We start from the raw sequence: 144,179 nt of genomic DNA, 5'->3' as shown, positions 1-144,179 counted from the left end.
AAAAGGACCAGATCACCCTCGACCAAAGATTCTGCAAAGAGAGAATCAACACAATGAACTGTCAACATAATCCGGAAATAGTAGAAAGAATCCGCTCTCCGTGGAAGTTAATGACCCCCCCACCAGATTCTATGTTGAAACAGATTGAACAGATATGTGAAATAGACATAGAACAGATGATTTGCTGAGGAAAGATGACTACGAAATACCCTATTGTGAACAGTTACCAGACTTTGCTCAGAACACTAAATAACAACATCTATTCTGCAGAACAAAGACATGCATCCATTATAACTTTGCCTGTGGAAGAACGTGGAGTTTTTTTTTCTTTTCTGACGCTTTTCAACTACTAGTGTGGGGCAGAAGTAGGTTTGCTGAATCTATAGTGTATATGGCCAAAATAGTGCACAGCTTTGTCTGTACTTATGCGTTTTTAATGCCCAGGCGAATTGCGGTTAGCATATAATACATCAGTCATTAAAAACAAGTAAAATTAAAGCTTCAACACAAGTTGCCAAGCTAAGAAAATAAAATGTTGCAACTGTATTCATTTGGTCACTTATCTTTTCTGGTATTCTTTACTTATTGAAAACTCTGTGGCAAATTCATCTGCCTTACCATCAACGACGTTTGTTTTTATCTTGTAAAATTAAAACTTTGTGCAATAAAGAGAAAATGCTGGAAATAATCTGCAGCTCCCCGCGGTGATATTCCAATCTTTTCTGATTTTATTTTAAATTTCGGATTTCCCACGTTTGCATTTTTTTTGCTCAAATATCTGTTCATTCAGGCATTTCCTCCATAAGCACGAAAAGCATCATCTGCTCCATTAAATGTTCATTTGGAACTACTGTCATCATCCTTTCCATACTTGAAAGGCCCACAAGAAATTGAGCGATTTTGAAACCATCGGGGTTCTCGTGATATGCTGACTCCAAAGAGACAAAGCGCTCCATTGCGAACGCTCCACATGAAGGTTTTACACGCGTTAGCTATGCAGCAGACAAGGTTGATATTGGGAGGCATTGTACATACAGATTGGAATATACTTGTTTCAGTGTTACGTATTTACTTAATGTTCATTTTTTGAGTTAATGTGCCAAGGGCTTCATAGGGAGGAGAGTGGAAAAGGTTCTTACATATCAGCTGAGAACACGATGAGGGAATTTGTCAGTCTCTTCGCACTTTTCAGCTGGTCCGACTCTGGAAAATTATGCTTGGGTGGGTACTTCAGCATCAACCTTTTCTCAATTCCATTATTAACCGAAGCCCAAGAAATCCAAGCATCTCCTGGAAACGTTTACTATCCATCGTGCTTCTGCATAATACGTGCATGTTTTCGACAACGTTTCCGAAACGTTATCTAAATAGGCAAAGAAACGCATTGCTTCAAAGAGACTGAGATGGAAAATGTTGGAGATGCTCAGCAGATCAGGTGTTGACTGTTGAGTTAATATTTGAGGTGGGTCTCGGCCCGAAACGTCGACTGTTTATTCATTTCCAGGGACGCTGAGCTGCTGAGTTCGCCGGCATTTTGCGCGTGTTGATTTGAGGTGAAGACGCTTTATCGGATGAAAAACCATTGAGTGGCCCTTGGTTCTAAGACATTGATTCTCGTCCACAGATGTTGTCCGGTCTGTACCTAAAACACTTCTTTCAGATTTCCAGCACCTATACTCCCATTCCTTCCGTCTCCTGCCATTGACCCAAGGAAGTCGCTGACAACCCTGAGCTGAACATTATAGGGCCATTTGAAGTCCATGCATTCTCGAGAGCACAACAGAAATACCGCCAAGCGATGCAAGTGAGTTGACTATTGCTTTGAACACATATTACGCGAAAGAAAGAAAATAACCTTAATATGCACGGTAGTGTGCAGTTGTATTAAGATGTAAGGCGAAATAAGTTCTAGATTTGATCACAATTTTAATGATGACTTTACAATTTCATACGCAACAGCAACAGCACCGAGATATTAGCTATAATGTGTAGAAGAGATTTCACTTTACCTGCCGGTGCCAACGCACTTCTCAAAAAAATATTCAATGAGGGGACCACGAAAGTGCGGTTACAATTAACACGGTTTTGTGTTTAGGTATTACTATTGGATTTCATTGGCGACTTTGGTACATTTCTAGTTAAATGACAACTTATTCTGTGCTTTGGCAATTAAATGATATGTTAATATTGATATGATATGTTCGTGTAAATCTCCAAAATCCGCAAGAGCAACGCAGATTTTTGTGCTAGCATGACAGAGAATAGTACCGGGGCAGTTGTAAATAGTGAGTCAGATTGAATACCAGTCCAGAGTTTCCTCCCAGTAGATTCGTGTGCTTCTTAAACTTACTTCATAATTCCTGTTTTACTTTTTTGTGGGCTCACAAGGTTCACGTTACTATTTCCATTTCTCTTTACTACACTGCCAATTTCTAGTGTGTTATTTTAGTCGCTCAAAAATGTAAACGTGACGCGTCTTTTCCTCAGATAACAGCTGCGCTAACTATATCTGCGGCGCCAGAGGCCTCTGCGGTTAAAAACGTTCCTTTTCCCTCACACATAGCGCCATCTATTACGACGTATGAAAGTTTAAATGCGACAGCTACTTTTATTATTTTACTCGTCTCTCATACAGACTCCTCAAGTAAACCGGCACTTTAACCAAGGGCAGGCTCGTACATCGAAACGATTTTACTTTCTTTAGTAAGACCTAATTCCGGAACTAAAACATCGCCCAATATTGTGTGTGAATTGCTTCATTTCGGAGACGCAGGTCGAACCCTTTTGATAGTGCGTACTGTAAAGCGCAATGTTATATTTTAATACAGGCTCGGTTACAAATTAAAAACTTAAACTAGCAGCGGCCAAAAAAAACCCCGCAAATAGTCGATTTCGAATAAACAAGTTGTGTAGCAAATCCTATTGGATTCAAAATTATTTGCCATCTACAAATGAGTTACAACTAATATACACAATTATTATGTTTCCCCCTTCAGAAAACGTTGTGTTGCGATTGGCACGAGGATATATTAGATTTGAACGATTGTGGTTCACATTATTTCCACGTGTAACGATGTAGACGTTATCCAGAGGTTGAAATCAACAATTTAGAAAGGCATGCATAATTTTTTTTTAAAAAATGGGTACCCATTCTCTCTTACACACACCGAGTTTCCCTGTCTTTGTTTACTGTAGGATCTGTTGACACTACAAATTTCCGTGTAATTAATCAGTTATACCGGGCTACGTCATCTTTGAAAGCGCTTGAACTTGACGGCACAATGAGCAGGACCATTGGTATCAAAATATAGATAAATTTCATCGACCATTGGCTGCAAAAGATAGGTCATGTGGTGTTGTAGTACGAATACTATTGGGTGCTGACACTTTCGCAGCCTATTTTGACCAGTGTCTTGTGTGTGGATACGTAACTTGTGACCCACCCCCAAGCCTATGTCACTTATATGGACTAAAGGTGGAGGATATAAATTATGAAGAACTATTGTGATTGCGTGCCTTCACTGCTGCAAGACTGTACAGTGTTATAGAGGAATTTGTGGTTAAGGGAAGGGTTATATTGCAATAACGTTATGATAGTTACATGAATTAGAGAAGATATGTTTTAGTGGTGTCGAATGTCATGAAAATGGTCCAAGGATTGAACGATAACGTCAGTGGGAGGTAAAGCCCCGATACCTAAGGAACGTTGCACAACATTTCCATTTGCCAAACTGCAGAGTTCAATGGCAGCGACAAAATGGATACTGATGGCCAGTCACCTCACGGCGTCACTTCCTAGCCGCAGTCCCCGCCCCCTTGGAGCCCGGCACCGCCAGGCTCCGCCAATCAGCTGCCCCTGCAGCGTGCGCAACGTCAGCCACCTGTCACGAATGCTCCACCCCTCTCCTCCCGGCAACTGGTCGGTTGCTAGGAGAAGGGGAGGGTTGCTAGGAAGTAGCGGGGAAAATGGTCACGACGTCAGCGGGAGGGAGTATTATGGGCTGGCGGTGAGGCACCAGCTGAAGGGAGGTTCAAGCGTTCTCCTTTTCACTGTTGCGCCCGAGAGTCGGCGAGTGGATATTATGGAGCTGTCTGCCGTGGGGGAGAGGGTTTTCGCCGCCGAATCTCTTCTCAAGCGCCGCATCAGGAAAGTACGTGAGTCTGAGTTTGGCAGGCGGCCTCTCCGCTCGCTGCCATTTCTAAGCCCAAACGGCTTTTAAACGGTATTTTACAGGTTTGTGTCTTCTTTCCCTCGCAGGGTCGAGTCGAGTACCTGGTGAAATGGAAGGGCTGGTCTCCCAAGTAAGTATCAGCATTGCAGTGAATGCAGCTCGCCGACACCGCGCGTTGCAATGAGATGCACCGTCATTTATTTTCTAAAATCGCCTTTTAAGGTACAGTACGTGGGAGCCAGAAGAAAATATCCTGGACGCCCGTCTGATATCAGCCTTTGACGAGAGGTGAAGGCCTTTGAGTGACATTAAATATAAAGCTCTCTGTAATTTAACTCTGCAATAATTTCAATAGATTCGAAAGCAAATGAAAGCATAAACAGTTAAGTTTTCCTGTTACCTTACAGGGAACGAGAAAGGGAAATGTATGGGCCAAAAAAGCGTGGACCCAAACCTAAGACGTTCCTGCTAAAGGTGAATAGGCTGCTCCTTAATGCGATGGTTTCATTTTCGAGCTGAATTATGTTTTTGCTTTATTCAAGTGACTTTGTTTTCTGCAGGCAAAAGCGAAGACGTACGCCTTCCGCAGTGATGTGGCGAGGGGTCTGAGGATGACCTACCCAGGCAGATCGGGTCAAGAATCCAGCTTTTCCTCCACCAGATCCAGAGAAGGTCTTCGCAGAGATCCCGCCGCGACTTTGCAGCACAGCACACTGTCCAGGGGCGAGACGTCTAAAGACCGGACTGCCAGGGTCGAGGACATTTCCAGAACTCACCAGAAAACGGAGTCTCACAAACACAGAGGAGAAAGTGGTTCCAGGAAGAAGGCAGCGAGGCACACCAAAGTGGACTACAAAAACAACCGGACCTTGCGCGCTTGTTCCCCCAAAATAAGTGCACCGAGTGAACTTGAGGGAGGGCTGCCGACATATCCTCACTTTAAACGGAGGAAATCTGAGGATCTTGATTCCGGGAGCGACGAGCTGGAGGAGAAGGTGGAAAGCGGACTACTGCACTTCAGTGGTAGACAGGAAGCGAAGCTGGGCGGTGCGGCCAGAACGCACCTGAATCGCGCTTCGCTGGGCTACAGCGACAACAAATACGGTGCGGACTCTCACACTCTTCGGACTAAACAGGCCACGGAAAGTACAGTCTCTAAGAGTGAACCGGGGGTGGACGCCTCTGCACTTAAAAGTAAGCACTTAGCCGAGGGCACGGTGTCGAGGAATAATAGTGTGTGTGTATCCCGATTTCTGTCCGAACCGGAGGAGTCCTGGAGCCCCTCACTGAACAATTTGGAGAAAGTGGTGGTCACGGATGTCACGTCAAACTTTCTGACCGTTACCATCAAAGAAAGCAGCACGGATGAAGGGTTCTTCAAAGAAAAAGTTTAAAAACTTATTGACTGTTTTTTTTCAGCCAGTGTCACTGAATTGTTGGGAAAATAACAATGTTCTTTTTGGAATGGGTTGTGTATATAGTTTCCATTTACCAGATAAAGCAAATTTTGGATGTTTAAAAACGAAGTGCCGTTTTCTTAGGCCTGTGTTGTAGGCTGTATTTCGGTTGCAGTAATTAAAAAAAAACTTTTATTAAACGCTTAAAGAAAGAGGCTAAAGTCAAACAGTCAACGTTTGACGCTTGATTTTTGCCCGAAGTGGGGTGACATTTGGGGTTGGAGCGGGTTAATATTGCGATTTGATTGGTGAGGACCAATCACTCGCCCTGAACAATCTGCCAATCAACATACTCCACCAACACAGATGGAGTACTTGTCTTAATTTGGGCCATTTCATTTGATGGATCGCATTGGATTTGGAGGAAGCCTTGGACACCACATGAACTATTTTCTGGCTAAAGTTGTAAGATAGCAGCAAATGATTTCAGAATTGACTGCAGTGAATGAGTTGACTTGTTTTGGATTCTAGGGACACTGTTTTATTACTAAATTCAAATTACCAAGAGATGTTCTTAATCTAAATGCAGTTTTTATATATAATGCTGCTGATTGCACTTTTCATTTCTTTAAACTGTAATTAAATGCTACTGAGTGAGTTGCTGTGTTCAGTAGAGCAGAGGGCAGGACTGTATTCCAACTTTTGTTTTGACTGAAAACGTTTGAGCTTGATAATATTCCCTAGTGCACGCAGGAATTCTTGTGATACAGTACTGTCACGCATATCTGGAAAGTTAAAAATATTTTCCCATCTCTTTGAAGTGACAAAGTTTAAACTTCTGGGGGGAATTGCTTTCACTTTCTTTTGCCCTCGGGTGCCAGTCTCTTTGGGTGGAGCACTACTCAGACATGGGTTTAACACTCGTGGCATACACGCAGTGCCATCTTTATTTATGTATACCTATACACCTACTTGTTAATGCAAATTTCTAATCAGCCAATCATGCAGCAGCATCTCAATGCACGAAAGCATGCAGACATGGTCAAGAGGTTCAGTTGTTCAGACCAAACGTCAGAATGGGGATGAACTGTGGCTAGGTACTGTGGAATGACCATTGGTGCCATATGAGGTGGTTTGAGTATCTCTGAAGCTGATAACCTCCTGGGGTTTTCATGCACAACAGTATCTGTAGGTAAGAATGAATGATGCAAAAGAAAATCTAGTGAGTGGCAGTTCTGGGGTCAAAATGCCTTGTTAATTAATGAGAGAGGTCAGAGGAGAAGGTTTGAACAGGGTGGTGTCAGTAACTCGTATAGACACAAGCTACAGCAGTGGTGTGCGAACATCTCTGAATGCACAACGTATGGAACGTTAAAGTGGATGGGCTGCAGCAGCAAAGGACCCCATTGATTGGCGAGGACCAATCGCTCACTTGAGCAATAAAGTGACCACTGAGTGTATATTCAACTTTAGGCACTATACAGAGCAAATGCTTTGTATTATTATCCTTATCATTGACATCTTGTCAGGGGGAGATGTGGGTGTCTTTTAATGAATAATCAGAGAAATTCCTTATGTAGTCATATAATTGTCATTGGGCATCCCCACCAATAAACCAATCAGTAACAATTTCATTAGATTACTGCTCTTTGGGAGACTCTTTCAGATTATTACAGTAGATTTAACTTTACAGTCAAAAGCTGGTATGGGCAAATTGACACTAGCGTATATTGTGTTCCATTTGGTTTGTTTTAAGAAAGGAAATCAGAATGAAGTCAAATTAATTCTTTAGGGGCAATATGTTTGTCATCGTTCCGTAGTACTAACATACACAACTGATGGATTACAGGGATTAAACCATAATAACAGTAGCTTGTAAGGTTTTTTTAAAAAAAGAAAATCATATTTCCAACAATGCAAAGGAAGTGACCTTGTCTCCTTTTCTTAGAGATTTTATGCTTCAGCTGTGGCTGGAGCCATTCAGTTTGGAATTCAATTATTCTAAAGGTCTCCTGGTAAAGGTGTGTGTGTGTGTGTGCATACACACTCTGCAATGACAGCTGTATTGTGCTCATTTGAAATTTGACTGCAGCAAGCCAATCCAAATCTTCCACTGGTTCCCACTGCAACAATCATCTTATGTATTGGACCAGAAGTGCTGTCTGTGTGTTGTCTTTGGAAAATGTGACTGAACTCATCAGAAATAGAGGGCTTTGCATTGTTTCTTCCATATTTTCAGGATTTCAGTCAACATCTGAAAAATCCGGTCCTTTGTCAAAGTACATCTTTAAACTCCTGAAAACTTTTTGTTTGCGCCATATATGCTATTTTTGCCAACTAGTTTTGTGTAATAATTTCTTTAAAGCTAACTTTGTCACTTTGAAGTGGGAAGGAAAAAAATGGATGAAATGACACTTGAGTCTTTGATCACTTTAATCACATAACTGTGGCCAATCCTTAAGTATAGCGTCAATATTTAGATGATGGAAACTATTACGAGGTCATTCGGGGCTTGGGTCAGTCTTCACAAGATTTAGGAATTTCTCTAAAGAATATTAACTCATGTTGAATCCATTAACTTTATATGTCCATGCCTTCAGAATACCTCCTGAGGGCCAGGTGTAGCCAATAAAGATTTATACTTCCTAAAATATAAACACCTGCCAAAATTTACTAAAGGAAAAGACCTAATTAAAGGAATGGAGTTAGAGTTATAAAATCGGGAGGATAGTAATGGAAATCAATATTAGCTAGTTGTACAGCTTGGGTGAATTATCAATGGACACTGCTGCATGCGTTCGGAAATGCAGCTACCTAAAATTCCAGTGTGGACCTGCGTATGTCACGACGATACAGGATGTTTTGTATTTGACATTAGCTTAATGTGTTCTCAATTGGACATTGAATGTCTTGGACTATTAAAACTTGAAGACGCAGGGCCTGTTGCCGAATGTACTGTAAATTAGCTTGTGCAGGCTGTCCCAATGGGCTCTCGGTGCTGTAAGAACGTGTAGAAATTGTATAATATCCGGAAAGACTTTCCCCTAAATGAAACTAGCCATTAAGGTCTTGGTGAAACCGTGTAGTAGACTTGCCCGACAAAAGGGCGAAGAACATTAACGTCTAGGCAGTGGCTTCGAAGTATTCTTTGAACCAGCTGGCGTTTCTAAACGTAATCATGACTAAATTTCAACCTCGTTATGCATCTGCAAGCTTCATGTAATTTTCTGTAAATATTATTCAGATGTCAAACATTTTGTTTAGAATACACAAAAAAGAATGTATGCTATTATAATTAAATATTTTATGTATTCCGTATAATGGACAGCGTTTAATACTGTACATTGCACTTAAAATTATTGTTTCGATATTTGACTATAAATGTTCTTTGCGAAAGATTAAAGTAACCGTTTTAAAAGCGTTTAGAACGTTTGCACTCCGTCTCCACATGTCACGACAGTATGTTCGTGAAGATCTACACGAGGCAAACAATAAATGATCCTTCAGTATGTATTGTCATAATATAAAGTCCTGCTGATTAACATGATCAGTCGGTTCTCCACTGAAATAGCATTTCGTCTTGCAACTACCTTTAAAGGAAGTATGCACTGTCTTCTAGCGAGGTCCGGAGCTTCGGAGCGGTGATGTGGGTCGCTCCGTTTATCAGGGTCGACCTGACAGTCTATATGATAGGCAAACCAGGGTAGTGTGATATGGAGAGCAAGCAGTTACCCATGCAGCAGCTCTCCCCTCACCCCCACCCTCCGCGTAGCTGATGAACCCAAAGGAACGGCAGAGGTTGGCACCAGCGGCGTCGCAGGAGCTGTAGGACTCCAGCTCCGGATTTTTTCCTTGAGGTTTTACTCCCGAAGCCTTCCACATGAGTGGGAAGAGCCCCAAGGCAGCGGAGTTTTGATATGATAGTTTTCCTTCTCCTAAGTGAGCTGCCAACCGCGGCTGTCGAGCCCCGTCTGCCCGACGGCGACTGCTCTTACGGCGCCAGTAACCCGCCTTTGCCCCTTCTCCTGTCAGTAGAAGCGGTTGCGCCGGGCTTAGTAGCTAAACGACGCGCGAAGGCTGGGAGCTGGACTTGGTTGTCAAAGGCTATTTGAGAAGCACAGAATTAGGAGTATTTAATGTTTAGTGGGAGTTTATCTCCACTATCACTCCCTGGCTATGATAACCTTAAGGAACAGTAGTTCGTTAATAAGGAAAATGTTTGTGGATTATAATAACGTCGTCTCGTGTTAACACTTCACAAAACCTCAACGTTCACATGAAATTTCCGAACATGAACAGTGATTTAAATGAGCACATAGTCATGTTTAAACAGTGCTTTAAAAGGTTAATGGCACATTGGCTCTGAATGCTTTATCTTCGGTATTGCAAGGTATTGGCCCTGAGGCCAATAGCGAACTGTAAACGACGCTGACTCCAGTGGTGGTGATGGGTTGGAGTGTTGGCTCTGTATCCAATCCCTACAACTCGTCCGTACTTGAAGGCACGAAGAGTTTCAGAACAGGCTATTGGAATGGTTTAACAAGGTTGGAAAAACAGTAATGTTAGCTTCCAAAAAAAAACCTGGGAATTTCTGATCGCACAGGAGATTTCTGGTTGAAGAAAAACAAGCTCATGGATCCGACCCATCTTCATGGCTTGGAGCTCCTGTCTCATCGCCTATGCCCACCATTTCTTTCTCCTGAGCTTCTCCGGGTCTGTAGCGGCCACGCACCACTGTCAGAGTTTCTTTACTTGTAGCACCTTTCCATATTTTATGGTTGAGTTGTATGGTAGCCTCAAAGATGGGAGGGAGACGATCCAAAAATAATCTACGCAATACAATCTCGGCGACATTATGGTTTAGGGGCTGTGACGGGGGTAAAGTGACCACAACAAATAGTAAAATAGAAATCTATTAGTTTTATTTACATTGGACAGTTGTGATGAACAATTTCAACCAATTATGCAATGTAGATGATGTGCGTTCCAAGTATCCCATCCCTTAAGCAATGGCATTTAACTGTGGAGACTTTTTAATTATGTCATTAGCTTCGGCTGTTTTCTGATAAAGATGGCGTTTTCTCGAATGCTGCGCAAAAAAAAAAGCCGATTTACTGATATGTTTTCCCACTGTGGAACGAAACATGATGAATAACGTCAGCCATGGTAAAACGTGTGATTGCTTCCATTAATACATTTTCCTTCACGGAGCAAATACTTCTCGCTGCTAGTAGAGAGCGCCAATCTGGCCCGACCACCAGAATGGTTTTAGGAGCCATCCAACTCCGATCTAAATACCACGAAAGCTGATCGTCTAGGATTAGGGCCTTCCTTGTTAGATTCCATGATTCATGTATATCCAGTTGGTGAGATTAAGTTATTCATTCCATGTACGAGCAACGTGTGCGAAAGTAAACAAAGTGAATTCGAGCAGGAACGTCCACCTGGATCAGATTCCAAAGCAGATCTTCGAAGTGGAGGGGGGGGGGGTGGAATCAACGGTTAGATAATCAAATATTAAGTCCTCCCCTAGTCCAGCCGTCCTTTTTTCCCGAGGTATTCAATAGGATACCGTTGGGCCCTGCCACACGGGATCGACATACTTGATTGTAAGCGATATAAATTAACAATTGCCGCGGTCCCTCTTGCGGAGCTTGTGTGATAAAGGCCAATGGACGCATGGATATGTCATCCTGAAAGTTCCTTCTTCATTTCGAGAGATTGTGAGTCGGAATTCCTACCAGTCACGGGGGGGGGGGGGGGGGGGGGGTGTTACCCTTAATCAAGGAGGCCTTGCGAATATCTTTGAAGATCTGCTCAGTCCAGCTGGTAATCTCTCGCTACAAGGAGCTTGGAATGGAGTGTCGGCTTGCGGAGTCTGATATTCTTCAAGTTTCAGTTATAGCTATGAAATCAGTATAGTCAAGGGAGTAACACAAAGAGAAAGCTCATCAACTTAAATCCAGGTAAAGAGATACTGCAAAATTAAGTTTTGGGATCAACGGTCAGCAGTTACATCCAGAGTGGAATGAATTAAAATAAAAAGCCCTCCAGCCCCTTAGCTACATCAGAATACTCCACTCGTATGTGGGTAAATCATTCAACATCCTTTGACTCCAATTCATGTCTGCTATAAAGAAACATCAAGAGTAAAAACAGTGAGGACTTAAAAGTGGGGGATGGCGTTCAAAATGCGTGATACACTAAAGAAGATTTCAATGGTGGCATTTTATCCTATTTGCTAGTTTGATTTTTTCTTAACGAAGATAAATATATTCAATTAGTTCACAATAGACCACTTTTTAAAATGTTCTAGCGTTCTTTGGGTCTTTCCAGAGTTGTACATATGAACCTAAGTTTGACAGCTTTTGGGTAAGCACGTCACATTTGTTGGCCACCAAACTGCATTCCATTGCAGAATATCCACAACATTGGTCTCTTCAACAAATAAGTAAAAATGCTCACAAACTTTACATATTTAGCATTAAAACATAGTATATATATATATTCAACATTTCCGCTCCCTAGTCACCTTTCTTGCTTCGGCCTCATTACATGGGCTGGATTTGGCTTTGAAGGACCGGCCAAGGCAAATAGAACTTATCATCTTACATGTAGGAGCAGGTGGATTAAACACAGAAATCTGGATGCTTCTGTTGGGAAAGCATACTCTTCCAAGGATAAGTACATCTTGTTAATGGCCTTCCATTGAAATAAAAGGAATGAATGGGATGAGATTACTTAATAATGGATAAAATAATTCTAAAATATTGTTTCTACCCAATGTATTCCTCCTAATGGATATTAATCAGCTCGGTAGCAGTGAAAGCGAAGAAACTGGTGGCATTATTTGAAGAAAGATTTTTGCGTGACGTGCCGGGTCCCACACATTGCTATTTGTGGGAGCGCAGGAACTGCAGATCGGACGGCCGCGTTTCCTGCATTAGAACCACATTTTAAAAAGATACTTAGAGCCATCTTGAGGTTGCGAAAGACGACATAAATGTCAGTGTTTTTCGAACGAATCTGGACTGTATGCATCTAGAAATGCTTGCGTTCTTTGAAGTGCAACTCCAACCCGCACAACAAAAGGTTCCTGAAAACTTGCTGCATGATCAAAATATATTTTGAAGTAGGGACTTTATGCAGCCATTTAAATGACACCTTTGCTTCAGACAATAACAAGCAAAGGAAAGCTTTCGTTCTTTGTATAAGTGAAACCAAAGTTTCCGACTCTGGTCGGAAGATAAAGTGAAAAAAAGCAATTGCATTCCGATGTTACAAAAATATTCAAATGATTGCCGAAGCAAGTATTTTAGAACAATTATAGGGAATATCTGAAAATTTTGTCAGCGTGGGCGTTCATTGACTGTTGTTATCTAACGTGTCAATGCTCTAGCTATGAATAACCACAAGCGATTTAAAATGGAACAAAATAAACGACCTTTACTTTGAAGTTCTCATCATGTTACAAAGTCCAGTCATGTTAGAAGATTCAGTACAACATACAGTCATCCGTGAATGGAAAGTACAGAAGGTATATGTGTCTAGAAATTCCCCACGAATGGTCTTTGGACCTGTGGCGGCTCCTTTCGCGCCTCTTCAAAAGGAAATCCCGGGAAACAATCCACACAGAGCTTTCGCTAAGGCAATTTGTTCCACCCTGAAATGAGTTTGTTTAACAGCGTTTTATCTCATGGTTGAAAATTCAATTTTAAGTTTCAAAGAGAAAAGCCTGGGGCCTAAGTGCCCGATAAAGATAATGATAATTAATATAGATCGGCAAATCACTTGGCTGCCATGCATACCAGTTTGGCAGTCTGTATTAATAATTTATCTTCGCTTCCTGATAACAAGGCATTTTATCTATGTGCAGACGCATTTTCATGTCGACAAATGTAAACTTGGACCTGAAGCCGCAGATTTTCAAACGCAGTTTGTTTCTGTCTTCCTGAGTATGTATTCTCGCTATTTTTCTGCACTACCATTTTAATTCTACCACACTGAATCAAGACACGAAGGTGAAGAAAGTCCTGCAGTAAATGCTGGGGTTGGCGGGAGGCTGTAGGATAGAAAGTGGTGCCCGAGAATTGGAGACTTTGAGCAATATACCCTTTTGAGAACCCAAGTTTTCCCGAGATTCCTGCGACTGTTCATTTCCAACACAAGAGACCCGATCAGATTCATTTCTCGACGTAATTATCCCGCATTCCGTTATGCATGTATGCATATCACTGGAACAACATTCCGCTCAATATAATACTCAATTGTAAAGGTCAGGACATTCCTGGCATTACAATGAAATGCTTTCCAGTTCTCAGTTGCTGAACAATTTATTGTCAGGGATGGATTAATCAATTGTCAGGTATTTAACAAATGAGCGAAGCGATTAATTAGAAACACTCCTCTGCTGAATATAGTTTGTCCAGGCCGCTCTTTCGCTTTCAATTTGTATCATGCATCATGATGTTTAGAGACGCAAGATACTACAGATGCCGGAAATCCAGAGAAACGCCTATAAGATGCTGGAGGAACTCAGCAGGTCAGGCAGAGAAGTAGAGGAATAGAGTCGACGTTTCTGGCCGAGACCCTTCATCGAAACTCACTTTGTATGGTGTTTCGGAGACTAGATTGTACAGAATCCAGGAGCTCAAGAGCTTGTTTATATCAACATTCACTTCAACTGGTACTTCAGTGCAATTCTCGCCTCACTGTTATCTCGTCAGCATCATTCGCCACAGAACTTTCGTTTAAGGATAAAAGATTGATTGATATCGCTAAACAGATAGTGTCTATTTATGTATGCATATCACTGGAACAACATTCGATGTCTGGCGACTGGAGCTCAGAGAAGCAAACAAAATCCTTGGGCACAATTCTGTTCGAATTATAATCCTTAATGCATTCCTGCGGTACAAATTCTGCTTGAATGGACTTCCACAGGAAACAGATTATTGGGCGAATCTTGGCACTGGAGACTGAAGGGAAGTCTTTATTGGACTGTTTGCTCGACCAACTTTTTCAAGAAAAACTGGGAAGTAAATGAATTAAGACGCAATTAGAAGGAATTTTACCCCCATAAATGCTATTCAGGAGATATTGGTGCACTTACCCAAATTTAATCATACAAGGATATTTTAAAAAACATATATTACGGGGTTGGGCTCTGTTTTTATTGTCCAACCTCACTTGGCCTGATAAGGTAGTGATGGGGCTCCTTCATTAACAAGTGATAAATGCAGTCTTCTAATAATTCTTATTAATTAGAATAATATGGCATACCTGAAGTGACATCGGACTCAACACCATTACCAAGAACATGCACAAGAACCCTTTTAGAGATGTGTTGTAGAGATGAGTAGACAGTATGCTATGTGATGGATGAAGTACACGTTCAACCAAACATTACTATTCTGGAGGCAAATTGCTATGCTCCTATTTGCCCACCTTATGGAAGTCAAATTGGTTATAGTGCACTTGAAATGTTATTGAGGAACTCAATAACATAAACAGGAAGACACAGAACCACATGTAAGTGTTGGGGGAAGCACAAACAACACAAATAGTCCACTCACTCAATGTGGCGGAAACCACCTTAATGCCATCCAGGGTTGAATCCACCATTCTCACGTTGGCCTCTTTAGTCACCTCAGAACCCAAAGAAATTGGGAAGTAAGTTATCATTGATCTCGATGGACTGCCCAAGGCAAACATATCCAAGCTATTTTTGAATCTTTGCAACATTCCTAAAACTTTTCTTTTGCCATTCCTGACACTTTCACATGTTATAAAAGCAGCGAAACACTACTAAGTAAATATTGTTCAAATAATTAGCACTGGGCTGATGGTTTGGTTGCTTCTAATCCTGTTATGGATTTCACAACTTATATTGTAACAGGTGCATGTTTAAGAAGTATATCTGCACAGATTGATGGAGATACATTGGAATTTCAAGATACATCAATGAGTTTATTTCATAACCTTCACACAAGCCTAATTATTGGGTATTTAAAGTGGCATAAGAAAATCATTTGTAATTCCACGATGGGGTCAACAAGTTATGATTTATATAAAAATGTAGGTGTACTGATTAGTAAGTTTGCATAAAACACAATCATTGGCAGAGTTATGGATAGTGAGGAAGGTTGTTGAAGGATTCAACAGAATATAAACTAGTTAGAAATGTGGGCAGAGAAATAGCAGATAAAGTTATTCTGGACAAGTGTGAGGTGGTACACTTTGGGAGATCAAATGAAAGATAAAAGTATACAGAACCCTCTGCCACTGTCTGACAGGAGCAGTCATGAAAAGTACTTTGCAGAAAGTCAACTCATGCGAGGCTGCCAGGCCAGAAAACATCCCAGGCTGAGTCCTCAAGGAATATGCACACCAGCTCACATGACATCTTCAACACTTCACCCATCCACGCAGCTGTTGCCACCTGCTTCAATCCAGTTACCAAAGAACGCCACACCTTCAGAAGTAAATGATAACTTCCCGGTGGACCTGACACCAATCATCCTGAAGTGCTTTTTACAACTGGAAATTCCAAAGCTGCCACATTGGACACTCACCAATGTGCTTACCAACAGAAACACTCTATGAAAGGCGCCATCGAACCTGTCGTGCTCTTGGCCCTGACACACTTTGAAAACAAGGAGACTTATGTCAGAATGCTATTTCTGGATTTCAGTTTGGCGTTCAACACTATTGTCCCACAGACCTTGGTGAACAAACTCCTACTCCTCCGTCTAAATACAGCACTGTACAACTGGGTATTGGACTTCCTAATGAACAGACCTCAGATAGTCATGATGCACAACCGCTCCTCCATCTTGAACACGGTGCCTGCCAGGGCTGAGTGCTGAGCCCAATGTTGTAGATTCTGCTCTCACATGACTATTCAGCCAAACACCTGAGTAATCACATTGTCAAGTTCGCTGAACAAGCCACAGTGGTGGGGCTCATCACCAACAATGATGAGTCAGCCTACAGAAAGGGGGTGGAACAGCCCAAGGCCTTATGCCAGGCAAATATCATCTTTTTCAATGTCAACAATCAAATGAGATGGTCATCGACTTCAGCAGAACTCGTACCACTTACTTCCCTCTTTTTACCAGCAGCACAGCAGTGGAAATTGCGAGCGGTTTCAAACTCCTGGGAGTACACATCTCACAAAACCTCTCACAGTCCCAGAACACATCCTACACGGTCAGGAAAGCTCGCCAAAGTCTCTGCATCCTGAGAAGGCTGAAGACAGCTGGACTATGAACATCAATACTCACATCGTTCTGCAGATACACAAAAGAGCATCCTAACAAGCTGCATTGCTCCATGGTATGGAAAATGCACTGCGGCAACAGGAAGGTTCGACAACAGGGAGCCAAAACTACCCAATGCATCGCTGACGCCAGCTTACCAGCCATCAAGGACGATATACAGAGAGGGGCCAGAAGAAGGCAGGTAACATTGTGAAGGACCCCACCCCGCTGGTCATGGACTGCTTGTCCCACACCCATCAGGGAGGAGGCTCATAGCATCTGTGCCAGAAACACCAGACTCAAAAACAGTTACTTTCCCAAAGCAGTAAGACTGATCAACACCTGCAACCACTAACCTGCTCTCCATACTGCAAACCACCACTACTTTATCATTTCCCATCAGTCACCATATGTGCAGAAACTCCTGTGTCTAGTGTCACTTTATATACATATTGAAGTTGAATTGAATTGAATTGACTTTATTACTTACATCCTTCATGTACATGAGGAGTAAAAATCTTTATGTTACGTCTCCGTCTAAATGTGCAATGTGCGATTTCTAGTAATTTATACTGAATAGTATGTACAACAGGATAGTCGATATAACATAAAAATACAGTTGCATCAGCATGAATTACGCAGTCTGGTGACTTGGTGGAAGAAGCTGTCCTGGAGCCGCTGGTCCTGGCTTTTATGCTGTGGTACGGCTTTCCGGATAGTAGCAGCTGGAACTGTTTGTGGTTGGGCTGACTCAGGTCCCCAATGATCCTTCCGGCCCTTTTTACACACCTGTCTTTGTAAATGTCCTAAATAGTTGGAAGTTCACATCTACAGATGCACTGGGCTGTCCGCACCACTCTCTGCAGAGTCCTGCGATTGAGGGAAGTGCAGTTCCCATACCCGGCAGTGATGCAGCCAGTCAGGTTGCTCTCAGTTGTGCCCCTGTAGAAAGTTCTTAGGATTTGGGGGGCCACACCAAACTTCTTCAACCGTCTGAGGTGAAAGAGGCGTTGTTGTGCCTTTTCGCCACACCGCCGTTACGTACAGACTGCATGATATCCTCAGTGATATGTATGCTGAGGAACTTAAAGCTGTTTACCCTTTCAACCCACATCCATTGATGTCAGTAGGGGTTAGCCTGTCTCCATTCCTCCTGTAGTCCACAACCTGCTTCTTTGCTTTTGCGACATTGAGGGAGAAGTTGTTTTCTCGACACTACTGTGTCAGGGTGATGACTTCTCTGTAGGTTGCCTCATTATTATTTGAGATTAGGCCAACCAGTGTAGTGTTGTCAGCAAGTTTAATTAGCAGGTTGGAGCTGTGGGTGACGACACAGTCATGGGTATATAGAGAGTAAAGGAGGGGGCTTAGGACACAGCTCTGAGGGGCACCTGTGTTGAGGGTCAGAGGGGCAGAGGTGAAGGAGCCCACTCTTACCACCTGCCAGCAATCTGACAGGAAGTCAAGGATCCAGCTACTCAAGGCAGGCCAAGGTCTCTGAGCGTCTTGTTGAGCCTGGAGGGAATTATGGTGTTGAATGCTGAACTGTAGTCCAAGAACAGCATTTTCACAAAAGCATCCCTCTTCTCTGGGTGTGTAAGGACGGTGTGTAGAGCTATGGCTACTGTGCCATCTGTCGATCGGTTGCATTGGTGGGTGATTTGTAGGGGGTCCTGTGTGGGTGGTAGCAAGCTGCAGATGTAGTCCTTGACCAGCCTCCCAATGCATTTGCTTATTATTATCAATCTATGTATATAAGTTATCTTATGTATTTTTGTTTATTGGGCTTTTCAATTATTGTGTTCTTTATTTTATTATGATTTTTTTTGTGCTTCATTGGATCCACAGTAACAATGAATTTGTTCTCCTTTACATTGAACAATCTTGAATCTTGAATGTTGAACCTTAAGAGCATTGATGTTTGGAGTTCAAGACTATACCTCCCTGAAAGCGGTAAGACAGGTAGGTGGCGTCCTCAAGTTAAGATCCTAAATTGGAGGAAGGCTAATTTAACCGTACAAGAGAAGATCTGATGAAAGTAGAATGGGAACAGATGTTTGCAGGTAAAACAACATCTGACAAGTGGGAGTCTGAAAAGAGTGTTTGTTAGCAAGAGTCCATGGTGAACATTGTCTATTAAGGCCAGTGATTAGTGAATCTTGGATGAAAAAGGTTATTGAAGGTTTGATCACGAGAAAGGAAGCATATGATAGGTATGGTGAGGTGAGGGTCTCCATTGGTCAGAGTTGACTGTGAATGTTACATCCTAGCTGTCTAGTTACGCAAGACTGGCAAGTACGATATGGAGAGCAAGCTTTTGGCCATGTATCAAGCTCCCCCTCTCCGTGCATCTGATGAACCCAAAGGAACGGGAGAGGCCAATACAGCTTGGTACGAGCAGCGTCGCAGGAGTTGCCAGTCAGCATTGAACTCAATGTAAGACTGCCTGAGGGACTTCAGCACCGAATTTTTCCCTCGGGGTTTTATTCCCAAAGCCTTGCCCATGAAGGCTTGTGTTTTGCTGCAAGGCAGCGGAGTTTTGAGATCAGAGTTTTCCTTCTAGAGAAGCTGCCAACCGCGGCTGATGAGCCCCATCTGCCCAAAGTGACTGGTTTTAAGGTGCCAGTTATCCACCTTTGTCCCTTCTCCTGTCAGTAGAAATGGCTCCGCTGGGCTTAGTAGCTAAGCCACACATGAAGGCGGGGAGCTGGATTTTGTTGTCAGAAGCTATTTGAGGTGCACACCATTGGGAACATTTAATAGGTAGTGAGAGCTTGTCGCCACTAACACCCCCAGCTCTAACTACATCAAGGAACCATGATAAGTATAGGCAACTACATTCAAGCACGTCCGCAGAGGAATATAGAAGGTGCATGAGGGTAAAGGAGGAAATTAGGAGGCTTATAAGAGGTGTGGCAGGTAAGATTAAGGAGTATCTTTAGTCATTCTACCAAGAGCAAGAGGGTAGCAAGGGAAAGAGTGGTCCCCTCAGGAATCAAAAAGGAAATTAAGATATGTGTAGAGCCAGAGCATGTACATGAGGTCCCTGTGAACACTCCTCATCTGCATTCACCAAGGAGAGGGATGTGGAAGATAGTGAGTTCAGGGAAGGGTACACTGATAGTATGGAGCATGCCAGCAGTATGAAGGTGGTGCTGTCAAATGTCTTGCAATACACAACAGCGGATAAATGCCCATGGTGATGTGAGTTCTATCCAAGATTGCTATGGAAAGCAGGGGAGTAGATTTTTGGGTCTTCATCAGCCAGAGGACTGGAGGACGTTTGTTTACTTTATTTGAGAAGGGCAGCAGAAGTTGGCAAGGTAACTACAGGGTGGTGAGATTCATGTCAGTGGTAGAAAATAACTGGAGAAAATTCTAAGGGAAACAATTTATGTACACTTGTAAAGACAGGGACTGAGTAGGGATAGTTGGCATGGTTTTGTGCTGGGAGATACCCATTCTCATTAATTTGATTGAATTTTTGAGGAATTAAAGAAGATTTATGAAGGAAGCAGATGCCATCTATATTAAATTTAATTAGGTATTTGACGAAGTCCTGCATAGTAGGCTGGTTCACAAAGTTAAGGCAAAAGAGTTGGTGATAGAGGCAGAAGCTAGGAGGATATTGTTCTGACTGGAAGCCTGTGACTAGTGGTGTACCAAGGCTCTGTGCTCAGACCTTGGCTGTTTAGTTTAATGTGTTTGCAAGAGGTATGAGTCTTAAGTCTTTGGATGAGATAGAATTTGATAGGGTTATAGATAGCAAGGAAGGATATCTGAGGTTACAGGATGTCTAAGGATATAGATCAGATGAAATGTCTGGCAGCGGATGGGCAGATGGAATTTAAACCTGACAGGTGTGTGGTGGTGATATATTTTAGGAAGCCAATCATGAGTGGGATATCGACAGTATATGATGGGTGTTCAGGAACATTGATGAACAGAAGGACCTTGGGATTCCAATCCATTGTTTCCCAAAGTTCAGAATAACTAGGGATTGAAAACGGGGAAGGGAGCCAACTCTGATAGAAATTGAACTGATCGCAAAAGATCTAATGCTTGTTTCAGATACAACAGCCATAAGCTCTGCTTCACCATTTACCATAATATTGTTTAGTGAAGGACTGAAAGCTTGGGAGGATATCTAATTGTCAAGTAAAGGGAACTGCATGGAAAAGTTTTGGACCAGTGAGTTTCATTTTCAACTTATTAATCTGAATGGCAGGTTTTTTTCATTGTACAATCATAATGTTCACTTTCATTTACCAGGATTGTCAAAACTGATGCTGGGACTCAAGCCAGGCACTAAAACTCTATCACAGAGATTCCCAAGGGGCCAGTTACGTGTCCTAAGGGGACATTAGGGGAAATAAAAGTTGTTTGGGGAGGGGGGGACGTTCAAGATTCCTGAGGAGTGGCAGAAAGCGGCACCCTAACTTAAGGCATGAGACCTGTTTGACTGTGCCAACTCGCTGCCGTCGTCAACATCCGATAGGTATTCCCAGTTTGTGCTAATTTTTAAATTTTAATTTAACCCTGATAATGATGGATACATATGTATGATGCGATCTCTGAGTCTGAAGGCGGTGAAGCCCTGAATTCTAATCCTGCCAAGAAACTGAAGCTACAGAAAGTGTGTCAATACGATGTTACATACCTGAGGTATAGTTTAATTCTGTTCCCATCAGATCAGTGATGCCCCATGTGTCTTATTTGCAAGAACACTTCCGTAAAAGGCTTCTGAAAAGGCTACTTATGGGATTACTCAGTTCCAGAAAATGAAAGAAGCATTTGAAAAGTGTTGCACACTTGAGACATTTGCCAAGAAAGCTAAAAATGACCTTGACGGTGGTCTCATTGTTTCTTGAAACATTTCCAAAATGATAGCAAAATGTGGAGAATCTCATACAATTGGTGAAAGATTAATAATGCCTGCTGTTTCAGAAGTGCTCACCACTGTTCTCAAAGTAGATACCAGTATTTTAAAACAAATTTCTCTGAGTAATAACTCTGTAGCTCATTGTATTGACAAAATGAGAGAAGACACTGAATTTCAAATAAGCACAGAGCTACAAAAAACAGAATTTGGGATATAACTGGATGAGTCTACTGTGTGAGACAACGAGGCATTGCTAATGGCATATGTACAGTTTATCAAAAATGGAAAAGTTTATGAAGAGATTCTTTTTTATAACAATTTAAAACAAATATCAACTGAAAAATCAATCTATAATAAGCTCAAAATATATATTGAGGATAAAAGTATTCCGATGAGGAACATGATTTCTTGTGCAACAGATGGAGCACCATATATTACACGTCGCCATGCTGGTTTAGTGGCATTTATGAAAATAGAAATTCCAAATCTGTTTGCAATCCGTTGTGTAATTCAACATCTTGCAGCCAAAAACCTCAGCAGGTGACATTTTTCAAGCATAACTCTTGTAATATCTGCTATCAGCAAAATTAAAGCTCATTCATTAAATAGCAGAATATTTCACCTGTTGTGCCAAGATAATGATGAAGAGTTAAACACTTGCTTGTTCACACTGAAGTATATTTGCTGTCAGGAGGCTGCTGCTTATCATGTTTCTTTGATCTTTTAGACACTGGTTGAACTTTTGCTCAAAGTCAACAACATCTTGGGAAACAAGATTGAACTTTTACATGAAGATTGACATACCTAGCTGATCTGTATGACAAAATGAACATTCTAAATATGAAACTACAGGGTGAGAATTTCAATTTAGTCCAGGCAAATAGTGCAGTGTCCACTTGTATCAGAAAATTGAAAATATATAAGCAAAACACTGGGAGAAGAATGTTCTCACAGTTTCCCTACATGGTAAGTATGGCACTCTCTTTCACAGATGGTGATTTGCAAGAGTACTGCTTACTCCAGCAGTCACTGAAGTAGGATTTTCAGAATTGATTCAAGGATTTGACTGATCTGGAAATTCCTGACTGTGTAATTAACCCATTTCTTTGCAAGGTGGAAGAACAAGAACAGGAAGAGAGCTTGCAAGAATAAATTATTGAAGTTAAGAATGATGAAGAAGCAAGAAAAATGACTTTCATAAATATGAGTTTTTAGTATGTGGCTACACTGTCATACAAAGTTTCCTGGTTTTTGGAGAAGAGCCAAACTGCTCTTCATTTCATTTCCATCCTCCTACCTTGTTGAAAGAGGCTTCAGTGCAGTGAACCACACACTCACAAAAAAAACTGCTTGGACAATGTTGTGCGTGGGGATTTAAGGTTTTTGCTGTCACAACTTGAACCAGATATTTCAACTCTTGCTAAAAACCTCAAGCTCAAGGATCACATTGATATCAAAGCTGCTGTACAGTGCACAGGTACTGTGTAAGCTAAGTTTAAAGACAAATAAGAATTTAAAACAGAATTATTTTTCTCAAGTTGGCATATGGTAGACATGTTTTTACACTATTGAGGCTGTGGAAAGTATATTTACAAGTATGAAGGTGCTTTGGAGGGGTGTTGGGCTAAAAAGTTGGGGAACATTGGTGTAGTGCTACCTCAGCATCAGCTGCTGTCTGTAAGGAGCTTGTATGATCTCCCCATGACGCATGTGGGATTCCTTTGGGTGTTCCGGTCTCTTCCAACACCCCAGAGACGTACGATTTAGTAGGTTAACTGGACACATGGACATAATTGGGCGGCGGGGGCTCATTGGGCTGGAAGGGCTATGTCTCTAAATAAAATAAATAAAACATAAGTAGTAATCCATGCAAATTTGTGCAGATGGAGTACTGGTTTGCTCAGTTGGGAAATGCACACTTGTATATGCATGAGTGTCATTTTCTAACGGGAGGACTGTACTGCAAGGTAAGTGATTTTAACTTAGATATTTTGTCTGCTCCTTTTTAGCACTGTAGCTGAGGTGTTCTTTCTGGTAGTACTGTACAGCACATGGAACAACAGCAATAACAAAATGATACATAGGAAATAACAGGGAGCATACAAATAAAGGGAGCATACATAGTCACATATGTAAATCTGTTTATATTACTGTCAGGTTCGACATGGGTTGTGAATATTGAGTCATTGGGTTTGCTGCCTCTGGTTCTGATAGCAAATAAGACAGGTAAATGTTCTAATCACCAGCCATCTAAAAATTAAAAGTGGCAAATTTTAAAATGTATACCTTTCTACCTTTTTGAGAAAAAAAACAAAGAAAAGGAATCACATTGTATTTAACTCTTTGTGTTCAAACGTTACTCGAAACTGTGTTCACATTTTCTACCAATTAAGGAAATAGGTGATGATCAGCTGGGACCATTAGAAATTGTTTGCATCAAAATTCACTGAAACAAGTGAAGGCTTAATGAACTCCAGATCTTACAGAACACAACAAAAGCTCCAAGCGTGTGATTAGTACAGACTTCATACTTCCCACAACATAAAAATGCATGCTAGATGTCTCTGCAAAACAAGAACATAACCAGAATTAAGATTGTGTAGTTTATCTGCTAGCTTTTTTTTTCAAATAACTTAGATTTCCTTTAATCAGAAACTGATTGAAGCAACAGAGAAAACTTTTCATTAGTTTAGCTGATGATATTGCTGTATCTTAGTTAATGGAGTGCTTTTGGCTTTTACAATTTAAATTCATTGAGTCATCCTTATGAACTGTAATGTCAAACCTAAATCTGAGGCTTAGGAAAACATAGAGATTATCAAGAGGAAATGTTAATCTAAAAAGGAAGGCGGTATGGCTTTGCCTAACTTCCGTTTACATTATTGGGCAGCCAATATTCGTTGTCTTACTTTTTGGTCCTTCTTTCATAATTAGTCTGACTGCCCAAAATGGGTGGCAATGGAGTTGAACCCGACTAAGGATCTCTCCATTTCTGCACTTCCTTGTCACTTGCCTAGACTAATTGTTAATCCTCTTATTAGACATACTCTGAGAATAAGGGCTTAGTTTAGAAAATATAATGGCCTTCATGGTTTCTCTCTCTCTAGTCCTATTTTACACAATCATCTTTTCCTACCTTCTACGCAAGTCTCAACATTTCATGATTGGTACAGAAAGGGCATTAGGCGCTTTGAAGATCTTTTCATAGATAATCATTTTGCAACTTTTTCAACAACTATCTGTAAAGTTTAACCCACCTAATACTCATTTCTTTAGCTACCTACAAATTAGACATTTCATTAACCCTTTAATATCCGATTCCCCTGAGATGCCCGAGAAAATGTTGTGGACCTGTTTTTTTGTATTAATCCACGCCCTTTGATAAAATTAGAACTGCTTGGGAGCATGATTTAAATATTTCTTTATCTGATGCAGTTTGGGATTCAATTCTTAAGTCAGTTAATTCAACCTTTTTATGTGCTCACCACTGTCTTTTACAGTTTAAGGTTGTACATAGGGCTCATATATCTAAAACTAAATTGTCGTGGTTTTATCCTGACATTAGTCCTGTTTGTGACAAGTGTAAAAGGGGCGAGGCTTCTCTTATTCATATGTACTGGGCTTGTCATAGTCTAGAGAAATTCTGGAGAGAAGTCTTTTTATCGTTATCCCATATTCTTAATTGCCACTTAGAACCTAATCCTCTGATTGTCCTTTTTGGTACCCTGGGTGAGGCAGACATACATTTTAGTCTGACTAAATGTTGAACATTATCTTTTGCCTCTCTTTTGGCTAGATGCTTGGTTCTTCTCAGGTGGAGAGATGTTGCCCCACCCACTCATGCTCAATGGCTTAGTGATATTATGTCCTGTTTAGACCTTGAAAAGATTCATTATTCACTTCTCAATTCTGACATAAAGTTTCATAAGGTGTGGGGACCTTTTCTTGAATACTTTTATAACTCCTCTTTAGAGAAAGTTTATTATTTTTTTCTGTACCATAATCGCTTACTTTCAGCTTTTTTTCTGTAAGTTTTACTGTTTCTTTTTGATGGGAATTACATTATAGTTTTGGTAGTAGGCATTACTTTTTAAAATATACATTTACAGCTCTGTGGGATCGAATGCTTCAATTTTTTTTTTCTTCTACATATTGCAATGGTTGGCCTGGAGTTTTGTATTGTGAGGGTGGAGAGGATACTAACTTTATATGATTTTATTTTGGGTGCTTTTTCCTTATTGTTATGAATTATATATTAGATACGTTTGTTTTGCATTGTATTAATCTTCATTTTGTTGATTTTTTTGTAGTTGTACTGTAGAAATGCATTAAAAATTAATAAAAAAAGAAATGTTAAGGCATCAAATAGAACTTATCAATTTAATATGCTGTTATAAAATATGCATTTTGTTAAAGTCTTTATTTTTGGATGCTAGAAGTTTAGTAAATGATAGAAATGAATAAATAAATATGATTGAACAGTATTATGGGAATATATTAGTTGAATTCTGCAATCACAATGGCTACTTTCCAATGTCTTTCATTGATTCTGTTATGTTTCTTGGATTTACTGTGTATGCCCACAAGAAAATGAATCTCAGGGTTGTATATGGTGACATATATGTACTTTGATAATAAATTTACTTTGAACTTTGAACATTCTCGAAAGTATATTTTACACCTGTCTCACTTATAATTGTAGACATCCCATAATACTGGGAATTTGAAGTTTTTTCCTGTTATATAAGGATTTCCTGCATTCAGGTATTCAACTCTGAAACCTGAGCTAAACCTGTTATCTCACGTGGTGTGCGAAATAATTCACAACAGTATGTAACACCTCTCTTGTCAAATGCTAAAGCAGCTCATCTGCTTTACTTAACAATAAAACATTGATTAATTGCCGTGTTTGATGTGTTCCATCGTGTATTTTTTTACACAATTAACTGAACAAGTGGTGAGTATGCTTATTGTGTGTGTTTCATATCAGGATATCACTAGCCACAGTATTTAATAGGGAAATGCAGATGAGAAACTTGTGGCTTTTGGGAAAAAAAACAACAAATGATTAAAAGTTAGCTTGAGTAGTAGTGGTAAAGTTCTGTAATAGCCTGCATACATACCTAAGCCTGGTCTGGCTTAAGTATTATTCAAGTATATCGTGATTTTGTAAAACTTGAGTACATCTTAAAATTGTAGAGTAGCTGGAAGATGGTGACTCTTATCTGAATTGATGCCTTGAATGGTGTTGGATATGCAAGGTGTCTAAACAAGATGCACCAACCACAATTCCTGGCCGCCTTTGACTTCAAGAAAGCCATCAACTGGAGGGACTGTGGAACACCATCTACATACCTGTCTCCCCAAGGAAATACTCCATCAATGCAATTGTTCCAGTTAAGAAACAAAATGTATAACACTGGGCTAATCTTATTCTGGCTGTGTTCGTACACTTGCTGCGGTTATCCAACTATTTACAGGGAATAATGGATAATATTTGAGTTTTTAAGCTCTTTAGCAAAGCAGGAACTCTCCATTTACATCCACAACCTTCCCAAGGTTTACAGCCACACCTACGTGGAGTTCCCTCAGCTATTCCTGGGCCGTTCTTCTTCCAAGATACTTCCTTGGGATTAAGGATAATTTGTTTCCATTCCAGTTTTGTGGAACCTGAAGTGGCTAATGAGGAATTTATATAGGAACTGCAGACTCTTCCACATGGAGGCACCACTTACGTGAGCTGTCTTGCAAAGTAGAAGAGATACTACACAGCGCATTGCTTTACAGCCCCGATCACTGGCCAAGGTTCAAATTCCACCGGCTTCTGTAGGGGGTCTGTCTGTACGTTCTCCCTGTGCTGATGTGGGCTTCCTCCCACGTCCCAAGGTCATGCGTGTCGAGGTTAGTGCTGGAAGCGTGGTGACACCTGCGGGCTGCTCCCAGCACAATCCTTGCTGACTGGAGTTGACAGAAACAAAGAACTTCTCTGTACGTTTCAACGTGCGTGTGACAAATGAAGCTCATCTAATCTAATCTTAAAGGTCATCAAGGCTAATCGGAATAACGTAAAACAACCTTGAGCAAAAGGTTTTTTAAGACATGCATAAAGTTTTCAAATAGACATGCAAGTTCTGTAGGTTTATATTCTAATATACAATTTATTATTATGTAACAGAAACAGGTTCATTGACTATCTAGTGAGGATTTTCTTCAACAAGTCACATCATCCTGCTCTTCAATATTCCTCTTTGGAAGGAGATATTCAAAATCATTTTAAAATAATTTGTGTGCAAAAAGAGTTTCACTTCGTACTTTTTCCAATTTGCCTATTGTTTCTCAGCTTGTTGCCCAGGCTATGAAGTTGTGCATTTTGTTGGCAGATTAGGAAAATGGCTATTGGAAAACTGCCATTCCCTTTGATGACAAAGACTGTGCCTTTTTTAATGAGCCCTTCCATTCATCTTCATCACTTTGCTCCCAGCATAAATCAGCTGTAACTATCTCCAAAAAAAAAAGAGGCTGGGTGCTGGAGACTCAGGAGAACCTGTAGCCATTAGAAACATAATGTGATAATGTTATCAGCTTGTTTTCTTCAGCTTTAAACACAGAAGCTAATTTAGCAGGACTGTTTTTTATTGTAGTTATTGACCTGTATCATAACTGTTTAGATGTATTTGTGTTGAAGGATGGGTTCAGGTGCTTTATATATTTGTTAAAATAATTTCATTACAATATTAATACACTAAATAATATTACAATTTTGTCATGCTATTCAAAACTTCCTACATAGTCTATTTTCTATTTTCTAGTTTCATGTTTAACTTTACTAAGTATTCAACAAGATCATATTTCATGGCGTATTTTGATAGTTCTGATAAGAGATTAGAGCACAGGTTAAGTTTAATGGTGTCCCATCTACGCCAGACTCCAACACGGGTGGTCCCAGGTTCGAATCCGGCTGGCTCCTTTCATACTTTCCATCCGTGCTGGGTTGAGCTTTGAACTAGCAACTCGGCCTCGTTAAAACAAACACTGAAGAAGTGGCAAGGTTGCCACCCAATATGCCAACAGACGTGGAGAGGAACAACAACGGTAAGTTTAATGGCATAGGGTTCCCTTTCATTATGGTTAGATAAAATTGTGCAAATTATTTTCTTATGTTCCTACAATTTTAAATCTATAGAATTGTATAAACTTTATATGAGCAGGAAAAGGCCATTCACTCCCTCATACCTGCTCTGCATTTCAATAAGATCATGGTGGTTTTACCTCATTCCACTTCCCTGTACTAAATGCATATCTCTTGATTCCTTTAATATTCAAAAATCTATCAATCTCAGACTTGATTAGACTCAGTGAATGTCTCTTTGGTTGAGAATTCCAAAGATTCACCACCCTTCCAGGTGAAGAAATTTCTTCTCGTCTCTGTTCTGAAAGGATGATCCCTTACTTAAAGTCGATGACTGTTTTAGATGATCCAACCAGGGGAGGAAACATCACCACTATATCTTCTTTGCCAAATCTTATCTGAGCTCATCTCTCATTCCTCTAAACTCAATTAACAATAGGCTTAACTTCTTAATCTCTCTTGAGATTACATAGTACCATCCATGAAATCAACCCAGTGAACCACCTCAGCACTGCCTCCATGATTAGTATATCTTAGCTTTAGTAAGGAGACTAAATCTATTAACAATATTCCATTTACTATTTCAACTGGACCCTTGGACTAAGATGCATCTATTCCTGTTCACAAATCCTTCTACCATAAAGGCCAACATACTTCATGCCTGCCTAATCATTTGCTGTGCCTGCAGTTAACTTTCAGAGACACGTGTACAAGTAACTCTCGGAATAATAATTTATTTCTATCTGTTTTTACTAATGATCTGTATTTGAATTTCTTCAATGAAGGTGGATGGCTTCTGCATTTCACTGTATGTCTTCATGGACATGTGCATCAAATAAAGCTATTCTTTATTTTTTTTCAATCTTTAATCTCACGCTTTTCCAGATTCTGTCCTGTCTGCAACAGCCTTGTCCATTCACTTTTCCTACTTAAACCTCTGTATTTCCCTCAAGGTCCACACTGCCCCCAACTCTCTATTACCATTAAACTTGAACAGATTGTACATGATCCTTTGTCCAAATCACTAATGTAGATTGTGAATTACTGTGGCTCCAGCACTGATCACCAAGCAATTCACTCGTCAGCTTCTCAAACTAGAAATTAACCATTTATTCCTGCTCGCTGTAAACTAACTCTCAGCCCGTCCCAATGGATTACTTTATACCACACACTCTCAATCTATCTCCTACACCATACACTTCAATTTTGTTCAATAATTCCTTGTGTGACTCTGTTTGTGTTGTTGAGTTTAATACAAATCAGTCCAATAGAAATATAGAAACATAGAAACATAGAAAAACTACAGCACAATACATGCCCTTCAGCCCACAAAGTTGTGCTGAACAGGTCCTTCCCTTAGAAATTACCTAGGGTAATAGCCCTCGATTTTTCTAAGCTCTGTATAATTATCCAGGAATCTCTTAAAAGACCCTATTGTATTCGCTTCCACCACCGTTGCTGGCTGCCCATTCCACGCATTCATCACTCTCTGCGCAAAAAACTTACCCCTGACATCTCTTCTGTACCTACTTCCAACACCTTAAAACTGTGCCTTCTCATGCTAGCCATTTCAGCCCTGGGAGAAAGCCTCTGACTATCTACACGATCAATGCCTCTCATCATCTTACACACCTGTATCAGGTCACCTCTCATCCAAGGAAAAAAGGCCGAGTTCACTCAAACTATTCTCATAAGGCATGCTCCCCAATCCAGGCAACATCCTTGTAAATCCCCTCTGCACCCTTTCTATGGTTTCCACATCCTTCCTGTAGTGAGGTGACCAGAAATGAACACAGTACTCCAAATGGGGTCTGACCAGGGTCTTATATAGCCGCAACTTTACCTCTCAGCTCCTAAGCTCAATCGCACGATTGATGAAGGCCAATACACCGTACGCCTTCTTAACCACAGAGTCAACCTGCGCAGCTGCTTTGAGTGTCCTATGGACTCAGACCCCAAGATCCCTCTGATCCTCCACCCCGCCAAGTCTTAACATTAATACTATATTCTGCCATCATATTTGACCTATCAAAATGAACCACTTCACACTTATCTGGGTTGAACTCCATCTGCCACTTCTCAGCCCAGATTTGCACCCTGTCAATGTCCCATTGTAACCTCTGACAACCCTCCACACTATCCACAACACCCCAACCTTTGTGTCATCAGCAAATTTAATCACTCATCCCTCCACTTCCTCATCCAGGTCATTTATAAAAGTCACGAAGAGTAGGGTTTCCAGAACAGACCCCCAAGGCACGCCACTGGTCACTAACATCCATGCAGAATATGACCTGTCTACAACCACTCTTTGCCTTCTGTGGGGAAGCCAGTTCTGGATCCACAAAGCAACGTCCCCTTGGATACCATGCCTCCTCACTTTCTCAATAAGCCTTGCATGGGGTACCTTATCAAATGCCTTGCTGAAATCCATATACACTACATCTATTGCTCTACCTTCATCAATGTGTTTAGTCACATCCTCAGAAAATTCAATCAGGCTCGTAAGGCACGACCTGCCTTTCACAAAGCCATACTGACTATTCCTAATCATATTATGTCTCTCCAAATGTTCGTGAACCCTGCCTCTCAGGATCTTCTCCATCAACTTACCAACCACTGAAGTAAGACTCACTGGTCTATAATTTCCTGGGCTATCTCTACTCCCTTTCTTGAATAAGGGAACAACATCAGCAACCCTCCAATCCTCTGGAACCTCTCCCGTCTCCATTGATGATGCAAAGATCATTGCCAGAAGCTCAGCAATCTCCTCCTTCGCTTCCCAAAGCAGCCTGGGGTACATCTCATCCAGTCCTGGTGACTTATCCAACTTGATGCTTTCCTAAAGCTCCAGTACATCCTTGTTCTTAATATCTACATTCTCAAGCTTTTCAGTCCATTGTAAGTCAACCCTACAATCACCAAGGTCCTTGTCTGTAGTGAGTACTGAAGCAAAGTACTCATTAAGTACCTCTGCTATCTCCTCCAGTTCCATACACACTTTTCCTCTGTCACACTTGATTGGTGCTATTCTCTCACATCTTATCCTCTTGCTCATCACATGCTTGTAGAATGCCTTGGGGTTTTCCTTAATCCTGTCCACCAAGGCCTTCTCATGGCCTCTTCTACCTCTCCTAATTTCTTTCTTAAGCTCCTTCCTGCCAGCCTTATAATCTTCTAGATCTCTATCATTACCTAGTTTTTTGATCCTTTCATAAGCTCTTCTTTTCTTCTTGACTAGATTTACAACAGCCTTTGTACACCACTGTTCCTGTACCCTACCATAACTTCACTGTCTCATTGGAACATACTTATGCAGAACTCCACGCAAATATCCCCTGAACATTTGCCACATTTATTCTGTATGTTTCACTGAGAACATCTGTTTCCAATTTATGCTTCCAAGTTCCTGCCTGATAGCTTCATATTTCCTCTTACTCCAATTAAATGTTTCCCTAACTTGTCTGTTCCTATCCTTCTCCAATGCTAATGGTAAAGGAGATAGAATTGTGATCACTATCTCCAAAATGCTCTCCCACTGAGAGACCTGACAACTTACCAGGTTCATTTCCCAATACCAAATCAAGTACAAACTCTCCTCTTGTAGGCTTATCTACATATTGTGTCAAAAAACCTTCCTGAACACACCTAACAAACCCCACCCCTTCTAAAACCGTCACTCTAGAGAAATGCCAACCGATATTCGGGAAATTAAAATCTCCCACCACGACAACCCTGTTATTATTACACCTTTCCAGAATCTGTCTCCCTATCTGATCCTCGATGTCCCTGTTACTATTGGGTGCTCTATAAAAACATCACCCAGTAGAGTTATTGACCCCTTCCTGTTTTCAACTTCCACCCACAGAAACTCAGTAGACAACCCCTCCATGACTTCCTCCTTTTCTGCAGCTGTGACACTATCTCTGATCAACAGGGCCACACCCCCACCTCTTTTGCCTCCCTCCCTGTCCTTTCTAAGACATCTAAAGCCTTTTATTTAAATATGTAAAAGAAACAAATGAAAACTTTCATCCATGGGAATGCAATTTCAATTCTTTCAGTGTAATTTCTTGGTGATTTATCATTTTAAATGTATGTTAGTTGAAATGACCCTTCCCTGAATGTTACAATTTGACAGATAAAATAAATTACTAAATGGACAAGGGTCTAGCATTAGTCCCAATGCAAGTTCTCAACCTGAAACATTGACATTTCATTTTCCTCCACAGATACTGCTTGGCCTGCTGAGTTCTTCTAAGGGTTTGTTTCGCACTCCAGATTCTAGCATCTGCAGTTTTATACTGTATGTCTCTAGAATTCAGACTGTGACAGAATCATGTGGGGGTCAGCCCTCTAATTTGGACCTCTTTTATCTCTGACTAGCTTCAATTTTAATTCAAGACCTTCAACAAAATTTTTAAAAAAACATACTAATGGAATTAATGATATTCTTGCAAAACCTTTTATTCAAATATGCTACATTAACAATTTACCAAAAGTTTTCATCAAGTAAATTAACATGGCTAAATGTTTTCCAGACAGAATTATGTGTTCCTTCTTGGTGAATTGATACAAGGCCACATATTCTGACAAAGCAGGGAATTATAGTCCAATGCACTTTCTTCTTAATGCTGAAAGGATCTCTGGAATTCAATAACATACCAATTAATAATGCTATTATTGGAGAGCATATGAAATATGTATAAGTTGCTTTGAGGATATAGCATTTCTTGGGATTCAGATGTTGTTGATGTTGCAGTTCCTTTGGAGACTTGAACTGTTCAGTGCCTTGATACCTTATCCAGAAAGGTTATATGTAAAATGTACAGCTCACTACATTATTTTAGCGAATAGTACCAGGATTGGAAAGTAATAATTTTCAGAGTATGCACCTGTCCAGGTAATCATTTATGTTGGCTTATAGCATCAATAGACCTGGATGCTATATTTAGATGGCTTCTGTGGAGCTCCTTTTCACAATGGCTGGGAGTGAAATGGAATTGCCACCAATTTCAGAACTAGTATACTTGCTGACTTCACTAGCACCAAACTGAGAAAAAGATCAAAGCACTTTTTTCTGGAGGAACTCAGCAGGCCGGGCAGCATCTATGGGGAAAAAAATACAGTTAATGTTTCGGGCCGGAACCCTTCAAAGGAACATCAGAATTTTAAATTTAATAAAATTATGGCAGATCATTAAAATGTAGGGTGTCCACAGATTCTCCTTTGACGTTCCTTTGAAGAGCTCTCTCCACTTTTAGTAATTTTTCTTTCTTGCCAAGCCTACATGCATTTGATTTAATTCATTACAATTTTGAAGGCAGGCCGAAGGGTTTCGGCTCGAAATGTCGACTGTACTTTTTTCCCTACATGATGCCTGGCCTGTTGAGTTCCCCCAGCATTTTGTGTGTGTTGCTTGAATTTCCACCATCTGCAGATTCCTCTTGTTTAAAATCACCTTTTGTTGTGAATGTACGCCACCCACCCCCCAAAAAATTTTCTTAAGATTTCTTCGTCTTGATGGATAGGTATTTTTTCTTCAGAAATGAAGGACCATAGAAGAAGAATTACCAATGTCTGAACGAGAGCATGGTAGAGGCTGAGCTTATATTCAAAAATGAAATGTGAGATTACTTGTGAGAAATACCAGAGGAATTTATAAAATATGCTGGAGGAACTCAACAGATCAGGCAGCATCTATGAAACGGAATAAGCTGTCAATGTTTCGGGCCAAGATCTTTCAGACGAACCTAATGTGTGTTACTCTGGATTTTCAGTATCTGCATAACCTTTTGTAATTATAAAATATGTGAGTTTTTAGCTTTGTAATTTGTTATCTAATTTACTATTTTATCCTGTACAGCATTTAAATCTGACATTTCAATTAAACAGCAGTGAAGCAGATGCACTCTGCTGGCATCTGGCAGGGATATGAATTACCACAGAGCATCTCTATAGTCGGACACCAGTTTCCATGCTGTTGGCGAATGACCTACATCCTGAGTAGTGCGAGTCGCTTGACAGCTTCGCTGGGACAGTTACCTTCTGAACTCTCCGGGTAAGCTCTTCAGTGAAGAATCAGTCTAAAAGAAAGGCTGATGTCGAAGGCAATTGCCAGAAAAAGTTGTTTGAAGAAACATTCCTCTGGTAACTAACTCTTCTTTGGAAAGGAGGCTGATCATTTTCGGCTGCCTGAGTACTCAATGTCCAACTTATTTGAGGAAATTTTATCTCTGCATCAGAGGTCCAAAAGGATATGAGGGAGAAAGCAGGTGATCTGGAAGTTGAAAGTTACATCATGGAATACAGGTCACCCCCTGGTTCTGTTTGTACTGATGCTCATAAGCTGATTTTGTCCAAGTCAGAGAAAACAGAACATCAATCAAAATGGCAACAATGCCTCCAAAATCATAATGAATGAAATGAAATGCATGTAGGACTGGCAAGAAAGAACAATTGCTAAAGGTGGAGAGAGGTCTTCAAAGGAACATCAGAATTTTAAATTTAATAATATTATGGCAGCTCGTTAAAATGTAGGGTGTCCATAGTTGGCTGTTCATAACCCAAGGATGACCCGGATGTCCTAGTAAGAAGAAAATCAGAAGCTGTTTTGTTAATTATGTTCTGCTTAACACACTGAAGATGTTCTGTTATTATTTATGACGCTAACAGCTTTTAGAAATTTGTGCTTCAATTTATGCATAGTTTTTTTATGGATTTGAAAAAAGACTCAATTTTGACATGCATGGTTAGAACTGCTATCTTCTCTTTGGGAACCAACAAAGCAAAACAATTGGAAGAATTTGAGTTTTTTTTTCATTAGGAAAAACAACGTGCATTATCTCTTATTTTACACAAATAGCCAAATGTCTGGAAATTAAGATCAAATCTTCAGCCTGAGTTCTTTACATTGATTTCTTTCTTGTGATGTGTGTGGATACTGAAGTAGCAAAACAGCATGAAAGACCAAAGCCCTTTAATATTTAAATTTCTAACACTAAGGCAATGAAGATATTAAAATTGTCTCCGGCTCAGGCTGTATTTTGAAAGATGTGATTCTGAAGTAATTAAAGAGCAGAAATCTAATAATGCCAGTTCAGGGCTATCAGACGCAACATTGTGAGTAAGCAGTTAATGTCATTCATCTAAATCCACAATGTAATTATGGAACTGAGATCACTCTATGAAATCTATGTTTAGGACAGAGTGCAGCTTTTAATCGATCATCTTTTTCTGGTTCTGTTTCATTTGTGCTCTGTGCCTGACCATGTTGATACCAGGGGATTAATAATTGATCATTAGGTAGGGAATTTAGATTAAAAAATACAGCAGTGTCAAGGCTAACAAAATGATGGCTATTTCAATAACCAAATGCCTTATTTATATTCCTGGTACAGCACCAAAGACTCAGGAACAACTTCTCCTTCTTGTATTTAAATATATATAAATTTGGGTATTCAATGCTGGCATTTAATTCCAGTGAAATATTGTGAAAAAAGTACAAATCAGGACAAGACTATCACCTTTCTTGACTTATTTTTCCCTCGGGTGCAATTATCAAATCTGCAGAAAGCAATCTCGTACTAGTTTAGAAGATCAAAGGTTTTCTCAATGGGTAGGATAATGTCAACATGCTCTGAGACTAAAGCATTAGGCTTTCTATTTATTTTAGCCTTAGAATTACCATATGAATTATGAACATTTGAGCACTCTTCATACATGTATGAAATTACTTTGCCCACTATTGTTTATAAGGCACTAACCCACTTAAAATAGCATAACGTGACTAAACAGGCAGATAAAATAATTTAAATACATTGAGTGTTTGTTCTCTTGAATTACACAGCATAACTTCTGCGCTACTTGTTAAGTACTGGCTATGTGAGGTTGCAGTGTGCCACATTTCGTCGCAAAGAAAAGCAGGCAAATTAATTTACACACAGTGGGGGCTCCTGGAACGCACTGCCTGGGGCGGTGGTAGAGGCAGGTACATTGGGGACTTTTAGGAGACGTTTGGACAGGCACATAAATGTGAGGAAAATGGAGGCATATGCACATTGTGCGGGCAGAAGAGATTTGTTTAGTTAGCCATTTGATTACTAATTTAATTGGTTTGGCACAACATTGTGTGGGACCAAGGGCCTATTCTGTTCTATGTCCTACGTTAATATTCCACAGGTCTGCTGAGGAATCTGACTGGGGAAGATTAATTAGCATTTGAAATTTTACTTCATTAAGCCCAACAATGGACTACAGTATTTGCTCACTGAAACAGCAGAATGCTCTTTTGAAATATTCTCAGATGTCTGTGGTTAACATGGCCGTGAGAGAGCCAAGTGGGAACCATATCTTTGCGACTTATTTTTAGTTCTTTTCAGTGTCCTGATGAGGGGTCTTGGCCCGAGACATCGCCTGTTTATTCTTTTCCATAGATGCTGCCTGACCTGCTGAGTTTTGTGCTTGTTGCAGCAGTTTTGGTATTTAATCTGCATGTTAATTTGTCGATCTGGTTTTGTTGCCAGGTGGGTCTGATTCTTTGAATGATGACATCTATATTTTCACTTGCATGTCTGAGAATGATTTCACACACTTTCAAAATGTGCAAGATCAGCATTTCTTTAAAGCTTACAAAGGAGGAGGAAGGAAATCTCTTGGGAGGGAAAGGAAGGCAAGTGTTTAATAATTTCTCTTGCACCTCATCAGGTACTGGAGCCACAACCTGCAATAAGTGGCAACGCCAGTATTTTATTTGCATGTCAAAAAAAAAGTCTTTGATGTTTGAATAGTCTGTCATATGTTTGTAGACTGGTGTTTGACTTTCATTTTATTATTCTTTTACAAGATTGCCAGTGGGTATTCCCTTAATCTGCCTCATGTGCAGCTCTTCCTTCAAATCTGAAGGCTATTACCAATATAAATGCCGACAAAATGCTTCTGCTTCAACAGTTTTGCCATTTAGCAGCTATTCTAAGTTGCTTTTTGAAGATGCATTTAGTTATTCTTAAAGAGTAACATGCAGTCACTTGGCCCCTCCAACCTGCTCCATTGTTAATCCATTAACCCTTGGCCTTTTTTTATACAATGAACTCATATTTCTTGATTTCCTTAATGCCTTAGCCTCTGTAGGCCCTTTGTTTAGAGAATGATCAAATTCACTACTCTGTGGGTGAAGCAATTTCCATTCATCTGCAAACCCCTTATTTTAAAATTCCTCCAAGATGACCACAACCTTACTTTGGTTTGAAAGCTTGGTTGCCTCAGTGATGCAGAGAGCTGTGTGGGGTGGAGTCAGGGCTTTATGTCTCTACCCATGACCGACAGTAGAGGAAGCTACTGACATGATGGAGGAAGCCCTGAACACCACCAGAGATGGGGGTGGCTTTATTGCTGCTCTAAATGCCTGTGGCATAACGAGCACTAAGTATTTTAAAATTTACCATGTAAGAGGAAGTGTTATTGACACATCAACAACGTCAAAGGCTTTGAGTGTCAACGAGCACACTTACCATTCTTCTAAACTAAGACAAAATCGGCCCAATCTGCTTGTGGGACAACTCCTGCAAATCAGGAAACAACCCGGTGAACCTTTACTCCGCTCCCTTTATTGCACATGTATCCTGTAGACAATATTCCAGCCGAGTCTCACCAGGCCCCATGTAATTGGAGCAAGTCCTAACTACTCCTGTAGCCCAAGGGCACAGAATTCCCTTGTTCAGAGATAGCAGAGGTAAGTAACGTATTAGTCTCTGTATTGTTCTATGACTGTATGACATGAGCTTTCCCTCTGTCAATGTGCAGTTTGTATCCAGCTTCAGTGCAGCAGCAAAACAGCTTGGTGTTCATCACCATCTACCCCTCAGTACTGATTGACAAGCTTCGAAATCTGGGCCTCTGTACCTCCCTCTGCAGGTGGATCCTTGACTTCTTTATTGGGGAAAATCACAGCCAGTACAGATTTGTAATAGCATCTCTTCCTTGCTGGCAATCAACATCAGGCGTACCTCAAGGATGTGTGCTTAGCCCACTGTTCTACCCTCTCTACACGCATGACTGTGTGGCTAGGCACAGTTCAATTGCTGTCTATGGTGTTGGAGAGGTATACAGGAGTGAGACAGATTGGCTGGTTGAGTGGCGTTGCATCAACAAACATACACTCAAAGACAGCAAGCCCAAGGAATTGATTGTGGACATCAGGAAAGGGAAGTCAGAAGAACCCACACCAGTTGGTGGAAAAGCTTAGCAGCTTCAAGCTGCTAGGTGTCAACATCTTAGAGGATCTATCCTGGGCTCAACGTATTGATGCAATCACGATGAAGGCATATCAACAGCTATATTTCATTAGGAGCTTGAGATTTGGTATGTCACCAAAGTTAAAGTTCCTCCCCACACCAATTTGGTGCATGGGGCAGCAACCTTGCCATTTCTTCAATGCTCTGCCTGTTATATGAGGCTGAATTGCAAGCTTGATGCTCAACCCAGCACGAGTAGAATTCGTGCAAGGAGGCAGCTGTATTCCTCTCGCTCTGAAGTCTGGTGTAGATACACAGAAGGCCCTAGCAAACTTCTACAGATGAATGGTGGAGTGCATTCTGATTGTCTGCATCTCAGCCTGAAACAGAGGCTCAAATGCACAGTATCACAAGAGGCTGTGGAGTGTTGCAGAGTTAACCTGCTCTGTCCTTTTGAATGATTTATTTGTTTTTCAACTTCTGCCACACAACACCGAATTTCACAACATACGTCAGTATATATAAACCTAATTCTGACATTCGCAGCCAATTGCCTTGATATTTACACCCAGCAGAGTTACCTGCAGGCTGCTCAGAAAGGCCAGAGGGAGAAGTTTAAACCCACATACAGAGTTGTAAGCGCCTGGAATGTGGTGCCACAGAAGGCAGCAAAGACAGATACCACAGCAATGGTTGAGAGACATTTAGACAGACACATAATCAGGCAAGGAATAGAGATATGTGGACCACATGCAAGCAGATGATATTAGCATAGACTGGCATCATGGTTGGTGCCGCCATCATAAGCCTTATGGTTTGTTCCTGTGCTGTAATCTTTTGTGTTCTAAATAAGTAAACCCATTAAGATGAACCTGGTGATACTTCTCATGCTGAAAATGTGCTTTTGGTGCCTCAGCAGATGTAAGGGTGCATTTTAAAACAAAATGCTCGAAATGAACGCACTATACCATCATATCATTGCACAGCTGATACAAACTCCGTACCCCAACCCGTTATAACTTGCGTCTGCAAGGCTGTAAACATTTATCACCTAAGACACTGATGTTAAGACATGCCACCACATATAAATTCAACAGATGTACGGTTTATAGAATGACTACACATGCCATTCTATTGATGTCTGGTGGAAAGTGTGCTGACTGGCTACATTACAGCCTCGTATGGGAACACCAATGCCTTTGAGCAGAAAATCGCACAAAAGGTGTTGGATTTGGTCCAGGTTATCATGGGTAAACCCCTCCCAACCATTGAACACATCTACAGTACATGAAACATTACTACAGAAAAACAGCATCCATCATCAAAGATCCTCACCACCCAGGCCATGCTCTTTTCTCGCTGCTGCCATCAGGCAGAAGGTACAAGAGCCTCAGGACTCACACCACCAGGTTCAAGAACAGTTACTACCCCTCAACCATCAGGTTCTTGAACAAAAGGGGGATAACTACATTAATTCTACTTCTGGTGTTCCCACAACCGATTTATTTCATACTCGTTATTTATTGCTATCTATTTATATTTGCTCATGCACAGCTTGTTGTTCATTGATCCTGTTCACTGTTACTGTTTGGAAGATTTGCTGAGTATGCCCGCCAGAAGAAGAATCTCAGGGTTGTGCGTGGTGACGTGTATGTACTCTGATAATAAATTTTACTTTGAACTTTTAAACACATACATGAAAAGCCCACTTGGCAGCTGAACAAGGAGGTGATTAAGGGGTGCAGATGATTTATGTGTGATTCAAATAGACAATTAATACACAGCAGTGTAAAACAATTATGTACATAGCCTTGCACAAATGTAAATCTTTACACAAACTAGAGAAAATCTGCACATGCTGGAAAACTGAGCAACACACACAAAATACTGGAGGCCAAAACATCGACTGTACATGGATGCTGCCTGGCCTGCTGAGATCCTCCAGCAGTTTGTGTGTGCTGCTTATAAACCTTAACTCTTTGTTTCTGATTTTCTACTTTGAGACATCAGAGGTACGGCAGGTGCAATACTACTTTGTATAAGGTTCGAGACAAGAGCTACGAAAAGCTGCGGAATAAACTACACACACTTGGTTTGTGCTCCTCTGGTCTCATGTGTGCAAATCTGTACAACTCCTTGGAGATGAAGAACAGATTGAACACGTGCTTTTCCCCGTAGATGGCAAAGAAATCTTAGTCTTTGTAAGTAACAAGATCATTATCTGTAGAGTGTGAAGCTCCTAGTTAATCATAGCAAGGATTAAGTATACAATAGAAAGAAAAAAAACAATGCAAAATTAGCATGCCAGTCATAGAAGTAAAAACATAACCAGCCAATGCAGTAATGCACCCTTTAATTTGCTTGTGAAAGAGTGAAAATGACATTCCATGTAAATAAATTATTGAAAATGGAATAGTATGATGATGCTCAGAGTGAGACTGTGAGCAGACACAAGCCAGTATCTCTTTAACAGAAAAAAAGCCAGATATTTATGCAACATTTGCTACCTATGTCCTAGGACAATCAATGTTCAATTTATTAAGAAAAAAAATTGAAATGATTTCATTTTAATACCATCAAGAATTGTGCACAGAAGTAAGTTTGCAGCCCATATGCAGAAGTTTGGGAAGGCAGCTGGGAACACTGTAAATTCCGCAAAGATCTGTTTGGGCACTGGACCTTCAACCTACTTTTGGGTTACACACACAGATAGTTTGTGCATCAATGAAAGGATGAGTGTATCCTGTTTGCTACTTAACAGTCAAAAATTAATATTTAAGTACGCTGCAATGTACTTACGGACATAACCTTTACAATACATGCGAACTTCAGATAAATGTTAACATAAATGCAACTATGTGGTCCTAGGACAGGACCAAAAGAAGGGCTACAACATCATAAATGTTGTGAGAAGTGGGTCTGGTAGGAAGCCTTATTTTCATTGTAAAGAAAATCGCTCAGCACAGATGCAGGAGCAAACAGTTTTCAATTGTACAAAGTGAGTGCACAAATTGCACAAAAGCTAAACAGAGTAAGCAAGCCTGTACAACGTCAATCAAGCAATGTCCCAGTGGAACAAAAATTATAGTCGAAGACCACAGAGAGAGATTTGCACCACAATGAGGTGAATGCAAGAACAATTTACACAGGCACACACATCATCAATTGGATTAAAATGAAAAACAGGAGGAGGAATATTAGAATAAAAATAACGCTCAGAGTATCAGAATTAATATTGACACAGCTGCAGACTGCTTGTTTCATTGTGAGAATACTTATAACTCAAGATTTAAAGTGCCGTTCGCCAGAAGCACATTAAAATGAGAGCATACACTGGCGTCTTGCTCCAAAGCACAGGTGACTCTTAAGTATTGTTAACAAACCCCTCTGCTCAGTCTGGTGAAAAAATAGCCATGACTAACAAAGATTAATGGCATATTTTCCTTCAGAACCCCCCCCCCCATTACTGGTTTTATTTTAACTTTTGATAACCTGGGGAACTTGGGCAATCCAAAGTAAAGGCAGAAGTTTCATGTGACCACAGCTATAATTGATTTACAAAATTGGCAACATTTTTTCCCTCAAAGGAAGCTCCTATTCAGTCTAAAGCACAGGAAATGACACTGGCCATTGAAGTTGTCTTTGTGGTTTGTTTCTACTTCTCTAAAATTTCACCACCCTTATCTCCAATGGTTGCAATATCTTTTAAAGTTTCAGTGGTCAAAGGTCAAAGGTGTCCTTGAAGAGGAGTCCATAAGTTGTGGCAACAGTTAAGTGATGAAACAACTGAAGATTAGTGAAGTTATTTGCTCCGGTTCAAGAGCCTGATGATGGAGGAGAAATAACTGTTCCTGAACCTGGTGGTGTGGGTCCTGAGGCTCCTGTACCTTCTTCCTGAATACAGCAGCAAGTAAAAAGCATTGCCTGGGTGGTGGGGATCCTTGATAATGGATGCTGCTTGCCTGCGACAGCAATCTGACTAGATTGCATAATGGTGAGGAGGGCTTTCCCCTTAACAGACTGCACCATATTCGCTACTTTTTGTGGGCTTTTCCATACAAATGCATTGCTGTTTCCAGACCAGGCCGTGATGCAACCAGTTATTATATTCTTTACCACGCATCTCTAGAAGTTTGTCAAAGTTTTTGATGACATGCTGAATCTTTGCAAACTTCTAAAGTAGAGTGTTGCATGTTTTCTTCGTAATGGCACTTACATGCTAGGTCCTGGACAAATCCTCTTCTGAAATGATAACACTGGGGAATTTAAAGTTGCTGGCCCTCCCCAACTCTGATTCTCCAATGAAAGACTGGCTGATGGACCTCCTGTTTCCTCCTCCTGAAGTCAATAATCAGCTCCTTGGTCTTGATGACATTGAGAGAGAGTTTGTTGCTGTGGCACCACTGAGCCAAATTTTCAGTCTCCCTCCTATATGCTGATTCTTCACCACCCTTGATTGGGTCAACTACAGTGGCATCATCAGCAAACTTAAGTATGGTGTTGGATCTCTGCTTAGCCTCACTGACATAAGTATAAAGCGAGTAGTGCAGGGGGCTAAGCACACAGCCTTGTGGTGTACCTGTGCTGATGGAGATTGTGGAGATGTTGTTGCTGATCCAAACTGACTGGGGTCTGTAAGTGAGGAAATTAGGGATACAGTTGCACCAGGAGGTAATGAGACCAAGGTCTTGAAGCTTATTGATGAGATTTGATAGGATAATATTATTGAATGTAGTCAATGAAGAGTATCCTGATGTATGCACCTTTGCTGTCCGGATGTTCCAAGGCTGAATAAAAAGCCATTGAAATAGCATCTGCTGTGGACCTGTTGGACTGGATTCAAGTCGCCTCTCAGGAAGGAGTTGATATGTTACGTCACCAACCTCTCAAAGCACTTCATCACAGTGGATGTAAATGCTACTGAACGATAGTCATTGAGGCAGGTTATCACGTTCTTCTTAGGCACCAGTATAATTGAAGCTTACTTGAAGCAGGTGGGTACATAAGACAGCCAAAAAAAAAGTTTAAAGATATTGATGAACACTCCTGTCAGTTGATCAGCACAGGTCTTTAATACTTGGTCAGCTAATCTGGGCCAGATGATTTATGTGGGTTCACCCTCCTGAAGGATGCTCTCACATTGGCTTCAGAGACTGAAATCATAGGGTCATTGGGGGCTGTGAGAGTTCGTGAAGGCTCCTCCATTTTTTTGATGGTCAAAGCGAGCATAAAAAAGCATTTAGCCCAGCTGAAGCCTTCTTGTCACCTATGTTGCTTGGTTTCACTTTGTACATGTTGATGCCACTGATTTGGCCCTTGGTAGATTGCAGATCTCAAGGTTTAGCTCGGACTTCTGGTTAGCAAAGACTCTGAATGATTTTGTGAGGACACACTCATCTACGACTTTTATAAAGTCTGTGGCAACTGTGGAGTATTTGTTCAGATCCTCTGATGAGATCTTGAACGTAGCCTAGTTTACTGACTCAAAACAATCCCATAGCCTCTTCTCAGGATCCCATGATAACTTAGTTGTCTTTACCTCTGGAGCCCTAATCTTTAGCCTCTGCCTGTATACAGGTAGGAAGAGGACAGCTAAGTGATCGGATTTCCCAAAATGCAGTCTAGTCATGGAAAAGTAGAAATTCTTAATTGTAGTGTAAGTGGTTGAGTGTGTTGGGATCTCTAGTGCTGCATGTGATATATTGGTGATGGTTGGAAAGAGATTTCTTCAAACAAACCTAATTGAAGTCCTAGACTATGATTTGAAAGATGTCAGGGCAGGCAGTTCCTTGTTTGCTAATCATGGCATTCAATACATGGAGTGCTTGTTAACATCTGCTTTTGGTAGTATGTAAATTGTGGTCAGAATCATGAAGGCAATCTCTCTTGGTAAATAGAACAGCTGGCACTTAATTATCAGATGTTCCAGGATGGGGGAGCAAAAGCTGACAAGACTGCTGCATCTGAGTAACATGGTGTTTATCATGAAACACGGGCCCCCACCTTTTGCCTCCTCCAATTCAGCAGTCAGGTCCATCTGGTGTATCAAGAAGCCCATGGATCTCTCCAACATATTTGGTATGATCAGAGTGAGCAACATCTTTGTGAAACACAGAACACCACAATTCCTCATTTCCTGCCAATATAGCAATCGCGTCCTCAAGCAACTGTACATTTACTAATAGGATGTTGTGCAGAGGGAGTGTCATTCCCCAGTGTTTTGGCCTGGCTTGGAATCCTCTGCTTTTCTCTCTCTCCTCTTTTTGGCTGTAGTGGTGTACCTTAGTCCACTTAAAGGTGCTGTACCTACATGTGTGAGAGTTAAATCCGTCGAGATGGAAGATCGTGAAATCACTAGTTCATGTAGACAGATCAAAAGTACATTGCTTAAAGTCAAGTTACTGTTATGTAGTAGGTGGAATAAAGGACAGCAATAGGCCGGTAAAGATTTAAAACAAACCCATCTCACCTCGTAAACAAATTATTTAAACAGATCAGAAACGTGCACTTAATTGCCCAGATGTGTTTACCCAAGTTTTGCTTGGGTGAGGGGTTCAGGTTTGTTTCAGCTTTCCGGATGAAAATGGAGTTTCATTGCATCAGAAATTATGCTGGAAATACTTATTTAGTTATTAAAGCAACCAAGAGTGAGATGTTTTGATCATTTTATAACAAATTAATCTTGCTGAAATCATCCCCCACCATTCGAAATTCAGAACTTATGACAAAGCAAGACGCAAGAGGAAATTAGCAACCATGCAACCTTAACATTGCAATGGGTCAGTGCTCTACCCTATGCAATGTTCAGGGTGAGGACCTTCTATAATTGCTCATCCTTTTCTGAACCACTGTTCAGACAGGCTTCCTAGCCTACAATAGTACAAAACTGCTCTTAAAGTCTCAAACTGAATGCCATTTAATTCCAACAATTAACTCTTCCCTCTCCTGTCTGTGGTGCTTACTGACTATGCCAAATCCCTACTAGTGTGACTCCTGTCATTCATCTAGATGAGACTATGCTTATCTGGTTCTAGTCATACATAGAGAATTACCTGCAATTACTTCTCTTCCCTCTCCCCTCTACTACCTCTGGTGTCTCCCCATACTTTACTCTTGGCCTCCTCCTACTGCCTATTTACTTACCAGCTATTGATTAGATGAACCATCATTCATCTGGAACATTAACTCTTGCACTCTCTAGAGATTATGTCTGACCTGTTGAGCATCTCCACATCTGCAGATACTTGCTTTACATCTAGTAAGGAAAACAGAATATTTCACTCTTATGCTCAAGTCACCCAGCTGTGGCTCAACATCACCTCACAATTCTTCCACTATCTCCAACTTGTCAAGGCTGCTTGTCTGACATCCAGTAACAGTTGAACACAAATTTCTTCCAGATAAATATTACAATGTCCAAAGTCACTGGTTTTAACTTCCACCTTGCCAATGACTGTATCCCTCTTGTAAAGCACCTTTCGGAGATTAAACCAAACATTTTCATCTTGGGTACCATACTGACCTTGAACTCTCAATCACATGGCCACATCACCAAGATCTCTACTTCCACTGTCCACACATTGTCCTATTCAAATTCAACCGTTTCAGCTCATCCGCTGCCAAAACAAGCCCCTACTTGATTATACCAATTCATTTCTGAATGGCCTCCAATTTTCATTCCTTCATAATTTAAGCTCATCCAAGATTCTGTTTCCTTCATTTTATCTCACTCCAAGTCAGTTTTGTCTGTCATTCTGCACTCACTTATCTACATAGAACACACACACAAATGCTGTAAGAATTCAGCAGGTCAGGCAACATCTATAGAGTCTTGATGAAGGGTCTTGGCCTGAACCATTGACTCAGTTTCTCTCCATTGATGCTGCCTGCCCTGCAGAGTTCCTCCAACATTTTGTGTGTGCAACTCTGCATTTCCGGGATCTGCAGAATCTTTTGTCAGTAAAGAAAAACATGATTTTAAAATGTTCACCTTTGCTTTCAAATCACTCCATAGTTGGACATTTCTTCTCAAAAAAGTAAACACAAAGTTGGAAGCAGAGAGTCAATTGACAACTGCATTTTTGTAACCCAAATCCTGTGGAGGAAGACAGCTTAACATGTGCCATTCTTTTTGGATGTGCGAAATAATGACTTCATTGCCGCTTGAAATGACTTTTTTTTTATTTTACCTACATTTTGCTTCTTTGAGAAATCTTGAGTACAAAAACAATTTCACAGTAGTTCCTTGATACACATTTGAATTGTATAAAAATTAAGTTAATGCTGAACCTAACGCTGAGAGTTAGCCTAACTATCAAGTCTACAGCTATCCAAGACCTTAATAGAAAGAAACATTAGTCTTCCTTCTTATTTTTGTTCTCTCCCTTTGGTCAGCTGAGGTTTTATAATCATGCACAATCTAGTAGTACCTTACTCACTTAATTATTAGCTGGACAGTGAGCTATTTAATTCCAAAAATTGTACTAACAGTAATAAAAAAGTGGAATGGACTATCGGACTTAGATGTGCAGGTGATTAGTCAGGTCCTATCTGGGAATATTGCATTCAGCTTTGGGCATACCATCTCAGTGGGTGGGCACAATAAGAGAGATTCATCAAAATGATGTTGGGGCATATGAAAATTTTGATCTAATACTGAAAGGTAATCTAATTTGAGGTAGTTAAAACAACAAAATATTAACAGGTTTTAATAAAGTAGAAAGGTTTGGTGGGAGGCATGTAACGGATGATCTAACCCAGACCAACACCTCCTCCTTTGTCAAGAAGGCACAGCAGAGTCTACACTTTGAGGAGATTGAGACATGCGGGGCTCCGTCCCACTTCTAACAACTTTCTACAGGAGCACTGAGAGTGTCCTGTCTGGCTGCATCATTGTGTGGTATGAAAGCAAGGCATCGAACCGCAAGACCATAAAAAGGATAGTAAAAACTGCCGAGTGTTTAACCAGACTCTTTCTCCCCTCCATTTGTGACATTTACTGGGAGTGTTGTATATGAAAAGCCCAAAGGATTGTTAAAGATCCCTACCACCCATCCCACAATCTCTTTGACCCACTACTGTCTGGAAGGAGGTACAGGAGCATCAAGACTAAGACTGCCAGACAAACAGTTTCTTCCCTCAGGTTGTAAGACTAATGAATACCTTGCTGCCACCAAGGTCTTGTTACTAGGACTGTGACCTATTTACTGAAATGTTTATTGTTTACCTGATCTGTGCACTACATGCAATTTGAATTATATTTCATTAATTCATTAGTGGTAATATTTTGTTTTGTGTGCTCTGTGTGATATGTTTTGTGGGTGCACCATGGTCCAGAGGAACATTGATTTGTTTGTACAGTCTATACACAATAAGTGAACTTGAAAACAAGAATGTACAAGAATTAGAGTTAAACCACTCAGGAATAAAGTCAAGGAGAACTCTTTTTCCATACTGTGTATTCAAAAATGTGTAGTTCTCTTCTCTGTTGCTGTAGCCACTCCAAAAAAAGCTGCAGAGAAAGTCATCTGAAATTTTCATTACTGAGATTGCCAAGTAAAGGTAGGACTGTAAACTGACAAGAGTTGAGATATGGATAAACCATAACCTAAATGAATAATCAACATGTTATAATAATTGAAAGATCACTTCATGTCCCGATGATTTATTTCAAAGCATGAGAGTCATGGGTACAAACTTTGGTGGTTGACTCCATCTTTGTAGTGGCTACTTAACTAACTTTCCATTGTGCAAATCCACAACAACTGTGTGGGATAGTGTTAGGGTTGAAAAGAAGGAGGTGTATGCAGAGTGCAATACAAATTGTTACAATCTAGTCATTTAGCATTGTGAGAAAACTGAAAAGATTCACAATGGTTAAATATCTGCCCAAAGATGTAAAGGCTGATATTTTATCCCACTATTTAAATTATTTGCTATACCATTCTGCCAAATAAAACCAACTTAAATGTCACCATTTCATACACTGGAGGTGGATTTAAAAAAAATAGTATCTTCAAGAGTGTCTTAAACAGAGCCTTAAAATGGTAGTGAATTAAAACAAAATGAAGCATATGCAACCTGCTCATGAGCACTAGTATGTATGGAATTTTAACTAAACCCTTTGTGTATGCTCTGCTTAGTTGCCTACATCAATTACTGAACAATATATTACTTCAGTTTGGACAGAAATTCAACAGGAGCTTCAGCTGTGCACAACCTTTCTAAAAAACTGACCTCCCATTCTGTGATTCTGCAGACAATTTTAATAATGCAAACTGAAACAACTATGGGTTATTCTCTGCTCTACTGATGGCAGGGTAAATAACAACCAGGGGTTTTGACTTTCTACAACCCAGGCAACAACAATCCTTTTACTGCCAGTAAGGCATATACATTTTCTTGAGGATTTATAACTTCCTCTCATTTTCTGATAACAAACAAAACCTTGAATTGTTTCAGCAACAAGAGACACTGTTTTTCCAATTAATCTTTCCTTCTGTATTTATAAACTTTCTCACGCTGACTTCCTCCTCAGAATGTGTCACTACGTCATGGACATTCTTCATAACTTATCTCCCCAGGTTTCATGTCCTCTGGCATCAATACAAACCATTCATTTGTTCTTTATCATTTGACCTTCATTTTACAAAAAGACACTGAAATAAAGATGTTCTATTGCAGAAATTCAAGTTGGATTATACAGGAAAAATGTCTGGTGGAGATAGAAAACTGAGTAAGCTACTGACTGTATTTAAAAGAAACAGGTGTATTATCAAAGGGGTCAGTTTCTATTTAATGCACTAATTTTGTCTGATGAAGTTTTTGGGCGTCATTGTAAACTGTGCTTACAGCCATCAAAAACAAATCAAGAGCTGACAAAACCCCGAGATGAAAAGAATTGATTTCTAGTGGAAGACTACCATTTGATAGCTAGAGTTCATTCCTCCCCCTCCTCCTCCCCCCCCAATAACTCTAATAATGGCGGATATTGAAAAAGCCCACACTAGTTGGACTCTCCTTCACCGTCACCGTGACCAGATTGGCAGTCACATCAGTGACAAACACGTGCTCGATCAAGCTGCGAGTGGGTTTCCAGTCTTGGTTTGTTTGGACTGAAATGGATGGGTTTGCAGCCATGCTGGAAAATGAAGAGTCATGCTCAGAGTCTGAGCTCATTGTCTCTTCACCTGTGCTCAGTTCTGTTGGCACGTTGCCACCCTGTTTGGACGTCTCCAAGGAAACATCCTTTCTGTCACTGTCTCTGATTCGGTTATCAGAATGATGGACCGCAGTGTCCGCCACCTCCTTATCTTCTTTTGTCTGATTTTCCTTCTCGACCCCATTCCCACTGCTCTCACACACTGCCTGGCTACTGGCACTCTGTGAGTTTAGTAGTTTATTAGAAACAGCATGAGTGTTCAATTCAGCTGAGTTCCTGGAAATCACAAATGACAAATTGTTTATGTTGTTCTTTGAAGTCAAACCTGATGAATTCACTCCTGGACTAGGCACATTCTTGGAATTCAATCCCATCTTATTGCTGCTTTGCAGGTTTAAGGCATGAAGGTTTAATCCTGAATTGTTAGTGTTCTGAGAAGTTGAAGTCGGCAAATTCCGACCTAGGGTGCTCGAGCTTTGACTGTTTAGATTCAGCGAATTTGTTCCTGGATTAGCTGAACTACAAACAGTAGAATTGGTCTTCATTGTTCCAGGAATATTCAAGCTCTTTGAGTCAGATTCAGATTTGCATAATTCATTTGAGCTTTTAGTATTTCCGGGATTTTTAACTAACCCAACCTTATTTTTCTCATTCGTTCCTTGTTGATTTAACACTGGTGTATTTACAGACTGCTGTTCACAGGCAGATTTAGTTAGTGCCACTGAACTGGCAGAAAGTATGCTGGAAGAATGCTGGCCTAATCCTGCATGATTTGCAGTTTGTGAGGCTGCCCTTTGATTGCTGGCTTTTGATGAATTGAAGATGCTTGAATTTAATATTCCACTTGTGGTGCTCAGAGATTCCCCCATGTTATTCTTCTCTGATCTGGAATTATTTTCACTTACGGATCCATCTGGTTTACTTAGTTTCTCTTTTGATGATTCATCAGTTCCAGAATCACCACTTGTATCATTCCCAGGTGTTTTTAATGCTTTCCCTGATTTAATTTTTATGTTCTTCCGAAGGTCACTGCGAATTACTTTGCTGGTACGTTTCTTTTTGCACGAGTCTTTCAGGTCTGCTTTACTATGGATGACTTCTGTCTGTGCCCGTTTTGGAGGGATGCAGTCCAAATCCTTCCTGCGATCGTTGCTCTGGGATGCAGACTGGGTCGGATCATCACTTTCCTCCTCGTCCTCATCATCATCTGTATCTTCCTCATCATCTTCCGAAGAACTACTTGATTTTGATGAAAGAGGAGTTTCTTGTTCCTGTGTAAAGTGAATGGGAAAAAAAACACCTGTCACTGGAAAATTTTGTACATGACGAAACAAACATCACAGAATTATTAAATCCTACAAATCTGAAGCAAATGAGGAATTATTGCAAGCACATGAGAAATTAGATAGTGGCCATTAAGGGAATAGGTGCATTGAGTTCACTGTGAAAACACTCTGATAAAGAATTTGCACATGAAATAGCCTTTCTGCAGATGGTGACCAACCCGTTAAGTACTTCTATCATTTGCCATTTGCCATTTTTGTTTCTTTGAAGATACTTGGATTATTGCTACATGAACATCTACTGAATGCAATGACAAGTTACAGCAACCGCCAAGTTTATTTCCCTAGTATTATTCCAGTTCTGCAGGGAGCCATGCATAACTATACCATAAGTTATGCAGGTAAGTGTGGAATATTATACAGAAGTTGTGGACATCATGAAGTTCAGTTCTGGAAACCAAGTGTGCTTTCGTTCAGTCAAAACCACAGACAAACTTACCAGTTGCAGGGTATAGAAATTAATTCTGGAATGAAGTTTTCACTCATACATTGGGGGTAATGCAACCTTACTCACTGACAATACACATGTGGCAATCATCTACTTCAAGGGACTGAAAATAATTCTTCCAAAATATCAAGAGAACAAGTCAGGATTCCCTGCTGTGGCATATTCCATTCAGTGTATAATTTCCCTCCCAATTTCTGACCTCTTGAAATGTAACACCACACACTTGGCTGGATTAAATTCTGTCTACATTTCTCAGCTCTTATCCAAAAATGATTTATATTCTACTATATCCTTAGAAGAGTTCGATATTCACAACTCCACCAAGTTTTGCAAACCACTAATTAGTCTGTTACATTTTTATGCAAATCTAACCCATGAACATTAAAAAATCATTAACAATTACCTTTATCAAAATTTGAAAACCTAACCAAACAATTAAATACAATTACACCCATTAACAAACATATTTACATTTGCTTGTTTGGTTAACGAAATGATATTTGAGTTGAACCATTCATATCTCAGAACTTTCCCGCTCCATTAAAATGAACGGAGTTGCCGAGCCTGCATCAGATTGAACCTGTTAAAGGTTCTGTGGTTAGAATTCCCACCTTAGGACCAAAGAACCAAGCTGTACAAGAAAAAAGATGCCATTGTATTAGCTATGGTCAATTTAGAAAGGTCTGTGGGAAAAGAAAGCAATGCATGTTTTTTTAAAGGATGAAATGTACAATAGTCATTAAAATAAGGTAAAATGAAGTTAATATAAAAGTCAACTTGAGAGAAGGTGGGAGAGAGTAAAAGAAAAGTGATTTAGATTAATTTATTCCCCTCAATTCTCTAATCCTACTTCACTAGCAGCCAAATTAACCTCCTCACAACACTGGTGCTTATCTGCGAAACTGCAGCCAAGCACTCATAGACTGCGAGTATAAAGCTGCACGTGAACAAGATCTGGTCTGCTACTGATAGTGTCTGGTTGGGACTCTGCTGCCCCTCTGTTGCTAACTGACCAGTTAACAAAATGTGCAATCATTTATAATGTGCAAGAAAAAAATTTGTGAATGCTTTGCAATTACCCAGTTTTCTGCATAAATTACTCATAAAATGGTGGTCTGATCTTCATCTAAGTCACAATAATAGACAAACACACTCTGCCTAAACTAATAACACACAAATAAATGTCTTTATTGAACACATTGTTTAATCATTCATGGTCCAGGTTGGAAAAGTATGTGAACCCTTGTATTTAGTAACTGGTAGAACATGCTTTAGCAGCAATTACTTCCACCAAATATTTCCTGTAGCTGCTAATCAGACTTGCACAACAGCGAGGAGGAATTATAGACCATCCCTTCATACAAAACTGTTCCAGTTCATCAATATTTCTGGGATACCTTGCATGAACAGCCTTCTTCAGGTCATGCCACAGCATCTCAATTGGGTTAAGGTCTGAACTCTAACTTGGCCATTCCAAAAACACGAAGTTTCTTTCCTTTTAAACCATCCTGATGTTGATTTACTCTTGTGTTTCACATCATAACTTCTATTAAGCTTCAGGTGATGGACTGCGACCCTGACATTCTCCTGTAAAATGTCTTGATACAATTTTGAATTACTTGTTCCCTCAACGCTTGCAAGGTGTCTAGGCCCTGAGGCAGCATAGCAGTCCCAAACCATGCTTCTCCTTCCACCATGCTTCACAGCTGGGTTAATGTTTTGGTGTTAGTGTGCAGTGCCCTTTTTCCTCCAAATGTAGCAGTGTGCATTTCTGCCAAAAAGTTCAATGTCTGTCTCATCTGTCCACAGAACATTGTCCCAGAAGCATTGTGGAACATCCAGGTGGTCTTTTGCAAATTCGAGACGTGCAGCAATGTTTTTTTGGGAGAGCAGTGGTTTCTTTCGTGTGTGGTGTCCTTCTATGAACACCATCCTTGTTCAGTATCTTTCTTACAGAGGACACATGAACAGAGACTTTAGAAAGTTCTAGAGATTTCTGCAGGTCTTTTGCTGTTACCCTTGGGTTCTTTTGCACCTCATTTAGCATTCATTGATTCGAACACCCGATACCAAACAGCTTTTGTAGAAGGCATTATTACTGCAGAGGTACACATACTTTTTTGAACCCAAACTGTGATTGTTTAAATGGTATACTCAGTATTGACCTGAAGCAGTAGAATTGTTTGTGTTATTATTAGTTTAGGAAGATTGTGTTTGTCCATCATTATGCCCAGTACATGGGTAAAACCCTCCCAACCATTGAGCATATCTACATGAAATATTGCTGTAGAAAAGCAGCATCCATCATGAAAGATCCACACCACCCAGGCTATGCTCTTTTCTCACTGCTGCCATCAAGTAGAAGATACGATGCCTCAGGATGCACCAGCAGGTTCAAGAGCAGCTGCTATCCCTGAACCACCAGGCTCTTGAGCAAAAGGCAATAGCTACACTCATTTAAGGACTCTTATCCTGTTATTTCATGCTCGGTATTTATTTATATTTACATTTGCACAGTTTGTTGTTCATTATTTACAGTTACTGTTCCATACATTTGCTAAGTATGCCTGCAGAATAAGAACCTTGGAGTTACATGTGATGACATGTATGCACTCTAATAATAAAGTTTACTTTGAACTTTTTAGATGAAGATCAGACATTTTATGAGTAATTAATGCAGACAACCAGGTAATTGCAAATGGTTCACAAACATTTTCTTGCAACTGTATCTCTGATCTGCATCATCTTGTCCAAATTATCTGGGCTAATGAAGAAATGCTAAGTCATCAAAATTGCTGACTTGGAGTATTTCTACTAGAAATTTGTTAAGGAGCAGATATGATGGAATAGATTTCCTGTCTCAGTGCTCCACAATGAAATAATGTACAAACGTACAACACTGAAGTATTGGAGAGTAAAGCTTGAAGCAGTTGTTTATTGGTGAGGCAACATGAGGTTTAAAAAGACTTTGGGGCCTTTCACAACTCACCGGTGGGCTGCAATCATAATGATCTCTTCAGCATCTGGAAGGTGCCAATAAAAAGAAGCAAGGTGTAAGCGGAGTGGCCACTGTTGGAGTAGACAGTGTTAGAGTGGCCAGGCTTTGGCTCAACAGGCTTGGGCAAGAACAGGTACTTGAGCTGGAGTAGTTAAAGCAGTGTAATGCCCCTTCTGCAAGATGTGGGACTGCAGGTACCTGATGGTCTCCCTGTTGACTACGTCTACTGGAAGTGCATCCAATTTCAGCTCCTGACAGTCAAGGTCAAGTAACTGGAGCTGGATTACTCAGGACCATACGGGAGGCTGAAAACCTCATAGATGAGATGTTCACTGAGATGGTCGCACCCAGAGTGCAGACTTCATTTAGTAGATGGAAGAGCACCAGAAATAAGGGGAGTAAGCAGTCAGTGCAGAGTTCCCCTGTGGCCATTCCTTTCAGCAACAAGTATACCCATTTGGATACAGCTGTGTTGGTGGGGGGTGGGGGGTAGGTGGAGGATCACCTATTAGGACACAGCAGCAGCAGCAGCCAGGTTAGTGGGCGGTTCTGAGGCTTAGCAGGAAAGTGTCAAGTAAGGCAGAGTGGTAGTGATAAGAGACTCAATAGTTAGGCGGAAATGGAGAGGAGATTCTGTGGCCATGAAAGAGACGCTAGGATGGTGTTTCACCCCCAGGCGCTAAGGTCCAGTATGTCTCAGAACAACTGCAGAAGATTTTCAAGAGGGAGGGTGAGCAGCCAGAGGCTATGGTGCACATCGGCACCAATGACATAAGAAAGGAAGGGGGAAGAGGTCCTGTGGAGCGAGTATTGGGAGTTAGGGAAGAGACTGAAGAACAGGACTTCCAAGGCAGTAACCTCTGGATTACTCTCAGTATCATGTGCTACTCAGGGCAGGATTAGGATGATACTACAGATGAATGAGTGACTGAGGAAATGGTGAAGGGGGCAGGGTTTCAAATTTCTGGATCTTCAAGTCAAGTCAACAAGTCGTCACTTTTTATTGTCATTTCGACCATAACTGATGGTACAGTACACACTAAAAATGAGACAACGTTTTTCAGGACCATGGTGCTATATGGGATCTCTTCTGGGGAATACATGATCTGTACAAAAAGGACCTGTTACAGCTAAACCCAAGGGGGAACAATATCCTTGTGCGCAGGTTTGATAGAGCTGGGGATGGGAATTGAAGTGACAGGGCTGAGGATGGGGCAGTTGGTATACAAGTTGATGCAGTGTGCAGTGAGACCATCAGGTAGGACAGGCAGATGATAGAGCAAAGTTGCAGTCAGTGGGGATGAGTGTAACATGGGGGCAAAAGTCAAAAGGGATGATAATACAGGACTGAAGGTGTCATATTTGAATGTACACAATATACAGAATAAGGTAGATGATCTTGTAGCACAGTTAGAGATTGGCAGGTATGACATTGTGGGCATCACTGAGTCGTGGCTGAAAGAAGATCATAGCTGGAAGCTTAATATCCAAGAATAAACATTGCATCAAAATGACAGCCAGGTAGGGTTGGCTCTGTTGGTAAAGAATAAAATCTAATCCTTAGAAAGAGGTGACATGTGATCAGAAGATGTAGAATCTATGGCTAGAGTTAGGAAATTGCAAGGATAAAAAGATTCTGATGGGAGTTATATACAGGCTTCTGAACAGCAGCCAGGATGTGGGATCTAAATTACAAATAAAATTAAAAATAAAAAGGACAATGTTACAATAGTCATGGGGGATTTCAATATGCAGGTAGATGGGGAATATCAGATTGGAACTGGATCCCAAGAGAGGGTATTCGTAGAATGCCTGTGAAATGGCTTTTTAGAGCAGCTTATGGTTGAGCCCACAAAGGGGACAACAACTCTGAATTAGGTGTTGTGTGGAGAACAAGATTTGATTAGGGAGCTTAACATAAAGGAACCCTTTGGAGACAGCAATCACAACATGATAGAATTCACCCTGCAGTTTAAGAGGGAGAAGGTAGTTAAATGTATTAGTATTATAGTGGAGTAAAGGGAATTACAGAGGCATTAGAGAGGAGCTGACTAAAGTTGATTGGAAGAGGACACTATTAAGGATAACAGAAGAACTGCAATGGCCGGAATTTTTGGAGGCAATTAGAAGGTGCAGGGTAGATATATCCCAAAGATGAAGTAGTATTCTAAAAGGAGGATGAAGCAACTACGCTGACAATTGAAGTCAAAGACAGCATAAAAGCAAACAAGAGGGCCATGTAATAGAGTAAAAATTAGTGGGCTGCTAGATTAGAAAGTTTTTTTTAAAAAAATCAACACAAGGCAACTAAAAAACTTAAAAGGAGAAAAAATGAAATACGAAGGTAAGCTGGCCAATAATATAAAAGTGGATACCAAAAGTTTTTTCAGATACATAAAGAGTAAAAGAGAGGTGAGAGTGGATATTGGACCATTGAAATATGATGCTGGAGAGGTAGTAATGCTAGTCAAGAAAAAATGGCAGACGAATTTAATAAGCATTTTGCATCAGTATTCACTGTGGACACCATTAGGAGTATACCAGAAATTCAAGGGTGTTAGGGTACCAGGAGTGAGTGTAGTTGTCATTACAAAGGAGAGCAGCCCTGGAAAGCTGACAACTCACCTGGACCAGATGGCCTACACCCCAGAGACCTGAAAGAGGTGGCTGAGAGATTGTGAAGGCATTCGTAATGATCTTTCATGAATCACTAGATTTGGGAATGGTTCCAGAGGACTGGAAAATTGCAAATGTCACTCCACTCTTTCAGAAGAGAGGGAAGCAGAAGGAAGGAAACTATAGGTGATTTAGCCTGACGGCAGTGTTTGAAACAATGTTGAAGTCCATTATTAAGGATGACGTTTCAGTGTAATTGGAGGCACATAGTAAAATAGGCCAAAGTCAGCATGGTTTCCTTAAGGGGAAATCTTGCCTAACAAATTTGTTGGAATTTTTTGAGGAACTAACAGGCAGGATAGACAAAGGACAGTCAGTGGATGTTGTTTACTTGGATTTTCAGAAGGTCTTTGACAAAGTATCACACAAGAAGCTGCTTAACAAGAGCTCATGGTATTACAGGAAAGATACTAACGTGAATAGAAGATTGGCTGACTGGCAGGAAACAAAAAGTGGGAATAAGGGGGGCAGTATTTTTGTTGGCTGCCAGTGACTAGTGGTGTTCCACAGGGATTGAGACCACTTCTTTTCACATTATATGTCAATGATTTGAATTTCAGAATCAAATTTGTGGCCAGTTTCGCAGATGATACAAAGGTAGGTGGAGGGATAGGTAGTGTTAAGGAAGCTAAGAGTCTATAGAAAGACTTGGACAGATTGGGAGAACGGGCAAAGAAGTGGCAGATCAAATATAGTGTAGGAAAGTATGTGGTCATACAATTTGGTAGAAGGATAAAGGCATAGAATATTTTCTAAACAGGAAGAAAACTTAAAAGTCAGGGTTGCAAAGTGACTTGGGAGTCCTTGTGCAAGATGCTCGAAAGGTTAACTTGCAGCTCAAGTCGATGGGAAGGCAGGCAAAAAAGAAGACTGAAATATAAGAGCAAGGATGTAAAGCTAAGGTATTGGTCAGAAGGCATTTGGAGTATTGTGAGCAGTTTTGGGTCCCTTATCTAAGAAGTGCTGGCATCGGAGAGGGACCAGAGGAAGTCCACGAGAATGATTCCAGGAATTTACAACGGGGAGGGGGCATCTAATTGAAACTTAGTGAATATTGAAAGGCCTAGACAGGGGCACAGCCTCAGAATAGAGGGATGTCCATTTAGAACAAAGATGAGAAGGAATTTCTTTGGCCAGAGGGAAGTGAATCTGTGGAATTCATTGCCACAAACGGCCAAGTTACTTAGTATATTTAAAACGTTTGATACGTTCTTAATTAGTCAAGGCATCAAAGGTTACGGAGAGAATGCAGGAGAATGGGGTTAAGAGGGATAATAAATCAGCCATGATGGAATGGTGGAGCAGACTTAATGGGCCGAATTGCCTAATTATTATTTTTTGACTGTTAGTATAATAGTGCAGAAGCACCCAAATCAAGTAAATACATATCATTTTATTTGCATTAATTAAGTCATTCTTCAATCAGTGAAGAGGTGAGTTTTAACATGTAGGTGCATTCACAGATGATTTAATTTTCTTGTAAAGTTAAACAGCTATTGAGATTGATTGTCTGGATTGTGCACTAGCTGTAACCGACTCCTGTGAGGTACCAACTGTGTTAAATCAAGTTCTGTAATAATAGTGGAAAGGGCTAGGTTTAAAATTCCTGCTGTCACATTCCTGAAGCCAAATAATTAACATTTTCTTTGTAGTCTCCGCTTTTCAAAGTTTAAAATTTTGTGGGGTGGTCTACACTACTTAGGTATTTGCCAAACATCAACAGGGTAGTTTGTAATTTTCACACCAGGAAAAGAAAGTTCAGTTAAGTTGAGAATGGCATTTATAATCCATCTGCCAAAGCTACAATAATTAACATTAATCACTTGCCTTTTTCTCATACTTGCTTTGTGATTTTCTTTGTTACCTTATTGCAGATGGGATTTACCTGTTAATAATTTTACCTATAATTTTACCATATTAATAGCTTTAACTATTAATAATACCATTTTAATAATTTAACTCAAACGTAGAAAATGAAGATATCTTTCCCTTGAAAAATTTTAACAAATGGAGGCAACTGCGAGAAGGTCCTTGAAAGCACATACATCTTGTACTATGAAGCAGATTTGAAGGCAGATATACCATATAACTGGAGATCTCCTATCAGATATGTCAGCAAGGTGACATTTTAACAGAATGATTTAGAGTCACATCCAGCAATTCAAGCTCCTGAGAAACATGAACTTAGCCTTTGAACCATGTCTACCAGTCTATCACAAATGCTGCAGTAACATCTGACTTCCACACTAATTTGCATCAACTGATGTAATAACAACTTACAATGTCCAATTTTAAATCAACTATTTCAATAAACATTCTGAACATAAAAGTTGAAGCAATTTCATTTGAGGAGGAAGAACAATGTCTTACTATAAAGGGCGGAAGGTGAAATGCTGCACCTGACTTGTGTAACTAAGGAGGATTTTATGCCCCAAATTTTTATGTATTAAAATGCATTTAAGAGTATTTGTTTTTACTGGGAAAATCACTGTGATTTCTTTCCTTTTGACATTTAAATAAACTGTTTACTGAATTGACTTTGCCTGTAAAAGAGATTATTTTTAGAGTGTAATGGACAGCAATGACCCCAGCTCCAATTTACTGGCAGACAGTGCTGATAATGACCCCATCTTTTAATATTATGGAACAATATCATTAGTGGTTTTTACTTCTTTGAATTACTGCTTGTGATTACCAAAAGAAAAGGTTGGGTTGGTATGCAAACAGAGTCTTTTGTAGCACATCAACTTGGTCTGCGATGTTTCAAGTGAGCTTGATAGAGTTTATACCTTCACAACTGTTGCACCTCTTCGATGATACTTGATATATACTGAATAAGCTTGGTAGTAAGTTTTCTTGATGAAATGAAAAAAAGGTTGCCCCCATTGTTTAATTTAGCACAGTGGAAGAAAACTGATGGACTCCATTGTGGACTTGTAACTCTCCCGTTCAACAGTATTCTGAGTGCTTAGTTCAGGTAATACTTTATATACCATTAGTAAAAACAATATGCTAAAATGTCTATTTGTTAGAATTGCATGACTAAGTTTGTTTTTTCCACCCCAGGTCAATTGGGTGTAGAAATGGGACAGTGCCCTCTACAGGATAGCTTGACTTACTTTAATGATGAAGCAATCCTCAAGTTAAACCCCCTAAACTGAAGAATTATTCAAGAATTGAGCAGAGTCTAAGTGAGGCACTGGAAGCTAGAATATTGAATTAGGGTCCATGACATTGCTAAAAGGAAAGAAGGAACAGGTTTAAGAGGGAACAAGAGATAGAGAAAAAGTACCATCAAAAAATTAAAGTTGGGATAAAGATTAAAGATTAGCTTTATTTGTCACATGGACATTGAAACATACAATGAGATGTGTGATTTTGAGTCAATGACCAACACAAAGATTCTGCTGCAGCAGCCTGCAAATGTCGCCTTGCTTCTATTGAAGTATAAACATTGCATTGTTTGCTGTGTAACCAAAACTATGTAGTCAGCTTTAAGCTTGCTATTTGCTATGCATGTATCCAATTTAGTAGGAGAATGAAATCTTAAGAATGTAGAAGATAATGGTGTGTTAATTAGAGGCTAGCTAAGAGATGTAGATTAGAACATGATTAAGTCAATGGTGGCGGATGTACTTGTGATACGCAACTGTAGACCAATTGGATATGCTAATGCAACTAAACCAGGAGATTGCTATAAAAAATGCTATGTACAAGGATCGGTGGGCAATCACCGACTAGCTCAATGACTGTCTCAGCTTTGATTTGCAAATTAAAGTTTAATACTTCTTGAAGAATCTTCTGCGTCTCCTGGTTGTTTGTGGGGCACGAGAAACCACGACACTTCCAGCACCAGCATAGCAAGCCCCTGACTCACTAATCCTACAAAATGACTTTGGACAATGGGGGGAAACAGGAGCACCCGGAGGAAACGCATGCAGTCACAGGGAGAATGTACAAACTTCTTAAAGACAGCCACAGGAATTGAACTGTGATCAGCTCCAAAAAAAAGAAAGCTGAAAATCTATTGGAATGTTTCAACAAAAGTTAGTTTTCAACTCTACTTGGCCAAAAGCTGCAATTAAGTGGATGTGGCAGTAGTCAAGTTGTTATAAGGGGCCCATGAATTTATACTGACAATTCTATTTATTTTATTTAGAGATATGGTGTGGAACGGGCCCTTCCAGCCCAATGACCCACGCCGCCCAGCGCCCCACCTATGTAACACCAGCGGAATCACAGGACAATTTACAATTTTCTGGAGTACCTGGAGGAAACCCATACAGTCACCAGGAGAACATACAAACTCCTTACAGACAGCACCAGAAATGAACTCTGAACTCTGACATCCTGAGCTGTAAGTGTCGTGCTGCTACTCTACCATGATGCCTTCAACGTAATTCAATGCAATGTCTTTCAACAATGTCTCAGGCAGGAATTTCTGGGCTTAATTAAATCAGAAATTGCTACACATACATACACAAATGAAAGTGCTGTTAAAAACAATCAATTGATTTAGGCAGTGTTACCGACAAAATAATGTTTTTTATTCCGATATATACTAACATGTTGAATAATGCAATTACTCATTAAAAATATCAGTATAATCCAAAGTTTGTTGGGAAACTCCTGCAGCTCAGTATTCCCAATAACAATAGAAAATTCAGAGTTCCTGCATTAACACCACATTTACAAACCTACAAACTGAACTACATCCACAAATGCTCAATGATTGGCCAAAATGTGGCTTCTTGTTTCTACTCTGACCTTCAAGACAGTAATAAAAATTAAAACAAAAATTTAAAAAAATTTCTAACCCAATGCAGTTGATGATAGAACACAGAAGTCCATATGTTTGTGTCGTCTCTTAAAGATCTGATTTCTTTCACTGCTTTCATGCATTACTGAGTATTTTACTCACTTTGATTCCACCACCCTTTCAGGGTAGCATATGCAACACCATAAACCAACTACGGCATAAAGTAAAAACTGTTTCTGAAAGACATTTTTTAACCTGAGTCTGCTATACATCTTCATTTCATTAAAAAAATGTATGCTTGTTTTAGAATGGATATTAAAATTGTCCTGCTGGCTTCAAAGACTTTTCAAAACAGAATCCCCATCTCTCTACACCAGAATGATTTAACTGTTTTTGCCACTGTTCATTGTTCTTCCCAGTGCAGAACTTCACATTTTTCTGTGTCAAAATCCATTTGCCATGTATATATATCCTTTCAATTTGGAGGAAATGACAAAAAAATGTATGTGTACAGCACTCGCAAGAGGCATTGTTATGACTGTTCTCCGACCTTACTTTGCTCAGCTGTGAAGGAATATCTGGTCAAAAATGTTTTATGTAACTGTTAAGGAGAAAATTTGGAAGTAGATAGCCTCCTTCTTCTAGATTCCTCCTTCTTTAGCCCTGTATCTCTTTCACCAATCAACTTCCCAGCTCTTTACTTCATCCTTTCCTCCCGGTTTCACCTTGTGCTTCTTCTTTTCCTCCCCCTACCTTCTTACTCTGACTCCTCATTTTTTTTCCTAGTCCTGACAAACAGCCTTGGCCCTAACATGGTGACTGTAGACTTTTCCATAGCCGCTGCCTGGCCTGCTGAGTTCCTCCAACATGTTGCAGCTGATCTCTTGCCTCAAACCACTTTCCTTCCTATTGTTAAGGCAGAGTAATTAGGTTTTTGGAAATTAAGGCCATCAATGATTTTGATATCCAAAAATACATTGATCTGAGCCTGGACTATATCCAATGGCCGAGTACTCATGGCTCTCAGTGGCAGATTTACAGCCCATTACATAAAGAACTTCTCTCGATCACAGTCCTAAATGCCTTCCCCCAATCCAAAGACTTCACCTTCTCATTCTGCATTTCCAAGCTTGAGGGAACAACATCTCAACATCTCCCAGTTAGTCCCTTCTCAGAATCTTGGATGGCTTACCAAGAACACCTCTCAATTTTCTAAAAGACTTTGAATATGGACCTCAATTTCTCTTCTGAACGCAAGCCCCTCATCTCAGGAAACAATTGAGAGATCAATTTTGCATTTGAAATAAGTGAGCATCATTATTCCTTTAAAATGATTCCATGAGCTGGGTGTGGCTCATTTCTAAATTAATTAAAATGTAACCAACAGGAGGGAGATTCAGTTATCATTTAAAAGTTTGACCGTGGGAAAATCGTCATTAAATATTTATTAGAAAGCTCTTTACAAACCAAGACAGATCTAAAATTGCTATTGGTTGCTATTAAATATTTATCATTTACATGCCTAACAGAAAACACCCTAATCCATCAAATTAAATTTAGATTAAAGGAAGTTTTTTTAAATTGCTCAACAGCTTCTTTGTACTAATTCCACAGAATTGAAATAAAAACTGCCCCAGATGGCAATGATGTTTCCATTCTATATAGTGACCACCAGTCATAGACTTAAAGGACACAACATGCACCCTTTCCTGGTGCACAGCCCGAAAAGAAAGCCAATCTATGGATCACTGCCTGTGATGGTATTGGGTTCATGTCTGCAAAGCCCCAACTCTAAGAGAGAATTTCAGCTCTATCCAATATAGGTACCTATGAGTACCCTTACTATAAGGTTATACTATATCCACCTACTCTTCAAAGACTAGCTTATTTCCTTGTCTAGTCTCTCTGCTGAGGTCTAGTTGTCAATACCCACTATTTGAGTTGCGTGGTTCCCCCCTCCTTCTCTACCAAGGAAGAGTTACTTCCCACTAACAAGGTAGTTTAAAAACTGTTTATTTTAATCATACTGTGGCGACCCACTTTCTGCGCAGGCGAACCGGCTCACAAATAGCCAGCGCGCGGGGGGAGACTTTGGTAACGCACCTCTGACATCATTTCCGCCCGGAGAGGGCAGGCGCTAGGGATTAAATGCTAGTGCCGCAAAGTTTGAATAAACTAGTCTCGAAATGACTTACCGACTGCGTATCGTCTCTAGCTCTGTATGTAGTACATCGCTACATTGGTGACCCCGACGGTCCAAACAGGATTTGGACCAAAGATGACCGACTCTTCATCTGTTCACGCAGTTTCACTAAAACTGCCAACTTTCTGGACGCTGCGACCACTTGTGTGGTTTAGCCAAGCAGAAGCCCAGTTCCAGATTCGGCAGATATCTTCTGATTCCACGCGTTACTACCACATGGTGAGCGCCCTTGACCAGGAGACGGCTGCCCAGGTTGCGGATTTCATACAGTCGCCCCCGGAAGAACGCAAATATGAAGCATTCAAAGCGCTGCTCATTGGGACCTTTGGCCTCTCACGGCGTGAACGGGGTGCCCGCCTGCTTCACCTGGACGGTTTGGGAAACAGACTGCCGTCAGCATTGAAGAACGAGATGCTGGCCCTGGCTGACAGACACATGCCCTGCCTCATGTTTGAGCAAGCGTTCCTAGAGCAACTGCCCGAGGACATACATCTGCTGCTGGCCGACGCAGACTTCAGCGACCCCCGGAAGGTGGCGGCCCGGGCAGACGTGCTGTGGAAAGCCAAGAGGGAGAGCGTGGAGTCTGTCAGTCAGATTACCAGGCCACACGCCCAACAGCAGACCAGACCAGGCCCGGCAGTGGGGTGCACACAACACAGAGGCAGGAGAGAGGAGGACAGTGAACAGTGGTGTTTCTACCACCAGCAGTGGGGCACAGAAGCCCGCCGTTGTCGCCCGCCCTGTAAGGGCCAGGCCCAGCTGCCACTAATGACTATGGCGGCTGGCCACCAGGACAGCCTCCTGTACGTCTGGGACAAACAGTCGGGACGCCGCTTCTTGGTCGACACCGGAGCGGAAATCAGCGTCTTGCCCCTGACGGGGTACGACACCCACAACAGGAAGCCAGGACCCACCCTGAGGGCCGCAAATGGCAGCACGATACAGACCTACGGCACCCGCACAGTGCAGCTGCAGTTCGGTGCCAGCCAGTTCGCATAGGACTTCACACTGGCCGCCGTGGCCCAACCACTCCTGGGGGCGGACTTCTTGCGAGCTCACAGCCTGCTGGTCGACTTGCAAGGGAAAAGACTGGTACATGCCGAGACTTTCCAGACGTTCTCCCTGGGTGAAGCCAAGTTGCTGGTCCCACAATTGGACTCCATCACGCTGTCGGACAACGAATTCACCAGAATCCTGGCGGACTTTCCATCGATTCTGGCACTGCAGTTCACGGCAGCCATGCCCAGACACGGGGTTCAGCACCACATCCGGACCAAGGGACCACCCCTCCACGCCCGCGCACGAAGGCTCCCCCTGGCGAAGGAGGAGTTCAAGAGGATGGAGGAATTGGGGATTGTACGGAGGTCCGACAGCCCATGGGCCTCCCCCCTGCACATGGTGCCTAAAGCAGCTGGGGGTTGGAGACCATGCGGCGACTACCGCAGACTGAACGAGGCTACCACTCCAGACCGCTACCCTGTGCCGCACATACAGGACTTTGCGGCAAACCTGCACGGGGCAAGAATATTTTCCAAAGTAGACCTCGTCCACAGATACCATCAAATCCCGGTGCACCCTGAAGACATCCCCAAAGCAGCACTTATCACCCCTTGCGGCCTGTTCGAGTTCCTCCGAATGCTGTTCGGCCTGAAGAATGCCGCACAGACGTTCCGGCGGCTAATGGATGCAGTGGGACGCAACCTGGACTTCGCGTTCATCTATTTGGATGACATCCTTATAGCCAGCAGTAGTCGTCAGGAGCATCTGTCCCACCTCCACCAGTTCTACTCCCACCTGAGCGATTTCGGCCTCTCGATCAACCCGGCCAAATGCCAGTTCAGTCTCAATACCATCGACTTCCTGGGCCACAGGATTACCAAAGATGGGGCAACACCTCTGCCCGCCAAGGTAGACGCAATCCGCCACTTTGCCCGGCCCAACACAGTCAAAGGCCTGCAGGAGTTCGTTGGTATGGTGAACTTCTACCACCGTTTCTTCCCCTCAGCAGCCCATATCATGCGCCCTTTGTACACCCTGATGTCAGGTAAAGGCAAGGACATTACTTAGGATGAGGAGGCTGCGGCCACTTTCGTTAAAGCCAAGGAAGCCTTGGCAGATGCCGCGATGCTGATGCACCCCAGAACGGACGTTCTGACCACCCTCACGGTGGACGCGTCCGACACAGCAGTCGGTGGGGTGCTGGAACAACTCATCGAGGGGCGCTGGCAACCCCTGGCGTTCTTCAGCAAGCACCTATGACCACCCAAACTCAAGTACAGCGCTTTCGACCGGGAGCTGTTGGCACTATATCTGGCAATCTGGCATTTCAGGTACTTCTTCGAAGGCGCGTTCACGGACCACAAACCGTTGACTGCGTTCACGAAGGTGTCCGATCCCTGGTCGGCTCGCCAGCAGCGACATCTGTCCTACATCTCCGAGTACATGACGGACATCCAGCATGTCTCGGGAAAGGACAACGTCGTGGCGGACGCACTCTCCAGACCACCTGTCCAGGCCCTGTCCCTGGGGGTGCACTATACAGCACTGGTGGAGGCGCAGCAGGCAGATGACGAGATGCCCAGCTACAAGACCGCAGTCTCAGGTTTGCAGCTGCAGGACTTTCTCGTAGGCTCAGGTGAGAGGACCCTCCTGTACGATGTGGCTACCGGCCAACCTTGCCCCATCGTCCCGGCAGCCTGGAGGCAGCGAGTTTTCGACTCCATACACGGTTTGGCGCACCCATCTATCAGGACAACCGTCCGGCTGGTCTCCAGCAAGTTCGCATGGCACGGACTTCACAAGCAGGTCAGTGAATGGGCCAGAACATGCGCGCAGTGCCAAACAGCCAAGGTACAGCGGCACACTAAAGCCCCGCCGTAGCAGTTCGAACCCACCCACCGGAGGTTCGATCACATTCATGTGGATATCGTGGGCCCCCTACCAGTGTCCCGAGGAGCGCGGTACCTCCTAACTATGGTAGACCGGTTCACGAGGTGGCCAGAGGCGGTCCCACTCACCGACACATCTGCCGATTCCTGCGCCCGAGCACTGATTGCAACCTAGGTAACACGCTTCGGGGTACCGGCCCACATTACCTCTGACAGAGGTGCCCAGTTCACCTCCAGCCTGTGGTCAGCTGTGGCCAGCCTGTTGGGAACGCAGCTACACCACACTACTGCCTACCACCCACAGTCAAACGGACTAGTGGAACGCTTCCATCGTCACTTGAAGTCGGCTCTCATGGCCCGCCTGAGAGGACCTAACTGGGTGGACGAGCTTCCCTGGGTCCTGCTTGGAATTCGCACAGGGCCCAAAAAGAATCTGCACGCCTCGTCGGCTAAGTTGGTGTATGGCGCACCCCTGGCCGTCCCGGGAGAGTTCATACCAGCCCCAAGGGGGCAGAGGAAGAACCCGCAGCAGTCCTGGACAGACTACGCGAAAGGCTCGGCAACCTGGCCCCCGTACCGACTTCACAGCATGGACAGACCGTGACCCATGTACCCAAAGACCTGCAGAACTGTAAGTTTGTGTTTGTATGAAGGAGCGGACACCGGGTACCGCTACAGCGGCCGTATGAGGGGCTGTTCAAGGTGATCAACAACAACGGGTCCACGTGCGTTCTGGACATTGGGGGGAAAGAGGAGGTTTTCACGGTGGACCCACTCAAACCAGCCCATGTGGACTTGGCGCAGCCGGTCAAGGTTCAGGCACCGCGGCGCAGAGGCTGATCCAGACTGTGGACATTGGGGGGTGTATCGCCGATTCTGGGGGGGGGGGGGGGGGGTTATGTGCCGACCCAGTTTCTGCGCAGGTGAACCGGCTCACAAATAGCCAGTGCACGGGGGGAGACTTTGGTAATGCACCTCTGATGTCATTTCTGCCCAGAGAGGGCGGGTGCTAGGGATTAAATGCCAGCGCCGCGAAGTTTGAATAAACTAGTCTCAAAACGACTTACCGACTGCGTGTCGTCTCTAGCTCTGTATGTAGTACATCGCTACAATACTCATTTTAATTTATACAAATAATTCTACTGATTTTAACTACTGATTGATCAAGTATACGATCATATTTGATCTGCTAAGTGACAAAATTAGGGTGGTCTGCAAGCTTCATTGATCTCAGTCACAAAGTTGTCTGCTTTAACGCAGCCTAGTTAACATAACCCCAATTTCTTATGTTGATTAATCACACAGACCTACAAGACCTCACTGTTTAGGAACATCAACCTGTTAACTTTGTCACAAACAACTCCAACTCTTTGGAAAGGTCATGCTGCTGAACTACAAAGCTGAGGTTAGCAATAAGCCTCTTGGGCCCTGAAAAGTGAATATCCATCACATGCCTTGGATTATTAAGACTACTGTGTCCAAGATAAAGTTCCCAAATGTGTCTGGGTACACTCACTTATGGTAGCCCAACATAGAGTCCAAAGTTCAGGAGCATAGGGTTTCAGTGTAGTCAGAAATACCTTCAGGCAGTGGGGGGGGGTTTACAACCATTCCTTACAACAATAACATCTTAAGCTAATTTAATCACCAGTCCTACTGAAATCAACACAAAACTAGAACCGACCCTACCACATGTTTGCGGGGCCTGCCTCTAGGCCTCTTGCCTCGTTTACGATTTTGCAGTTCTTTTTCTTGTTGGCTGTAATAAACAAAAATTGTTCCATTGTTAGTCCCAGTGGAACCAAATATTCATGCTATTATTCCATAACTGAAGTGTGCTGCTCATGCATGAAAAAATGTGCAAACAAGTTCCTAAACTCAGCTGTGGCATTGATCAATAAGCTAAACTGAACTATAGGTGTTTGGGGGGACAACTGAGTTCCTCTACTTCATAGCGTGTGTGAGTGGACATTGGGATTGGCAGAAGGTATCATCATCCTTAAAGTGATTAAGTAGGTTACGGAGAAAGAGACAATAGTGTATTCAAACATCTTTACCTCCTTTGAAAAGCTAGCAGGAGTCGTGGATCAAGAATATTTTCTTCTGGCTCCCAGCTATTGTGTCTATCAGAAAAGCAAAAACACAGCATCTCATTAATAAGAAAAAGCAAAATAAAGCTTTTATATTGTTCCGTTAAGATACTGAACTTAATACTTACATGTACATTCACTGCCTTAATGACAATTTCTGCCATGATAATGACTGAATAAACCGTTCTTCTTTATCTGAGGTTACCCACTATACATCACGCGAGGCCAGTCCACTGTCCAAATTCCCCATAACAGACACAGGACCAGTCACATGGGTACTTACCATTCTTGGATTGCATGAAGTGGTTCTGATGGGTGCAGCAGAGAGAACCTACTTGCCTGCCATCTTCCGCCATGCCCCAAAACTTGTCCCCACAACCTCCGAGTGCACTTAATAGAAGCCAAAAGATTTTATGTTTCCAATATTAAGAAACACGAAAAAAAGTTGAGCAACATGAGCCTTCATGTTTCATTAATTTAAAAACCAAACAGTAAACAAAGGTAAAACAATATTTTTTTTTAAATAAGCTTATCGCCCCTCTTTGCCTCCTCGTCTGCAACCCTATAATCCCCAATGAGATTACCAAGATGTCAGATTCTATGCCAGGGCTGACTCCAGGGAAGGCACATAGTGACAGGTGCAGAGCCATATGTCACTGAGCAAGTCTTGGGCTTCAATATTCAGCAGTACATATGTGAAAGTTAAGTCTCGAAGTTTCAATAGCTGCAAGCTGGCAGCTCTAAAAGGAACTGCCAACCCCAGCTAATGGGATTTGCCATTGACAAAATTATCAAATGCACTTTTGACCTCGGAGACTAAAGTGGACCAAAACCATAAATCAATAAATGTGTTAGGGGCTCATACCAGCACTGTGCTACTACTTCAGATAGCTGCTAGATCCCTGTTTTTATACTGGATTATCAGTTTAAAAACTGTCATCTATTTTGCTACTGAACTGGCACTTTTTGTAGTCCAGACCCATTACTAGAGTTATATCCAGAGTTACATGGTCCTCTGATTGTAGAACTCAGTCAACTGAAACTTAAACCAGTGCATTAACCTCAAACCCAACAGCTGTGAATGTGAAAGACATTATAGAAAATCAGTAAAAGTTTACTTTTTATGCAATGTAATATAGGCTGTTTAGTCTCTATGCCTATTCAACCACTCAATACGATTATGACTGATCATTGAAGTCAGGTACAATTTCTTGCACAAGCCCCAAATTTCTTCATTAAAAATCAATCATTATTTTGAATACCCTCCACAGGCCTCTTCAGCAGAGCATTACAAGATTCCCAATCTCACTGTGCAAGAGAATTTCATCTGTCAATAACAGTTCACCCATTATCTTGATAATGCGACCTTGACTCCGGACACCCATTCAGGGGAAACATTGTGTATGACGAAGAACCATATTTACTGCATTTATCACAGGTAATTTCACTTGTTGGATACTGCCACCAAAATATGAATGCAATGAAATCCAAGTAAAGCACCATCTCTCTTACATTTGAATTTCCGGGGGGGGGGGGGGGGCGGGATTCTGGCATTAAGCGAAGAACAAACAGCTTGACTCGAAGCTTTCAAGAAGTTGGATTTTGGATTGTAAAAGAATTTTGCTGGTATACCCAAAAGATTTAGGGAGAAATGTCCAGGGACTGGGCATAAAGTTTCCAGGGATATTATAGAAAAAGTTTCAGAACAGGTGAAGGAAGCATTCTAACAGATTATAGAGAGGAGAAAGGTAAGGGCACAGAGGATAACACTGTTAAATTTGATGAATTGGTTTACTGGGAGTCATAGTTCCACAAAGACAGGCAATAGGCTAGTTAGGTAATATGGGGTGCAATATGTGCACCAGAGTTTTGGTATCAAAATTAAGATCAGCAAGGTATTGAAACAGTTGAATCTGGAGGTAGCAAAAATACCAACATGCAACATTCCCTCTAATTAAAAAAAAAACAACTGAAGGACCCGCCATTGCTCTGAGCAGGAAATTTTTCCATGGCCTGAAAACTGCAGGGCACTTTATATTAACATTATATAAATGAAAAATCCAGCTGCGCGGGAGCATTTCAATTACTGCGTGGCCAGGCAGAAGAAACAGCACCAATAAGGGTTTCAGCATTAGATGCGTGTAGGTAGTGCTATTATAAAGGGTTCAGATGAAAGGTCTTGGCCTGAAATGTTGACTGTACTCTTTTCCATAGATGCTGACTGACCTGCTGGATTCCTCCTGCAATTTGTGTGTGTGCGTTGCTTATTTAATCTTTCCAATGGATCGTATTGAGAGTTGAAAGAATTAATATGATGTTGCAGAAATAATGAAAATTTAATACTACAATTTTCATTCTAAGTCAAAAATATTCCAAAGGGCACTTAAAAATAAAGTAGATTTAAACATTTTTTCCAAAGTTGTTATATATTATCACAAATTATTTTCTATTTCAGATATTGAACTGTATTTTTTTAGAAACAGATTTTAACAGAAACAGAAAAGTCACAGAAAACTGAAGCTAAGAAAAATTACAGAAAGGGGGTCACGGAAAAATAAACATACCACAATAACAACCGAGACATCCTTACTTCCTGCTGTAATAAAAACTCTTAATTTAACAATGTTCATCAGAAATACAAGTTTACCTAGAAAACAGAGGCTGGACAATGTTTTCAGAGAAAAATAATGAACGTAACATCTCTCTGATGCCAGTCATTCAAATACTCTGCAGGCACTAGGACCCTGTGTCATTGTACTGCATCCATTAAATTGCCCAACTGAAGCCTCAGGCTCTTCCTGCAGAGCTGTACCAGCAACTATTTGAGATGCGGTAAGCCTGACCAGCCTGATGAGGTGACTGTTTAGTGTGCAGAAAGTATTTATTTTCTTTCCTTTTTGTCTGGAATGGAATGAAGGGTGAAGGAGAAGGCTTCAGGAGAATGCAACAAAGTAACCTTCAGCATTGCACCAGTCTGGGTAAGAGAAAAAACAAACTGCTGATTCAAGTTGAAATGAAGGTTGGCTATTAGGAAATTATAGCGTTCAGATGCAGAAACAGGAACGCCAGACAATAGGATGGAAAATAAGGAAGCTAGAAAAGAACTAAAAGGGGAAGTAGTGAAAAGACATAAGAAAGCAAAATAAAATGCAGAATCATTATGAATGGAAACCAGAATAACTTTAAAATATAGATGCATTCAAACTGTCACTATTTTGATTCCTGTATTTGCAATATTTATAAAAATATTTTGCACAGTGTATGGTTTACTTTCCCAGATCTCTGCACTCCCATTGTTTGAAGAGGATAAATCAATTTTCCTCCAATGACACAGGCAATATCAGAACTTGAGGAAAATTTTCCAACATAAAAATGCATTTGTTGTGCTGCTAGGAAGGTTATCATTATCAATGCCGTGCTCAACTTGTACATACTCAGGATGTCCTAAAGCACTTCATAGCTAATGAGTTACTTCAACTGTGAATTAGTTCACAGCTGATAAGTGCAACTCTAGTTTGTTTACAGAAGTTATCGTCAATGCGAAATGAGAAATGAAAATTCATACAGTTTTGAAGATTGTTTGAGGAATAAATGTGACAGAACTGGCTAAATCCAAGGCAGAACAGTGGGAGAATTCTACTGCTCTTTATCAAGCAACATCACAAGATCCTTTATGTTCGTTTCTACAGGCAGAAACTAGCTTGGTTTAATGCATTATCTAGAAACTGAGTCCTCTGTAAAATCAGTACCGCACTTGAATCAAAAAAAAGGTAGATACAAATTGTTGCTTTGTTATTTTTCCATTCACATAGATTGTGGCAATTTTGAGTGATGTATTTAAGTTGAACTTCCATATACACTGATACTGGGAACATGGGCCTCAATACCAGTCACAGTATTTACACTTGGAGGCCACTCTATTAGATCTCTCCTGGGCCTAATAAAGTGGCTACTGACTTTATGTTTGTGGTCTTCTTCTGCTGCTGTAGCCCACCCACTTCAAGGTTCGACATGTTATGCATTCAGAGATGCTCTTCCGCACACCACAGTTGTAATGTGTGGTTATTTGAGTTATTGCCACCTTCCTGTCAGCTTGAACCAGTCTGACCACTTCCTCTGTCCTTTTTCATTAACAGGCCATTTGCTGTTCACTGGATTTAGTTTTTTTTTTGCACAATTCACTGTAAATTCTAGAGATTGTTGTGTGAAAAATCACAGGAGCTGAGCAGTTTCTAAGATACTCAAACCATCCCATCTGGCACCAACAATCATTCCATGATCACTTAGATCATATTTCTTCCCCTTTCTAAGGTTTGGTCTGAACAACAACTAAACCTCATGACCATGTCTGCATGATTTTATGCATGGATTTGCTGCCACATGATTGGTTGATTAGATATTTGTATTAACGAGCAGGTGTATCTAATAAAATGGCCACTGAGTATATTCCTGCCATTGACTGGTTTAAAAATAAAGGCATGTATCACAAGTTTGTAAAGAATCTGTGGAAGTAGTATTCCCAGTAATTATTATCCACTGAAGTTCATAGAATACTATGTGTATTTGATGGCAGTGGAAGAGAACGAACAAAATTTAACTGTGGAGGCACAACCACGGAAAAGACAGCAATGTAAGGGTACAGAAAATGGTTGAAGCACTGGGGCTGAGAGATGTCTTCTGCTGGATTTTACTTGCAGTTTACATTCTGTGCTGAAAACAACATGAGCTGAGACTATGAATCAATATGACATCCTGCTTAGTGCGGAAAGGAGGTGCAGATTCCCAGACATCATAGTACGTAATGGAAAAAAAGACCAGAATATTAAAAAGCCTTTACAGAGTCAACTCAAGATCAGCGAGCCAAATGATGGTTCGAGCTACTCAAACCTAGTCAGTCCCTGGAATCTCGTGGACAGATTGTAGGCAAGGAAATCTCCAATAGGTACAAAGGGGGTCAAATGTATCACTGCTTTGGTCACTAGATTTCACATAGAGTCTAGTGATGGGGTTCAGTTTTGCAGAGATTCCCCAGATTTACACTGGAAAAACTGCCACTCTGGCTCTGCTGAAAGCCAGCACTGTCATGTTCTGAACCAACTGTGGTTCCGGAAGATCAGGGCCTTCACATTTGGAACACAAAGTCAAGTCCCCCCCCCCCCCCCACCCCATCCCCCAATAATTGTTTGTCCTTTAAATATTTTTAAATAACCGTGCCTTTAAGTTTTTTAAACTATTAAAACTTTTTATAAGTTAATTTATTTCAATGATTTTTCTAAATGCATTTTTCAGACATACCAGTTGTTAAAATCATTGGTAGTATATAAAGCTGCATCTAATGTCGAGGTACTTGGGGAATAGAGCCTTTATACTACAACATCTGTGGCTTAGTAACTATTTAGATACTGTAATGCTGCTAGACACAAAGACAAGGATATCCGGCAGATAAGTCCTCCACATCAGGCCAGGTAAGTATGGGTGTGCTGGGCTGCAGATTGACCCAAAGCAGAAGGCCCAGCACTATTCAGCCAACATAAGAAAGTGCCGTAGAATATGTAAATTCCACATCTTCACAACAGTCACAATAATTGTAATTCCATGCAAGACACACTCACATTGCACAGCAAAGGCAAAACAAATGATGGGCAACAACCCAGTTGTCTTTTATTGCCAGTAACAAAACTGTCTTTGCAAGTGTTGTCTTCCCACAATATACGTGTCAGTAATGCATTGAATTGGTACTTCTTACCCAGACCAATAGGCCGATTATTTCTATCCAATAGATTAATACCCTGTAATTTTGCTTTAAGATTTAACACTAATTTTTCTGTGAATACCTTAATGCTTCCCTAGGACAGTGTAAAGAAAAATGTTTAGGAGACAGTAAATGTGACAAGGGTGATGCTGATTTTCTTGTGAGTACAATGCCTCTTTTGATTTACTAGGAACTGATCGGGGGAGGGGGGGGAATGGGGTGGGGGTGGAATTTTGACATTTAAGTCCCAAGGTCTTTATCTTCCCCACAACTGTCAAACAGGATTAAACACAATAGTGACTTCATGCATAAGCATAATGTGTGAAGCTCTTGCAACAATTTAACAAATCATAGGAGTTTTGAAGTAAAAACTAAATATAATGTCCTTAAAATGCAAATTGCACCTTCAACTTATTAATGTCCATTTATGCATCAAGATTTTAAGGAGTTAATTCATTCTCTTGATGTATATTTAAAGTGACACGTGGATGGTGATTCTTTGTCATAGTCACAAAAAGACTGTAGATAAATATTGGGCTGATTGTTTGTCCCAAGTCCTTCAATGTAATCAGAAATATGCTCTTACAAGTTTTTTTTAAAAAAAGAATGCTGTTTTTTGTTTAACACCAAAGACATTAAAATCCTAAAGAGATCATTAGTCAACAAGCTTAAAATGCCTATTTTAGCTCTGCAGCTTTTAAATACTAAAAGTCATTTTTGATATAAAGAACTACCCCATAGTGAGTAGTTTGGAGAGATTATGATTTTGTCACTTTTCACCCATAAATGATCTCTTATTCTTTAAACAAACAAAAATCTATCTTAACAGAAACTGTGTTAATGATTTAGATTTGAAGCTGTTCATTTGAGCATGCAGTAGACCACAAAGGATTATGTAGAGGAAGAGAGGAAAGAAACTCTTAAGGAATTGGAGATGGAATATAATGTTACTTGCAGGTTGTTAAATGGCTGGTAGGAAGTAGCTCCAGGTTAGATTGCAAGTGGAGTGTTTCTGCCAGAATTCCATGTCTGTTGCATCTTAGAACGGGATATGAAAGGAATGGTTTACATTAGTGCACAAACTAAGCCATTATTGTTCTGCTTCAGTTAGATGACATGCAGCTCAGAGTGTGGCAAATTATGAGATTCTGCATCAATTCTAACCCTTCCACCTCCACTTGTATTTATTTTGACTTTACTTCAGATCACTGCTTCACACCCCACATTAAGCCAAAGATTTTAGTGAACTAACTTTATTAGTTTTCAAGACCTTCAGTCAAATGCACTGTATTTTTTTTTACAAATCCAGTAACTCCACAGAAGCCGAGTAAAGGCAATGTTGTAACCTGTTGTTTACGAGGAACTGATCTGTTTACTAGGCACTGTGTGGTCCAGTTTGTCTTATTTTTGTCGGAGTCAGATGTAAAGGAAGTCAAATATGAAACAGGGAACAAACAGTTCATTATTTTAAAACCACCAGGTAGCGTTAAGAGGCTCGTTAGTATCAAACTACATCAATGTTTGTTTTTTTTTGAAGTCAATTCAATTACATCACCCAATGAGTCTATTATTAGAATGTAATATGAAAGTTTAAGTAAAAGTTTGAAGTAATTCCTATAAATAATGCATTGAACAATTTGAAGGTGGATATGATACAAAACAAACAACGGCGTGAATAATTTGATATACTACGCCGGCAAAGAAAATAAAAACAACCATACCCTATTCAGAGCAGAATGTTTGTATAGGATACCCATCATGCCCAGATTTTGTACTTCAGTTTCACTACTTTCTTAATTTTACAGACATCAAATTATCTTTGGAAAGATGCGAAATACTGCATGAACCAAGTAAAGCAAACAGTGTTGAAGTGGTCAACAAAGCAACGAATAATATAAAAAGAATCTCTACAGTTATATCACCCGATTAAAAGTGAAAGTCATAATTGGGAAGTCACAGAATCATAAAGTTACAAAATAAAGTTACAAACGTCCAAGAAAAATATAGAATGCGTGTGAAACTATTAGAGGAAGTAGTCATTTGAAAGATTCTAGTTACATTAAAAGGTAATCCAAATTAACAATTAAAGATCAAAGGCTAGAAAAGCAACCGTTACGGAGATAATGCGTAGGAGCTTGCGAAACAAAGTGCAGGCACACTAGAATGCTACATGTTTTTTTAGTCAGCAGAAGTGATGAGAAGAAATAAGATGTAGGGAAACAGAGAGAAAAAGAGGAAACAAAGGAGGAAGCCCCGAGCCCAGCCCGATGCTGGAGTTGGGAGCACGCTGCTTCTGTTGTATTGTTAAACCTGATGCCACTCACTTGGAAGACCATCCTCTCCACTTCACCAAGTACTCCAGCTTCCCCTGTGAAATAAACAACAACAAATCAATTTTCACCCGAAGCCCCGAATGAAACCCCGTACAAAATCAAGAGCTTGTTTTCCGAACTCCTTTTCTCCCCAACCTTTCTCAGTCTTTTTCTTAGAATGCATTCCGCTGCGAAAACTTGCTCTCCCACAGCGCTCAGCTCCTCCATTCTCGCGCTGCTTCTCTCCGCTTCCCCCCCCCCCCCCCCGTCACTCCGGCCCCAGGGCGGTGACGTCACCCACAGCGCTGACTGACCAATCGGGGTTTGCCTAGACCGACCGTTGCTAGGCACAGGTCAGCGGTCGCCAAGCGAATGAAGAACGTTCGGAAAGAAAGCACCAGATTAACCCTCTCAGTACTGCATGCTCTGCAATCAATCAAAAGCGAGCAGACAAAGGATAAACACTTTAAACACCATAACTTCCAGAAGAGTTATAATTGCTTTAGGGGACAGAAAAAGATGTTCTTTGGTGCCTTTCGATATAAAGTGAACCCGAAACGTTTCCCGATTGTCACTTATCCAGACTTCCGCAACTTAATTAACAACGCAAATCGAACAAAAACAGTCCAGCATCGCTGCCCCGTTAAATCCCTCTGACTAATAACTTATTTGTTTCAGTTAAAATCAAATGTTTCAAAGTTTTCTTTTAATTTTTACACAAGTATGCCACTTATCCCAATCGTTTATAAATTTAGAGTTTTGACAATCTGGGGTTCCCCTAATCGTAAGCATTTTTTAAAATAATTCGCTTAACCATCGCAAGAATTTGCTTCAGCCGACAATATTAAATAAAACTCACGTTGCACATGATTACTTTTAATTTAGATACGCATCAAAATAATTGCGGAAGACATTATATTGTTAAGCAGCATGGGAACAAAGCCATTCTGTTATCGGGTTGCCACTTTACAGCAGGTGTTGACTCTTTTACTGACATCATTTACACATTAAGTGTTTTGATTTTGGTCATACGCCCTAAAAATCCAAATATTTTAACATTTTCAAAACTCCCCTTCAATTTCTCTACAAAGAAGGTTTGCCCTACTGTGCTACCGAGTCCACGCCGATTAGCGGTGACTATTAACCGATATTCACGATAAGGAAAAGCCAATGAATGTTATAACCGCCTTCAAAGTGAAAGCCACAGGTACCTTCTAGGACTCTGCGGCGGCTGTATAAAGAGACAAATATATTATAAATTTGTTTGGCATTTGACAACGACTCTTTACTTTCGGCACAATTCTACAATGACAGAAAGCAAACCAAATTTAGAAAGTAAACAAATATAATCCAGTCATGCATTTCTAGTTGTGTGCAGCTGTTTATTCGACTTTTCTGCAATGAGGCACACTTATTCGAACTGGATTACAGTTTAAGCGGAAACTTCAATGCAATATCGGGGGGGGGGGGTTCCTGGTTTATGACAAGCTATCCATTGGTTGATTAAACCGGTATTTATCGCGTTTACGCCCTCAGACTTTGTGACACAGAACTTTTGACAAGTCTAAGACTCGGATCACTTCAATGCTCCCCCCATGTCCCGTTCTTCGCTTGCGCAAATTTCAATTCGTCCGGCATCTGCTACGGATATTTGTTCACGGCCATTTGTCCTTGGTACATCAGCTGTTTTTCTCTGGCTTCCTGATCACCCAATTTCCACCCTGCTCCATAAATAAAGTACTTTTCCTCCAACATGTTTAATTACTAATTAACATAAAGTTATATAAACAAATAGAATGGATGTGTCTCGTGCATAGCTCAGTAACGAAACAAGCTAGAAATCGGGAAATTAGCCCGCAGGTCAAGAATGCGCACCGGACATTTTTTGTACTTCTAAAAACCCCAGGTCTTCCAAAGGTGATCTAACGTTAATCTTCCCCACTGAGTTATTTTTCGTTTTGAGGGGTTACATATTTTGGTGCATATGACCTAAGTACTTTTGGTACCTTAAACACAAAGAGAAACTGAAAACTGTGCACCAAGCGATGATTTAAACCAGACGGATGAACGTATTCAAGAGAAAGAAACAAGTTCAGTGAGATAACAAAAAAAGCCTTCCATATTATTACAGAGGCTGGTTGTATTGAGAAAGGAATCGGTTGCTTTAGGATGCTTCTGTTAAAGTGGGGAAAAGCCTCTTTATTAATCTATTTTTTGCTGGTGCTTGGAAACAAAACATGATTGCTTTGGCCTCGGCATCACGAGGCACGAGGAAACCTGCAATTAAATTCTCTTTAAATCTGACAAATATGGAGATTCCAGAATCAAACATTGGTCAGTGAATTGCATTAGGTCCATTGCAAGATCCTAGGCACAAATAATCAAAGAAGGGAGGTGTTTTGTCAGTACTAGCTGGATTTTTTTAAATTCAGCAATTCAATGAAGTACTAAACATACTGTATACAGTACAAGTATGCGGATGACACCACTGTTGAGTGCTGTATCAAAGGGGCTGGAGCAGGAAGGAGACTGAAAATTTGGCTCAATGGTTTGATAACAACCACCCCTTACTCAATGTCGGCAAGACCAAGGAACTGGTTGTGAACTTCAAGAGAGTGGAACCAGAGGTCCATGAGCCAGTCCTCATCAGAGTATCAGAGGTGGAGAGGGTTAGCATCTTTAAGTTCCTGGGTGTCACTATCTCAGAGTACCTGTCCTGGACCCATCATATAAATGTTATCGCGAAGAAAGCATGACAGCACCTCTGCTTCCTCAGGAATCTGCGGAGGTTCAGCATGTCATCGAGAAGCTTGTCAGACTTCTGTAGATGTGTGGCAGAAAGTGTGGTGACTGGCTGTATCAAGGCAGCACCGATGCCTTTGAGCAGCAAATCCTACAAAAGGTAGTGGATTTGGCCCAGTATATTATGGGTAAAGCCCTCCCAACCATTAACCACATCTGCATGAAACACGGTCATAGGAAAGCTGCATCCATCATCAAAGGTCCTCACTACCCAGGCCATGCTCTTTTCTCGCTGCTGCCATCAGGTAGAAGGTACCCACACCGCCAGGTTAAAGAACGGTTACTACTACTCAACCATCAGGCTCTTGAACAGAAGGGGATAACTACACTCATCTATTGAGAGGTTCCCACAACCAATGCTCTCATTTTACCTACTCTTTATCTTGTTATTTCATACTCTTGTTATTTAGTTATATTTGCATTTCCACATTTTGTTGTTTTCTATGCTCCTGTTCTTTCAGTGATCCTGTTTACCAGTTGCTATTCTATAGATTTGTTGATTATGCCCACAGGAAAAGAATCCTGTGACATATACTTACTCTGATAATAAATTTTACTTTGACTTTAAAAGCAGATGGATTGAAAGCCCATACTGAAGAATTACATGCTCAGGAAAATGTTACACAAATTTGTGTACACTTGTACACAAATGTGCAAGCTCACTTGACAGATGATTCATGTGGCAGAGAGCTTGCTTCCAATTTACTCAAATTAGGAAATGTGAAAATTAGAGACAAATTTTCAACAGGACTTACTTCAATTAAAAAACTGGGCTAAATTGTGATATGACTTCATGATCTGATTAAGTTGTTTTCCCAAATGTCACTCGACAATATTTAAATTACCAATGATTGTGTGAAAGAGCAAATTTTGGACCAAAAAAAACTACACAGTGCAGAGCAGGAAGAAAAGCATTCTTTCGAAGCTTCCAAGCATTCTGTACATTATAAAAGTATTGGTAGTAGGACAGTCAATGACATAGCTGTACATTTTCCTGCTGAGAAGTTGTAAGCTGTCACTGCCTGGGGTGCCATTTGGATCCCCCAACACTATGCAACAGTGCAAGATTATCAGTTCAAAAATTGCTGCCACATAGAAAATATAACATTACAGCACAGCACAGTACAGGCCCTTTGGTCCACGATGTTATTCCAATCCTTTAACGTTCTCTAAGATCAATCTAAGCCTTCCCTTCCACATTGCCCTTCATTTTCTTCTTCAATTTTTCTTTCATACATGTGCTTATCTCAGAGTCTCCTTAACATCCCTACTGTATCTGCCTCTACCACCACCCATGTCAGTGTGTTCCACGTCCCTATTACTCCATGAAAAATAACTTACTTCTAACATCTGCCCTGTACTTTCCTCCAAACGCCTTAAATTCTATTGGCCATTCTGCCCTGTGAAAAAGTCTCAGGCTGTCCACTCTACCTATGACCCTTTTCACCTTGTACACCTCTGTCAAGGTCACTTCTCATCCTCATTTACTCCAAAGAGAAAACCCCGAGCTTGCTCAATCTATTCACATTATACATGCTCTCTTATTCAGGCAGGATCCTGCTATATCTCCTCTGCATGCCCTCTAAAGCTTCTACATCCTTCTTATAATGAAGCAATCAGAACTGAACATACTATTCCAAGAGTGGTCTACCTAGAGTTTTATAGAGCTGCAACATTACCTTGCGGCTTTTGGACTCAGTCCCCCAACTAAATAAAGTATCTATCTGTCTAATGTAATTGATGCTACAACAGTGACTGATGATACTGCTGAGGAAAATGTCTTCCTCTCTTGGATACAATTATCCCATCTGATCGACCTTTTCAATTCAAACAACCTCACTTTCCTGTTTGCTTGAATCATTACCCTTAATCTCAGCACATAATGGTTTTCCCATAATCGGCTATATGTCGGCTATATGACAAAATTAATCTGTATATACTGGTTCAAAAAATAAATAAATATGAGGCTTTCAGAAGCGCTTCAATATTGAAATCAAGTAAGCTCCCACATTGTGCATGTGTACATATCTATCTGAAGAGAATTATATTAAAAGTAATTTTTGTGTAATTATTTATTTTCAGTGTTTATGTTTTTATTAGTAACTTTAATTAAACTACATTCTCCATGACTTGGACCAACATGTTGATGTCGTGTGGAGGCTTGCGTGCTACAAGGACTCCATCAGGCGATGCCAACTCAGGGCCGTCCATGTTGGAATGGCTGTGGATGAGATGCCGGATGAAGATTGATCCAACCCTGGCTCCTGAATGGACAGACTTGTATGTGCCCCTCCCTGGCCACACTTCATCATGAATCAAGCTAACCTTTCAATATATGCTTGCTCCTATGGTGCCCCAACCCACGATGTCCTCCACCTGGTCTAAACATGCCCTCTCACCAAGATATGAGATGGCTTTGCCACGGTCCTTTGGTGCGGCTACAAGCTGGAGGAGTGGCTTGACAAAAACCAATTAGAAGTGTGAAAAGTAAAAACACCTGCCATACGAAACAACAACAGCAATTAAACTACACAATTTTAATTTCCCAATGGAATAATTATACAATTAAGTTAGAATTTACTTCATTTAGAAGGAGAGTTGTAAAACCCAAATGCATGGAAATAAATGTAAACATCACGATTGAAGCAAATAACCCAAGCAATATCAGGCATAGCGGTTGATTAATAATATAATTAATCTTAAGTGTTGCTTGCCTCTTTATACTTGACGATAGTCTTTTAGTCATCTCAACTATGCACTCCTGAAACCCTTCCCTCAACATTTCCATTTCTTTACTTTGCTATTATCTTTCCAAAACTTCCTCAAGCCTATTTCACCAAAGAAACTAATGGTTATCTCTCGTAATTGCCCATTTAATTTATCATCTCATCTTTGTTGCATCCTTTCATGAAGCATTTTGGGATCCTTTATATAGAAGTGCTTCATAAATTCAGACTGCTGTTGGTGTAACATTGCTGCTGTGTCACTGGTGCTTAAGTTTGGTTGTACTCTCATAGCTGCAGAAGTAATAGCTTTTGACATTTACTCAGACTCAGAATCACTCCTGCTGTAAATGTCATTTGAGTTCAATTGCTTTGTTCACATAGCTTTTCTTGGTGTGGATCTCCTCATGATGCGCCTTTGTCTCTGGGTATTTGCAGCTTGAAATCCCTCTATTTTGGTTACTGTCACTTTTCTGCAAGTAAGCTGAAGACAGACATGACTGCATCTTGAAGCTTAGAGGCCAGATAATCTATAACAGCAATGAGAACAGCTACACAGATGGAAAAACTTTCATCACAGTATCTAGCCTACATAAGTGATTTTCATTTCAACAGATATCAATTATTATTCCATATGAACAATAACAAATTATAGAAGAGATGACTAGTAATGCAAGTCATGACTCACTTGGGGAATTGCAGGGCGTTCCTATTTGCTGAGCTCCTCTCACAATTGCATTTTAAAGAGTGAAAAGGTAAGTGTTGCCACCATAATAGTGTTTTTGAACAGAAACTGCCTGGCTCTACTTCTCATAAAACTTAACGTGCTACGTTGCTATATCTTCGTGGCCCCTACGCAACCAGTATCTTTTTTTGTTGATGAAAGGTAAATGTCACTTGCCTCATTTCCTCGTTGTTAATGCAATGGAATGTTCCTACAGCGTATGTATTGTTGGTGCTTGCTTTAAGTGAGTGTGGCAATAGCTGTTGCAAAAGTATGTGGTGTTATTTGGGTGTACCTGAAGGCCTGCTGAATTCTTACTCTGAAGAAGGTGGAAAGTGCAGTAGAAGTGTATTCGTTTGAGAACTTTATTGTCATTTTACGAATTTTCTTGTGTTTGCCACTAGGCATAAACATGTTTATTTATCTCATGCTGATGGAAGTTGAGTGGTTCTAAGCTCTCCATAATTTCCAAATTTCAATTCCTTCTAAAGCCATCTTCTTGGATACATTATTAACAGGAATCAAATTATTTAATATCATGGAATCTAAACCCACCCATTGAAATTGAAGGAATTGAAACGTGGAAAGTCCAAACCTTTTATCACATAATTTCTCATGGTTTCGTAAGGTTAGGGAAGGTGGTGAGGATCAGCTCCCACTACTACATGCTCCCCAATGATGTGCATCTCAAATAGCCTCTGACAGCCAAGTCCAGCTCATAGCCTTCATAGCTGCAGCATGGCTTAGCTACTAAGCCCGGTGGAACTGTTTCTACTGACAAGAGAAGGGGCAAAGGTGAGTTACTGGTGCTTGAAAACCAGGCGCTTCAGGCAGATAGGGCTCATCAGCCGTGGTCAGCAGCTCATCTAAGAAAAGGAAAACTCTGATCTCAAACCTCCACTGACTTGCAGCTATATCCATTCATGTGGAAGGTTTCTGGAATAAACCCTGAGGAAAAATCTGGAGCTGAAGTCCCTAAGGCAGTCCTACATTGAGTTCAATGTTGAAAGGCAATTCCTGCAACGTTGCTGGTGCCAAGCTGTATCGGTCTCTGCTGTTCCTTTAGATTCATCAGCTGCATGGAGAGGAGGAGCCTGCTGCATGGGCATATCATACTGCCCTGGCCTGCATATCATGTAGAGAGCTAGGACGCAATAACCATGGTGGATCCCGACTAGTGGAATTCTCATGAATGTACTCTTCTCACTTTATATAGTATTTCATTTTGTTACCTCCTTGTTAACGCTTACCTGCATTAGTACAATCTATTAATAATTACCAGTTTTATTGATATACAAAACATCTCAGGTCCAATTTCTATACGGTTCCTCTGATTTTTTTTGGTAGAAAATTGGTCGAAATCCCATTGTAGACAGACAGTGAGATGAGGAGGATGAGTGTAAAAATTATCCGTGCTTCTATTTCCTTTCCTTAACTGTGTGAAGTTTCTAACCTGATCCTAGGGCAGATCTTCTGAGCAGTTGTGACTAGATCCCTTGTCAGTCATAGTTGGTGTCTCATTAACACATCTGCAAAGCCTTCCTCCACCATCTAAATGTGCTGATATTTTTCCAGTATCGAAATTTCAAACCCTGTTGTTAAATCAGCAGTTTTTAACTTGTCACTTCTATTCTAAATTATTTAGTTGAAGGCTGAATTAACATAGTTATGATATTTATATTTGTTAGGTGGCTATTACTGCTTGAAAACTTGTATTGTGAAGCTTTCTCATTTTTATAGCTATTAACAAAATGTTTTTCTCAGAAGTTGCAGGAAATGTTCCCTCAAGATCCCTCTTGTAATGCTGAATATGCTGAAATACTATATAGTCATCTTTACTTTTTTTAATTGGTAAAGTGAATATCAAGCTTATTGTTTTTAACCACGACATTTATCTTAAAATATCGTCTTTTAAAAATTTCTACTGCCGTCATTTGATTTAAAATCAATACGTTATTGGGTATTTTGCAGATCATCAGGAATGCTTTCATGCCATATTGTGGCAATAAGTGTTTGCCTAGTGATAATGAATGTTGCAGCCTCTTTGATATGGAGGCTTGTTGGCTAATTAAAACCACAGGCAGCCAAATATTTGCTTAAATCCCATGCAGACTGCAATTCACTAATTATTATTGCCATGGGTGGATTATGGATGCATCAGAAATGTACTGCTTGTGACAGATTAATACCTCATTGTTACATCCAACTACATTTACTAATTGATAATAATATTAATAATTTATATAATTAAACAAAATCTTAATTAAATATATACATGGTCTGATTTACTAGGTTAGCTATTTTTTATTGAATGTTGTAGTGAGTGAGAGAAATTCTTTACACAGAATACTATATTGCATGATGTGACTCAAATTATTGTAGTACAATATATCAGATTGCATTTTATGTTGAGGCGCACTGAGACCCTGATTTTAACTCAAGCCATGATATGAAGAAAGACTGGATCGACTAGGCTTATACTCGCTGGAATTTAGAAGATTGAGGGGGGATCTTATTGAAACGTATAAAATTCTAAAGGGATTGGACAGGCTAGATGCAGGAAGATTGTTTCCGATGTTGGGGAAGTCCAGAACGAGGGGTCACAGTTTAAGGATAAAGGGGAAGCCTTTTAGGACTGAGGTGAGGAAAAACTTCTTCACACAGAGAGTGGTGAATCGGTGGAATTCTCTGCCACAGGAAACAGTTGAGGCCAGTTCATTGACTATATTTAAGAGGGAGTTAGATATGGCCCTTGTGTCTAAGGGGATCAGGGGGTATGGAGAGAAAGCAGGTACACTGTTTTCTATGTTTCTATATGCATTAAGTTATGCTGCTCTAGGTGCTTTTGAGATAATGTTGGAAAGATTGTTTTAACTTTAAAGCCGCATTTTCAAATAAACAGTCAGAGTGAACAAGTTTCAAAGTCTACTTAAATCAGGCATACTTCCCTTAAAGCAAGGCTGCATTTCATGCGTGGTTTGAGTTGCAAAAATATTACTTTTTTTTCTAATGTCTCCTTTGAAATCCTGATGGACGAAGCAAAGGCAACAAGGGAAAAAAATGTTCTCCATAAGCCTACCACAGAAAGTATCCTGGATAAAAGAATTAGAGTTATTACCATCACATCCTTGGCCATGACCTCAGAAGAGTACCAAAAGTAAACATAGTGCTTATAGAGGACTAGAGAGGATTTGCAGCATAGAAAACCAGTCTTTCCGTCTAACCCACCTATCTTGTCAATTACACTCCTTTCTTTCCTTCTGTCTATGTAACCCTTTATTCCTGTTGATATAATTTGCTTGTGTAGCCATCCCTTAAATCCAAAAGCACTATTCACTTCAACTACTCCCATTATGGAGGTGCTTCTGAATTCTCCATTGGATTTCTTGATAACTATTTTACATTAATGGCCTCCAGATGTACTGCACACTTCTCATAAGTAGAAACCTTGTACCTAGGCATGCTATCAAAATCCTTCCTAATTTTAAAGAAAAACATACAGAACGCAGGAGGAACTCAGCAGGTCAGGCAGCATCTATGGAAATGAGTGGACAGCTAACATTTCAGATCTAGCCCCACAGGTCTGAAAGGCGATAAGGTGAAGCCAGGTCAAGGGCTGGAGAAATAAGAATCTTATAGAAAAGAATTTTAAAGACCTCTGTTAGCTTACCCAGTCACTCCCATCCCCACCACATACTGGAATTATTTTCTTAACAGAGAAAATTGACCAGCTGCCTAACCAAATTTGGGAAAAAAAGTATTTATTTTATATATATAAAAAAAACAAAATGCATCCATAAAAATATATGGAAGGAATACAGAACAGTACATGGTTTTCTCTACACATACAGATATATCTTGATATTTATATCTTTTCTCTATAGACTTCCTATTTTACATATATCCCAGTTAGTACAAAGACTGGAGTGATATCTGCACAGTCCTCTCTGCATATGACACGCAGAAGTAGTAAGAATCTGTAATACACTTCTGCTATGTAATAATATTGGCCAGCTATGGCAATGTGTTGTTAGAGGGTTAGAATGTTCCTTTATGAGATTAAAATTAAAGCCATTTCTGTGATTATTTCCAGTAAAAAGGTTTAGAGATTATCCAAAAGTCTTCTGCATAAGACCTTTACAACACCAGATGAAATTGTTTCTGTCTTGGATATTGATTACCATAAAAAAAAGGAGAAAGAGCAGACTATTTAGCCTAAAAATCTGCTCTTCCAATCAATAAGAACAAGGCTCATCTCTTATTTTAACTCTACCACCACATACTTAATGAATGAACAATTGCAGCATCTTTGGCAGAACGTTCCATAGCTTTACAATCTTCTGAATGAAAATATTTCTCTTCCTGTTGGTTGTAAGATAATCCTTTATTCTGAGATAGTGACCCCGAGTTGTAGTCTTTTTTCCTGGAGAAATTTTCTGCCACCTTTCATTCAGTCAAACCTCTTAAAAAGTTAAATATTTTGGATGAAAAAGGTGAAATCTATTCTGGTCCACATTTATAAAGGACTTGCCAATAATGTTTGAATGATCATATATTACTGATACTGAAATTCCCGTATATTGATGGGTTCTTGATTTGTCATCTTAACAGTTGTCTCAACTTTCAAAATCTCGCTCCAGGGATGTCCTGCAAGAGCTGACATCTTCGCTGCTCCACTTCTTCCTCTGCTGCTCTTTGAAATAATTCACCCAACGTGGAGATACTAAAGGCATGTTTGTGAATACATATGAAATGTTTACAGTCCAGAAGTCTAATAATCTTCTTATTGCTAAAGAAATGCTTTTTCTTTCCAAAATGCTCTTTTCAAATATGCATTTTCTGAGAATGCATTTTTAAACTCACATTAAGAGAGGGGGAAAAAAAATCAAATGTACCCTCCAGTAATGATTCTTCAATGTTTCTCATGCTAATAACTAGCTACTTAACTGACACAAAGGTAATATATTTTAGTAACCTGACAATGGAGATTACACCAATTTCATTGAGAGATAAGTCCCCACAAATGCTGGTGGATCTGGAGACAGAGGTTACACTACATTAGCTACACTTGCCTATAATACTTACGTTTGAAAAAATACCCACATTGTTTTAAGGCAATATTAAGGCAATAAGGTAAATTGCCTTATTATTGTCACATGTACTGAGGTACAGGGACACACTTTATTTTTCATGCTATCCATAGTCCAATAGGGAAACTCAAACAGAATGAAGAATAAACTGTCAAAATTACAGAGAAGGTGTAGTGCAGGCAGACAATAAGCTGTCAATATGGTTGCTGAAAATAAGAGTTGATAACAGATCGGTGAGGTCAACAAGATAGACAATGCATCCTCATGAGATTTTAAGTGCTCTTTTAAAGTAAAGGAAGGCATGGTGAGAGCGAATTCAATTTAAATCAGTGCAGAAATATAAATAAAGGGAGTTAAAAAAGGATAGCAAAAGAAAGCAAGGAATGAAAACTGAGATTTTTTTGAGCAACCTTGAACAACATTAGGTAATGAAATGCATAACTCTTTAATTCTTGGGCAATGTTAATAGTGTATTTATAGTTCCTATTGCTTAAATTGTTATGTGAGTTTCAGAGTCCATAAAACATTACAGATTCATTCAGCAGCCATCTTGCATGTGTCAGTTCAGTCCAACAATAAAAAAAAATCCCCTACCTTGTTTTCTTCTTCTGTTCTTCTTGTGCAGGCATGGGGATAACTTGCTTCCACTTCATTTTTGAGGAGTGGAGGGCACCTGTCCATGAATTCTTATTATGTGGGATGCATTTTACATACTAGTTATTAGACAGTCTTGGTAGAGCAAAGTCTTGACTTGATAAGAAGGAAGTACATGATATTCATACATGTACTTTTAATGTGAATGCTACTGTTGAGGATGATTTAAGTTTAAATTAATTTAAATTTAAACATTCAACAATCTGTAGCTCAGTTGCTCAATTGACCTTATTCTGTTCCTCTTTACAAGTGGATTGACATTGCAGCCTCTCCAAGCAATGTTCCCTCTAAGGTGTTCTCGTGTGCATGTACACACATCTTTTACTACTAGTGCACAAAGGAAATTAAACTGCTCACAAAGGGTTGTCACCCTCTGCCTCACTGACATGTTAAGTATATTTCACGATTGTGCACGATCACATTTCCTTTTCCGGTTTCTGACGTGGACGGTGTTGACAATGTGGAGTTTGCGGTGATTTGTCTGCTGATCTTAGAACTGGCTTAAATTATACTGTTTTTATTGAAGAAATTATTCAGTGCGTGCATGTTGTTGTCACTGGGCAAAAATTGCACAGCACAAAATTTTTATGCACACTGGTCATTACAAGTTAGAGGGAACATTGTCTCCAAGTTATCTTTGTGTGTGTGTGTGTTTATTTAAGTGGCATAATGCAGAATTATCAGAGCAGCTTTCCATGTTGTATGTTCGTATATAAAATTGTGTAGTGTGCTTCTCTCTAGGTGTGTGCATCTGCATTCATTTGCATACATAATACTGATAAAATGTACTTGGTATGCTTTTAATAAAGAAGTACTCAACCATACTCTGAATACCTTACAATCTCAATTATTGTCTTTGCACTTACACTCAGAGGCTACATTATTAGGTACAGGAGGTACCAAATAAAGTGGTTGCATAGTGTATTTCTGTATGTTCATTGCCTTCTGCAGCTGTAGCCCATCCATTTCAGGGTTGGACATGTTGTGTGTTCTGCACATCACTGTTGTAACGCATAATCATTTGAGTTACTGTGGCCTTCCTGTCAGCCTTAACTGGTCTGTCCATTCTCCTCTGACCTTTTTCATTAACAAGGAGTTTATACCCACAGAACTGTCACTCACTGGAGGCTTTTTTTTTAAATTATAGCACCATTCTCTGTAAACTCCAGAGCAGGGGTGTCAAACTCATTTTAGGTCACGGGCCGGATTGAGCAAAATGCAGCTTTATGCGGGCCGGATCAGTCGGACGCGTGCGAACGCAGCTTTCATTGCCTCCGTTTTTTCAGCCTGCTCTCATGTGTCTCAGTCTCTGCTATAACTACAAAGTGTTTCACTTTACAAATTCCGTTTCTTATGAAGAAGACTGCCGAGCAAGACTGCCGAATAAACACTAAAAACCCTGAAAACCTGGTACCTGAATAAACTCAGCATTAGCCATATCATACGCCATAGGCACTTCGATTACTGGGGCCAGTTTTAATAGTAATTAGATATTATCTCGCGGGCCAAAGATAAATTCCACCGCGGGCCGGATTTGGCCCGCGGGCCTTGAGTTTGACATATATGCTCTAGAGATGTACATGAAAATCCCAGATGAACAGTTTCTGAAATTTACTGCATCTAGCACCAATAATCATTCCATGGTCAAAGTCACTTTGATCACATTTCTTCCCCATTCTGAAGTTTGGTCTGAACACCATCTGAACCACTTGACCATGTCTGCATGCCTTCATGCATTGAGTTGCTGCGACATGATTGGCTGATTAGATATCTACATTAATGAGCAGGTGTTCTGGTGTAGCTAATAAAGTGGTCACTGAGTGTAAGTCAATGCTTAACTTTGGAATTACCCATGTAAACATCTAGAGTTAAAGCCTAGTTGTAAACACTTGCCTGTAACAAAATAATTGTCAGCTGTTACCAACAGGTTTCTCTGTGAAACAAGTTCCTGAATTTGGTTGGGATCTGTAGGTGTAACAAAAATTATCAGTTCATTAAACTTCATTGGAAGTCCATTATAATTGCCAGCATTTATATTGCACATTTAACATAAATATGCTTCACAATGATGTGATCTAAATGTAGATGTGGAGCTTCCTCAGTAATGTTTAATAAGGGACATTAAATGGTCAGAGAAGGGGGTCTGAAAGCTGCATTGAAGGGCTCAGGCAGCTGAAAGCCTCTAATATCAGTCATTTCTGATTGTTAATAAAGTGAAGACATCACTAGCAAACTCTACAGTACATGCTGACTTTAAACTGGTTCTGTGGCCATAGTGTTTTTGTGGATAGTACAGATGTTTCTGGTCAGTGGGGATATGCTACAGTACCTCCCCTTTCCCATTCAACCCCCATCCCAATCTTCCCATGGGAATTGACAATAGGGAACTCAGCAATGCTAATAACAGATTCTTTTTAATTCGAGATGACATCGCTCCTTACTAGTTTGTTCTGAATGTTTCCTGCCAGTTATCAGCCCATCTAGGATGTGCTACATTTGGGCTTATACAGCTTTATTTTTATGAGGTGTTGTAAATGGAATTAAACAAGTCAAGTCAATTCACTTTTATTGTCATTTCGACCGTAACTGCTGGTACAGTACATAGTAAAAATGAGACAACGTTTTTCAGGACCATGGTGTTACATGACACAGTACAAAAACTAGACTGAACTACGTAAAAAAAAACACAGAGAAAGCTACACTAGATTACAGACCTACACAGGACTACATAAAGTGCACAAAAACAGTGCAGGCATTACAATAAATAATAAACAGGACAATAGGGCAAAGTGTCAGTCCAGGCTTCGGGTATTGAGGAGTCTGATGGCTTGGGGGAAGAAACTGTTACATAGTCTGGCCGTGAGAACCCGAATGCTTCGGAGCCTTTTCCCAGACGACAGGAGGGAGAAGAGATTGTATGAGGGGTGCATGGGGTCCTTAATAATGCTGTTTCCTTTGAGGATGCAGCGTGTAGTGTAAATGTCTGTGATGGCGGGAAGAGAGACCCCGATGATCTTCTCAGCTGACCTCACTATCCGCTGCAGGGTCTTGTGATCCGAGATGGTGCAATTTCCAAACCAGACAGTGATGCAGCTGCTCAGGATGCTCTCAATACAACCCCTGTAGAATGTGATGAGGATGGGGGGTGGGAGATGGACTTTCCTCAGCCTTCACAGAAAGTAGAGACGCTGCTGGGCTTTCTTTGCTATGGAGCTGGTGTTGAGGGACCAGGTGAGATTCTCCGCCAGGTGAACACCAAGAAATTTGGTGCTCTTTACGATCTCTACCGAGGAGCCGTCGATGTTCAGCGGGGAGTGGTCGTTCTGTGCCCTCCTGAAGTCAACAACCATCTCTTTTGTTTTGTTCACATTAAGAGACAGGTTGTTGGCTCTGCACCAGTCCGTTAGCCGCTGCACCTCCTCTCTGTAAGCTGACTTGTTCTTGCTGATGAGACCCACCACGGTCGTGTCATCGGCGAACTTGATGATATGGTTCGAGCTGTGTGTTGCAGCACAGTTGTGGGTCAGCAGAGTGAACAGCAGTGGACTGAACACACAGCCCTGGGGGGCCCTGTGCTCAGTGTGATGGTGTTGGAGATGCTGCTTCCGATCTGGAATGACTGAGATCTCCCAGTCAGGAAGTCTAGGATCCAGTTGCAGAGGGAGGTGTTCAGGCCCAATAGGCTCAGCTTTCCAATCAGTTTCTGAGGGATGATTGTGTTGAATGCTGAACTGAAGTCTATGAACAGCGTCCGAATGTATGTGTTTTTTTTTGTCCAGGAGGGTTAGGACCAGGTGGAGGGTGGTGGCAATAGCATAATCTGTTGAGTGGTTGGGACGGTACGCAAACTGCAGGGGGTCCAGTGAGGGGGCAGCAGGGTCTTGATATGCCTCATGACGAGCCCCTCGAAACACTTCATGATGATGGATGTAAGTGCAACAGGATGGTAGTCATTTAGGCAGGACACTGAAGACTTCTTCGGCACGGGGACGATGGTGGCGGCCTTGAAACACGTTGGAACGGTGGCGCTGCTCAGGGAGATGTTGAAGATGTCAGTGAGAACATCTGCTAGCTGGTCTGCACATCCTCTGAGCACTCTACCAGGGATGTTGTCTGGTCCAGCAGCCTTCTGTGGGTTGACCCTGCACAGGGTTCTTCTCACGTCGGTCACGGTGAGACACAGCACCTGGTCATTTGTAGGAGGGGTGGATTTCCTCGCCGCCATGTCATTTTCTGCCTCAAACCGGGCGTAGAAGTTATTCAGCGCATTTGGGAGGGAGGCATCACCTGCACAGTCAGGTGATGTTGTCCTGTAATTGGTGATGTCCTGGATGCCCTTCCACATGCGCCTCGTGTCGCCGCTGTCCTGGAAGTGACTGGATTAGCTGGGCGTGTGCACGCTTTGGCCCTCTGATGGCTCGGGGCAGTTTGGCCCTTGCTGTTGTTAGAGCTGCCTTGTCACCTGCTCTGAAGGCGGTCGCAGGACCTCAGCAGCGCAGGCACCTCTGCGGTCATCCATGGCTTCTGGTTGGCACATATAGTGATGGTATTGGACAGAGTAGCATCATCAATGCACTTGCTGATGTAGCTGGTCACTGATGCTGTGTACTCCTCTAAGTTGGTAGAGTCGCCATCGGTTGCAGCCTCCCTGAACATGTGCCAGTCAGTGTGCTCAAAGCAGTCTTGAACAGCAGAGATGGCTACTGCTGTCCAGGTTTTCACCTACTTCTGAACTGGTCTGGAGCACCTGACGAGCGGCCTGTATGCTGGGATTAGCATAACAGAGATGTGGTCTGAGTATCCGAGGTGGGGGTGGGGCTCTGCCCGGTATGCGTCCGGGATGTTTGTGTAAACCAGGTCCAACACGTTCTCCTTCCTCGTTGCAAAGTCCACATACTGATGGAATTTGGGGAGCACTGACTTAAGGTTCATGTATTTAAAATCACCGGCAACAATAAACAGACCATCAGGGTGTGCGTTCTGCAGTTCGCTAATAGCCCCATACAGTTTACAGAGCGCCTCCTTAGCATTAGCGCTGGGGGGAATGTAGACACCGAGTATAAGGACAGAGGTGAATTCCCATGGCAAATAAAATGGTCTGCATCTAACAGCCACAAACTCCACAAGCAATGAGCAGTGTCAGGAAACCAGCACAGAGTTCTTACACCATTCCGTGTTGATGTAGACACACAAGCCACCACCGCGAGTCTTACCGGAGAGAGCTGCATCTCTGTCCACACGAAAAAAGGCTAGCCCATCTACCTGAATGGCAGCGTCCGAAATTCCATCAGTGAGCCATGACTCTGTGAAGACATACGCGGAGCAAACTCTATACTCCCGCCGAATATTACGTTGGAGTCGGTCGTAGTCCATTTTATTGTCCAGGGAGCGGACATTGGAGAGCAGAATGGATGGGAGAGTCAGCCGGCTAGGGTTTGCTTTTAGCCTGGCACGGACCCCTGCCGTTTGCCTCGCTTCTGCTTCCTTGCACATCGCTTTCGACGTCTCTGTCTCCATGTGCGATCTTGAGTGAACAACCTGTCCTTACACTGATGAAGTAGCAGAGAATGGTTGAGATGAAGTCTGAGAAACTCCTGCAATCCTGGATGGATGAGTGACATCCAACAATCATAAGCATCTTCTTTTATGTGAGAAATAACTTCACCTCTGATTTTCATTGACTTCGGTTTTATGAGCATCCTTGATCCCATATTTGTTCCTTTAAAGTCAGTGGCTCTTGCTCTCTCTTTGCAGTTACAATTCAGCTCTTTGATCCATATTAAGTCATAATGTTAGCAAGGTCTGGAACTAGGTAATCATGGCAAAAGTCAAACTAAGCACCGCAAGAAGTTAATAGATCCAGATAAGTGCCAATTGATAGCACAGTCAAGCAGTCATTTTACAGTATTGGTAATTGTTGCCGATTCTTGGGTCACAGAACTCGGGAAAAAAGCGGCATGACAGACTTTTAACACCATATATCAGTGAGGTGTTTTGTTATGTCTCCCCTTTCGCTGTGAAATGGGACACTACTTTTTCCCTTTATTAGGGGGAGAGGGAGCCTGTGGTCAGTCGAATTGTCAGGAGAATGATTAGTTTTTGCTGCACTACAGATGATGGTCTTCATTGGAGGCCTTGCTATTGCATACTTGGTGAGTGGAGGGTGCTGATGCTTTTTTGCAGAAGTGGGAGGGGGTGGGGGAGGGTCATTCCCTTCTGCAAGGGTGGGGGAGTAGGGAGGCTTTGGGGTTCTAATGTTTTAACTAATACTCATTATTTGGGGCACTCCTCTGATTTTGTGGATGTCTGTGAAGAAAAAGAATTTCAGGCTGGATATTTCTCTGATATTAAATGGAACTATTGAATTGCAGTGTACAGGATGTACACCATATTTTTCACATTACTGAGGTGATATCAATGTTGCTATTGTGCTGGAACAGCTTTGCTCGGGGAATGAAGAGTCAAATTTTGATCCTTAAACCTGTGATGTTTTCTAGTCTCATTTTTTTTTTGCAGTACCCAGTGTTTCAGCTGTGTTTTGGTATCACGTTGAGAGATTTGGCTTCATGGGGATCTCAGGAGTAAACTGATGGATTAATGGATTAATTAATTAATTAAGCTAAGGATTAATGGTTCAGCACTTCTGAATGAAATAGAAGTGGAGAAATTGATGGCTTGGAAACAGGTTAATGGTAGCAGTTCCAGAAATCGGGGTGTGGAATTTTCAAAACAAGGATGAAAATTTAAAATCAGAAGCCTGTCAGTAAGGACAATACTGGAAAATGTGCAAGGTTTAATAAAAAAAAACATTTTGGATGAGCTGAAACTTACATAGGGTGAGTGATGGGTATGAGGTGTTGGTGTATTTGAATCTCGTGGTCAAAAGGATGGGTGAGGGTTTGCTGAAGCCGGCTTGAGACGCAGTAGAAAGCAAATGATGTAGAGGGACCACTGGTTACAATTTATAATTCTGTCAACATCATACAGATTATAACGTAACAAAAAATTGCCAGTACTTCAATCTGTCGGATGCCACGACTGTGGTGGGTCTCATCAGCAAGAACGACAAGTCAGCTTACAGAGAGGAGGTGCAGCGGCTAACGGACTGGTGCAGAGCCAACAACCTGTCTCTGAATATGAACAAAACAAAAGAGATGGTTGTTGACTTCAGGAGGGCACAGAGCAACCACTCCCTGCTGAACATCGACGGCTCCTCGGTAGAGATCGTAAAGAGCACCAAATTTCTTGGTGTTCACCTGGCGGAGAATCTCACCTGGTCCCTCAACACCAGCTCCATAGCAAAGAAAGCCCAGCAGCGTCTCTACTTTCTGTGAAGGCTGAGGAAAGTCCATCTCCCACCCCCCATCCTCATCACATTCTACAGGGGTTGTATTGAGAGCATCCTGAGCAGCTGCATCACTGCCTGGTTCAGAAATTGCACCATCTCGGATCGCAAGACCCTGCAGCGGATAGTGAGGTCAGCTGAGAAGATCATTGGGGTCTCTCTTCCTGCCATTATGGACATTTACACTACACGCTGCATCTGCGAAGCAAACAGCATTATGAAGGGCCTCACGCACCCCTCATACAAACTCTTCTCCCTCCTGCCGTCTGGGAAAAGGCACCAAAGCATTCGGGCTCTCACAACCAGACTATGTAACGGTTTCTTCCCCCAAGCCATCAGACTCAATACCCAGAGCCTGGACTGACACCTTACCCTATTGTCCTGTTTATTATTTATTGTAATGCCTGCACTGTTTTGTGCACTTTATACAGTCCTGGGTAGGTCTGTAGTCTAGTGTAGTTTTTTTTCTGTGTTGTTTTCACGTAGTTCAGTCTAGTTTTTGTACTCTTTCATGTAGCACCATGGTCCTGAAAAACGTTGTCTCATTTTTACTATGCACTGTACCAGCAGTTGTGGTTGAAATGACAATAAAAAGTGACTTGACTTGACTTGGCAATGAGATCTCATGTTGGTGATGTGATGGAACACCATATTTGTAATGATGAGATCATGGTCAAAGCACCTTGTCAGTAAAAGAATCCTGTTTGGAGTTAGGCTTCCCTACTCCTTCCTTGTTCATTATACCTTCTCTCTTATTCTCTTGCTGTTGAAGTTGACCAGAAGGCTCAACCTCTGGTCGGCTTAAAAATAGTGTCACAGAGGGTCATAAAGACAGCTTCTAGCACATTGGCTTTCATAAATCAGAGTATTGAGTATAGGGGTTGGGATTTTATGTTGAAATTATACAAAATGTTGGTGAGGTCAAATTTGGAATATTGCGTGCAGTTTTGGTCACCTACCATCAGGAAAGATATCAATATGATTGAAATAGTACAGAGAAACTTTATAAGAATGTTGCTGGGACTTAAGGACCTGAGCTATAGGGGAAGACTGAATAGGCTATTACTTTTCTGCCTGGAGTGTAGGCGAATGAGGAGAGATTTGATACAGGTATACAAAATATGTGAATGTAGGTACGCTTTTTCCACTGAGGTTGGATGAGACTAGAACTAGAGGTCATGGGTTACAGGTGAAAGGTGAAATATTAAAAGGGAACCCGAGGAGGAATTTCATTTGCAGAGTGGTGCAAGTGTTGAACGAACTGCCAATAGAAATGTTGGAAGTATTAGATACAGATTTGCTTGTGCCACTTAGGAAAAGTTTGGATAAGTACATGGATGGAAGAAGTATGGAGGGCTATAGCCCAGGTACAGGTTGATGTGACTAGGCAGTCTAACAGCTCTGTGTGGACTAGGTGGGCTAAAGGGCCTGGTTCTGTGCTATAATGTTCTACGTTCTAAGGATTAACCAGATTGTCTTTCTTTAGGATGCAAATGACTTATTCAGGATCAGTATAGAAACTCTCCTTGAAACTTAAAAGTTTTGGATTTATGATGTTAATGTGTTCTTGCCATGTTAGAGTTAGAATGAACCAAATCATTAAAGGGTGTTCACTAATTCCACAAGGGAAGTTGTTGAGACACCAGACCAGCTCTGATGCTCATTCATTTACCATTTCTGTTTGAAGGTAAAATTGATTAATAAAATGCTAGTTTTGGATAACTATTCACTAACCCCTACTTTCTTTGCTGTCAAGTCTACTTAAAATCCACACCTTTACCTTCACATCCTCGTGTCCCACCAGAGCACCAACTATAAATATACAAACAGAGAAATAATGTTGGAACTGTGTACAAGGCATTCTTCTTCTGGTTTGCTACTCCAGAAGAAGGCATGCCCACTGTCTTTTCTTTAAACTACTTACTTCCTGCCCATTGTTTGCAGTAATGTCAATATCAAGGTGACTAAGTTCATGGGTTATGATTTCAGAGCAGCGTTCAGATCTATTGTTATTGGATTGGAATTGTCCGCAGAGATTCCATACTGTATACTGTGAAGAGGAAGTTGCCTGTGCATGGTTTCCTCTTACATGGGGTAGCTATTCATCATCAGCTGCTACAGTGACTTGACAGAGCAACGTCCCCATGCAGTGGCAAAGTGGACCAAAAAAACTGGACACTATGCTCTGCTACCTGAGTATTGATGCTCAAATATACACTTTCTATAGTTCACATATACGTTTTGTATGGTTTTCTGAACCATATAAAGGGTACACACACCAAATGCTAGAGGAACTCAGCAGGTAAAGCAGCATCTATGGAAATGAATAAGCAGTCTTAAGTTCTGGGCCGAGACCCTTCTTCAGAACTGGAAAGAAAGGGGGAAGACTCCAGAATAAAAAAAATTGGGGGGGCGAGGGGAAGGATGCTAGCTTGAAACAGATAGGTAAAGCCAGTGGGGTGGGAAAGTTGAAGGGCTGAAGAAGAAGGAATCTGATAGGAGAGAAGAGTGGACTATAGGAGAAAGTGAAGGAAGAGAGGACCAAGGGGAAGTGATAGGCAGGTGAAAAGAAGTAAAAGGCCAAAAGGGGGAATAGAAGAGGTGGAGAGGGAATTTCTTACTGGAGGGAGAAATTGATATTCACACCACCAGGTTGGACTTTACCCAGACGGAATATAAGGTGTTGCTCCTCCACAAGCTCCTCTTGGCATAAGAGGAGGCCATGGACTGACATGTTGGAATGGGAATGGGAATGGGAATTGGAATTGAAATGTTTGGCCACCGTTAAGTTCCGCTTGTGGCAGATGGAGCATAGGGGCTCAATGAAATGGTTCCCCAATTTACGACGGGTCTCACCAATGTAGAGGAAGCCACATCAGCCGAGCACTGGGCACGGTAGGCAACAACAGCAGATTTGCAGGTGAAATGTTGCCTCACCCAGACGGACTATTTAGGGCCCTGAATGGAGGTAAGGGAGAAGGGTATATGCTTTGTATAGTTCACCAAACCCTAAAGGCAGAAGGAAGGGTCAATTAAACGATGAAAAGCAAAAATAAGGTGTTTTCCTTTATTAGCCAAGGCAAATTATGTAAGATCAGGGAGGTCATGCTGAAGATTAAAGATCAGCTTTGTCGCATGTGTATTGAAATACTGTATACAGTTCCAACTGTACAGAGTACTGGTGAGACCGCACCTGGAGTACTGCATACAGTTCTGGTCTCCTTACTTGAGGAAGGATATACTGGCTTTGGAGGCAGTGCAGAGGAGGTTCACCAGGTTGATTCCAGAGATGATGAGGGGTTTAGACTATGAGGAGAGATCGAGTCCCCTGGGACTGTGCTCGATGGAATTAAAAGAAATGAGAAGAGATCCTATAGAAACATATAAAATTATGAAAGGGATAGATAAGATAGAGGCAGGAAAGTTGTTTCCACTGGTAGGTGAGACTAGAGTTAGGTGACATAGCCTCAAGATTTGGGGGGGGGGGGGTAGATCTAGGGCAGAGATGAGGAGGAACTGCTTTTCCCAGAGAGTAGTGAATCTGTGGAATTCTCTGCCCAATGAAGCAGTGGAAGCTACCTCAGTAAATATACTTAAGACAAGGTTGGATAGATTTGTGCATAGTAGGGGAATTAAAGGTTATGGGGAAAAGGCAGGTAGGTGGAGATGAGTCCATGGTCAGATGAGCCATGACCTTAGTGAATGGCGAAGCAGGCTTGATGGGCCAGATGGCTTATTCCTGCTCCTGTTTCTTATGTACAATCTGTAGTTTGTGTCAACAACCGACACAGCATGCTTCCTGTGCCAATATAATATGCTCACAGCTTGCTAACCCATACATCTTTGGGAGGAAACACATACATTTTTGGAGGAAGCACACACAGTCATACAGAGAATGTACAAACTACTTACAGACAGCCGCCGGAATTTAACCCTGATTGCTGGTGCTTAAAGCATTACGCTAACGACTCTACTACCAGGACGTGTATTGTGGACTGTGTACAGTTCTGTTCACTGTATAACAGGAAAGATGCGATTGCATTGATAAGGATGTAGTGCAGATTCATGAAAATGTTGCCAGGCCTAGAAACTAGCAGCCAAGAAAAAAAATTGGACAGAGTAGGGTTTCTTACTTTGAAACAGGGGAAGCTGAGGGAAGTCCGAATCAGAATCAAAATAAGTTTTATCACTGACTTGAGTGTTGTGAAATCTGTTGTTTTGTGGCAGCAACACAGCACAAAGATATATAATGACTGTAAATTACAAAAGTAAATTAATGGTGCAAATTAAAGAAATAACAAGGCGGTGTTCTTGGGTTTTATAAGACCATAAGATATAGGAGCAGAAGCAGGCCATTTAGTCCATTGAGTCTGCTCCACCATTCACTTATGGGCTGATCCAATTCTTCCAGTCATCCCCACTCCCCTGCCTTCTCCCCATACCCTTTGATGCCCTGGCTAATCAAGAACCTATGTATCTCTGCCTTAAATGCACCCAATGTCTTGGCCTCCACAGCTGCTCGTGGTAACAAATCCCACAGATTTACCACCCTCTGACTAAAGTAATTTCTCCACATCTCTGTTCTAAATGTATGTCCTTCAATCCTGAAGTCGTGCCCTCTTGTCCTAGACTCCCCTACCATGGGAAATAACTTTGCCATATTTTATCTCTTCAGGCTTTTTAACATTCTGAATGTTTCTATGAGATCCCCCCCTCATTCTTCTGAACTCCAGGGAACACAGCCCAAGAGCTGCCAGACGTTCCCCATATGGTAACCCCTTCATTCCTGGAATCATTCTTGTGAACCTTCTCTGAAACCTCTCCAATCCTTTCTAAAATGAGGAGCCCAAAAGTGCACACAATATTCCAAGTGTGGTCTCACGAGTGCCTTATAGAGCCTCAACATCACATCCCTGCTCTTATATTCTATACCTCTAGAAATGAATGCCAACATTGTATTCGCCTTCTTTACCATTGACTCAACCTGGAGGTTAACCTTTAGGGTATCCTGCACAAGGACTCCCAAGTCCCTTTGCATCTTTGCATTTTGAATTCTTTCCCTATCTAAATAAGAGTCTGCCCGTTTATTTCTTCCACCAAAGTGCATGACCATACACTTTCCAACATTGTATTTAATTTGCCACTTCTTTGCCCATTCCCCTAAACTATCTAAGTCTATCTCTGGATCTCTGTTTCCTCAACACTACACACTTGTCCACCTATCTTTGTATCTTCAGCAAATTGTCTCATTTTTTAACTGCATTGTATTTGTGGTTTATAAATGACAATAATCTGAATCTGAAAATTTAGCCACAAATCCATTAACCCCATAGTCCAAATCATTGACATACATCGTAAAAAGCAGCGGTCCCAACACCTGCACCTGTGGAACTCCACTGGTAACCGGCAGCCGGCCAGAATAGGATCCCTTTATTCCCATTCTTTGTTTTCTGCCGATCAGCCAATGCTCCACTCATGTTAGTAACTCCCCTGTAATTCCATGGACTCTTATCTTGCTAAGCAGCCTCATGTGCAGCACCTTGTCAAAGGCCTTCTGAAACTCCAAGTCCACCATATCTACTGCATCTCCTTTGTCTACCCTGCTTGTAATTTCCTCAAAAAATTGTAGTAGGCTAGTCGGGCAGGATTTTCCTTTCAGGAAATCATGCTGGTTTTGGCCTATCTTGTCATGTGCCTCCAGTTACGCCGTAATCTCATCCCTAATAATCGATTCCAACAACTTCCCAGCCACTGATGTCAGGCTAACTGGTCTATAGTTTCCTTTCTGCTGCCTCCCACCCTTCTTAAGTCGTGGAGTAACATTTACAATTTTCCATTCAACCTCGGTGGTTGGGAAGATGTTGGAATCAAATGAGATGAGGTTATGGAGTAGTTGGTGACGCAGGTCAAGATAAGCCAAAGTCAGCATGGTTTTCTTAAGGGAAAATCTTGCCTGATAAACCTGTTGGAATTCTTTGGGGAGATTATAAGTAGGATAGATAAAGGGGATGCAGTGGATAATGTATATTTGTATTTTCAGAAGGCCTTTGACAAGGTGCCAGACATGGGGCTGCTTACCAAGTTAAGAGACAATGGTATTACAGGAAAGTTACTAGCATGGTTAAAGCATTGGCTGATTGAAAGGACAGTGAGTGGGAACAAAAGGGTGCTTTTCTGGTTGGCTGCCAATGACTAGTGGTGTTCTGTGGGGATTGCTGTTGGGACCACTTCCTTTTATGCTGTACATCAATGATTTAGATGATGGCTTTGTTGCCAAGTTTGCAGATGATACGAAGATTGGCGGAGGGGCAGGTAGTGTTGAGGAAACAAGAAGACTGCAGAAGGACTTGGACAGATTAGGAGAATGGGTAAGAAAGTGGCAAATGAAATACAATGTTGGAAAATGTATGGTCATGCACTTTGGTAGAACAAGTAAATTTGCAGTGTTTTTTTTCCAAAATAGAGAGAACATCCAAAAATCTGAGATGCAAAGGGACTTGTGCAGGGCACCCTAAAGGTTAACTTGCAGGTTGAGTGGGTGATGAGGAAGGCAAATGCAATGTTGGCATTTATTTCATGAGGTTTAGAATATTAAAGCAGAGATGTGATGCTGAGGCTTTATAAGGCACTGGTGAGGCCTCACCTTGATTATTGTGAACAATTTTGGGCTCCTTATCTAAGTGGTGCTGGCGTTCAGTGATGGTTCAGAGGAGGTTCACAAGGATGATTTCAGGAATGAAAGGGTTATCATCTGAGGAACGCTTGTTGGTTCTGGGCCTGTACTTGCTAGAATTTATAAGGATAGTGGGGGGGGGGGGGGTCTCATTGAAATCTTCTGAATGTTGAAAGGCCTAGACAGAGTAGATGTGGAGTCCCTTGGTGAGGAGTCTAGGTCTAAGGCCCAGCCTCAGGATAGAGGGGCGTCCATTTAAAAGAGACGTGGAGAAATTTCTTTAGCCAGAGGGTGGTGAATATGTGGCATTTGTTACCACAGGCAGCTGTGGAGGCCAGGTCATTAGGTGTATTTAGGATGGAGATTGATAGGTTCTTGATTGGCATGGTATCAAAGGTAATGGGGAGAAAGCTGGCGAGTGGGGGGTGAAGGGAAGTATCAGCCATGATTGAATGGTGGAACAGACTCGATGGACCAAATAGCCTAATTCTACTCCTGTGTCTTGTAGTCTATCCCTTTGCCCTCCACAGCTGCTGCTTGATCCGCTGAGTTTCTCCAGCAGTTTTATTTCGCAGTAGACGCAATTTTACCTTGCACTGTCTCGGACCTTTTGGGTGTTGCACACACACACCCAAGGCACATTGCTGACTTTATTTCTAGACAGTGGAAAGGTTTTGAGGGAGTCGCTAAGCCTCAGCCTCTTCCTTGTCCTTGCACGGGCGACTGTGGTCAACCGATGACGTCCAGGATGATGCTGAGGGGAAATATGTCTTCAATCCGGACACCTCTCGGTTGTGCGTGTGAGGCGGTGGGAGCGGGCAGCAGCAACCCGCGGGTTCCACCGCCCCGCGGCGGGCGGCTGCCAGCGCCAAGGCCGGGAGGCGAGGCGAGGCCGAGAGCGAGGCGGATTGACGTCAGTCTGCGCGCGCGCGGCTGATTTCCGGTGCGAAGTGACAGTGACGGTGACTGGGAACGCTCCGCCGCTCGCATCAACGGGGCCCTTCAACCGGCGGCTCGAACGCTCGGCCGGCCTCTTCAGCCGCCGCCGGACGGAAGGCAGGATCGCTCTGCTGTCGGCCCGAGGCTTTGCCTGTTTTCTCCCGGGGAGGCGGCGGGGCGGCGACTGGTCTCTCGGAGTCTGGCTGTAACCGGCTGGTTAAAAGGGGAACGTCGGCTGGCTGGTTAAGATGGCGGCCGCGGGGAGCGGGGATGAAGAGCGCAGCCTGCGAGAGTGCGAGCAATATGTCCACAAACACAACATCCAGCAGGTCCTCAAGGACTGCATCGTGCAACTCTGTATCGCCAGGCCCGAAAAACCCATCACCTACCTCAGGGAATACTTCGAGAAACTCGAGAAAGTGAGTTTCGAGTGCATTGTTTCTCCTTTCCGCACAGGGAGCAAAACTAATCGTATTTGTACTCGTAACAGGCGTTGTTAGCATAACTTTGCGTAACTATTATATGGTGGTTGGTTGGAGAACGTGTTATGCAATGCAAATGTTGCAAATATTAAAAGGGAATGGGGTGGGAGGGGGAGGTTGTGGTGGAAAGGGACTTGTTTACGTTTTTATACAGTTCGTTGAGCCAGATGGAACAAAGACGTTGTAAAACAGGATACGAGTACGAGGCACATACAAGGAAGGTTAAAACTGAAAAGGCGCTTCGACAATAATAAAAAATACTTAATTGGTTAGTTGAAAAAAGTATGATCTGTACTCCAGAAATTCTAATGCTATATCTGGATTAGACCCTTAAAAGATCAGGGGATTATTGCACTTAGAACTGAAGTGAAGAACTGTGCATTTATTTATATATAGTTGTCAAGGTATGGTGAAAAAATAAAATCATGATATTTCATTGAATTTTGAAGGTGATAGTATGCTTTTATATACACATTACCAGACCTATCCAGTCACATCTTAGAAACCTGTGCTGTCACTTCTTGCTAGCTTTCCTTTTAATGGTTCCTTCCATTTTGTGTATGCTAACCCTTAGTGACCTCATCCAAATGTCATGTTTTACTAGTTTATTCCAATTTGCCATGACATATCAGAAATTTACATTGCCTTCATATTTCAAAATACATTGTTTATCATCTGGTCCCTGTTAAGTCAACATTTTCTTCAGTTAAATATTGTGGTGCGGGAGGGGGTGGAAACCAAATCTTACTTTTTTACGGCTGCAATCCCGAATATATGTTTGTTCCTCTTCTCATCTGCTATGGTTTAACCGTGATATACAGTTTGGTGTCAAACTAAGACTTTTGTTAGTTTATATCGATTAATTCCAGGTCTACTTCTGTTTTTTTTCCCCTGCTGCAGAATAGAGAGTCATAGATAGACACAGTCCTTTCGGCCCAGCGATTCTGCACCCCCCCCCCCCCCCATGCTAATCCAACCCTAATCCATTGTATTGTGCCCATATCTGCACTCCAGGAGCAATGTTCAGTAGCCAGTTAATGTACAAACTTGTACATTTTTGGGATGTGGGAGGGAACTGGAGGAAATTTACACAATCACAGTGAGAACGTGCGAACGCTACCCAGGCGGAGTTTGAGGTCCGGATTTAACCCGAGTTGCTGGAGCTGGAAGACAGCTGCTTTATTAGTTGCTTTGGGGTGCTGCCTCATTACCTCCTGGCTATTTCAATGTGCTTTAGTTTGGTCTCTCCTCTTTTCATCACCCTTAAACTTGTTAATCTGAAACCCTGCAGGCCTGTTCCCTAACATGAAGACTTGTTCCCACCATTCTTGGCTTTTCTATGCATTCTGGCTCTTGGATCATCAAGACTTGGCCTCCACAGCTGCACGTGGTGAAGAATTCCACAGATTTACCACTGTCTGTCTAAAGAAATTCCTTCTCATCTTCATTCTAAAAGGATGCCTCTATTTTGAGGCTGTGTCCTCTGGTCTTAGACTCCCTCTCCAGAGGAAAAATGCTCTTCACATCCACTCTATCAAGGCTTTTCACTATTTGATAGATTTCAATGAGGTCAACCCTCATTCTTCTGAATTCTAATGAATATAGACCCAGAGCCATCAAATGCTCTTCATATGACAAGACATTTAATCCTGGAATCATTTTTTTTGTGTATCTCCTTCCAGCCTTCTCCAGTTTTAGCATTTCCTTTCTAGGGGTCTAAACCTGCTCACAGTACTCCAAGTGAGGCCTCACCAATGCTTTATAAAATTTCTAATTCTGGTCTCTTGTTTCTCCTTTACTCATCCTGTTATCATTGCTTATCCCTTTTAAAGTTCTAAGCACCAAGGCCAAAATCCTTAAATTCCTCCTTGGTGCTCTCTAACTAACCTTTAATCTTTTGTCTTAATATCTCATAGCTGATATTTAGTTATGCTCTTGTAGAACCTTTGTTTATGTTTTGTAGTAATAAATGCTGTATGAATATATATGTCTTCTCTTCAGTGAAGTGTAATTATACTGACTTCATATTGAGGTCTAGCAACTATTATTTGCTATTCTCATTCTCATATGGTAAATAGCATTATTTCTTAGGGCTTATAAAAATCAGAAAATTGAATATTTACAAAAATGTTTATTTGGAATTCAAAACTGCAAGTGCAATATTTCAAACTTAATCACAGAATGAACTAGAGGAAATCTTCAGCTTTACTTCTCTTAAAATCTGTTATCATTAGCCCTGAATATATTTGGATTTAAAGGCAAAAAACTGTAGCTGCCAACAGTTTGAAATAAAACGTAAAGTGCTGTGAATACTCAGTGTGAACACTGAAAGATCATTGACCTGAATTGTTAACTTAATAACTAAACAAGATTGTGAACTAAATTGAGGCCCTTTTTCCTTTTCCAATCACAGCGGTTTCAGAAAAAGTCATAGACATGTGAAATGTGGCTGACGTCTGATTAAAGTAAAACAAATCATAGTAGTTCTGTAAGAAAATGATGGAGATGTGGTTATATCTGTTAAAATTTGACACAACATTTCAGCCAAGCAGTTAATTGGGTGCCCACATTTCAATAAAGTTTCGAAACAGTGAAAATATTTTTGCATATTGAAAGTGAGTACAGAGCAAATTGTGTTTCTTGTCATCAGAATTTAAAGAACCTTGTTTCTGTAAGATTTGAACCTAAGAGAATAAATTGAAATGCTGAAACTTCTCAGATATCACCTATACAGTGTCCATCAATTTGGGAAAATGTAAGTAAAATGAGGCTTGCAAATTTTAAATGATCAACTTTTGGATTTCATGGTATGTTTGATCTTCCTCGTATCACACACAATTGATGAGAAAGCTGATTAATTTATGATACATAAATTATGATTCAGTTTTAGGCTGGTCCATTGGTTGATGAGATGCTCTATGTTCTGATTATATCAGATAAGTTTATGGTTAGGAGTTGATTGTATTGATTGTAGTTAGCAGGGTATTGAATTTCACTTAGTATAATCACTGGTTCTCGTCATTGTATACTTGGAGCAGAATTGCTTATATACCAGAATATTGTCTCAATATTTTTAAACTTCAACTGTCTGCACAGAAGGTTTGCCAAAAGTTTGGATATCACTGCATTAGCATTTCATATATTTTTAAAACAATTCAGTGTTGGTAAATAGGGGACAATTTAAAGAAATTCTCATGCAGTAGACACTTTAATGGATTGTTCATTTATTTTAAGAACTGATTTTCCCAGGATACAGCAAGCAGTACCAAAGGCACACTAGTAAAGTGGTATAACCACTGACAAATACGTCACTGTTTTAGCTTTGGATGCAAGCATCGCTTAATTGAGTTATGTGTTATGTTAAGAGCATGGTGGTTGGCCGTCATATCCGACAATGACAGGAAATCTATGTGTGGCAGTTTTTAAAGTGGAAAAGCCACTGAGTCAGTTCCACTCTCTTAACCTCAGAAGTCTTTGTCCAGTGGTATGAAGGTCATCATAATTGAGGTCTTACTTGGTTGCAGTGGTTGACCATGATTATTTCTGTGCCTCTCCATGCCCTTCGTTCTCCAGAACATTGCAGTACAGCCTTCCTGGCCATTATATCTCACTGTAGATCTCATTGCTCAGTTTGCCCGAGCTGATAACTTTGCATGCTAAGACAGGCATATCTCTATCTTCCCCTGGGTATGAGGCTGCCGGCGATCCTCAGCTGTTTTAACTTGCCTGTTAAAGCAAGTACCGGGGTTGTAGCCACTGTCGCATGCAAACAGCTACTTGGGGCCACAGGTGAGAGCTGAGTAGTGGGGATCAAAGGTGAACGAACGGTTCCAGATTGGACATTTAAGCCCTTCACCAGTGGTGCTACCCTTCCCTGGACACACACTCCTGTTAAGAGAATATTGTACATTCAATGACGTATTTTCTTCTGGATCTGACCTTGATTTTTAAACTTTTATTGAATCCTGAATACAAGGTCATGGATATGCTTGGGCTAATGACGTAGCATGTGTTGTTGACTGTCAGTGAGTGTGATTGCAGTTTTGCAACAATGTCTGTATTACTTCTTTTCAACTTAAGTATTTTTGTTATTTTTTTAATATTTAGAGGAAAGCAAGGCTAATTTTTGACTTGTGCCTTAGTGGTATGCAAAAGCCTGCACTGCACCATTGAACTCTTTTGAAAGCTTTGAATTTGTTTAAAGTCCTCGAACAATTTTTGTGTATGTGAATTGGTATGAAAATGTTTGGTCAGTGGTTAGTTGGAGAAAACTTGAATGAATTTGCAGTGATTGGGTCAGGATTAAAAAGGGGTCATATTGGTTTGGAAAGGTGATCTTTGAATTCAGGTGTTCATTAGGGCTGAACTGCCATTATCGATGATAAAAGCATATGCCTATCTTGGCCATTTGACAAAGCATGTAGAATACAATTGAAATTATTACTATAGGGTCCCCTTGTCCTCACCTACCACCCCACTAGCTTCCATGTCCAGCATGTAACTCTCCGTAGCATCTGCCATCTTCATTGGGATCCTGCCACTAAGCACATCTTTCCCTCTCCCCCACTTTCCACTGTCACAGGGATCGCTCCCTATGCGACTCCCTTGTCCACTCGTTCCTCCCCACTGATCTCCCTCCTGATATTTAACCTTGCAAGCAGAACAAGTGCCACACCTGCCCCTACACCATCTGCCTCACTGCCATTCATGGGTCCCAACAGTTCTTCCAGGTGAGGCAACACTTCACCTGTGAGTCTGTTGGGATCATCCACTGTATCTGGTGCACCCGGTGTGGCCTTCTGTATATCGGTGAGACCTGATGTAGATTGGGAGACCGCTTTGCTGAACACCTTCGCTCTGTCCACCACAAAAAGTGGGATCTCCTGGTCGCCACCCATTTCAAGTCTACTTCTCATTCCCATTCCGACATGTCAGTCCTTGACCAGGATAAGGCTACACTCAGGTTGGAAGAGCAACACCTTGTATTCCATCTGGATAGCCTCCAACCTGATGGTTTTCAAACTTCCTGTAATTGACCACCCCCCCTTCACCATTTCCCACTCCTGTTGCCCTCTCTCGCTTTTTCTCCTTACCTGTCCATCACTTCTCTCTGGTGCTCCTCTTCCTTCCCTTTCTTCCATGGTCTACTGTCCTCTCCTATCAGATTACCCCTTCTCCAGTCCTTATCTCTTTCACCAATTGTCTTCCCAGCTCTTTGCTTCAACCCTCCCCTCTTCCAGTTACCTGCTACTACTACCTCCCTTTCCCTGCCCCCCCCCCCCCCACCACCTTCTTACCCCTTCCTTTCCAGTCCTGATGAAGGGTCTTGGCTCAAAAGATCGATTGTTTACTCTCTTCCATAGGTGTTGCCTGGCCTGTTGAGTTCCTCCAGCATTTTGTGTATATTGCTTTGAAAGTTTTTAAGTTTTTAGTCTTTGCTGGCAAAGCTAGTATTACTGTTCATCCTGTAATTGCTCTTGAAAATGTTGTGACCTAACTTAAAAGCTATTGTCATCTTAATGAAGATCTTCCCAAATTGTTAGTCTTTAATAAATTTTTGGATTTGAATGAAATGACCTTGAGGGTGATAACTTGAAGGAGAACCTGTAGCTGGTGGTTTTCCTTTGCCCTTGCCCTCATTGGTAGATATCAGTGATTTGCGATGTTATTGGAATAGAGTAACTCTAGTGCATAAGACTATACTGATAGTGGAGGAAATAAAGATTTATGATGATGGATTGGGTACAAATCAAATAGATTGCTTTATCACAATTCTTGAATAAATGTCATAATTGGGAAGTATATAATCACAGTCAGGCTTTGTAATAGCTGGAGTAGAGCAACTTGCTCTAAGCTGACCTGTTTATATGTAATCTCAGTTGGGTTTCTGGTCTGTAGTGGCCCTCGGTGTTAATGGATATATATAAATGTGTGTGTGGGGAGGGGTAAGGAGCATGGGAGAGAAGCAGAGACTGTGATGAAATACTGTCAGGGTTATGTATTTAGACACTTCTGTGATAGTTGGTAAATGGTACACTGGTGACATGCATCAGTGCTGATCTTGCTGCAGGTAGGCATGGTGTATTACATTTTCTGCTTGGATCTTGCTGCATACAGGTATGGCCTGTTACACTTTCTGCAGAGTTATGTGGGATTTAACAATAATTGAACATCCCCAATTCTGACCATTTGATGGAATAGAAGCCAATGACTTAGCATGTCTTGTGGCAAAAACGAAAACACAAACACTTCTGTTAAGTATATGAGTATTTTCACCTTCATGCTCTTTCACCTTTTACTAGTGCTCACAGTGCTATCACTCATCACCTCATCAATTTTCCACATTCTACTTGATGCTGCTTTGCCTCACTTTTTGGAAAAACTCTACTAGAGGTGTAGCTGTTTCTCGAGTGTTTGGTTAAAAACCAAGAAGTTACCTTGTTCCATAATCTGCTATATGGCACTTGAGATGAGTTGTATTGAAGATTTCTAATTGGAAGGAAGTAGGGATGGATTGTGCATTCATTTTGATGATATGATGTAGCTTTATAGAAGGGATGGTTTGCTCCTGAACTGGAGGGGGACTAATATCCTAGCAGGAAGGTTTGTTACTGCTCTGTGGTGGGGTTTAAACTAGAGTTACAGGGCAATGGGAACCAGAGTGCCAGAACAGTTAGTGGAGAGGTTTTGGAGGCAGGTGTTCGTAAGACCTCAGACAAAGGCAGGAATCAGAAGGTTGAGCACTGAGGCAAAGCTGCATCAGCTTCATGGACCCTATACAGATTACAGATGAGGAGGTGTTTGCAACCCTGAGGCTAAATTTGGGTGGATAAATTCCTAGGGTCTGACAAGGTGTTCCCTCGGACCCTACGAGAGGCATATGCAGAAATTGCGGGGGCCCTAGCAGAGATATTTAAAACCTCCTTAGCAACAGGAGAGGTACCAGAGGTTTGGAGGATAGCCAATGTTGTTCCGCTGATTTAAAAAAATGCTTCAATTGGAAACTATGAAATTATAGGCTGGTGAGTCTGACATCAGTTGTTGGAAAGTTATTGGAGGGTATTCTAAGGGACCGGATATATAAGTATTTGAATAGACATGGAGTGATTAAGGATAGATAGCAAGGCTTTGTGCATGGTAATTCATTTCTAATCAATCTTACAGTTTTTCGAGGAAGTTGCCAAGAAAGTGGATGAAGGCAAGACAGTGGCTGTTGCCTATGTGGACTTTAGTAAGGCATTTGACAAGTTCCTGCATTGGAGGCTAGTCAAGAAGGTTTAGTTGCTCAGCTTTCAGGATGAGGTAGTAAATTGGATTAGACATTGGCTTTGTGGGAGAAGCCAGAGAGTAGTGGTAGAGTGTTGCTTCTTTGACTGGAGGCCTGTGAATAGTGGTGAGCTGCAGCGATCGGAACTGGGTCCTTTGCTTGCCATCCACACCAATGATCTAGATGATGTAGTTAATTGGATCAGCAAATTTGCAGATGACAAGGAGATTGGGGGTATACTGGACAGTGAGGAAGGCTATCGTGGCTTGCAGAGGGATTTACATCAACTGGTAAACTGGGCTGATAATTGACAGACAAGTGAGGTTTACCACTTCGGTAGGACCAGCCAGCGTAGGTCATTTACAGTGAACAGTAGGACACAGGATTATGGTAGAAGAAAGAGATCTGGGAATACACTTACATAGTTTATTGAAAGTGGCATCACAGGTAGATAAGGTCATAAATCACTGTATTGGGTAAAGAAGATGGGATGTTATATTGAAGTTGTACAAGATGTTGGTGAGGCCTAATTTGGAGTATTGTGTGGAGTTTTGGTCACCTACCTATAGGAAAGGTATAAACAAGGTTGAAAGAATACAGAGAAAATTTACAAGGATATTGCTGGGTCTAGAGGGCTTGAGTTATAAGGAAAGATTGAATAGGTTAGGACTGTATTCTTCAGAATGTAGAAGATTGAGAGGAGATTTGTTAGAGGTATACAAAATTGAGGGGTATAGATAGGGTAAATGCAAGCAGGCTTTTTCTACTGAGGTTGGGTGGGACTACAACCAGAAGTCATAGGTTAAAGGTAAAAGGTGAGAGGTTTAAGGGGAACATGAGGGGAAACTTCTTCACTGAGAGGGTCATGAGAGTGTGGAATGAGCCGCCATCACCAATGGTGCATACAAGCTTGATTTCAAAGTTTAAGAGAAGTTTGGGTAAGTACATGGATAGTTGGGGTATGGAGGGCTATGGTCCCGGTGCAGGTCAATGGGAGAAGGTAGTTTGAATTGTTTTGACAGGGATTAGATGGGCTAATGGGCCTGTTTCTCTGCTGTACTTCCCTATAACTCTTAATCCTTAGTTTTTTTTCCCTTTGGTATTCTCCCTTTCTGGTGATTGTGTTCTTCAGTGCCTATAGCCAAGTGTGACATGGTGGTGTCATCACTGATCAGTTCCTGAAGTTTTGCACTTAGTATATTCTATGCCTTTGCATCTTCTGGTCTTTCTTCTAATTGTAGTGCATTATTTCTTCAACTGCTGAAGGAAAAAAAATTCAGTTTCTATATTTGATGTCTTGTTACGAGATTTCACTGCCAATCCTTTGTAAAAAGCTGGAGACCATCCACAACCTGAGCCTGCTTGTCATGGTGTCTGACTTGCAATTGAAAGTCAATCTTTGCAAGCAATTAAAGTTCCCTGACTTCATCGCATTATCTTCGCTGAGGCCTGACGTGGTTATTCTGTCAGAAACCTCAAAGCAGGTGGTCATGGTAGAACTGACAGTGCCTTGGGAAGGCTGGATTGAGGAGGTATTCTTGCATAAGAAAGTACCAGGAGTACTTATGCTGGCTGCTCACTGTACAGAGTCTGTTCTTTCCTTGGCATTATGGAGGCTGCAAAGGGAAGAACCATCTAAGCCGTCAGTGGATGCTGAGTGAGCCTTCAAATGGCTGTGGACCAGTGCTACTGGAACATGTCAGGAGCTGATCAACTCCGTCTGTCTCCTGGGCAAGAGTTTCTGATATTGAACGACCCAAAACAGCTGGTGACCCCAGTTTACATCACTGATGATGTGTCCCAGTACATCCTTGGATGCTTCTCAGCAGCAAGGGATCAGGAGTCAATGTTGAGAGCTCTCTATGGAGTTACTTGAGGGGATTGGTAGGTCTATTCTTGTGGGGTGGATCATGATTCTGTGATGGAATCTTAAAACTGGCTTTGTCCTTGCAATTTAATGAATAGGCTAATGCATAGAGCATAGAATGAATAACTATGGTGTGATCAGTCGTTAGATATGGACCAGACTGGGTAAGAGGCAGCTGTGCTTTTATTGTTTTTTTTGTAGTTTAAATTTTCAAACTGAATTTAACTTTAACGACTGTTGTAAATTTGAGCATTCAGCTCTGATTCTAAAATGTCACCATTTAGTGGTGACTGCATACTGCTCTAAAGGGAATAATCAAATATTCTCGTTTAGGACTATTGCGGCTGAAGTCCAGTCACAGCCATGGGTACTTCAGTAAGCGGGATTGTTTGAAGGCATTTAAAAAAAATCTACTGATATGCAAAATTGACAAATCTTGGATGGCAGACTTGGGTCCTGAGTGTAGTTCTCCTTTAAGAAAGTGGAAGTGGGGCACCACACTGCCAGAAGGTTTAATTGAATGCAGATGCTTCAGACTTGTACTCCCAACTATCCTGCTGGTACAGACTCTGGAATATAAAATTGAAGACCTCCGAACAATATTGCTGTACTAGAGGGATATCAGGGGCTGCTTTGTACTTTGCTTCATGGAAACATGACTCACACCCATCATTTCGAATGCAGTGCTGTAGCTCAATGGCTTCACCATTCTCCACGAAGACAGGACAGCTCAGTTTTTTTTAAAGGCAGAGTCGGTGGAGTATGCTTTATGATTGTTGTGCACAAACATGGTGGTTCTGTCTCAGTCCTGCTCCCTCCACCTGGAATATCAAGTGGTCAAATGCTGTCCGTTTCATCTGCCATCATTCTCGTAGTGGTGTACATTCCACCTCAGGTCAGCTTCAGGCAGATTCTGGAGAAGTTGAGCAACATAATCAACAGGCATGAAACTGCGCACCCTCATTGTGGGAGATTTCAGCTAGGCCAGCTTGAAGAAGTCTCTGAACAGCTAACACCAACATATCTCAAGTGGAACCAGAGGAGACAACACAGTTGACCAATTTTATGCCACCATCAAGAGTGCTTACTGCGCTGTCCCAAGCCCACACTTTGGAAACTCTGATCACCTGGCTGTACTTCTAAATGATACACCGCCATTTTCATTGATTTCATGAAAACTTGGGTGGATGAGTGTGTGCTTTTAATAACATTTCAGACATTCCCAAGTCAAAAGTTATGGGTGAACCAATAGATTTGTAGTCTGAGGGCATTCAAGACTGGTGATCCAGAACCAGACAAGAAGTACAGGTACACTCTATGGAAGGCTATCTTAAGAGCAAAATAGCAATTCTGATTGAGATTATAGTCTGAATCAAATGCACATCAGCTCTGGCAGAGTTTGCAGGCCATTACTTCCTACTGAGTAACTCTTAACATGATGAATGTCTTGCACATGAGCTCAACACCTTTTATGCACACTTTTAAAGGAAGAATAAAACTAGATTTGTGCGAATCCCTACAGGATTTGGTGCCCCAGTGATCCCCCTGAGAGGCCCAAGTCAGGACATTTTTCAAGAGGATGAACTCTCAAAGCGTCAGGCCCTGATCGTGTACCTGGTAGGGCTTTGAAAACCTGTGCCAACCAACTGGCAGGAGTGTTCAAGGATATCTTCAATTTCTCACTGCTGTTGTTGGAGGTTCCCACCTGCTTCAAAAGGGAGACCAGTGCCCAAGAGCAGGGTGAGCTGCTTCAATGAGTTTCACCCAGTGGCTACTGTGATGAAGTAAGAGGTTAGTCATGGCTGAAATTAACTCCTGCACTAACAAAGACTCGGATCTGCTGCGACTTGGGAAAAGATTTGTTTTCCAGCAAGACAATGACCCCAAGCTTAAAGCCAAAGCTACACAGGAATGGCTTAAAAACAACTTAAATTAATGTACTCCACCCAAGCAAGGCTGCAGGCCTGGATGATGTCGGCCCCAGGGTGCTCAAAGCCTGTGCCCCCCAGCTATGTGGGGTACTTCACCATGTCTTCAACCTGAGTCTCCAGAGAGTTCCTGTGCTGTGGAAGACATCCTGCCTCATCCCTGTGCCGAAGACGCCGCGCCCCAGTGGCTCCAATGACTACAGACCGGTGGCATTGACCTCCCAAATCATGAAGACCCTGGAGAGACTTGTTCTGGAGCAGCTCCGGCTTATGGTTAGGCCACACTTAGACACCCTCCAGTTCACCTACCAGCACTGACTAGGAGTTCAGGATGCCATCGTCTACCTGCTGAACCGTGTCTATGTCCACCTGGACAAGCCGGCGAGCACTGTGAAGGTCATGTTTTTTGACTTCTCCAGTGCGTTCAACACCATCCGCCCTGCTCTGCTGGGTGAGAAGCTGACAGTGATGCAGGTGGATGCTTCCCTGGTGTCACAGATTATTGATTTACCTGACTGGCAGACCACAGTATGTGTGCTTGCAACATTGTGTGTCAGACAGAGTGGTCAGCAGCACTGGGGCTCCACAGGGGACTGTCCTGTCTCCTTTTCTCTTCACCATCTACACCTTGGACTTCAACTACTGCACAGAGTCTTGCCATCTTCAGAAGTTTTCTGATGATTCTGCCATAGTTGGATGCATCAGCAAGGGAGATGAGGCTGAGTACAGGGCTATGGTGGGAAACTTTGTAGTATGGTGTGAACAGAATCATCTGCAGCTTAATGTGAAAAAGACTAAGGAGCTGGTGGTGGACCTGAGGAGGGCCAAGGCACCGGTGACCCCTGTTTCCATCCAAAGGGTCAGTGTGGACATGGTGGAGGATTACAAGTGGCTGGGGATACGAATTGACAATAAACTAGACTGGTCAAAGAACACTGAGGCTGTCTACAAGTAGAAGGGTCAGAGCCGTCACTATTTCCTGAGGAGACTGAGGTCCTTTAACATTTGCCAGATGATGCTGAGGATGTTCTACGAGTCTGTGGTGGCCAGTGCTATCATGTTTGCTGTTGTGTGCTGGGGCAGCAGGCTGAGGGTAGCAGACACCAACAGAATTAACAAACTCATTTGTAAGGCCAGTGATGTTGTGGGGATGGAACTGGACTCTCTGACGGTGGTGTCTGAAAAGAGGATGCTGTCCAAGTTGCATGCAATCTTGGACAATGTCTCCCATCCACTCCATAATGTACTGGTTAGGCACAGGAGTGCATTCAGCCAGAGACTTATTCCACAGAAATGCAACACTGAGCGTCATAGAAATCATTCCTGCCTGTGGCTATCAAACTTTACAACTCCTCCCTTGGAGTGTCAGACACTCTGAGCCAATAGGCTGGTCCTGGACATTTGCACTTGGCATAATTTACTTCTTATTATTTAATTATTTCTGGTTTTATTTTGCTATATTTCTACTCTATTCTGTTCACAGTTGGTGCAACTGTAACGAACCCCAATTTCCCTTGGGATCAGTAAATTATGTCTGTCTGGAGTGGCCAAGTCAGAGTTCAGACCGCAATCCAATTGAGCATTTGCGGCTGGCCTTGAAAAAGGCTCTTCGCTCAAGATCCCTGTGCAATCTGACAGAGCTTGAGCAGTTTTGAAAAGAAGAACTGGGAGAAATTGCCATGTCTAGATGTACTAAGCTGATAGAGACCTATCCATACAAAGCTGTAATTGCTGCCAAAGGTACATCTACTAAATACTGACTTGAAGGGGGTGAGTAATTGTGTAATCGATTATTTTGTTTAATAATTGTAATGTAGACTAATTTGTAGAAATTTGTTTTCACTTTAACATAAAAATGTCTTTTCTGTCGATCAGTGTCAAAAAAGCCAAATTAAATCCACTGATTCAATTGTATAAAAACAATAAAATATGAAAACTTCCAAAAGGGGCGAATACCTTTTTATAGGCACTGTAGTAAAAGAGACACAAGAGTGGACAATAGACTGCTGAAAAATGACACTGGAGAGAAAGTAATGGGGAAGAAAGAAATGGTAGACAAAGCTAAGTATTTTGCGTGAGTCTTCACTGTCGACACCGGCCACATGCCAAAAATTTGAGCCTATCAGTAAGCAGAGTGAGTGCAATTGCTATTACTAAGGAGAAGGTGTTCGGGAAGCTGAAAGTTCTTAAGGTAGGTAAGTCATCTGGAATAGAGAGAGTGTGACTTTATAAGACATTGGTCAGACCACATTTGGAGTATTGGAACAGTTTTAGGCCCCATATCCAAGGAAGGGTGTGCTGGTGTTGGAAAACATTCAGAGGAGGTGTTTATCCTGGGAATGAAACGGATAACCTAAGTACTGTGCAAAGGTCGTAGCTATACACATGTGCCTGAGACTTTTGCACAGCACTGTTTGAGGAGTGCTTGATGACACTGGCCCTGTGCTTGCTGGGTTTTAGAAGAACTTTGGGGGATCACGCTGAAACCTATTGAATGCGGGAAGAAGTGGGTGTGGAGAGAATGTTTTTAAAAGTGGAAAGCCTGGGACCAGAGGGCACAACCACAGAATAAAAGAACATCCCTTTAGAACAGATGAGGAATTTCTTTAGCCAGAGTGGTGATCTGTGGAGTACATTGCCAAGGTGGCTCTGGACAACAAGGAACTGTGTATTTTTAAAGAGGAGGTTGATAGGCTTTAAGGCTTTTAGTAAGGATGTCAAAGGTTATGGAGAGAAAACAGGAGAATGGGTTTGAGAAAAAAATAAATCAGCCATGATAGAATTGCAGAGCAGACTTGCCTAATTCTGCTCTCATGTTTATTAACTCATGAATACTATTTCACTAATTTGCTTTTTTTGCACTATTTTATGTTTCTTGTTATAACTTACAGTAATTTTGTATTGCACTGTGCTGTGCAACAAAACAAATTTCACAATATTATGTCAGAGATGATAAACCTGATTCTGATATTTTTGATTCTAAACTTGCATGAATGTGCATAGTAATTTCTTGATGGAACTTTGTTAAAGCTTCAGTTGTTCACTTTTACTTAAAAATGGTCTTAGCTTTACTAGTGTATTAGTTGTGGCAGCTTTCACTTTTGCCATCAGGAGCATTGCTGCTAATTGGGAACAAAATTGCTTAAGAGACTCCTGGATAGGTACATGGAGCTTATAAAAATAGAGGGCTATAGGTAACCCGTGGTAATTTCTGAGGTAAGGACATGTTCGGCACAGCTTTGTGGACCGAAGGGCCTGTATTGTGCTGTTGGTTTTCTGTGTTAGTTTATCAAGAACAATATTCTTGTTGGGCAGAAGGTGATGAATTAAATTAATTCATTCGTCCACTGTTTTGGTCCATTTTAAACATCTATGCTGTTGCTATATTATTACTGGAAGAGATGGTTTTGGGAAAGGCCAACTTCTGCTCTTTTGAATCTTTTGCTTGTTATGAACTTTACTGGCAAGTCTACACTTTAGCTCTCTCATCTTCAAAGGTGATTACGTTGAGCTATGTTCTTTGAATTCCTTTATGCAGTTAGGGAACAGGGTTCCAGCCAGAAATGCATGTGTAATTTCCTAGCCAGTTTGGTGTGTGTACTGTTCCCATGCACCTGCTGTTGTCACTTCAGATTTGAGAGGTTTTTCACAGAAGCCTTCAAGTTCCTATATTGCCTATTCTAAATTAAAGAATCAGAGCTGCTTTGAGAGATAATGTATTGAGTGATGATGAAGAAAACAGAATGTTACTGAGGCTCCTTGCTCATCCAGGCAAGGGTGAAGCATTCCATCATATTTCTGTATTGTGCAACAATGTTTTGAAACAGAAGGCAAATTTGTTGCTACTGTATAGCCTTGGATGGACATTAACTTGCATTTCTGGCTGTTGGTGACAACATGTTAAGTTGATGGAATTCAAAACTCAAACTAAATTTATTATCAAAGTACACCATATTTGTCACCATAAGATTGATTTCTTGTGGGCATTCTCAGTAAATCCAAGAAACATAATAGACTGGAAAGACCGCATGCAACAGGATGAACAAAGAACCAAAAAGACAAAAAACTGCAAACACAAAGAAAAAAATATTGCGAATATGAGATGAAGAGACTTGAAAGTGAGTCCGTAGGTTGTCAGAACAGTTCAGTGATGGGGCGAGTGAAGCTGAGTGAAGTTACCTCCACTTGTTCAAGTGCCTGATGGTTGAGGGTCAATAACTGCTCCTGAACCTGGTGGTGTAGATCCTGAGGCTACTGTACCATCTTCCTGATGGCAACAGCAAGAGGAGCATGGTTCATTGCCTGACACCTGTTAGAAAGTAACAGCCATGTCACATTAATCAAAACTCAAATCTTGTCTAAGTCATACTGCAAACTCATTCACTTCAGATGGCTTTTCATGACTTAGAAGGTTAGTTTATTTACAGTGATAATAGTGTTATTGTTTATTTAAAAATATTAATTTTTGAAGGCCTAACACCAGGGTCTGGTGATAAAATGATAACTATACCAAGCTTGTGATCTTTCAGAATCAGATTTATATCACTGGCATATGTCGTGAAACTTGTTGTTTTGCAGCAGCAGTACATTGCAATACATTGTAATAAAAATTATAAATTATAAAATGTATATAAAAATTAATTAAATAAGTAGTTTAAAAACAGAGGGACAAAAAATAGTGAAGAAGTGTTCATGAGTTCATTGTCCATTCAGAAATCCAATGGTGGAGGGAAGAAGCTGTTCCTGAAATATTGAGTGTGTCTCTGTAGGCTCCTAGACCTTCTCGATGACAGTAGCAATAAAAGGAGGGTATGTCTGGATGACGGAGGTCCTTAAACATGGATGCTGCCCTTTTGAGGCATTGCCTTTTGAAGATGTCCTGGTTGCTGAGGAGGCTGGTGTCCATGATGGAGCTGGCTGAGATTACAATTTTCTGCAGCTTTGTCCAATCCTGTGCAGTGGCCCCTCCATATCATACGGTGATGCAACCACTTAGAATGCTCTCCATGGTACATCTGTACTATGTGTCCTTGGTGACATAGCAAGTTTCCTCAAACTCTTAATGAAATATAGTAATATGAGCTGATGTGGGACCCTTACGCTTCGTGATTTTTATAAATGACCTGGATGAGGAAGTGGAGGGATGGGTTAGTAAGTTTTCTGATGACACAAAGGTTGGGGGTGTTGTGGATAGTGTGGAGGGCTGTCAGAGGTTACAGTGGGACATTGATAGGATGCAAAACTGGGCTCAGAAGTGGCAGATGGAGTTCAACCCAGATAAGTGTGAAGTGGTTCATTTTGGTAGGTCAAATATGATGGTAGAATATAGTGTTAATGGTAAGACTCTTGGCAGTGTGGAGGATCAGAGGGATCTTGGGGTCTTAGTCCATAGGACGCTCAAAGCAGCTGTGCAGGTTGACTCTGTGGTTAAGAAGGCGTACAGTGTATTGGCCTTCATCAATCATGGAATTGAATTTAGGAGCTGAGAGGTAATGTTGCAGCCATATAGGACCCTGGTCAGATCCCACTTGGAGTACTGTGCTCAGTTCTGGTCGTCTCACTACAGGAAGGATGTGGAAGCCATAGAAAGGGTGCAGAGGAGAGTTACAAGGATGGTGTCTGGATTGGGGAGCATGCCCTATGAGAATAGGTTGAGTGAACTCTGCCTCTCCTTGGAGCGACGGAGGATGAGAGGTGACCTGTTAGAGGTGTATAAGATGATGAGAGACATTGATTGTCAGAGGCTTTTCCCAGGGCTGAAATGGTTGCCACAAGAGGACACAGGTTTAAGGTGCTGGGGAGTAGTTACAGAGGAGATGTCAGGGGTAAGTTTTTTACACAGAGAGTGGTGAGTGCATGGAATGGGCTGCTGGCAACGGTGGTGGAGGCGGATGCAATAGGGTCTTTTAAGAGACTTTTGGATAGGTACATGGAGCTTAGAAAAATAGATGGCTATGGGTAAGCCTAGTAATTTCTAAGGTAGGGCCGTGTTTGGCACAACTTTGTGGGCTGAAAGGCCTGTATTGTGCTGTAGGTTTTCTATGTTTCTAATTGTCAAGCCTTCTTTGTAATTGGATCAGTATGTTGGCCCCAGAGTAGTACCTCAGATGTTGGCACCCAGGAACTTCAAATTGCTCACCCTTTCCACAACTGATCTGTTTATGAGGACTGGCATGTGTTCCCTCAAATTCCCCTTCCTGAAGTGCACATCAGTTCCTTGGTTTTACTGATGTTGAGTGAAAAGGTTGTTGAGATGCTACTCCGCTAGCTGATCGATCTTACTCCTTTATTGCTTCTTGTCACTATTTGAAATTCTGTCAGTAGTGTTGTTGTAGATGATTTGAGCTCTGCCAAACCCCACAGTTGCAGGTGTAGTGAGAGAAGAGCAATGGCCTAAGCATGCATTCTTGAGGTGTGCCTGTGTTGATTGTCAGGAGGAGATGTTATTTCGATCTGCACAGACTGTGATCTCCTGGTGAGGAAGTCAAGGATCTAGTTGCAGAGCGAGGTACAGAGGCCCAGATTTTGGAGCTTGTGTATTAGAAGTGAAAGTACGATTGGGTTAAATGCAAATTGCAGCAGGTCCTTGCTTAGGCAAGAGAGGATTTTAGCCATGACCAACCTCTCGAAGCTCTTAATCACAGTAGATGTGTGCGCCACTGGGCAATGGTAATTGAAGCAGCTCACCTTGCTGTTGGGCATTGGTCTGGGAAAAGGCAGCGAAGCATTCAGGCTCTCACAACCAGACTATGTAACAGTTTCTTCCCCCAAGCCATCAGACTCCTCAATACCCAGAGTCTGGACTGACACCAACTTACTGCCCTCTACTGTGCCTATTGTCTTGTTTATTATTTATTGTAATACCTGCACTGTTTTGTGCACTTTATGTGGTCCTGGTTAGGTTTGTAGTCGGGTGTAGTATTTTTTCAGAGTTGTTTTTACGTAGTTCAGTGTATTTTTTTTGTATTGTCTCATGTAGCACCATGGTCCTGAAAAACGTCGTCTCGTTTTTACTGTGTATTGTACCAGCAGTTATGGTCGAAATGACAGTAAAATGTGACTTGACTTGACTTTCGAAGTGGGTGGGAACCTCTGACTGCAGCAGTGAGAGATTGAAAACATAGAAAATAGGTGCAGGAGTAGGCCATTCGGCCCTTCGAGCTTGCACCGCCATTCAGTATGATCATGGCTGATCATCCAACTCAAAACCCTGTACCTGCTTTCTCTCCATACCCCCTGATCCCTTTAGCCACAAGGGCCATATCTAACTTCCTCTTAAATATAGCTAATGAACTGGCCTCAACTGTTTCCTGTGGCAGAGAATTCCACCGATTCACCACTCTCTGTGTGAAGAAGTTTTTCCTCATCTCGGTCCTAAAAGGCTTCCCCTTTATCCTTAAACTGTGACCCCTCGTTCTGGACTTTCCCAACATCGGAAACAATCTTCCTGCATCTAGCCTGTCCAATCCCTTTAAAATTTTATACGTTTCAATAAGATCCCCCCCCCCCCCCCCCAATCTTCTAAATTCCAGTGAGTATAAGCCTAGTCGATCCAGTCTTTCTTCATATGAAAGTCCTGCCATCCCAGGAATCAATCTGGTGAACCTTCTCTGTACTCCCTCTATGGCAAGAATGTCTTTCCTCAGATTAGGGGACCAAAACTGCACACAATATTCTAGGTGCCGTCTCACCAAGGCCTTGTACAACTGCAGTAGAACCTCCCTGCTCCTGTACTCAAATCCTTTTGCTATGAATGCCAACATACCATTTACCATTGAAGATGTCTTTGAAGTTTCCTGCAGTTGGCTGACGCAGGTTTTCGAAGCTCTACCCACATATGCCATCAGGGCCTGATGCCTTGTGGGGTTTCACCCTCTTGAAAGATATTCTGACATTGGCCTCTGAGAAAGAGCATACCAGATGCTGCAGGGATTCATGCAGGTATAGTTTTATTCTCCCTTTCAAAGTGTATATAAAAGGCATTGAACTTATCTGGACATGGGGCATCACAACCATTCATGGTGTGAGGTTTTGCTTTATAGGAAGCAGGGTTGGCCTGCCAACCCTGCCAGAGCTGATATGCATTCGATTTTGACTTTAACCTCAATCGGAATTGTTTTTTTCATTCTTAAAATAGCCTTTTGTAGATAATTTAGGTGGATTGCTGGACAGGGGTAGGTTTGACTAATCTCTGAAAATTGTTTTATCGTACGGTGGGTGTCCTAATTTGAAAGAAACCATGAATTGTATGTCCAGTCAAAGCTGCAGCATTTTGTGTGAAATTTCCACTGGACTGTTTGTTCAACTAACAAAAAGGTGAAGTATTCCTTTTTCATCCAGATTCCCATGTTGATTATTTTGCATTGTTTCCAATTATGCTTTATTATGAGGAACATGGCAAAGATTTAGTGCAAATGATGGTATTTAGTTGTTTTCATTTTCTTTAGTTGTACAAGAATCTGGCACAGATGAAGGCCACCTGGAGCTTTATGTCTAGGTCAATTAACATTTCCCCCTTTTTTATATAACAAAAGGAGGAGGCCAAACAGATGCACAATCAGCAGAAATCGGGTTCTCGATCTGACTCGCGTGAGGATGAAATCTCTCCCCCTCCACCCATGAATCCAGTAATGAAGGAGCGAGGACGCCGCGGGGCAATTAGTGCTGAAGTTTACACAGAGGAAGATGCTGCATCATATGTAAGAAAGGTAAGTCTGCATTCTGGCCAGATGTTGAGATACTTACTGAAATTCTTATGCATATAATTCACTGGTTCTGTTGATTTTTTCTAACACCAGTGATATTAATTACTGCAACAAAGGTGTGTTTTGTTTGATTGAAAGCAGTAAGGTAGATTTTCAATTATTGGGCAGATTTACTCACATCAGTCTACAAGATTTAGAATATTACATCCAATTGAATTGTGCTCAAATCTACAAATTTGTGAGTCTTAGGTGTTGAAAACTGGAATTGGGTTTTACTGCCAAAATTTTTTCCAAGGTCTTATGTACATTAAAGACAATTGAATGGGTCAGTACAGTTTCTTAAGTAATTGCCATTCACCTTTATGGCTTCTCACAGGTGGAGGCTGATTACAGAAATATCTGAAAGGAGACGAGTACAGTTTTATGCTATTTGATTAGGTTATTGAACATTTTGTGTATGGATATGCAAGTCGTTTTTTTTTTGGAAGCTATGATTTACCAAACAATTTTCCACAGTATCCATAAACAGGAAGGCTACCCTACAATGCATTGTATTTTATGTCACCCATTATAAGCGGTTCATATTTATTTTGTAACAACTTAGGTAATTACTAAGGATTACAAGACTATGGCTGCCCTGGCTAAAGCCATTGAAAAGAATGTGCTATTCTCTCATTTGGATGACAATGAAAGAAGGTGAGGAGTTTTTAATATTACAGATTTTGGCATGAATGTGAAGATTGTTTTGGGCTTTATAATTTTTCAGCCTCAGTGATTTAGCAGCATTTGTTGGGCTTCAGTTTAACTTAAAGATCTGAGAAGTCACTTAAGATTTGGTATAGTGCAGAGTGATGTATTGCCTAATATGTAAAAGAGCAACCTGTATGCTTCAGATGTTCAGAATTCTTTGGTGAAGTTTTCATTCTGAGTTCTTTAGTGAAACTTTCAGAATGGAAAGTTTTGATAAATATTCAAGATTTTATGGCTATTGATCTTTAATGTTCACAACAATGGCAGTGTATATATCGCCTACATATTCTTCAGAATTATTTCTTTGTAAATTGAATTGAGTTTCTTAAATGTAAGCTCTCATGAATAGACGTGGAAAATTGACTTTTGATTTGATTAGAGAAAATGTTTATTCAGTCTTTAGGTCCTTATTGTCTGCACATTATCTTTGGGTTAAGTTGATTTCTAATCATAGACTTTGAAAGACCCTCCAATGATGGACCATTTCATGGATTAGATTATTTATACAAGGTTTGTCACTGTATGCATATTTTAATAATTATCTGCATTTTCGCTTCTCACTCTCCCACCATGTTAGTTGGTCTTTGGGCTAATAGTGCTGCTTTGAAATTGTCAAAATAATGATCCATGATATCTGTGGTGTTCTCACCTAATATTCTGCAATGTTCCTGATGGGAATGGACGTCAGGGGTGAATGCACGGTGGCCATTAGTCTTGTTGGAACTTAATCTGCAATTTTTAAACTTTGAAATGTTGTCTACTTCTGCATTTGCTAACTTCAAGTTTTAACATTTATTTCTTATAGTGATATTTTTGATGCAATGTTTCCTGTCACATACATTGCTGGTGAAACAGTCATACAACAAGGTAAAATCAAAACTTCGACCATTGAAAGGAAACAATATTTGAATTTAATATTGGTAAACGTCTTGGTTCTTTCTTGTGCTTCTGCTTTTACTTCTTATAGTTCTAAACTGAAGGATAGATGGGGTCAAAGTGAAGATATTTGATTTTTAGCTTTCCATCCAAGCCACCAATTGTTTAAAGGAGGATTCTTGTTGATTTGTTTTCTAGGCTTTTCTCTAAATACCAAGTTTATATAGTATGAGGTGCAATATAGCCACATTTGCTTTTAGTTCTATCCATGACGTAGCATTATTGTAACTATGTTTTCGTTAGCATATGATATTAAAATTAACATTCAAATATAATGAGAAACAATAATGAATAATCATGAGGAGGAAAAATTTAGCTGAAGGGTTGATAGTCATAAACAAAAGGGTGGAAAAGAACTTCAGGAATCTATAGAATTTGTAGGTTTTCCTTTGACCATGTAGGTTTCCTACAATAATTTGGTTGTTGCCCACATCCCAAAGATAAGCTGGTAGATTTATTAGCCTCTCAGAGGAGGGGATAGGTAAGCTCGTATGTGGATTGGCTACGTGGAAATCAAATGCTGCTACTGGAATAAATGGAGAGTCGGAAGAAAGTATGAGAAAGGTTGAAACAAAATCGCTTTTTTTATATCTGTCTTTGATTATCAAAATTTGAAACTGATATCTCCTGTTAGGATATTAAGCTCAAGTGCTGCAGAATGCAGTTTTTGAATGTTGTCTATTTAGAACCATCTGTGACATGCTCATTTCTCATTACTACCATCAGGGAGGAGGTACAGGAGCCTGAAGGCCCACACTCAATGCTTTAGCACCAGCTTCTTCCCCTCTGCCATAAGATTTTCGAACCATCCTTGAAAACTACTTTACTTTCTCTCTTTTGTACTTTTATTTTTTCATTGAAACCCATAGTAATTTGTAAGGCCTACACTACTGCTGCCACAGAACAACAAATTTCACAACCAATGTCAGTGTCAATAAACTTGATTCTGATTTGCTGCTCTTTAAACACCATTTGGTATAGAGATCCAGTATTCAGTCTCAATGCCATTGAAGGAATTGTGATTATGTATCAAAGTCAGGATGGCCTGAAACTGGGAGGTGAACTGACAGGTACTAGTGTTACCCTGTGCCTGCTTTCTTTGTTCTTTGTGATTATGGTCATAAGTTTGATAGCTGAATTTGGGGAATCTTGGCAAGCAACGCAGTGTACACACTACAGGTATGATTACAAGTTGTGGATGAGATACCAGCCAAGTGGGCTTCTTTGTCGTGGATGCTGTTGATCATCATGAGCATTCTGTCATATGTCTGGCTGGTGGAAATCCAGCTGCAGGCCTTCTTGTACCCATAGCTCTTATGTGATTGGTCTACTTGAATGTCAGGGTAATAGTAACCCAGAATATTGGTCAGGGACTTGGACCTTTAAATACATATAGTTAGATAAATACTATATTGATTCCAAAGGAAATTGCAGTGTCACAGTAGCATTACAAGTGCACAGTTTTACAAATATTAGAAGAGAAGTAAGAAAGAATAAAAAAAGTTACCTTAAAAATAAGATGTGAAAAAGATTTACTAGATTTCCAAATTCACACTGATGAGACGGTAGTGCAAGAATTAGCATAATATTATACAGCAATGGGTGCACATTTACACCGTCCAGATTAGAAGTGATGGTAATATTGCACAGGGTGTCCAAGATAGAAAGGTGTGATAAACAGAGCTCTGGTAAATAGTGGTTAATAACAGTCTAACAGGAGGGGTCATCACTTCCAGTTATAGGTTGACTCATGATAGAGCCTAATGGCTGAGTGTAGAATGACCTCTTGTAGCACTCTTTGGAGCAGTGCAGTTGTCTTAATCTATTACTGAAAATGCTCTTCTGTTCTGCCAAGGTGGCATGCAGGGGGTAAGAAAAATTCAGTAAATGTCAAGGATAGATAATTTGGCTTCATTAAACTCAAAATTTAGTTTGTTATCATTGACATGTCGTATATTTGTTTAGTGGCAGCAGTACAATGCAAAACATAAAAATTATGTTACAAAATACAAATGTAAATGCTCAAGATGATTAATGAGATGGTGTTCATGGATTCATGCACCTTTCAAAAAGTCTGATGGTGTTGCTGTTCTTGAAACATTGAGTGTGCATTTTCAACCTCCTGTAATACCTACACAATGGTAGTAAAGTGAAGAGGACATGTCCTGGATGGTGAGAGTCTTTAATGATAGATAGTCTGGCTTTTTTTTTTGTTAGGGGTGAGAGGATGAAGAGACTGTTTCTTGTGCAATGGATAGAAAGGGATGAAAACCAGAAATCTGGTTGAAGATTGGATGTTTGAGTCTGTGGTAAGGGAATGAGGGAAATGATTGTGATGTAAGCTTGATTAGTTGCAAAATGTTATATGTTGACGACTTGGTGGGGTAAATTTAAAAAAATTTCTTTATTATAAATTAAAAATACAGCAAATTTTTGATGTAAGATTTTGATGTATATTTTTCTTTTAGGTGATGAAGGAGATAATTTCTATGTTATTGATCAAGGAGAAATGGATGTAAGTTTGCAGCCTATTTAATGGAATGAGTGATTATTTTGCACTACTATTTCAATGTGTGAATACTGAATTGTACTTCTGTTATGATTTTTTTTAAATCTTGTGCATAATATATTAATAATGACGGCTTTCATTAATGAAAAAGACAGATTAATGCTAATTGTTATCAAATTGTACATACCACCAATTTGTTACAGATTTAAATGTAGAAATCTAAATACTGCATGTTTTTAAAATTGAAATTACTACTCAGTTAATGGCCTTGTAGGACTGCAGTATAATGGAACCGATGCACTGTTCCATTCGATGATTAAATTTCAAATATTGACATAATATCTTTCTCTTCCCTAAAACTGGTAAATTGGTCATGTTTCTTATTGAGAAATACAAATGATGCCTAAAGTGTTCATATTCCCACATTGCAGAAGAAGCCAGTCTAGTTTTTCTGAAGATTTTTGAGCATTGTGTGATCATGTGCTTAAAATAATGGCAAGATAGATTTTTTAAATTGTATATAACGTTGCTATTTAATGAGTTACACTTCTGGAACACTGTTAATTTTTGATGTAGTATTTGAGTTGGATGCTTCCAGCCATCCCTACTTTACAGGGTATGTGGATATAGTGTACCACTTCTGAGGAAATGGCTGTATGTATTAAACAATTAATCAAATTTTTCAGAAGTTCAGCTGTTGTCTGAAATGCACTGACAATTTGGTGTTGCTGACATGCTGTTTAAAATGTTGTCCTTGCATCTGATAAATGTAACTGATTTCTCAATGCCTATATAATTGAACTCCAAATGGTGAAAGTCAGAATATTTTAATTCTGAATAAAAGTTAAAATTGCTGGAAGCACTCAGTTGGTCAGTAGAATCTGCACTGTGGGGGCGGGGGCAGGAGTGGTAAGTCAGTGTATTGGGCCAAGATACTATATCAGAAATAGAGAAGCAAGAAAATAAGCATCTTGTTTAAATTGTGGAAGGGGAAAGGGGTTCAGTCCAAAATTATGAGATAACAGTTAATTCTAAAGTTAGTAGGAAGAAGGAACACAAGTGAGTTAAAGATGCAACCACATCTATGATGGATGTGGGGGAAGATTCAAAGATGGAAATAGTATGGTGCTGTTCTTCAAGCTTCTGTTGAATGTCATAGGATCAACGTACAGTACCTACTATAAAGTATTAGGCACCCTAGCTATATATACATAAGTGCCTAAGACTTTTGCATAGTACTGTTACCAGGGCAAAGACAGGTGAAAATAGGTTAAAATTGGCATAACAGGCGATGGAAGCTCAGGGTTACACCTTTTGAGTGTATAGAGCTATTTGGTAAAGCTGCAGCCCAATTGGTCTCTCACTAACACCCTGACTTCTGCTTCTATTGCTCCTATTGTGGCAAATTCAAGCTTGAGGATTAGTGGCTTGTCTTCCTTTTGGGGATTTAATGTTCAGCTTAATGTTGGATAACCCCCTTTTTGTCCCTTGCTCTTCATAGTTGTGACTGTTGCAGTTTTTTTGCTGCTTCTGTCTCTAACCATTTTCAAAGTACAGGGCATTCTGGTTAATTGGGCTGTTGGTTAATTTTGGTAGCTGCTTAATTTTGGGACAACTCTTAAAGAACAAAAATGAATGGATAAAATAGCAGGGATTCTCTGTTTATTTGGGACACTGCTGCTTAATTGAGGCAGGGGACAGTCATTTTATTTATTGAAATACAGAACGGAATAGGCCTTTTGAGTCACACTGCCCAGCAACTCCCGCTGTAACACTAGCCTAATCATAGGACACTTTACAATAATCAACCTACCAGCTGTCTTTGGATTGTGGGAGGAAACTGGAGCATGTAGAGGAAACACACGCAGTAACAGAGAGGATGTACCAACTCCTTACAGCGGCAGAAATTGAACCCGGTTAACCACTATACTACTATGCTGATGAACAGTTTCTAACTAGTGTAAGACATGTGCACTTGTGTGGCTGTTAAACACTACACCATGCTTAGAATAAACAGTTTTTAAATAGCACCAATTGTGTATGCTTGTATTGAAAAGCAGTCATGTTTGTCACTGGTAGTTGCCAAGAAATAAGCAGAAAAACAATTTAGAATTGTTTTGTTCACTGCAGTTTCAAGCATTTAGTCTTGAAGATGCCACAAAGTGGCAGAGAATGAAAGTGAAACTATTTCACTACGGCAAAGTACAAAGTGAACTTTATTATCAAAGTACATGTATGTTACAATATACAACCCCTGGGATTCATTTTCTTGGGGGCAGACTCAGCAAATCTATAGAATAGTACCGTAGATTCCGGACTACAGAGCGCACCTGATTTTTAGCCGCTGGCACTAATTTTAGAAATAAAATCATTTTTTTAAATGTAAAGGCCGCACCGGATTTTAGGCCGCACCGGATTTTCGGCCGCAGGTGTCCCACGTTGTAATATGAGATATTTACACAGAAAGATATTACACGTGAGGATTTTTTTAACTTTTAATTAAATCCATATGGTAACAAAAACAAATACATATTGCAAATGCTTTTTTTCGAACCGTGCCCGTACGCGGCTACTTTTAAATATACGTTGCGTATACTTCTTTACTGAACAACATTCCAATATCTCCTAACGACTGGTAAAAAATATATATACTGCAGCCTACCAGGAAAAGTTATTGATACCTTTAACTTAAAAGCAGAGTTCGCTCGGATCCAAAGCCGCTCGCGTAATGCCGCTCCCCCCTCCTTTCCGTTTCATCGCAAACGGCATTTAAAAGCAGAGTTCGCTCGGATCCAAAGCTGCTCGCGTAATCCGCTCCCCCCTCCTTTCCGTTTCATCGCAAACGGCATTTAAAAGCAGAGTTCGCTCGGATCCAAAGCCGCTCGCGTAATGCCGCTCCCCCCTCCTTTCCGTTTCATCGCAAACGGCATTTAAAAGCAGATTTCGCTCAGATCCAAAGCCGCTCGCGGAATCCGCTCCCCCCTCCTTTCCGTTTCATCGCAAACGGCATTTTCCCACAAGACGCCGCGAAACCGGGTGTGTCGTCATAGCATCCCGCGATGTAGTACAGAAAACAAATATAGTTTAAACTAAGAGGGTAGGTAGCACAATGCTTCGAGTGTTTTCCATGTTGATGAGGGTGAGTACAAATGACTGATTTACAATAATTTAATTGTGAAAGTGCGCTTGATTTATCGTACAATTTCATTGGACCTCTGTGAACTACTCATCAATTTTATTGGTCTACTGTTACGAGGCAAAATGTTTACGAGGCGGCATGAAAAAAACCTTGCATTAGCCGCATCGGATTATTGGCCGCAAAGTTCAAAGCTGTTCAAAATGTGGGAAAAAAGTAGCGGCTTAAAATCCGGAATCTACGGTAATTATAACAGAATCAATGAACGACTGCCAAACTAGGGTTTTCACCCAGAGTGCAGAAGGCAACAAATTTTGCAAATGCAAAAGGAAGAAACAATGATATAAATAATAAATATTGAGAACATGAGATGAAAAGTCCTTGGAAGTGATTTCATTGGTTGTGGGAACATTTCAATGATGTGTGAGTTAAGTTATCCCCTTTGTTCAAGAGCCTGATGGTTGTCAGGTAGTAACTGTTCCTAAACCTGATGGTGCAAGTCCTGTGGCTCTTGTACCTTCTTCCTGATGGCAACAGTGCGAAAAGAGCATGTCCCAGGTGCTGGGGTCTCTAAAGATGGATGCTCCTTTCCTGCGACAGCATTTCATGCAGATGTGCTCAATAGTTGGGAGGGCTTTAGCCATGATGAACTGAGCTACATCCACTACTTTTTATAGAATTTTCCATTCAAGGGCATTGGTGTGTCCATACCTGGCTGTGATGCAGCCAATCAATATACTCTCCAGTACACACTTATTGAAGTTTGTCAAAACTTTTGATGTTATACTGAATCTCCGCAAACTTGTAAGGAAGCAGAGTTGCTGCCATGCTTTCTACGTAATTGCACTTGCATCCTGGGCGGAAGACAGGTCTCCTGAAAAAATAACACCTAGGAATTTAAAGTTCCTAACCCTCTCCACCTCTAATCCTCCAATGAGGATTAGCTCATGGACCTGTAGTTTCCCTCACCTGGTCTATAAACAGTTCCTTGGTTTTGCTGACATTGAGAGATTGTCCTTATGAAACCACTCAGCAGGATTTTCAATCTCTCTCCTATATGCTGATTCATCACCACCTTTGATTTAGCCTGCAACAGTGGTGTCATCAGCAAACTTGAATATGGCATTTCAAGTTAGGAACTACAAAGAATTTTAAGGTATTGACACTCATCTTGAATGTTATAATGAAAACAAAGATTTGGAAGATACAGTCGTCAAAAGCATTGTATGAAAACAGTCCATCAGCACAAGGTGTCTGTGCTGATTTTGTTCATTTATAGTCAGTCAAAAGAAGACGTACACTGGGTGAATTCCTCTGTTGATAACTATAAGGAAATAATATACAGCTTTATAGTACTGCAGTAGTGTTGATAGTGTTCTAATTTGTTCTGTATTTCATTTAAATACATAATTTGTTAATCAGTTAAATGGTAGTTTAGCTTTTTTACCTTTTAACTATTTCCATGCAACCTCAGCTAATTGAGGCAGCTGCTTAATTGGTCAAAAATGTACTGGTCTCAATGTGTCCCAATTAACCAGAATCTACTGTAATTGAAATTGATTTTGGTCTGCATCCAGGTGAAACTGTTTTGTAACTTCTAACATGCTTCATTTAAAAAAAATATATTTCTAGTTCTGTTGAAGGGTCCCTGACCTGAAGTGTTGAATCTGTTTTCTCCATGGTTGCTCTCTCACCTACCGATTGCTTGTGAAATTTTGTGTTTCTAGCATCTGTTAACTATTCATTTTGATTCTGCTTGTTTTGATTTTAGGTTTATGTTAACAATGAATGGGTAACTAGCATTGGAGAGGGTGGCAGTTTTGGAGAACTTGCATTGATTTATGGAACCCCAAGAGCTGCAACTGTCAGAGCAAAGACCAATGTGAAGCTATGGGGTATTGATCGAGACAGCTATAGGAGAATCTTGATGGTAAGAGTAATACGTTTATATTACCTCCTAATCAACAGATCAGGTAGTTCTACATGTTTGGTCATGAATGTTGGAAGGCCATCATTAAGCTAATGGGATGATTTGGCTGCAAGAGCATCCCAGGTGGACAAGCTGAGCACCATCCTGGGCAAAGCAGTCTGCTCGATTGCCAGTGTAAGTGCACCCATTTCCTTCTCCATCGGTGTTAGTATGACTGAATGTAAATATCTAAAAAGTGTGTCAGGCTACTGTAACAGAACTTCCCAAAACAGTGTACCCAGGTGTTCCAGGCAGCACATACATGAGAATAACACCACCTATAGGTTCCACACCAAATTGCGTATCATCTTGGAATTGTCTGTATATTATTGCGTGGCTAAATCCTGGAAATTTTAAGTCAGCAATGTTGTGGATGTACAGGTGTTCCTCCCCCTCCCCCTTTACAAAGGTAGAGCGTTCCTATGAAACCTTTCTTAAACCAAAATGGCGTAAAGCAAAGAACCATTAATTTATATGGGAAAAATTTTCGTAAAAGCGAAAATCCTCTTTGTAATGCGAAAACAGGTTACTAATGTAGGTCTTTTGTAATAGCGAAGTGGCGTAAAGCAAACATTTGTAAAGCGGGGGACACCTGTAACTTCAATAGGTGGATTGCAGTGTTACAGTTTCAAGCTGCATGACCTCATCTTTGAGGACAATTAGCTACTAATTTTGATATTCCATTGTTGGAACTGTATAGTGTGAATAATGAACCAAGTAATGTGAATGTTTTTAAGGTATTTGCACTCTTTACTATATTAACCTGAAGTACATTCTGAAACTCTCTAGTTAGGATTAACAATCTTAAAATTCATGGTTTCAAAATCCTTCAGAATCTTAAAATCTTTAAATATTGTACAGGGTTATTCATAATTTTCAGATCTTGCTGTTTCCGTCAGATTTGCACCAATTTTGAAAAGCTTTTTTACTTGTACTAACCCAGTGTGGATTTAGCCCCAAACTGTAATATATGGGATACTGCTGCTTGCTTAAATCATCTAGCTGCTCTATTGAGTTATCAGTGGAATGGAAACCCTCCTGTAAAAATGTTATACAGTGATTGTACATGCCTATTAGTGATCCATTTTGCACAGCAACTTCAGCAGTTTTTAATATTTTCAAATTGATCATATACATTTTTTATACTAAAATTGCAAGGTTAAATTGATGTCTTGATTTTCCTGAAAACTGCATTTGTACTACACCAAGGGATTGCTTAACATATGTAAAAGGATATATAGCAGTTATCTTAAATATCTTTTAAACCTTGTGTATTATTCTCTTAATAAAACACATAAAATTTCAAGATCTGGGCAAAAAGCATTGAAATATAAAACTGTTGGATGTGAAATCTTGTGGTAATTTTATAATATTTCCTTTTATAGGGAAGCACGTTGAGAAAAAGAAAGATGTATGAAGAGTTCCTCAGTAAGGTCTCCATATTAGGTAGGAAGAAAATGCTTTACTTTCCTCTATATGAGCAAAAATTTGTCCGGATGTTTGAGAATTTTGGTAAGGAGAATTATGGATCTTGAATTTATGCAGAACCCTTTGAAATCAAAGTCCCAATTGTTTTGTACTCAATAATGCATCTTCTGAAGTGAAGGTTCTCAAGAGCAGCTCCCCTCTTATCCCTTCTCCTCCCTCTCTGGTACCATTCTTTCTTTCCTTTCTCCCTTGGTCCACTCTCTCTCCTATCAGATTTCTTCTTCAGCCCTTTACTTTTTCCACCTAACACTTCGCAGCTTCTAACTTTATCTCCCCTCACCTGGTTTCACCTGTCACCTTGGACTCTTCCCTTCCCCCACCACCGCATTCTGGCTTCTTCCCCCTTCCTTTCCAGTCCTGAAGAAGGTCCCAGTCTGAAGTATCGACTACTTATTCCCCTCCATAGAGTTCTTCCAGCATTTTATATGTTGCTGACATGCTTAGCTACATTCTAGTTTGAGAAAGACGTAATGCAAACAGAATTATGATTAATGATATATTGAAGAGGTGATTGAATCAATATTTTGTTGTAATTTTGTGATGTTTATTTGATATACTTAAACATATGCTATTCAAAACATAAAAGAAATTTTCTCCCTTGCTCCATTTCCCATCCCCAAACAGAATCACTGGATAAATGGGAACGGTTGACTGTGGCTGATGCATTGGAACCGGTGCAGTTTGAAGATGGACAGAAGATTGTGGTTCAAGGAGAACCTGGCGATGAATTTTTCATTATTTTAGAGGTAGCAATAATATAAGACAATATCCCATTTGAATATAGATTAAGTATTTAACAGACTATTTTGTTTACTAATATGTCAGCAAAATTTAGATTGGCAGCCACTTGGTGGTGTTGGTTATGGCTATTTTGTAAGTCATTGGCTCTTCAGGAGTTCTTTGATTTATACTTGCCATGGATGCCACAGTAGCATAGCGGTTAGCACAACGTTATTACAGCTTGGGGCATCGGAGTTTAATATTGGGGCCATCTGTAAGGAGTCTCTATACAGCTTTTCTGCGGAATCCGTGTGTTTTCCCTGGGTGCTATGATTTTCCTCCCACAACCCAAAGATGTACTGGGTAAGTTAATAGGTCATTGTTAATTGTCCTGTGATTGGTTTGGGGTATTTGGGGGTGTCGGGGGAGTTGCTGGGGCAGTGTGGCACGAAGTGCTGGAAGGCATACTCAGTACTGTATTGCTAAATAAACTGGTAGCAATTGTTCAACGTTTACTGTCCCTTGAGAATGAAATTTTAAATAATCTTTCTAAGCATTGTATGTTCTAATTTGCTTTTCTGAACAATAGGTTTCTTAGCTACAGTATTGTCATTTTTTAAGGTCTTGCCCTATGTTCTTTTTATAAGGATGTTTTGTTCATTCAGAACATGCCTTCTACTACAAATTGTTTAAATTCTGACAGTAAATTTAGTGGTCTAATCAGAAAATCTCCAATTATTTGCCCCGTGGTGATGTCCCAAAGAAAGAACTCTCATTTTATCAAATGACTAAAAATCAGTTGTGCTGTGTATTATAACTACTTTGCAATTAATCTCAGTCTAGAAAATGAAGTAGGAATTTGCATGTGGTTTGAATGTGGACTTCCGTTGGACATGGAATCCATTATTTTGTAAATGCTCTTTCCAGAAGCTTAATTATTTCAAGTGAAAATACCCAAAAACTCAAGTTCTTGGCTGCTGTTTCTGATGGGTGTTGCCTTTGTTCACTGTTGTTGGAGATATTCTATTGAATGCTGTGCAGTTATATTGTTAAAAGTTACCTTTGGGGTTCATTCACTTTTGTTTCTTTAAACTCAAATTTTTAATCTCCTGGAATTGACAAAATATGTATTGTATCTGTTAAGGCTTGATTTTTGTTGTGAATCTTTGGCATCTGCTTTCAAGCCACAGCACATTTAAATTCAGGCTGTTTCCTTTTAATGCTTTCTATTGATATTTTGACTTAAGAGAGGAATTAGTTCTTCTAAATCCTGCCATCATTTTTTTGCTGGCAGTCAGGTAGTCTGTTGGGGATTGATTCTGTAAAATTCCCATTTTCATTGTACCGTAGATTCCGGATTATAAGCCGCTACTTTTTTCCCACATTTTGAACAGCTTTGAACTCTGCGGCCTATAATCCAGAGCGGCTAATACATGGTTTTTTTTTTCATGCCGCCTCGTAAACATTTTGCCTCGTAACAGTAGACCAATAAAATTGATGAGTAGTTCACAGAGGTCCAATGAAATTGTACGATAAATCAAGCGCACTTTCACAATTAAATTATTGTAAATCAGTCATTTGTACTCACCCTCATCAACATGGAAAATACTCGTAGCAAGACCCGAGCGCGTCAGACCCGATTAGACCCGATCGCAATGCGCAAGCGTCAGACCCGATTAGACCCGAGCGCATTGCGCAAGCGTCAGACCCGATTAGACCCGATCGCAATGCGCAAGCGTCAGACCCGATTAGACCCGAGCGCATTGCGCAAGCGCGTCAGACCCGATTAGACCCGATCGCATTGCGCAAGCGTGTCAGACCCGATTAGACCCGATCGCAATGCGCAAGCGTCAGACCCGATTAGACCCGATCGCATTGCGCAAGCGTGTCAGACCCGATTAGACCCGATCGCAATGCGCAAGCGTCAGACCCGATTAGACCCGATCGCATTGCGCAAGCGTCAGACCCGATTAGACCCGATCGCATTGCGCAAGCGTGTCAGACCCGATTAGACCCGATCGCAATGCGCAAGCGTCAGACCCGATTAGACCCGATCGCATTGCGCAAGCGTCAGACCCGATTAGACCCGATCGAAAACGCTGCTTTTAAGTTAAAGTCGATCAATAACTTTTCCTGGTAGGCTGCAATATATATATTTTTACCAGTCGCTAGGAGATATTGGAATGTTGTTCGTGCTGTTCAGTAAAAAAGTATATGCAACGTAATTTGTGTTACCGATACGTATGTATATTTAAAAGTAGCGGTGCGGCCTAAAATCCGGTGCGGCCTTTACAATTAAAAAATTGATTTTATTTCTAAAATTAGAGCCTGCAGCTAATAATCAGGTGCGCTCTGTAGTCCGGAATCTACGGTACTTGAGTTTTGAGCATTAAAATACAACTTGTTTATTTTGGGACAATTTCTTTGTATGTGGCCTGGTGATCAGGCTCAGGAAGTGCTTTGCATTTTTTTGATAGTTGTAAAATTTTACATCTTTGCATATTAACGTCATAAGGCACGCTACTGGTCTTGGTTTGAAGTTAATATTACTGTGCCATGTCTTGGTTTGAGCTATTTTGACCATTTGAAATGTATATCTTAAAACGGGTTCTCAACCTTTTTTGTGCCATGGAGCCTTACCAATAACCAAGAGTTCATGCTGGATCTGTGGACCCCAGGTGGGGAACCCCTGCCCTGAGATATTCAGTTTTTGTGATGAATTTCTGTTAGTGTTTACCACTGCAAATTTTACAATATAAGGCCTTTACTGCTATTGCTATAATTAATATGAAAAATACTCGTGTTATTTATTAGTAGACATAGTGTGCATTGCTAAATGAATTTGGGACACTTTCAGTTTACAGTGTTAAATGTGGATGTGTACTTTATTTTATAGGGTACAGCAGCTGTGTTGCAGCGCAGGTCGGAAAATGAAGAGTTCATAGAAGTTGGAAGATTGGGGCCATCAGATTATTTTGGTGAGTTCTTTGTGTAAATATTATAAAAAAAATTTTTGAAATGATTGAAATTTTGACTGCAAAAGTGAACACTGTCGGAGGTATACCAGAGCATTGCTCCAAAAGTCCTCAAAGCAAAAGTAGTCTAGCTTAAGTTAGCCAATGGCAAACAATGGAAATCAAATCTAGAAAGCTAGTATTAACATGCTGAACCAAGGACAGTATGGAGGCTTGGTTCTTTTGGAAATTTCTTGGAAGTATGGATTTGATTTGTGTTTTTCTTTTTCTCTCAGGTGAAATAGCTCTTCTGATGAACCGTCCTCGTGCTGCCACAGTGGTAGCACGTGGTCCATTGAAGTGTGTGAAATTGGACAGACCGCGATTTGAACGTGTCCTGGGTCCTTGTTCAGATATACTTAAACGGAATATCCAGCAGTACAACAGCTTTGTATCGCTGTCTGTCTGAAATCCTCTTTTTCTCTGCTGCAGCCTCCGCCTGAGCAAACTGCCTCATATCTGTCTGAAGTGCCGCTTCCTGTGGCAGACCACCACAGCTTCCTGTCCATCAGAGAAAGCATTCCCTTTGTAGAATTTAATGCCACATTTGTTTTCTTTTTCACACTGCACCAGCTTCCAACAGTCAATCGAGCTTTATTATATTTTTATTTTGCTTGTTTATTGAAATTAAAACTCTGCTGTTTTAACTAAATAGTGTGATTAATACCCAGGTGATAAGCTTTGGTTATGAGCAGAGGATCTTTGAACCCTTTAGCTTGCTCTGTTTCAAAATGTTGTAGTGCATTCATGTCTTGAATCATGTGAACGTGTAGAAATTGAACATCTTGGGTTTAGGCTTGGGTGAGCAGCTTTAAATTTGAATTCTTTTTAAACCCTTGGTGTGCAAATTACCACAAAACATGCCTCATATGGATAGGACTGATAAAGTTTAAATATGCATTCGGAAAGCAGCATTTTCTGTTTGCACGTGGCATTTACTTGAGGGAGGAAAATGACTAAATTCACATCTTTTGGACTTGAAGACAACAGACATTTTAATGTTTAGAAAATAATTTGAAAAGCTATTTAGTCTGAATTTTTTTTATAATTTTACACTTTGTTTAGTCCTTGCAGTTTTGTGAAATTAATATATACTCCATTCGCACATGAGGTTAAACTTAGACCATTAAAAAAATCCCTCTTAATTTTGATCCCATATAGTAGTTCTGTGCAGTGCGTGAATCAGCCAGATAGTTGCATGAGAAAGATTAGTTATATACACTATTTATGATTTATGCATATCACATTAAAATACAAATAATCAAGCATCATTAAAATTTGCTGATGTTCTAGTCTGAAGGGTTTAGTTCACAGGTTGGCATTTTTCTGTATTGATCTAACCTTGTGGTTGCAGGATCTGCTGAATCGCAGTCATAGAGATTTGAACACATGATATTTTATGCAAAAAGCAAATTCTAAGCTCATATCAGAATATTTTATTGTGAACTAGGAATTAGTGGAGCTTATTTTTTTATTAGTCTCCCTCCTGGAATTTTAGAGGTAATTTGTAGCCAGAAAATTCCTAGTTCTGGATGTGCTGATTGAGTTTGTTTTTGGGTACTTTGTCCAACTGATGGTGAGATGCAGTCACGTCATCTCCAGTAACAGAGTAAAACGGTCATTCTTCCTGTGAGCTGTATTTTCTGGTGGCCAGTTGTGGAGTTATATTGGCTTAAGCTGAGGAAAATTCTACAGCCTAAATTGAGTACAGATCTATGGTATTGAAAGCTGTAGGGAGGAATAAAAAGAACCAGATATTTTAGGTTTTTTTTCTACTCTAGACGACAAATAGAATAACTTGGTTCCAAAGATGTGTTTAAATTCAAGGACATTAGGTGAAATACATGAATTATGCCCTTTCTGTTAATGTGGGATAGTTTATTTTGAATGTCTGCTACTATTTTCTGATAAGATTGGAAAATCAGTTTCAGTTATTGATCAGTGATAGTAGTAGGGCATACAAAGAATCCATATCTACAAAATGATATTGTCTTAACACAATACTATTTTTGCCAAATACCTTTTTTTTCTCTCCCAAATCATTTACACAAGTAATCCCCATGGTGAAGCTGAGTTATAGTTACATCATCAAAGTAATGTATGGATTTATTCCCTAGCCATGTGTTATAAGCTTTCAATCTGTTGCTGAGACAGAGCTAGAGAAAGGGTTGCAAAATAAAACCTTGTCTATGAACCATATATAATTTCATTCCAAGGACAAATATGTAAACATTCCTTTTAGTAACAAACCGGCGCCATCACTATACTGATGCAGATACTCCATGCACTAGTACTTGACCAGCACATGACTGTGGGGTGGGGGGGGGAACTGGCATCACTAAATCTTCTGCAATCCTGGCCCAGCTTGTAATATGCGTTGTTTCTTGGTTCTCTAATAGCATTGGACATGAATAGGTATTAACTAACTGCCCTGCATTAGACTAGATGATGCAATATGATAGCTATTTAAATAGCTGATAATTAAGTTGGTGCAGTGCTGTTGAGCCCCTATTATTTTGCAATTAATCATAGTTGCACTTTCCTACAGCTCTCAGTAGCTGGCGCTGCTGTTCCATTGTTGGCATACATCAGAGCTCAGCCAGTATTATGCAAATGTGTACCCAGACACTGTAGTAAAGACAGAAACCAAAAAAAACTGGAAAATCCCAACTAGCCAATATATTGGCATTCTGAAGTGTACTACAACAGCTTTGTCATAAGGCATGAAGTGCATTTTATTTTGAGGCTTTCAAAAAAAGAAAGGCGGAAGCTTTGCTGAGTCTTAATGACCTTTCAGTATTTCACAGCTTTGTGTTAAATATGCATCCTTTACATACACACTTTACTAATTCCACATAGCGGTAATTAGATAAAATTATATTCAATATTCTATATAGAATGACTTGGGCTAGGATTATTACTTGGATTGTATGACAAGCCAAAACTAAATTGTTTGTGATGTAGGGTTGGGCATAGGATACCAAATAGATTGTCTGCTAATATTTCCAGGGAGAAGGAAACCAGATTTATAATGTACTGAATATTGCATTGCCTGATGAAAACTTGGAAAACCATTTTAGCTGCCTTTTTATGTAGCACACAATACAAACTTGCCAGTTTTTTTTTGTGTCGATGCAAAGCGTAAAAATCCATGAGGAAGCTCCGCACTGAAAGTGTAACACTTTCACTTGAGAAGTGGAAAGCTGCATTTCATTGGAGGGTTAAGATGTTAATTTCAACTTGTTTTTGATTTGGCATCAGCTGTTTAAATGGTAACCATGGTAGCACTATCATGAAGCACCATGTCCAGATCTTGCATCTGCTTTCTTCATTTGCAGCCTTCGGTTTGTGGTGTTTAATGTCTGCTTACTGTTGAACTGCAGTATACTCTTCGTAACTAGAGCCAATTTCCGTTTCATCAGTGTAACCATCTTGGAAATTAAGTTGAGACCAAGCTTGAGTTTTATTTCTGGGATGGACAGAATTAAGCTGGTTTGCTGCTGGAAAATGTCCTCTCCAGATACATTAGTATTTATTGGTGATTGGACAAATTGTTAGAAAATCATTCCAGGATGTAGTTTACCAGAACCCAAAATTACTTGTAAGAATGTTAATCTAGTATTCCAGTAATAAACATTGATTTTTTTTAGACTATTTGCATATTTTGGTAAAAACTTGACAGCCCTGGCAACTAACAGATTGGCTTTGGCTTGTTGCACGTCCTTAAAGTTTTTATTTACCTAAGTGATTTTATTACAAAGCAGCTGATATAAAGTTTATTGAATAATCTGATACAGTTGAAGCTTTATCTTATGTGTGCAATCAGAACTGTATGTACAAACGATCACAGTTTGATGTAGTTTGCCTTAGCTATCTTATGGGAATTAGACATTCTCAGCATCTTACCAACAAAAATAAAATTGCAAAGTGAAAATAGTGTGATAATATGTAGATTATCTAAGGACCATTTTTGTATTGTTCCCAGATTTACTGTATGTGCTAAAAAAAATAATCCTTTTGTTATAGTGTCCTAATGACAGGTCAAGCAATAAAAATTAATTCTTAAAAAGAAAACTGTTTCCCTCTCTTCTGAACTAATTATAAAGTAGTGCTTGTGTTCTTCAGTGAAATTTACTACAGTGCGTGTTTTCTATAATCTGTTGGCAAGTATTGCCACTTTTTTTTTTAAAAAAAGAGCCCCTCCTAAGGTTAATATTGAGATCATTAAAAACTCAATAAAATTATTGACATTCAAGCAATCACCTTTGCCAAAAATGTACTCCTGAGTGGTACTAGTGTTTTTCTCCCTATTGTTTACAAATGAAATCAAGAAAAGCAGTATTCTTGAACTTACACTGTTTACATACACTGTCTAAAACTCATGCCACCTTGAATAAATATATGCAGAATCCTTGACTTTATTCTTAATGCTCACGTTTCTGATTTGCTGAGCAGAAAATCAGGAAATGTAGAGTAATCGTTCTTCATTACAAGGTCATTGATGCTGACTTCTAGTTGATTTACTGACACCTGAACCTTGATTCCCACTCTTTCCTGGTCTTCAGATTTTCCATTAGCACTATCAAAAAATGGCCTTTAATTATCCCCTTCCTTGCTAACTACTCCTTTTCCTAATTCTTTGTGCCCACAACTTTATCTGTTATTTCAATGACAGCTGAAAACATTCAAAGGCACTGACTTTTTAATTGTGTGACTGATAATTGACAGAAGCTCTGCAATTCAATAACTATATGG

General features: G+C 40.9%; 3 protein-coding genes across 6 annotated transcripts; 2 read left to right on the top strand and 1 right to left on the bottom strand.

Annotated features, from left to right (window-relative positions):
* The first annotated feature begins 3,925 nt into the window (after positions 1-3,925).
* cbx8b (chromobox homolog 8b) lies at positions 3,926-8,990 on the top strand. 2 transcript variants are annotated; one of them, XM_073026150.1, is made up of 5 exons: positions 3,926-4,151; positions 4,259-4,302; positions 4,395-4,460; positions 4,580-4,646; positions 4,733-8,990. In XM_073026150.1, exons 1-5 carry the CDS (start codon positions 4,083-4,085, stop codon positions 5,564-5,566), a joined length of 1,080 nt encoding a protein of 359 aa, XP_072882251.1. In that variant the 5' UTR covers positions 3,926-4,082; the 3' UTR covers positions 5,567-8,990. The 2 variants fall into 2 exon arrangements, with proteins under 2 accessions (XP_072882251.1, XP_072882252.1); XM_073026151.1 differs by lacking the exon at positions 4,395-4,460.
* A 39,731-nt stretch (positions 8,991-48,721) lies between these two features.
* cbx2 (chromobox homolog 2 (Drosophila Pc class)) lies at positions 48,722-78,637 on the bottom strand. 2 transcript variants are annotated; one of them, XM_073026147.1, is made up of 5 exons: positions 78,563-78,637; positions 77,716-77,759; positions 69,607-69,672; positions 69,239-69,308; positions 48,722-51,505 (listed from the first exon to the last, which is right to left on the bottom strand). In XM_073026147.1, exons 1-5 carry the CDS (start codon positions 78,569-78,571, stop codon positions 50,048-50,050), a joined length of 1,647 nt encoding a protein of 548 aa, XP_072882248.1. In that variant the 5' UTR covers positions 78,572-78,637; the 3' UTR covers positions 48,722-50,047. The 2 variants fall into 2 exon arrangements, with proteins under 2 accessions (XP_072882248.1, XP_072882247.1); XM_073026146.1 differs by lacking the exon at positions 78,563-78,637 and adding an exon at positions 77,860-77,958.
* Positions 72,466-143,498, top strand: LOC140714690 (cAMP-dependent protein kinase type I-alpha regulatory subunit). 2 transcript variants are annotated; one of them, XM_073026149.1, is made up of 10 exons: positions 72,466-72,617; positions 124,732-124,905; positions 125,507-125,598; positions 126,458-126,519; positions 129,057-129,103; positions 134,005-134,163; positions 135,588-135,648; positions 136,315-136,436; positions 139,307-139,388; positions 139,661-143,498. In XM_073026149.1, the coding sequence occupies exons 2-10, from the start codon at positions 124,747-124,749 to the stop codon at positions 139,831-139,833; spliced, it is 957 nt and encodes a 318-aa protein (XP_072882250.1). In that variant the 5' UTR covers positions 72,466-72,617; positions 124,732-124,746; the 3' UTR covers positions 139,834-143,498. The 2 variants fall into 2 exon arrangements, with proteins under 2 accessions (XP_072882250.1, XP_072882249.1); XM_073026148.1 differs by lacking the exon at positions 72,466-72,617 and adding an exon at positions 104,662-105,072.
* Positions 143,499-144,179: the final 681 nt, after the last annotated feature.

This window comes from Hemitrygon akajei, chromosome 22 (assembly GCF_048418815.1).
Source record: "Hemitrygon akajei chromosome 22, sHemAka1.3, whole genome shotgun sequence".
Classification (NCBI taxonomy): Eukaryota; Metazoa; Chordata; class Chondrichthyes; order Myliobatiformes; family Dasyatidae; genus Hemitrygon; species Hemitrygon akajei.
Note: the sequence above shows the minus strand (reverse complement) of the source record. Positions and strands in the feature narration are given on the sequence as shown.

Excerpts from the sequence above, each read along its gene's own strand:
- cbx8b (XM_073026150.1), top strand. The coding sequence starts at position 4,083 with ATGGAGCTGTCTGCCGTGGGGGAGAGGGTTTTCGCCGCCGAATCTCTT. Across the intron at positions 4,152-4,258 it reads TCAAGCGCCGCATCAGGAAA|GGTCGAGTCGAGTACCTGGT; the intron begins GTACGTGAGTCT and ends TTTCCCTCGCAG. Across the intron at positions 4,303-4,394 it reads TGGAAGGGCTGGTCTCCCAA|GTACAGTACGTGGGAGCCAG; the intron begins GTAAGTATCAGC and ends TCGCCTTTTAAG.
- cbx2 (XM_073026146.1), bottom strand. The coding sequence starts at position 77,931 with ATGGAGGAGCTGAGCGCTGTGGGAGAGCAAGTTTTCGCAGCGGAATGC. Across the intron at positions 69,673-77,715 it reads TGGAGAGGATGGTCTTCCAA|ACACAATAGCTGGGAGCCAG; the intron begins GTGAGTGGCATC and ends CTTTTCTGATAG. Across the intron at positions 69,309-69,606 it reads CTGCTAGCTTTTCAAAGGAG|CCAACAAGAAAAAGAACTGC; the intron begins GTAAAGATGTTT and ends TGTTTATTACAG.
- LOC140714690 (XM_073026148.1), top strand. The coding sequence starts at position 104,902 with ATGGCGGCCGCGGGGAGCGGGGATGAAGAGCGCAGCCTGCGAGAGTGC. Across the intron at positions 125,599-126,457 it reads TTGGATGACAATGAAAGAAG|TGATATTTTTGATGCAATGT; the intron begins GTGAGGAGTTTT and ends TATTTCTTATAG. Across the intron at positions 134,164-135,587 it reads GCTATAGGAGAATCTTGATG|GGAAGCACGTTGAGAAAAAG; the intron begins GTAAGAGTAATA and ends TTCCTTTTATAG.